A 144,179-nucleotide genomic window follows, 5' to 3' on the forward strand; every position below is an offset into this window, starting at 1 on the left:
AGTAGTCATGTATGGATGTGAGAGTTGGACTATAAAGAAAGCTGAGTGCCAAAGAATTGATGCTTTTGAACTGTGTTGGAGAAGACTTTTGAGAATCTCTTGGACTGCCAGGACTGCTAACCAGTCCATCCTAAAGGAAATCAGTCCTGAATATTCACTGGAAGAACTGATGCTGAAGCTGAAACTCCAATACTTTGGACACCTGATGCAAAGAACTGACTCATTTGAAAAGACCCTGATGCTGGGAAAGATTGAAGACTGGAGGAGAAGGGGAGGACAGAGGATGAGATGGTTGGATGGCATCACCTACTCAATGGACATGAATTTGAGTAAGCTCCAGGAGTTGGTAATGGACAGGGAAGCCTGGTGTCCTGCAGGGAAGCCCTGCAGTCCATGGGGTCACAAAGAGTCAGACATGACTGAGTGACTGAACTGAACTGAATCATATGTTTAGTTCAAGCATCATCTTTTCATTGAAATTTATTGCATATGTAAACAATTTTCATCACCTCTTATAGTTTAATGCCTGGTTCATGGGTCCCCCTCAAAGGCTGTCTTTGCTTCACATACAGTCTTTTCCCCAGTTAGCAGTGGCCACCGTGAAAGGTTGTTTTCACATGAATTTGAAGCACATCTCATCCCAGCTTTTAAAGGGAGAAAAAAACAAAGCAAAACAAAGCAGTTCAGGAGACTTTTTTTTAGAAGCGGGCAAAGTACACTGCAGACCCTGCAGTCTTCATGGGCTTGTGTAGCATGATCAGTAAGTACCTCCCTCTTCCTTCATCCTACGAATTGTATGATGAACTCAGCTATAAATAAATATCCCAGACTATAGCACATCCCCAGTGTGGTTCCAGGTATGATGAAGGTAACATATGTCTGTCCTGCCCCAGTTTGGATGCTCTTTTTATATTGAGCTGGATCACTGAATCTTTTTTTCCTCTCTCCCCCACTGATCAGGTCTTCAGTCATCTATGTTGAATGAGCACTTCTCTACACCAGATCTGTGATGCCAGTTCCAGAGAATGAATAGACTTCGCATTAGCAGTTGTTTCATCAATTATATTTTTTCCTGACATCATTCCTTGAAATGCCTGCTGTGGCTGCCTGCTTTTCCAGGAGTGGGGCTTTCATACCTGTGCAGTGCTCTCTGCTCCCTGCCTTGCCTCCCTGTGGTCTGTCTATACCTACTCTGGTGCAGGGCAGTTACATGGGAAGCACTTTACATCTCATGCTACATTTCTGGGGGGAGGGAGTAGACAGAATTGGACTGAAACAGGCTCTGCACAAAATGTATGGCGTTTATGATACCTTGTGGCATCTCAGGGGTTTATTGTTTAACCATTTCATACCCATTTTAAGAGTAGGTGATCGTTACACTAAAAATGGATTGTCTGCATTTTCCTAGTTTAAGTGCATCAAAATAAATGCTCTTTTTTCATTACAGGACTATAATATGATTTTCCTCTTTTGATCTATTAATACATTTTTTACTATTGAACTATCCTTGCATTTTTTAAATTAACTTTGCTAGGTCATTCTGTAACATTTAAAAATATTCAAAGTAAACAGGCTTATCTTTTACTTAAGAGTTTTGTGTCAGTTCTTTTAAGGGCAGTTGGTTTGAAGTTTGTATTCTCCTTGTTAGAATGGATGCTAACTTCATATGAGGGAGAGAAACAGTTTCTTTCTTTATCTATGTTCTGGACCAGTTTATATAACATGGAAAAAATTTGTTCCTGGAAAGTTTGAAATAATTCATCTGTAAAACCATCTGCGTCCTGCACATTTTTGAGGAGTAGTTCTGTGACAACTTTATTTTTTCCATGAAAATTGATTTATTTAGATTTTCTACCTCGTCAAGGGCCAATTTTGGTAATTTATATTTTCTTAGACTACTGTTCATTTCTTTCTGATTTTATTATTATAGAGATGTGCAAAGCATTTTCTTGGAGTTCTTTTAATATCCTTTCTGTTCTCTTTTTCATTTCTATCTTTGTGTAGGGGCATTTCTGGCAGCATAATTGCTTCTTGTATGATTGTTACGAGTCAAGTCATTTTTAGATAAATTCTTTAGATAAAGTCCTGTAGAGAACAGTGTTAAGAATTAGAGCTCTGGCTCTAATCGTACTATACAATGTTCATCATAAAAGTAAAGGCAAGGAAATTACAAAATATAGGTAATTAGAAGCAAATATTTATAACTCCATAAAACAAATATTTAGAATAAAATATATATTGCATATATCCCTTTTTGAGAATTTTTCTCTGTGGAATTACACTAGGTAAGTGTTCTTAAAATGAATTCAGAAAGTTTGGATTGAGATTGCTTTTCTCTGTTTCTTGAAAGTTTCCTTGAATCAAAATACAGGTGCTTTTTGTTGATCAGGGTAAGATCTTCTGCCTTGAGAATTCCATTGTGCAGAGTTTTTGAACAGGAAATTCTGGACAGTAGAGTTATTTTCATGGTAATTCTATATGACTGATCATAGGGTACAAGGGGTAGAGATGAATCTGGAGAGAGAGACAGAGAGCTTATTATGATGTGTCCTGTATGTTATGTACCATCTACAAAAATCTGGGGCTAGATCCTTATAGGCAATGGAGAGCCATTGAAAAGTTTTAACCATTAGTGTAAATGATCATATTGCATTTTATAAATATAACTCTGTCAATGTGAGGCATCGATTAGAAGGAAGAAAACATGAAGGCAGAGATACGAGTTATGAAGTAAGTTAGAAGGCAGAAGGGATAGATTCAAACAATATTTAAAAGATGAAATGGCAAGTCTTAAAGACCAATTGAATGTGAAGAGTAGAGTAAAAGGAGATATTTTTAGATTGGTTTCCAGATCACCCATGGCCTGAATGATTGGGTAAATGATGGCATCATTTGTTAAGGTAATTTGGAAAAGGAACAGATGTTAGTGGGAAGATAATAAATCACTTTGCACATATTGAATGTTCAGTGAATGTTCTACAGAACCTTCAAGAAGAGCTATGTGTGGGAGCCAGCTGTAAAAACTAGTCTAAAATTCAGCAGAGAGGTTTGAGTTGGATCATGAATTTTGGCACGATCAGAATACACTAACCAAAGGTATGAGATGAGTTTGCCTAAAGACTGTTTTGTGGAAGAATGAAGAGGGCCCAGGACCAAATCCTGGGAAATACCAAATTTAAAAACAGTTATATTTAAATATAATATTTCTCCACTCCCTTCCCACATTAGGTCCTCTGTTCTGATGAATATATTTTCAAATGCTGGGGCTCAAAATTTTGAGTCATACTCCCCCCTCTCCTCTTGAGTCCCCTCTCATTAAGTGTCTCCTCTCTGTCCCTAACTCTCCATTCTCTCGGCCTCTTCCCTAGGGCCCTAGCATCAGCCACCTGGCAAGAGCCCTCCAGATATCAAATGCTCTTTTACCTGAGATCGTTTGGGTCAATGGCTTGTCAATGTTGTTTTTAAGTCTGTTTAAGTAAGGAATTATAAAAATACAAACATTCATATACCTTAAGGACCTATAAATTTACATTCATTCATCTTTTGATGTAGCCATGAAATTTTCCTGACTGTTGATCCATTTATTGCTGTTCTTTATTATCCTCTTGAAGCCATATCCATAGTGAATACTAATAACAGTAATAATAAGTCTTTTTGTACCACTTTCAATGTAGCAGAATCTTTTTATACCCTTTTAACTCAATCCTTGCTGCAGTTTATGAGGTAGGTACTATTATAACCCTATTTTACAGATAAGGAAACTGAGGCACATAAAGGTTTATGCAAATTACCCAAAGTCATAGACAATAAATGGTAGAATTGGAATTGGATTTACTAAGTTTAGCTCTGTAGGTGCTTGATTACTATGCTGTACTCCGAAAGTGGAAAACTCTTACAAAGTAACTTGACTATAGAATCTTTCTTGATGTTCATTTCCACTGGTCCCTGCCCAGTCTTTTACCTGTCTCAGCCACCCTTAATCCCACAGTGTTTATTACACTCTTCAGTTCAGTCGCTCAGTCGTGTCCGACTCATTGCGACCCCATGAATCGCAGCACGCCGGGCCTCCCTGTCCATCTCGCGGAGTTCACTCAAACTCATGTCCATCGAGTCAGTGATGCCATCCAGCCATCTCATCCTCTGTTGTCCCCTTCTCCTCCTGCCCCCCAATCCCTCCCAGCATCAGAGTCTTTTCCAATGAGTCAACTCTTCACATGAGGTGGCCAAAGTACTGGAGTTTCAGCTTTAGCATCATTCCTTCCAAAGAAATCCCAGGGCTGATCTCCTTCAGAATGGACTGCTTGGATCTCCTTGCAGTCCAAGGGACTCTCAAGAGTCTTCTCCAACACCACAATTCAAAAGCATCAATTCTTCGGTGCTCAGCTTTCTTCACAGTCCAACTCTTACATCCATACATGACCACTGGAAAAATCATAGCCTTGACTAGATGGACCTTTGTTGGCAAAGTAATGTCTCTGCTTTTGAATATGTTATCTAGGTAGGTCATAACTTTCCTTCCAAGGAGTAAGTGTATTTTAATTTCATGGCTGCAATCACCATCTGCAGTGATCTTTCCCAAAGTAGGTAGTTTTGTTTTCACAGAAACAACCACTCTCTTTCATTTTGCACTCGGTTAATTTTGTCTTAAAGTATTTAATTAAATAATGCAATAGCAATTAAAGTTCACACACATTTAGTAGCAAACATCCTGACTCTTGGTCAGCAGGCAACTTATCTGGAAGGAGGAGGAGGAATACAAGGGCATGTTAGAATATGTCTTCCTGGCCTCAGCATCCAGAGATTTGAGAAGCAGCATTGACAGCAGGGCTTAATGAGGTGTTTCAGTTAACAAGGGTCAGTTAAGAGAACTACTACTTTTTCTCAATTTCCAATCTCTTGCCATTCTAATCCATTCTGCTCAGGGCTTTCATTCTGAGTCATTTTTCTGAATGGTTATGTTGCTTTCTTGATCAAAAATATGCAGCCATTTCTCCAATGCCATGAAACAAAGTCCTGAGTCCATCAGAAAACCTAAATACTCAGCATGGCATTTAAAATCCTCAGTGATTTATCCCAAACCATCTCTCTAAATACATTTTCCTCTTCCATGCACCAGAAATACTAACCTATATTGAGCTTGGGTTTTGAAAACTCATAATCAATTTTATTAATAATTCCCTTAAGCAGAGTCAGGGCTTCCCCAGTGGCTCAGTGTAAAGAATCCACCTGCAATGCAGGAGATGCAGATTTGATCCCTGGGTTGGGAAGATCCCTTGGAGGAGGGCATGGCAACCCATTCCAGTATTCTTGCCTGGAGAATCCCATGGACAGAGGAGCCTGGAGAGCTATGGCCCATTGGATCGCGAAGAATAGAACACCACTGTTGCGACTGAGCACACACCCATGCAAGCAGACTCCAGTTTTCTATTAAGTCCTCTGCCCCTCTGTATATTCTAGAAACTGCAATAGCTATAAGGGGTGTAGGAAAGGGTCAGAGAAAGGCAGAAACAAAGCATGCAGGATAGGTTGGTTCTATGATCTCTCCAAGGCTTAGGGGCAGATCTTCCTGATATGACTATGGTAAAATTTCTGGTTCAAATATGCCCTTCAGAACTTTGCCATTCTTCCCTCCAAGAGATAGGATCTCTGTTTTCTGGTCATAATTTTGGGCAGGAACTTGTTAACTACCTCTGCAAATAGTATATGATAGAACTGATGCTATATAACTTCCAAAACCAGGGAATAGAAAGGATATAATCTCCATTTGACTCTCTCCCGTAGGATGCTTGCCCTTTGAACTCTGCCACCATATTGTAATGAAGTCAGACTAGCTTTTTTTGGCTAAGAGACCACATGGAGAAGCCCAAGTGGAGAGGAACTCCAGCCCCAGTTGACAGTGTTAACTGCATGACATGTGAGCAAATGAGCCTCCAAAAGATTTCAGCCCTCAGCTTTGAAGTCTTTCAACTGAGACCCAGAAAGTATAGGACACAGGCAAGCTGACTCCACTATACTCTGTCCAAAAGCCCAACCCACAGAATCTGTGAGCATGATTAACTGTTGTTTTTCTCCATCAAATATTGGAGTAATTTGTTGTATAATCACAGTAACTGAAATAGGCCCTTTGTACAAATAAGTAAATAGTATGTTTAGGGATCCTTGTCTCAGAATTTTAACTTAGAAATAGTTGAAGAAATCCCTTCATTTGAGGACTATTTGCTCAATGCTCTTATCCCCAGCTCCTACTCTCATTTACTACCGGGTTGCACTGGACTATGAAGTGGTACCTGGGCCAGGACTGGCAGTCTCAGTTGACAGCCCGTCACCCCAGGGCCCACCTGTGACCCCCTTGCCATCTTCCCTGTGCTCTAAGCTTATCAGTTGGCTGCCAGCTCAGTATTGCCAGATGATTCTTCTTCCCTCTTGGGCACTTCTTAGGCTCCCAGTCAACCCTGACAATGTCAGTTAATGCCAACCTCAGTCATCTTGGGCCATTTGAAGATCTGAAATTATTGTGTATGTGTTTTCTAGAAAATCACTCCTGCTTTGGAATTTCTTCACATACTAATCTGTGTTCAAAAACATTTTCACATCATGGATAAAAAGGAGGTAAAATGATCACAATATGCTGTAAACAAAAAGGTTAAAAAAAGGATTGGAGATATTTTGCTTCTCTTGGCAGCTCTCTCCCATCACCAGTGCCAAAATTCTTCCTGCCTCTTTATTCCTCTGCAGGCTTTTCTTCATGTCCTTGCCTTTGCCTGGAAATTCCAGAATTATGAATGAGTGAATGAGTGAAAGTCGCTCAGTCATGTCTGAATCTTTGCGACCCTATAGACTATACAGTCCATGGAATTCTCCAGGCCAGAATACTGGAGTGGGTAGCCTTTCCCTTCTCCAGGGGATCTTCCCAACCCAGGGATCGAACCCAGGTCTCCAGCATTGCAGGTGGATTCTTTACCAGCTGAGCTATTAGGGAATCCCCAGAATTGTACCTATCTTTTTATCTCCGTTAAAAACTTGTTGTTTATTCACTAAGTCATGTCCAACTCTTTTGTGACCTCATGGACTTCACAAGACTCCTCTGTCCATGGAATTCTCCAGGCAAGAATACTGGAACGGGGAGCCATTTCCTTCTCCAGGGGATTCTCCTGACCCAGGGACTGAACCCACAGCTCCTGCTTTGCAGACCATTTCTTTACTGCTGAGCCACCTGGAAAGCTGACCAGCTCAAGTAGCCATGCTTGGTTTCATCTTATCCAACTTTATGCTCCCTCAGAATTTTGTTAAAAAAAAAGTATAATACTTTAAAATCTTCTTCTTGTGATTAAGATATCTGTACACATGGATTATGTCCTTGACTAGAAAGTGAGTCTCTGTTAGTGTTTATTTCCTTTGCATTTAGCAGAATGCCTTTCACATAAGAGATCCTCAATACAAACTTGTTGAATTAAATTTCTGAGTTAAATTTCTAAATGACAAGGAACAGTGAAATAATATAAGGTTATCATATTGTAATAAAGTTTATATGATATGCATGTATTTCTTATATATTATAATAAGCTTCAGAAATTTAAAACTTATCTGTCATACACATATATACCAAACTCAAGTCAAGGATCTGTCCTTGACTTGAGTTTGGTATATATGTGTATGTGTACATAAGTATAAATATATATATATATTTACATATGATATAAATCAGTGTCTCATTTCCTTCACATTTCTGTAAATTATTGTTCTTACTGTTGGGGCTTACCTTTGGATTTAATTTCAGAAATGAATTCAAAGGACTTACCTGGGAGAAACAAGGAATTTTAGTGATGGCAAATTATTACGCACACCTAGTGTTTAGTTTGGATAGTTGGTAGAAGTGTACTCTAATTATTTGGTTCTGATCAAGAATTAATAAACCCTTACAGCAGCTAAATGTGAAAATTTGAACATGGAAGGTGATAGAAAATATGATAAGAAGAAGCAAGAAAAAATTTTCTATGTTTTAACATAATTTAACTTTAAGTTAAAAAGTGTTATTAGCATATTTCTATTTCAAAATATTTGCTAGATATATTGAATAGCTTCTATTTTGGAAGTGAGATAAACTACATAAAATAATTGCTTAGAACCAGTACACATGAATGAATTGTTCTTACTAACAATATATATACATCTTCCATTCAAAGATATTAATATCAATCCTTTCATTATGCAAAATTTTTTCCAGCTACAGCATTTCAATTAACATACCCATCTATTTCCATATGAACAGGGATCTGTGCTAATTTTATACTAATTCCTAAGATGAATAATTGAGATATTGGATGCAATGTCTCAAAAAACTGAATCTTGTTTGGTGCTTGAAGTAACAAGTCCTGAGCCATGAGTTAATCAAGAAAACTATACATAGGTCCTCATTAACATACCAAGAATCAGCCCACCAATAACAAAATCACTGAACATGCACATTTAATGGTGCAAAATTCAATCACACTTAACTCAGCCTGAAAATATCAGTATCTTAATAATTCCTTGTGTTTATATAGACTAGAAACTTTCCTGTGGAGAGAGTGAAGTTCTTTTGCATATCTTTGATTAACCACATTTAAGAGCAGATGCCATTATCCACACTTGACAAAATATCAAAAAGGTGAAGTAACTTAGCCAAGGTCATAGTGCCAGAGAGAGATCAAAATCAGCTCTAGACGTCTTGGCTGCAATTAACGCTCTCCTGAAGTCAGAAGTAAACAGGACAAAATATATTTCTACACGTGGATGCTTCCAGGATATTATAAGGTCTCAAATGATGCTGTCACCAACCTCTGCCTCCCTCCCAGTGCTATAGGCAACGAATGAGGAAGTGTGAAAAGGGAAGGGGCCACCTGACAGCAGTTTTGAAGCCTTGATTCTGGAAAAGGATATAAATGGAAACCAGAGATGTATCTATGTATCCAACTACTGTGAGCTGTGACTTGGTCATAAGCATTCCATAGTATGATTCAAGGACTGCTGTAACATGAACATTTGTGATCATGGAATCAGGCATAAAGCACCCAGTTATAGTACAGACCCCTTTAAAAATGCTGGAGGATGAAGGTTGCCATGTATGTGGTTCTGGGGAGCCCCAGATGCTGGTCAGTCATGCGATAAAGGGTAGAGAAAGTGTGAAGGGGAGATGAAATTGCAGAGTTGTCCCAGGCTCGCGGTATGTCTCCAATCCTTCCTCAGATGTTACTTTGAGGCCTGGTTAGTATTTGTATCTGGAAAGAGAAATAAAAAAAAAAGAGAGAGTGAGAGAAAGAAAGAAGGAAAAAATAGAAAAACTCAAAAGTTAGGGTCACGCTGTTGTATGGGAGAAACCAATACAACATTGTAAAGCAATTAGCCTCCAAATAAAAATAAATTTAAAAAAAGAAGTTAGGGTTGATACTAGATCTGGATTGGAAAATAAAAGGCATATCTGCCCTCACTCCTCTGTCCTGTGACACTGGAAGGGAAACTCGTTTGTCAGCCTGGATTAGATGCTCTTTATAAATCCTTCTAGTTCTATCATTATTGTATCCTGCTTAAGTAAAGAGGTTTTGACAATTATAGAACAAGAAAATTTATTTCCCCAATGCTCTAGTCTGTTAACTGCCCTCCCTGAATGCGTGAAAGTGTGGTGGTTCTCTTAAAGGGATAGCTTAAGGAACATAAAGTGCTACAAGGTCATCTCAACAGCAACAGGTAAAACAGCAAGATGTGCTCTGTTTAGATATGTCAACAGCAAAGCTCACAGAGAACATGAACTGACTTGATTCAACCCATTTCCAGAAGATGAAGGTATATTAGAATCCTGAAGGAAATAAGACAGAGAAAACTTTGCCCATAAATCAGCAATTACTGGTAGTTGGTCAATATCACAGGTTTGATAAAATGCCAGAGCCCACTAATGATATGAGACCAGTAAGTCTTTGGTCACAAAGTCACAGCAAGATCTTGCTCAGATTTACCCTGAAGCTTTCTGGGCTTCGAGCTGTTGCTGTGAATAACAAATCTTTTTCTTCTGCTCTCATTTCTGTGCTGCACTTGGACTTGGTGAAAACAAAAGCAGGCCAGAGCAGAACAGCCCCTAGAGACTGACATTACTGGTTGAGAACTTTGACACATAGAAAGCTAAACTCTTCCAGCTCATTCAGTCTTGGCCCATGCCAGAATTGTATCTACAAAACTCTGCTAATACTGGCTGCTGGCTTCCTCAGTTACCTTGCAAGATGGATCAGTGACAGTGTTCTGAGACTGTAGGGATGCCCACTTGTGGCATCACTTATAGATTTTTCTCTTGCATTGACTCTTTAAGGAAAATGAAAATAGAATCTGGACTTGGTTGTTATTGTTTAGTTGTTAAGTCATGTCTCGATTCTTTTGTGACCCCATGGACTGTAGCCCACCAGGCTCCTCTGTCCATGGGATTCTCCAGGCAAGAATACTGGAGAGGGTTGACATCTCCTTCTTCAGGGGGTCTTCCTGACCTAGTGATCGAACCTGCAGCCCCTGCATTGTAGGCAGATTCTTTAACACCGAGCCACCGCTACTTGGCCTATTCCCAAAGAAATTTAAAACCATCTAAAGGAGTCACACACGTGTTTAACAAGATTCTATCCATTCAATACCTTGTTTAAGACTTCAGTCAAAGTTGAGATACTGCTCTGTAATATTGGTACTTGGTCTTGCCAAAATCCTCATCATTCAGATACAATATTCGCAAGTGAAATGGCCTAAGGCATTCTCTTCAAAGTGTAAGTCAAGGCTCAGTAGCATCCACATTGCCTGGGAGCTTGTTACAAGTTCAGAACTCAGGATCCACCCAAAATCAGAATCTATACTTTAATATGATTTCCAGGAGATTCAGATGCTCATTGAAGTTTGGGAAGTACTGGCATATATGACTTTTACTATTATTTTTACTACAAATGGTATTTGTCAAGCATTCCCTGAAAAGAATGCCTACTTAAATTCCTACTTACAGTAAGAGGCACAGACAGAACTGAAATAGAATAAACCACCAAACACAATTTCTATGTGAGGTCCAACTCTCAGTCTAAATGAACATAAATGCTTATTAGTGAGAGAATAAATACTGATATTGTCCTTCTCCTCAAATGGCCCCTCCCATCCTCAAAATATGACCTTCACAAAAAGTAGCTTAAAAACCCACTCTTTTGAATTTCAAATACTTGTGTTGTTTCCCTAAGGAGGTACTTTTGAGTGATTGCATTAAGTTTGTTTTCTTGCTGCACTAAAGACTATGAAAAAATATTCATTATTAGGGAAAGAGGACATCAAAATATGAAATTAGCTCAAGACCTCTCATCCTACAAAATAGTCCAACACTATATGAATAGCAATCTACTTAGGAAATAGTAAATAAAGTGCTTGGTTCCATAACAGATCGATCCCGCTGACCATTGTTAAATCTTGCTTGGCCCATCTCCAAGATGTTTGTGCTGTCCTGGCAGCCTCAGGCATTCTCAGGGGGCAGGAGGCCAAGAGGCAGGCGGAAGGGGGACCGCTGCCAGCAGATCATCCTGGCTTTTCACCTCTTCTTTTAATGACTTGCTTTGTGAGTTATTTGATTTGAGGAAAGACCCCCTACTCTAAAGCAATCAGATCTCTCACCATTAAAGGGTGAAATGATAAACAAACAAAAAAAATAGCAAAAGGATAGTGTATAATAGGGAACTTTATCCTTGGTAACATTTTGAGAAACCCTTTAAAGAGGAAAGACAATTTCTCCTCAAAACTTGGAAAACTTCTACAATTTATAATCAGAAGAAAGAGAAAGAAGGAAAGCTATTTTTTAAATTTGTTCTCCTATATTTCTTTGACATGGAGGAATTTTTCCCCATAAGGTACTGAGGATTCTAGTAAAAAAATCCCAAACAGTTATAGCATCATAAAGAAGGATACTTAAAAATGCACTTTTAGGGAGCTTCTTGTCAGACAATGTTTGTCCCTTTACACACTATCCAAAAAAGAAACATAATCTGTTGCCTCTGTTTTTTTACATCATAGACAAATGGGCTTCCTAGCTGGCTCAGATGGTAAAGAATCTGCCTGCAGTGCAGGAGACCTGGGTTCGATCCCTGGGTTGGGAAGATCCCCTGGAAGAGGCCATTGCAACGTATTCCAGTATTCTTGCCTGGCGAATCTCCATGGGCAGAGGAGCCTGGGGTCTACAGTCCATAGGGTTGCAAAGAGTTGGACATGACTGAGCAACTAAGCAGAGCAAAGAGGTGAGAGATACTGCTGGATGAAAGAAATGCATCGTCAAAGGGTACTGAGTTTGGGAGAAGCTTTATAATAAAGATTCATCAATTATAAATATTTTGTTTTAAATTATGCAGAATAAATTATTCTTGGGGCATGTGTACTCACTATATAGATGACATTATTTATATTAACTTGATGGGGAAAATATTTAAGAATCATTGGTAAAAATAGGATATACTTCTTTATGTGCCAATGGATATAACCTAGAAAAAAATTTTTTCATATTTTTCTTTTAAATAAATACACACATTAAGTTACAGGGGGGCCAGGATATTCACACTTGTGCCAGGGCACAAATAAATAAATGAATACTGAGTGTTTATCTGGATAGTTCAGTCCCCCCAAGTCTTCTACTGAGGACAAGTCTTCTACTGAGGATTAAAAACTTTGAATTGTATGGAACATTACTACTGAAACTTCAGAAAGTCACACGTTACTTTTGCTTTATCAGTATGGCAGAGAAACTGATTTTTTTCTATTGATTACTATGTCACCCTGTGTATAGACCACAGGGATCTGCCTAATGCAGACACACATGGACTCTTTCAAAAACATCTCCACTTAAAACAGGAATAAGTTGGAAGGAGAGATATTGTAGCTTCATTTGGGCTCAGTGGAGGTCCTGACCACAATCTTCATTTTCAAGCTGTGTGTTCCATCTATCACAGAACCATAGCTGTGAAGTTACCTCAGGAAGAGATCTATTTTGTCCACTGCTTCCAGGTGGAGTTTCTCTTTTATTCTCCACCACTGACAATCTTTTATTAACACTTAAAATTTTAAGTAAATGATCCAAGCTACAGAAGAAAGAACAGTACACGTGAAAACATTAAAAAAATTTTTTTGGGGGGCTGCATTGAGTCTTTGCTGTGACTTTCTCTAGTTGTGGTGTGCAGGCTTAGATGCCACGTTGCATGTCATTAGACCTTAGGGAAGTCCCCTAAAATATTTTTTTCAAGTATTTCAAGATATCCCTTCTAGGCCTATGTAAATTGTCTAAAGGTTTATCTGGTTATTTTAAGCCATGTTACTGGTTTGTAATTAGTATTCACTTATTATTGGGCTTCCCTTGTTGCTCAGATGGTAAAGAATCTGCCTGTGATGTGGGAGACCTGGATTCGGTCCCTGGGTTGGGAAGATCCCCTGGAGAAGGGAATGGCTACCCACTCCAGTATTCTCGTCTGGAGAATTTCATGGACAGAGGGGCCTGGCAGGCTACAGTCCATGGGGTCACAAAGAGTTGGGCACGACTGAGCAGCTTTCACTTCACTATCAAAGACATTAGCAGTTGTAAGTTGCTGCTGCTGCTTTGCTTTAGTAGTGTCTGACTCTGTGCAATCCCATAGATGGAAGCCAACCAGGCTCTCCCATCCCTGGGATTCTCCAGGCAAGAACCCTGGAGTGGGTTGCCATTTCCTTCTCCAATGCATGTAAGTTAGGAGACTTATATTCAAGTCCTGGCTTTGCCAGAAATTTACCATAAGCCTTTGAATCATTCACTTTTTCTAGGCTTTTCTCTCTTCTGATGACAATGGGAAGGGTTAGACTAGAGTGAATTTGAAGGTTCTATTCTGACATTTTGTGAATTTGAAGGTTCTATTCAGGCTCAATTTCTGATCTTCAACACATTTTACTAAATATTAATAATATTCATATATTTGCATACTACTTTATAATTCACAAAGTGCTTTCACATGTATGATTTCTTTTAAACCTCTCCACTGCCTGTGAGTTAGGCATATTTCATAGACCCGAGGACAAGCTCAGATAAGTTGTAGCTTACCCAAGATCACAGAGTTACTTACATAGAGGAGCAGGATAGACAGGTCTTCCTACTCCCAAGTTCAATTTTCTTTCTATTGTATTCAGCTCCTTCAAGATTATGATAGTAAGATAGAAGCATGATTAGTAAAGGTTTTGTTAAATCATAAAATAATAACGTGTTATCATTAAACAAAAAAGACTCTGGATTTAAAGTCACAGAAGTAGGTTTCACGGACAGTTCTGACACTTTGATTTGGGGAAGTCACCTAACCTCTCTGAGTCCCAGTTTCCTTATCTGTAAAAAAGGGATTTAGACATGACTTTGGGGCTTCTTGCTTAAAATTCGTATTTTCTTTTTAATGGCTGTGGCTATATCTAGACTAATTTTGTGACACATTAATGTTAAATTGAAGCTTTTTACTAGATTGTAAGAAGTTAAAAAAAGTACACGGAGAGACCACATCTACATGCTCTTTCACCAGCTGCATATTAAAAACCTTGGACTAATATTACTGAGTGAAAGTCATTTTCCAACAAACTAGTTAACTTAAAATTTCACAGAGGGGTAAATTATTTTGGCTGAGTTATGTAAGAAATGTATAGGATTGCATTTTCTGAGAGGTCTTGACAGAAGAGCTTGTTTAGGAACCAGTAACAGAAAACCTAAGGGTTTTCTCTTCATCTGCCTGTGATGACATTTTGGGTCCCTTGGGAAGAATGATGAATGAGATCTCTGCCTCTCTGGTATATTATCTCATTGCCACGCTTACTCCTTGCCATGAAAGCTTATTACAACTGGTAGACATTTCTTTCTAAGATGAAGAAAAATCGCTTGAAAATAGAGGTTATGATGGTGAGTGCTTCAAGAGTTAGAGACAAAGAAGAGTTTTGAACCTGCTGCTTCTTTGCCCGCCTTCCCATCTGAGTAGAACATTGTAACTTTTGAAGCTAACATAGAATAGATCATAACCAGCTTGCTGAGCTGGTGACTTTAAGCACAATTAAGCTTTGTTGGGACTTTCTTTATTTGTAATAGCACTGTTATGGCGTGGGACGCTATTCAGTTGCAAACAACAGTCCATTTAATAACCATGCATTAGTTCATCTATCAAATCAGCGCCATCACGAACTGATAAGTATCACCCTTTGCCTTGGCCTCACTTGGCTCTTCTGCCCAGCAGACAAAGCATACAATGGCATGGCCCATGAGATGAGAAGGTTGGAGGGAGAACAGATTGAACAATGATGATCAAAATTCCATTTACTCACAGAAATGGAACTTTGCCCTAGTCTTTTCCTTTCTTTGAATATAACCTTATATACACTCCAAGCAGGACTTCAAATGCCTTTAGAAACAAAACTAAACCAAAATACTGCATGAAACAACAGCACCAACTACTACATTTCTTACTCACCAAAAAAAAAGAGAAAGGTATGGGAGGGCATGCAGAAGATAGGCACTGAAAGATATGAGTAAGAATTTCATGGTATCATCACTTCTAATAATCAAAACTAAAAACAACTCAATGTTGATCACGAGTAGAATAGGTAAATAAATTAAGGCATATTTGGGCAACAATAAACTACCACACTTAACAACATAAATAACTCTCCCAAATCTAATGTTGAGAGAAAGAAGCCAGATTCAGAAGAGTGTATCATGTATGAACCTAACTATATAAAGGCAAAAGTTAGCAAAATGCCTCTCTGGTATTAGAAGTCAGGATAATAGTTACCTCTGAGGAAGTATAAACAGTAGTGATAGGGTTCTGAGTGCTAGTAATTAATTTTTTTATCTGAGTGGTGAATATATGTGTATGCTCACTTTTTATTAAACTCTTCACTTATATTTTGTGCCTTTTCTGAATATATTTTAATACTTCAATGAAAAGTTTATTTAGAAATTAAATGAGAACCTGTTTTAGGAAGACTGAGTCTGAGTACTTCATGGACATCAACTCAAGTCTCACTGGCAACCATAAAAGGGTCAGTTTCATTTACTTGTAATTAATTTATTATTTGCAATCCACTCTTTATTTTAGAATAGATCTAGATTTACAGAAAAGTTCCAGTGATGGTACAGAGAGTTCCCTTATACCACTCATCCATTTTCCCTTTATTGTTAATATTGTATGTTAAATAGTATGTTTGTTACAACTAAGAAACTAACACTGGTATATCACTATTAACTAAACTAAAATTCATTCATTACTCTACTACAATTAGTTTTCCCACTAATGTTCTTTCCATGTTCCAGGATCAAAAATACCATGTTACATGTAGTGGCCCTGTTTTCTAAGGCAGAGAGCTCTGGTCTGTGAAGATTTCTCAGTTTTTTTTTCCCCATGAAAAAAAATTTGACATTTTGTTCAGGTTTTTTATTAGGATACCTGGACTTCCTGATGCTTTCTCAAGGTCAGACAGGGTTTATGGGTTTTGAGGAAGACTATCACAGAGATGAAGTACCCTTTTCATCACACCGTGTCAAGGTACATGCTACCAACTTGGCTTATCGCTAATGGTGTTAACTTCCATCTAACCAAGATAGTGTTACCCAGCTTTCTCCACAGTATAGCTACTTTTCTCTCCTTTCTATATTCTTTGGAAGCAAGTCACTAGGTGCTGGCTACACTCAAGGAGAGTTGAGGGTAGAATGGGGATTAAACTTCAATTTATTTAAAAATTTTCCAGTTTTGTATACAATTTATACTGTACATCATATATTAGTTCTGTTCAGGTATATAATTTAAGAATAAATATACTTATTATTTTGCCTCTTTAGGAGTAATTAGATAGCAAGTAATGTGTAGTTTTACTTTTCTTCATTATTAAATATTTTTTCATCTTAATGGAAACCATGCAATATGCAAGATAAATATGCTAACTAAAAAAAGGGTAATATTGTATCTATTGAAAATACATTAAAATGATTAAGGGAGACCATGAGAGCATCTTCTTCAGCAGAGGTAATAATCATGGGCTTCGGAATGTTGGGAGGGAGATGAGCCTGCAGAAAGGATTTGTATCTGGGACAGAAGAGTTATACAAACTTGGTGAAGTATCCCTTTAGAGCACCTATTACTTTTGTTCCCCTTTTCTTCTGAGAACATTAACACCCATAATCCTTGTGCATCCTCTGACCCAACAACTCGAGACTGAAGAAGCCCTAGCTCTACTACATTACTGATGGCAGGCCGATTAGAGGAAGAGATTCTTTCCACAGCACATGTGCAACCACTGCCCCTTGAGGAGTAACTGGCAATTCGTAGGGTACCACTCAGGCCAGGACGGCAGTAGGAAGCTCCTCCCCTCGGCCTGGGAAGGGGCGGTCCAGACGCCGACGTGGCCCCGCCCCGTCCCTGGCTCCGCCCCTCAGCGCGGCCCGAGCGTCTTCCTTCCGGGTCGCCCTGGGCCGGGCTCGCCGCGGTCCCGCCGCAGCGCGGGAGCCTGGGAGCCGCCCCCGCGCCCCGGCCTTCCCGCGCCGTCTGGTCGCTGGTGAAGCCCACGGCGCGCGCCTCTCCCGGACCCTACAGGGTACGGCCCTTCCTTTACTTCTCCCTCCTGGGGGTCTCCGTCTTCTTTCGGCGCTGGGGCTGGGCCGGGCCCGGGCGGAGGCGCTCTTTGGGGAGCCCGGGCGCCCGGCAGAGGTCCCCGCTCCGGCTTTCCGCACCGCCCCCCCCCCCCCCCGCCAGCTTGCGTTTGCTGGGCTTGCTGGGGACCCTGCAAGCATCTAACTTGCCTCTGGCGCCGCTTCTCTGCACGGCTGTCTGCTAGGCGTGAGGCGTCGCCCAATGCGGGCGGCGCAGGGTTGTTTACGCTGCGGGGTTGGCAGGTAGCGCTGACCCTGCAACCCCGGGTTGGCCACCCTCCCGCCTGTGTACTTGTTGCTCCTGCGCGTGCTACTTTGATTTCTCTTTGGCACCCGATGGTTTTCGCCTAGTCAGGCCCGTGTCTTAATTCAGGACTGCCACGAGATGCCCGGCAGCAGCCCTGTTTCTGTGTTTAGAGCTATGATTAGAATGCAATGAGATGGTGAGCATTCACTTGGCCTCCTTGTCAGCCTGTTTGCAGTGGGAGCGGTTTTGGATTCCCTTCATAGTTTCCCAAATACTCGTTGCCACAAAGCCTCTCATTTAGTCACTAGTTAAAATATACAAGTAATTAGAAAGTCAAGATGCTATAAACCTGTGATCAGGTAGTTGAGGGGACGTCTGGCTTTATGCCTTGGAGGACTCACAAAGTGCGGGGATCTTGTTTGCTTTGATGTATTAGAGGACACAGTCTGCCTTTACTGCTTCTTGGCATGCACTCTCTGGTGTCTTAAGTTCAGAATATAAGTACATTTCCCTCCCTTAAAGCTCACTTCATGCTTGTGTTGTCCTGTATTACATACTGTACCTGTTGGCTGAGTAGAGGGAGATTTTCCTGAGACACCAAGGCTTCTCTAGTGGCGATTAGATTTTCCTGAGACACCAAGGCTTCCCCTTTATTAGATACTAAGCTCTTGGGGGAAAGGGACAGTTATATTTACTCTTTCTAGTGGAACTGTGCGGAGAAGGCAATGGCACCCCACTCCAGAATTCTTGCTTGGAAAATCCCATGGACGGAGGAGCAGTCCATGGGGTCGCTAAGAGTCAGACATGACTGAGTGACTTCACTTTCACCTTTCACTTTCATGCATTGGAGAAGGAAATGGCAACCCACTCCAGTGTTCTTGCCTGAAGAATCCCAGGGACGGAGGAGCCTGGTGGGCTGCCGTCTATGGGGTCGCACAGAGTCGGACACGACTGAAGCGACTTAGCAGCAGCAGCAGCAGCAGTGGTACTGTGCATCACCCCATAGTAGACACTCTACTTGTTCATTGAATTGGATCCTTCTTTCCGCATTTCCTTTCAGAGTACAATTTCTTTTCTTCCCTCTTACTCCCTTTTTACTACTACCCCCAAAATCCCCCAAAAGCAGATTTTGGGCCCTGCATTTTCATACTCTTCCCTTTTATTATGGACGTAAAAATCAGAGAGATCAAATCAGTATAAGATAGTTATATCCTTTTTACCTGCACCCATGATCCAGTAATGCAATTATAGGCCTGTGTATGAGGCATCTTAAAATGTTGCTATTTATCTTTTACTTCTAACCATGGCCAGTAAAGGGAAAACTCCGTCTTATTTCTTAACTGTGTTAGTTTCATTGCCGCATCCTCTTTAACTTTTGCTGTGATGAATGTAATCAGTTTTAACTTCATGTGTCTAACTCTGGTATCCTCTTAAGAATGGTGTTTTGCTACATGAATTGTATATAAATATACTCCTTTATTTTCTTCTAGTACTTTTAATAGGCTTAGTCTTCATATTTGGGCTTCCCAGGTGGCTCAGTGGTAAAGTATCTGCCTGCCAATGCAGGAGATACCGGAGATGCAGGTTTGATCCCTGGGATGGGAGGATCCCCTGGAGAAGGAAATGGCAACCCACTCCAGTATTCTTGCCTGGAAAATCCCATGGAAAGAGAAGCCTGGTGGGCTAATCCATGGGGTTGCAAAGAGTTGGACATGACTTAGCAACCAAGCATTCTTCATATTTAAGTCTTTACCTCAATTATATTTAATATAAGCAAGGAAATAAAGCACCCCTTTTTCTCTCGTAGTTGTTAGCCATTGTCTCCATCAGCAATTGTAGAATTCCATTTTCCCCTACTGATAGCAAAGATTGTTTTTATCTGAGGCCCTAATTCTAGTATATTCTTGAAACTTTTACTGATTAATGTTTAGCAATCTCTGGCTTCCTGTGCTGATACCATGCTGCTCTTATTACTTTAGTTTTATAATGTGTTTTAATGTCTAGTGCTTCAAACAGTGCCTGGCATTTGTAGACATCTCTAAATATTTTTGAAATGAACCCATTTAGAGAGGGTAACTTGACTCCCTTTTTACCCCTTCCTCTCTACCCCACCCCTTCCTTAAGGTGTCTTGCCTCTTGAAATTATTTTTTAGCTTGCCTTTCTCATGGTCAGTTGAATTATTAACCATTGTTAAATAAATCCCTTCTCTTGCTAAGTTAGAACTTGCCCTGTTAGAGTTGCTCCTCAGAATTATACCTAGAAAAGCAGCTTGATTCAAAATCTGGGTGTCTTTTGACTTTGCATTGTGTACTAGTGAGTGTGTCTCTCCTCTTCAGTTAGGACTCAGGATGTTCTGTAGCTGGTTTCAGTAGCCCTAAGGGGTAAATTGGGTTTCCCTGATAGCTCTGTTGGTGAAAAATCCACGTGCAGTGCTGGAGATTGATAGCTCAGTTGGTAAAGAATCCGCCTGCAATGCAGGAGACCCCAGTTCAATTCCTGGGTCAGAAAGATCCACTGGAGAAGGGATAGGCTACCCACTTCAGTATTTTGGGGCTTCTCTTGTGGCTTAGCTGGTAAAGAATGTGCCTGTAATGCGGGAGACATGGGTTCAATCCCTGGGTTGGGAAGATCCGAAGATTCCCTGGAGAAGGGAAAGGCTACCATCTCCAGTATTTTGGTCTGGAGAATTCCATGGACTATAGAGTCCCAAAGAGTTGGATGCAACCCAGCGACTTTCACTCACTCACAAGGGATAAATGCCTGTAGACGTGATCCCTGGGACTGCCCATGTCCATTTTTTTTTTTTTTATGATTGAACAACTTATATATAATGAATTTTCAAGTGTTGTTATAATAGATACTTAGAAGTGTTATTAGATCATAAAATAAATGCATACATTCTTTTAGAGAAGTAATACAGAACTAGCCAAAGGAGAAAGTAAAAATGTTGTGTGTCCATCTCTTTAGTAACCCCATTCCCCAGAGATCGTCACTTTTAATCATTTGTTCTCTTTTCCTTCCAGACATTAAAAATACATGTGTGTAAGTCTACGTGCGTTTCATAACTAGCAGTATACTATATATAATGTTAAGTAACTTCCAGTTAGTAATAATTGATGAACATCTTTCTATGTTGATGCGTATAACATTATCTTTTAAAAGTCTTTTTGATATTTCATTGTAGGAATAACCTAAAATTTAACTAATCCCTTGGTGATATTTAGGCTATTCTGAATTTCTTTCTATTAGAAACAAAGCCTCACGGATTCCTACTGTGTGTATATATTTGCATATTTATTTAGTTCCTTAGTGTGAATGCTTAGACATGGTATTGCTGGGTCAAAAGTTATATACCTTTTTTAAAAAATAAAAAGTTACATATGTTTTAAATTATGATAGATCATTCCATATTTCTCTTCAAAAGGTTGTTGTCAGAGTCAGTTTATACAGTTTCTGAAAATGTTGCCTGCTGTTGCTGTATCATTGCCGGGAATTGTCAGGATTGAATTTTACCCTATTTGCAAGCTCACAGTTTCATGGATGCTGGTAGAAGACAGGAGCCAGCAATAACAGTAGCCAGAGATAATTATTTAAACTAATAATTATTTAAATTAGATAAGTTTAGATAATTTTATCTAAACTTTAGAAAGTTTAAATAATTATTTAAACTTTTTATTTTATATTGGAGTACAGCAGATTAACAATTTTGTTGTAGTTTCAGGTAGACAGCAAAGGAACTCATTCATATATATACATGTATCCATTCTCCCCTAAACTCCCCTTCCATCCAGGCTGCCACATAACATTGAGAGAATTTCCTTTGCTATACAGTTCTTATTGTTTTTTAGTTGCTAAAGTCTTTCTTGGTTATCCATTTTAAATATAGCAGTATGTACATGTCAGTCCCAAACTCCCTAACTATCCCTTCCCTCAGCAACCATAAATTCATTCTCTAAGTCTGTGAATTGTATCTGTTTTGTAAATAAGTTCATTTGTGTATTTTTTGAGGCTTCCCTGATAGCTCAGTGGTAAAGAATCTGCCTGCAATGTAGGCGATGTGGGTTTGATCCCTGGGTACAGAAGATCCCCTGGAGAAGGAAGTGGCAGCCCACTCCAGGATTCTGGGAAATCCCGTGGACAGAGGAGCCTGGAGGGCTACAGTCCATGGGGTCCCAGTCCATAGGGTTTCAAAAGAGTTGGACATAACTCAGTGACTAAACAACAACAAATATTTCTTTTTATATTTTGCATATAAAAAATGTCCTATGATATTTCTCCTTCTCTGTCTGACTTCACAATCTCTAGGTCCATCCATGATGCCACAAATGGCATTATTTCTGTATTTTTAATGGCTGAGTAATATTCCACTGTATGTATTTACCACATCTTCTGTATCCATTCCTCTGTCGATGGACATTTAGGTTCCTTCCATGTCTTGGCTATTGTACACAGTACTGCAGTGAACGTTGAGGTGCGTGTATCCTTTCAGACCGTGTTTTTCTCTGGATATATCATTTCCCTGGTGGCTCAGATGGTAAAGAGTCTGTCTGCAGTGCGGGAGACCTGGGTGCTATGCCTGGGTTGGGAAGATCCCTTGGAGAAGGGAATGGCAACCCATTCCAGTATTCTTGCCTGGAGAATCCCATGGACAGAGGAATCTGGCGGGCTTCAGTCCATGGGATCACAAAGAGTTGGACATGACTGAAGTGACCAACACTTTCACTTCACTTTCATGTGCCCAGGAGTGGGATTCCAGGGTGATATAGTAGCTTTATTTTTAGATTTTTGAGGAACCTCCATACTATTCTCCTGGAGAAAGCAATGGCACCCCACTCCAGTACTCTTGCCTGGAAAATCCCATGGACGGAGGAGCCTGTAGGCTGCAGTCCATGGGGTCGCTAAGGGTCGGACACGACTGAGCAACTTCACTTTCACTTTTCACTTTCATGCATTGGAGAAGGAAATGGCAACCACTCCAGTGTTCTTGCCTGGAGAATCCCAGGGACGGGGGAGCCTGGTGGGCTGCCGTCTATGGGGTCGCACAGAGTCGGACACGACTGAAGTGACTTAGCAGCAGCAGCAGCATACTGTTCTCCTTAGTGGCAGTACCAATTTACATTCCCACCAACAGTGTAGGAGGGTCCCCTTTTCTCCACACCCTCTCCAGCATTTATTGTTTATGGATTTTTTGATGATGACCATTTTGACTGGTGTGAGGTGATAACTCAGTGCAGTTTTGATTTCCTTTTCTCTAATAATTAGTGATGCTGAATATTTTTTCATGTGCCTTTAAGGCCACCTGTGTGTCTCCTTTGGCAAAATGTCTGTTTAGATCTTTTGCCCATTTTTTGATTGGGTTGTCTGTTTTGATGATACTAAGCCTCAAGAGGCTATCTAAAATGGTTGTGCAAGCTTCCTGATGGGAGGGACTGGCAGTGTAAAGAACTGGTTCTTGCTCTGGTGGTTAGGGCCTTGCTCAGTAAAACTTTAATCTGCTTGTCTGCTGCTGGGTGGGGCTGTGATCCCTCTCTGTTAGTTGTTTGGCCTAAGGACCCAGCCCTGGAGCCTACAGACTCTATGGTCCAGCTTACGGTAGCCTCCAAGAGAGCTCACACCAGTTGGTACTTCCTAGAACTGCTGCTGCCAGTCCCCTTGTCCTTGAGGTGAACCACTGCCACCCCACACCTCGGCAGGAGACCCTCCAACACCATAGGTAGGCTTGGTTCAGTCTCCTGTGGGGTTACAGCTTCTTCCCCCTGCGTCCTGCTGTGCACAAGATTTTGTGTGTACCTTCCAAGAGTGGAGTCTCTGTTTCCCCCAGTTCCATGGAAGTCCTGCAGTCAAATCCCACTGGCCTTCAAAGTCAGATTCCTTGGGGATTCCTAGTGGCTTTGCTGGACCTGCAGGCTGGGAATCCTGATGTGGGACTCAGAACCTTCACAGTAGTGGGAGAACTTCTGCGGTTTAATTGTTCTCCAGTTTGTGGGTCAGCCACCTGGCGGGTATGGGATTTGATTTTATCCTAATTGCACCCCTTCTGCCGTCTCATTGACTCTTCTTTGTCTTTTAATGTGGGGTATCTTTTTTGGGTCAGTTTCAGCATCTTTCTGTTGCTAGTTGTTCAGCAGTTAGTTGTGGTTCCAGTGCTTTCCCAGGAGGAGGTGAGCACATGTCCTTCTACCATTCTTTTCTTCTGTCACTTCCTCGAACCCTGATTTCCACAGGGTGATGTGATGAGGGCCAGGTAGTTCAAGCATATGCAGTAGATTACATTATAGGAGTGAAACCCTGAGTTTAGGGAACCTGACTGTTCATAATAGGCTGCAAGCAAGTCTGCCTAACCTTTACCCTAGAGAGAGACATTATCTTTATTATGCTGGATGGTAAAAAAAAGATCTGCCCTCTACTCCAGAGGGAGACTTCTCTATCTGCTAACAATGTTCGCTGTATAAAGACCTTTGAAAGGATAGTCTGGAACAGAGATTATCAGTGTCCCTGCTTATGAGATATGCAGAAATGTGAGAGACCTGTGAAGAATTGTTCTGAAACAATCACTGCTAAAATGATATCATTTTTTACATTTTATGATTTTTATGGATGACAGGTACTTTTACTGTTTTAATTTTGCATTTGTTTGCTTATTGATGGAGTTGAATATCTACTTGCCTGTTCATATTCTTTTCTGTTGATGTTCCTCTTTTTCATGTTACTTTGTAATAGCTCTTTATATGTCATGGCTATCAGTGACTTGGTACACCATTGCTAGTATTTTTTCATAGTTTATTATTTAAATGCTTCTTCTGGGAGCTTTTGCCATATTGTTTTTGTTGTTCAGTCACTAAGTCGTGCCTGACTCTGCGACCACATGGACTGCAGACACCAGGCTCCTCTGTCCTTCTCTACCTCCCAGAGTTAGTTGGTGATGCTATCTAATCATCTAGAAAGTTTTAATATGTATGTTGTCAGTTCTGTATTCTCTTCCTTTATGACATCCTGAGTTTCCATCCCAAGGTTATTAAAATGCTCTTTGTACATATTCTCTTACTGGATATTTTGTGTTGCTTATTTAAATTTTAAAAAATAGTTGCTTGGATAATACAGTTGACCCTTGAATAACATGGGTTTGACTTGCAGGAATCCATATACATATGGATTTTTTTCAGTAGTAAATGCTCAGTACTAAACAATTCACTGTTGGATGAACCTAGGGATATAAAACTGTGGATAAGGAGGAACTGTGTATATGCATGGCCAGTTGTAAGTTATACATGGGTTTTCAGCTGCACAGAAGACTGGTGCTCCTAACCCCTGCATTGTTCAAGGATCAACTGTATTCTAAATTTACTTTTCTAAGTGTGTAGACATTCTCCCAAAATATTTTTGATAAGCTGTCATTTCCCTGTTTTTTGGCTTGACACATTTCTTGTACCATATCACTATTTACTGTTTTCTCAAAACTGATAAATCAGTAAGCAGAATATATTAGTCTCTTACCGTGACTATGAATTTGATTGGATTCATCTTTATAGATGTTTGTTCTTAGTGGATTTCAATCTTACAAAATATAAAATATTTTTTGCTCTGTTTGATGATTTCTGATATTACTGTTGCCATCTCTGTCAGTTTTGTGTGTACTGGGTAGATTTTTATTGCTCTTATGTTTCTTTCAGTTACTTACATCATTTTGCTTTACTCTCTTATAAATATCAAGCATCATTTAGTCAGACTTTTATTTTTCCTTCCAACCTTTGCTCTCCCAACCTGAAAGTTTGTGTTTATTATTTATTTTGCTTTGTTAAAGAACTTTATATAAAAGACAGTTATAGGTTCACATGCAATTGAAAGAAAGAATAAAGGAATATCTTAAGTGTACTTCACCCAGTTTCTTCCTGTGGTAACATCTTGCATGACTGTAACACTATAGTACACCTGGAAAATTGACATTGACCCAATCTACACGCTTTACTCAGATGTCCTCAGTTTTCATACCTTTGTGTGTGTGTTCTCGGACATTTTATGTAGATCTTGTCACCACCACCATAGGCAAAATGTAGAATCACTCCATTACAAGGATCCCTTGTGCAAAGGGACTTACTTTTTCACAGGAAAATTTAACCTATTCGTATTTACTTTTTTTCTCCCCTGAAAGTTTGGAAATTCTAAAATGATGTAGAACTGACTTTCTTTTGCCCTTATTCCTCCATTTAATGAGGCACTTTGCTTTCCCCACATTCTTGGTTCTATTGATTGGATTTCCTTTCATATCACTTCTGTTTTCCCCTAACCATCCTTTTCAACTTAACTAGTACTGCATATGTAATGATTTAGATTTAGCTATAAGGTCACTGGTCACTTGAATATTGTGTCTTCCTCTTTTAAGGTTTATTTACTTTAATTCATTTGTTTTTTGACTGGAGTACTTTCTTGAGTAATGTTTTTAAGAAGAGTTATGGGAGGAATACTTGCATGTCCAGAAATAGTTTCTGGCTTGTTTTCCTATGTGAATAAAACTTTGAGTCAATTCTTTTTCCTTTGTAATTTCTAAAATGTTCCATTATCTTTTAGCATTTTTTTGAACTTTCATCAGCCTCAATCTCTTCTTGAATTCACTTTATATGGATGTTGGGTTTCTTGCATCTGTGTTTCTATTTTTTCATTTAAATTTTCAATTTATTTTGACTACTATGATTTTAATTTCTAAAAATTAAAAAAAATTTAATTAGCTTGTACTTGTTTTATGGAGCCTATGCCATGTTAATTCACACTAAAGATAATAGTTATTATTTTAAAACACTTCTCCTATATTTTGTATTAACTTTTGTTGGAGACCGGTTGCTCTAATTGCCCAAGTTGCTTTTAGGTCTTTAGGATGGATGTCTAAGGCCAGGTGAGTTGGCCGGGGCTCTGAGATCAGGCTTTGCCCTGAGCATAATGAATGGGCAGAACATGTCAACTAGTAGATATTTTTCAGGGTGTGCTGGTCAAAAACTGACTAATAAGCTAGGATGCCCATGAACAACCCAATTCTGGGATACCAGATCTCTAACCTGTCTTGGTCCACAGCGAAGACTGAAAATAAAAGCATACAGAACCGTTTCATTGCCATAAGAATTCCTTTGTGTGGCCCCTTTGTAGTCATCAGACTCAATCCTGTCTTCTTCCCTAACTCCCCAGTAAACACTGATCTGCTTTCCTTCCCTATAATTTTACCTTTTCCAGAGTATCATATACATGACATTAAACAATTGTGTAGCCTTTGTGTGTGTCTTCTTTCACTTACAAAATGCATTTTAAGTCATCTTTCCTGTTACCTGAGTTAGTAATTCATTCTTTGTTATTACTGAATAGTATTTCACTGAATAGGTGTAACACTGTTTATCCATTTGCCTGTTGAAGGACATCTTGGACATCTCCAGATTGGAATGAGAATGAATAAATCTGCTCTAAACATTTGTGTACAGGTTTTTGTTTGAATATAGGTTTTAATACATTTGAGTAAATATCCTAGGAGTGGAATGCTAGATGGTTTGGTAAGGGGATATAACTTTATAAACTTTCAGACTTACCCAGAGTGGCGGTACCATTTCGTATTCCCACCACAAGTGTTTGTAGCATCCAGTTTGATATCATCTTAGAATTGATTAATCTGTATTTAACTGTTCTCAGATTTAAGATATTAAACACTATCTGTCTTAGGGTTTAATCTTTTGAAACTGCTCCTAAGTAAAACATTTGCCAGGATACACAGAAGTATGTCATAAAAGAAAAGTAAATGATAAATTGGACTTAAAATTAAAAACCTTTCTAAAGAGAAGCTATTTTCTAAAGATAAATCTGTTATCAAGTAGATGAAAAGGCAAGCACAAAGAGGGAGAGACTGGAAGAAGCCATTTGCGAAACATGTATCTAGAAAAGATTGTATCTAGAATGTATAAAGAACTCTTACAACTCAATAAGAAAACAAAAAAATGATTAATATAAAGACAATTAAAAAATGGGGAAAATACCCATTTCACTAAAGAAGATACATGTGGCAAATAAGGACATGAAAATAAGACACATCATTACTAGTCAATTGAGAAATGCAGACTAAAACCATAAGGTGTCATGACCCACCCAGTGGAATGGCTAAAGATCGACAATAATAACTGTTGGTGAAGATTTGGAGCAACTAGAACTCGCATACATTGTTGGTGGGAATGTAAAATGTTACACTCATTTTGTAAACATTTTGGTTCTAGAAACAACCCAAATGTCTGTCAGCAGGGGAATGAATAGGTCTGCTTAATAGAGATGATTCAGCAATAAAGGAACAAACGACTGATAAACATAACAAGAGGGATAAATCTCAGTTATGCTGAGCAAAATAGACATAAAAGTACAGACATATTTCACTTTATGTAACTAGAATAAAAGGTAGTCTAATTTATAGTGACAACAGCAGTATGTTTTTTTTTTTTCCTGGCACAGGGAATGGATGGGTGATTCAGGTTAGTTCAGTCACTCAGTCATGTCCGACTCTTTGTGACCCCATGAACTGCAGCACGCCAGGCCTTCCTGCCCATCACCAACTCCTGGAGTCCACCCAAACCTATGTCCATTGAGTCGGTGATGCCATCCCCTTCTCCTCCTGCCCTCAATCTTTCCCAGCATCAGGGTCTTTTCCAGTGAGTCAGCTCTTTGCATCAGGTGGCCAAAGGATTGGAGTTGCAGCTTCAACATCAGTCCTTCCAATGAACACCCAGAACTGATCTCCTTTAGGATGGACTGGTTGGATCTCCTTGCAGTCCAAGGGACTCTCAAGAGTCTTCTCTAACACCACAGTTCAAAAGGATCAATTCTTCTGTGCTCAGCTTTCTTTATAGTTCGACTGTCATATCCATACATGACCACTGGAAAAGCCATAGCCTTGACTAGATGGACCTTTGTTGGCAAAGTAATGTCTCTGCTTTTTAATATGCTATCTAGGTTGGTCATAAATTTCCTTCTAAGGAGTAAGCGTCTTTTAATTTCATGGCTGCAGTCACCATCTGCAGTGATTTTGGAGCCCAGAAAAATAAAGTCAGCCACTGTTTCCAGTTTCCCTGTCTATTTACCATGAAGTGATGGACCGGATGCCATGATCTTAGTTTTCTGAATGTTGAGCTTTAAGCTTTCACTTTCGTCAAGAGGCTCTTTAGTTCTTTTTCACTTTCTGCCGTAAGGGTGGTGTAATTTGCATATCTGAGGTTATTGATACTTCTCCCTGCAATCTTGATTCCAGCTTATGCTTCCTCCAGCCCAGATGGGTGATTGGGAGAAGAGAAATTTTTTATTGGGTTGGTAAAAAAATTTGGGTTGTTCTGTAACATCTTATGGGAAGACCCAAACTAGCTTTTTGGCCAACCATTATATCTTGGTCCTGGTGGTGGTTTGCATTGTTATATGTCTTTGTCAAACCTCATTGAACTGTACACTTAAAATGGAGTACATGTTTTAGAATGTAAATTATACTCCAAAGATAATTTTAACAGTATTATGCCATTTTAATTAATTGCTCTTTTAGCTTGAATGGCTAGCAGTGAGTGACATACCTATGATTTTGTACTTGGATTTTTGTTAGGAAGACTAACTAAATTCAGTTATTTTTTTATTAGGTACAATACTTTTTATTTTAATGTACAAATGTATCACTGCTACTGCTGCTAAGTTGCTTCAGTCGTGTCCGACTCTTGTGTGACCCCATAGACGGCAGCCCACCAGGCTCCCCTGTCCCTGGGATTCTGCAGGCAAGAACACTGGAGTGGGTTGCCATTTCATTCTCCGATGCATGAAAGTGAAAAAATAAAGTGAAGTCACTCAGTCGTGTCCGACTCTCAGCGACCCCATGGACTGCAGCCCACCAGGCCCCTCCGTCCATGGGATTTTCCAGGCATGAGTACTGGAGTGGGGTGCCATTGCCTTCTCCGAATGTATCACTACTATTTGGCTAAAATAAATTTACATTTACCTTGTGGTTTTAAGAGCTAGAGAGGTTTTTTTCCTTTCTTCAGTGCATCCATTAAAATTATCTGCAACCAGATATTCTTAAGTTTTAATATTGTAGGTTTTAGTTAAATATACATCATGTGTCTGTTAAAGGTTTCGGGTTATTCTAATTTATAGTTCTTCCAACTCAGATGATTTATTCCTACTCATCATAAATAATTAAGAAAAATGTAAAACAGATAGCATTAGTGGCATTTGTAAGTAAGGTACTTTATAGTATCATGCCTGTGTGACTAGAAACTTCCTTATTTGTCACTTGTGAAATAGTATCTTTGGTAGAAAGAGGGTTTCCATGTCCATTGTGTCAGAAAATTACAATTCACTTACCCTACTGTTATGTGGCTTTTTTTTTTTTTTAACATTGACTCCTAAATTCCTTTTTCTTGCTACTAAGATTGCTTGTGAAATATTTCATAAATTTAGATTTGCTTGTTAAAGTATAGGAAAGAAAGAGAAGAAATAAAGCATTGTACAGAACTAACCATTGTCAGTTCCTAGTTTAAGTTGATTCTAAACCTCATCCTTTGTTTCTGACAAGTTTATTCCTAGTTTCACTTGTTAGACATTTCCTGCTTCATTCTCACCATTTGGGTGTTAACTCAGCAGAAATTCTGAAGAGCCCATTGTGTTCCATACTTTTTGTATTTTCAAGGCCTACCTTGATTTCTGGAAGATTTTTGTTTACCTCTGGTTTTCAAGTATTTTCCCTGGCCTTCAGGTTTTTCTTCCTGGTTGCTTCTCCTTTTAATTTATTTGCCTGGGTTTTCAAATAGCCATGAAGCTGGTCTTTCCTTTGTTCATCCACATGGTTCGGTTAAACTCTACCTGTTTATTCTGTATTGGGACCTTGTTGATTAAAACCTGTAGTCCTAATAAAAATGTTTCAACTGGAGAAGAATTTACATAGAGGAAGAGAGAGGCACTTAATGTCATAATATTCCGCCCACAATAGTCTCCTTACTGACACTTCTGTATGATTTCAATGTAGTGCGTTGTGAATAATGATGAAGGAAGAGGGATGCTTTTGTAAGACTTGACCTTTGGTTCTCCCTTGTGTATCTAATAGCAGAAAAATATTATCCTGTCTTTTTTACCCTTATTCTTATTTACTGCCCTTTTTGGCCTATCTCTTCTCTTTTACTCTGAAGTTATCTTTCTCTCGCTTTTTAAATAACTTTTTCATCCACAGTTTTTTCCAGTTCTCCATAATCACCATATGGTCTTAACATAGATTTGGAGTGTTAAAAAAAATGATCATATTTGAGAAAATAGCTTCTTTTACCTCTCCAATCATGTCTTTCATGAATCTTTCTTTAATTTCAATCAGAGTTTCTTTGTGGCCAAGGTTAGGTCTCTTTTATGTATTCAAGGCTGCTTTTGTATTAACAGAAGTTACCACTTTTTTACATTCTCTTCAAATAGTAAAATTTCAGTATGTATATACACCATTCCTTATTGGATGGCTTCAAGGAAGGTCATATATTTGATTGTTACCTATTGTGTTTCTGTTTTTGTTGTCCGTTTTTCTCTTTTTCTCTGTATCAAGATGTGGAACATTGTTTTTTGCTTCTTTTTTGGGGGGTCTACATGTGCCTTATCTTAGAAGGGTCACTGGTTTATTTTTGTGTCTATTTTAAACTTATTTATTTTAATTCTCTTCTGCCATCTACTCTGCTGATCTCAAAAAAATGAATAAATGTTTACTGAACATATATTGGCATGTGCTAAGCCATAAGGATATACTTCTCATTAAGAAACATTCTTTTAACTTGAGGACTTTTTGTAGTCTATTATAGTAGAAAAAAATATCTCAGCATGTAAGAAATGGTGGGCTTCCCAGGTGGCGCAGTGGTAAATAATCCATTTGTCAATGCAGGAAATGCAAGCGATATGGGCTCGATCCCTAGGGGTTAGGACCCCCCCCTCCCCGCCCCCCCCCTCTCCGCCAAGGAATAGGAGGTGGCAATGAACTCCTGTATTTTTGTGTGGAAAATTCCATGGACAGAGGAGTCTGGCAGGCTATATACAGTCCAGGGGTCCGTAAAGAGTTGGACATGAGTGAGCACACACACACGTAAGAAATGAACACGAAAGATAAGAGCAAGGAAAAAGTGAGTAGTGGTTAAGGTCTGAACCTTAAAGGTGAGTAAGAGGGTGTCAAACAGAGGAAGAGTAAGGGAATTTCAGAGCCACAGAGCCTCAGTGGGAGACCTGGAGATGCTGAGGTGTGAAAGTACAGGTGCAGCTGAGCCGTGGCAGGTGTTCTGGTAGGTCTGTAGGAAGGGTAGGGTGTGTGAAGTGGAAGACACAGGGAGAAGACTAGTCCAAGATAAGTGGGAAGTTATTAAAAAGACAGCTTTCCTTTAATGGAACCTCTAAATATTTTAGAAGAATGAGGAGAGAGCAGTCTGAGGGAGGACACAGAAGTTACCAGAAAGGCAGGAGGAGATAGGAGAGCATGTGATTGCGTGGAAGCCTACAGAGGGCAGGCCAGGGGAAGAGGGCTGGTTGGGAGTGTCAGCTGCTATACCAAGTTCAAATATAACCCCTTTCTTTTCTTGACTGATATTTTCCCCCATTCCGCTATGTCTGGATTTCTGGACTCAACCTGAAAAGTCCTTTCCTCAAAGGAGTGTCTCTTGATCAGTTTCAGCAGGATTCAGAAATGACAGCATTTAAAGTTCAGCTTTTTTTCTGGATTTGTTACCACATTCCACCCTCCATGACATTTCGGTAACATCCTGCAAGGCTGCCGAAACTCTCAGTTTTTTTTCTGTCACTTCGCTGACATGTCTCTGTGGGCTATTTTGCAAGTACGTATTGTTACGACTTGCCTTCAGTGTAGGACTGTGCCTTTTTGCCTAGCCTTTTTATCTTTTCCCATATCTTTTCACTTTAAAATAAGTTGAGAATCCTCTGTGGAGTTTTAAACTTGTTCTCCAGGTTCTTCCACTATACCATGAACCTAAGCTTTCACGTTCCTCGCAGTTACCTCCTTTTGTTGATTTCATGAAAAGCCCCTTTTCCTTCCTCCTGGTTCCCCTGCCCTCTTCTCTGCAGTTCCTGCCATCCTGTTTCTCTCCGCCTCATCGACTCCCCATCTCACTTCAAATCTCAGTAGTAAACATATGTTCTCCCTTGTCTATACCTCTTAATTTCTCTTTTCCACTGTTATTGCCTTCTCTGTAATTGTATTATTTAACTTTGTTAAACATTTTATAATATGAAAGATGAGGTTGAAAATAAAGTTGTATTATAATGAAATGATGTCGCATAAAGCAAGTTGTTTCCCAAGGAGTATGACGGTCTCCTGATACAGGTTGAAATGGCTGTTGTTGTGTATTCCTTGAGTGTGCAAGTATAAGCGTTCAGTGTGTTGTGGGGAATTTCTTACTTTGTAATCATTGTTGACAAGTTATTGGATTAAATGAATAAAGATCATTGTATTTCTAATTCAGACATTTTTGTTAAATGGAAAATAGTGTTTTTATATGTTGTGTTTAATAGTAATGTAGTTTTTTGAATGAACTGGGAAAGAAAATGTCTCCCCAAAGGTATATATTCTAGTCACCCTCTTGGACAAATTTAGTGTACCAGACTAATGTTTGTTTACTTGTATCTGGGGGGAGAAATCATTTTGTCTTTGAATTCCATTCTCCTCCTAAAGAGGAGTTACTGTATCTTTCACATTTGGTTCATTGCCCATTGGGATATTCATTGGTTATCACAAATTGCCTCAATGCCTTGGCAGAAATCCAGACAGTACATGGACAATTTGAACTTGTGTATTGGTCGTTGCTGCCCACATGAGTCCTGAAACTGCGGCTCTATTCCCCTTTTCAGCTTCATTTCCCAGGGAAAAGTAGAGTGAGCTATCCTTTCTTCTCCATATGTTCATCCTCACCCCCAGACACTGTTATGTGTCATCTTAGTTGACTGGGAAGGAGTTTAGAATTAATGAAGGATGTTAACAATGGACTTGTACATTTTCCTTTTTTATTTCTATGTCATGTTTATTTAAAAAAAAACAGGTGTTAGCTGCATTATATTTTTCTAAATATTATGGCTGGTAAAAGAATAACTATATTAGGTTTTCCAGTGCCTTTCCTTCTTTTTGTCAGTATAGCTTTATCTCACAGAAAATTAACCCTGTAGATTATTGTTATCCATAGTTGAAAAAAATAAAGCATCTTTTTTACACGGAAGTTTGTTGAACATATGTATATTTATAGCATATATATAATACATGTATTCATAACTATCACATATAATATGTATATTTATAAATCACCTTTATGTATGTTGCTGCAATGCAAAATTTTGCTTAACACCAGCTTAAAAATGATACTGCCCACATGATAGTCTTGCTGCTTTTGATATTATCCCATAATCTGATGGTAAAAGCTAGCTGGGAAACAGTTATAAAGTTTGTGGTTCAGTAGGTCAAATAGAATTTGTCTCAATCTTTTTGCGAAGAATGATTGTGCAAGATCACATGAATGATGATATCTTATTTTGCAGATGTTTCTTTGGTTTTATAAAACTATTACTTTCTGATAAATGCAGTTTTATAAAGAAAGTAAAAGGAGCTCCATTGCAGCAATTTATAGACTGTGGAGGGAGAAGCGATATCTACAGATTATAGAGTCAAACCCATCCATCCACCTTGACAAATAGGTTTCTGTCCTTCCCTTGAAGATTTCCAGGAATAAAACACCCACAGTCTTCCCAAATTAGCTGAGATGTCAATTGAGTGGGATTTTCTGAATTTCACTTTTGCAGTTTAATTTTATTTAATTAATTCTTTTTCTTTCAAGAAAGAGGGGGACCAAGTAACTTCTTTGGGAAATTATGCTGCTGCTTTTACCTGGGGGCCTATTTTGAAGTAAAGTATAAGTGGTAAAAGAAAGAGCTATGTCTTTTCAGGTTTTGGTGTTAAAGATTAGATTGATATTTGTGCATTGGTAAATTTTTTTCTTTGACAGATTTATCCTTGTGGTGGGTGGAATGTTTAAATAAAGTGGTGATATTCTAAATCATTATTTTCCCCACCTTTACAGCCTGTCCTATACTTCAGCACTCCGTGTTGTCTGTCCTGAGATGAATCTGATTCATTGATTCATGGTTTATCAGGACGAGAACAAGTAACGTGTTGCAAAAGTACCTTATTTATTTCAATACATGTTTTTGTTACTCTTTCCCAAAAAAATTCTTGTCCAGAGTGTTCTATTGTTTCTTGTTCTCAGGGTGTAGGTTCTTCCATTAGTGAGTCTGCCTACCGACTGTGTCATAGTGGCTCATCTTCTGCTGTGGTCTGGAAGTTTGTGCTGTGATGCATCTTTTTAAGGGTTTAGTCAGTCCTGTGTGTGGAAGCATCCCTGCAGAGAGGTTCCCATCTGCCTCTACCAGTTCAGGACTACTGTTTCTTTCTAGATCTTTTGACTTGGGGATGGTATAGCGATTCTCAACCGTGAAGGCAGTGTGAATCTAGGCCCCTACTCTGCGTGGTACTTGCCTAACAGGGTTCTGACTTCCCTCCGCTGACCTTCTCCCCACTGCCCACGTTGATGTCAAGTATCCTTTGGCTTCCTGGCCAGTGAGCTAAGCTTTCATGTTCCTGGTTTCACAGATAGGGTGATTTCTCCTGAATTTTGGCTTTAGGAAGATTCTTCCAAATGGGACCTGTGGCTTGAAATCACCTCTCTGCATGGGTGTTGAAAGTCCTCTTATTACAACCACTGAGACCTATAATAGGTTCCGAGTCATAGCTTCAGTTACTGTTGTCTGCTCTTTGGTTTTCCTCTTTGTTTCTCACAACCGTAGGTTTTCCTCACTTGTTTCTAACTCAGCCCTTTATTTCCTGTTTTACTGGTTATATTTTGTCAAGCATTTCAGTGTGTTTGGATCTGGCTAGGACTGAGAGGCAGAAGATGCCATTGTATGTGCTGTGCTAAGTCGCTTCAGTCATGACTGACTCCTTGTGACCATATGGACTGCAGCCTGCCAGACTCCTCTGTCCATGGGATTCTCCAGGCAAGAATACTGGAGTGGGGTGCCATTTCTTCCTCCAGGGGATCTTCCCGACCCAGGGATCCAACCTGTTTCCTGCATCTCCTGCATTGCAGTCGGTTATTTACCACTAGCATCACCTATGAAGATGCTGTTATCTAATTTTAACTTATTTTAGATTTTTATAGGTTTTTTTTCCTCATCATCTTCCTGTCAACATGTGTCATATTTCGTGTACTGAGTACTTTGATAAATGAAGTCTTTGGCTATATTCCTTCCTCCAAGAAACTTGGTCCTAATGTAGGCCCTTGTGGAAACAAGAGTACGTACCTGATACAAAGGTGGTGCCAGATAATAAGCCTACTTATGGAATAAAGGGGCTGGAAAAGGAATGGTAGAGTCAGGGAGATTAAAGTAAAATATGAAGGATGTTTAGAAGGTGACAGTTTACTGCATTAGATGTAAAGAAATGGATCTGTCTAGCTTGAGGAGAGCCTTGAAATGTCAAACCAAGAGGTTTAGATTGTATCTGGTATGTAAGAACAAAAAGCTGTGAGAGGTTTTGGATAGGAGAGATGTCTAATATTTTATAATCTTTGTGTACTGTTTTGAAAGGCTGGCACACTGCTCTACTAAAGAAAAATTGCAGTATTTTCCTTCTTTTACTTAGGAGAGGTTAAACTCAAGGCTTCATAGGTAGAAAAATGAGTATGCTTTTTTGCCTTGTTTGTGTAGCCAAGAGGTTAGCTTGTCAGTCCAGACAGGGGCCAGGTCTGTCGTGAACTAGGAGAGCTGGCTGAGAACAGGAGTGGCCACCAGGGAAGCCCAGGCCTCTTCTCACGGGGTCTTCTTGACTATTAAAAGTTACAAACTTCTTCAACTTCACAAATCACTATTTGGTCCTATTAAACTATATCCACCCAGGGACATGTCTTACCCTTGGGCTTCCCTGGTGGCTCAGATGGTAAAGAATCTGCCTGCAATACAGGAGATTCAGGTTCAGTCCCTAGACAACTCACTCCAGTAGTCTTGCCTGGGAAGTCCCATGGACAGAGGAGCCTGGTAGGCTATAGTCCATGGGGTCACAGAGAGTCAGACATGACTGAGCAACTAAGCACTTAGCATGAGTATATCTGCTGGCGTGGTTTGACCCATAAGCTATGGGTTTGTAACCTTCATGTAGAAAGGGTTCATTTATAATATTTTTGTTACATTCTATCATAAAATTTAAAAAATATATTAATTATTCAAAATTGTCCATGCAATTCAGAAAAATGTGACTGTTCTATTTGAGTGTTCTGTATCTAATAAGTAGCTGTTTCTCTATGATAATAATCTTGTTGGGATATTTGGCTTCCTAAGTTAGAAATAAAAATATTTTCTAAAACTCTTGTCTTACAGATAAAAGAATGTCATATTTCAATATTTGCACCTGAAATCAGGGTGTAACTGTTAGGCCACATGGATGAGTGCCAACCTTTGCATTTCCGGTGTGTATCCTGTGACCAATCTGTCTGGGGTGAGTGATTTCTAAGAGGAGCTGGCAACCAACCAGATGCCAGCCAGCCATGGACTGCCCTCACAAATAATGCTGGGAGTTATAATAAATTAAACACTGTCTGGTGATCTGTGATGTGTAAGGCAGTTAATTTAGTTGGTCTGGATTAACTGTCAGCTCTAGAAAACTATATTCCCATAATGTGAAATCTGTACTTAGCATGTTCAGAAGTGAGTCATAATTAACAATAGGGAATCATTTGTTAAAACGTGAAGTTATAAAATGCCTAAGATCCTTTTGGATTTACAGCAGTATTTTAGTGGTTTGCCATATATTTTAAATAATTTTAATTTTAAAAGTTCAAGGACTTAGTATTTCTTGAAGGATAGTTATAATTTTGTACAAAATGGGGTTTTTTGGGTTGTATGTCTTCCATTGCCTTATAATATCAGTTTTGCTTCCCATATAGCATAAAATTGTATACATTTTCAATATTCAGGTTTCTTAAAAGTACATTAGATAGATAATTTAGAGATTCACATTTATAGTGAATTTTTTGTTTGTTTGTTTCATTCTGGGAAATTACATTGGGTAAAAAGCCTGTTTGTTACCTTATCCATGCATTTTTCTACTTATTTAAATTATTTTATTTCACCAAGCCATTCATTTTTTTAGAACATCCTTCAAAGAGTTCATGCGTCTTACTGAGGACACCTGACCTTTTGAAGCTTCATAATTCACACCTAGATGTCACCGGTCTTTCCCATGTTAACAGTTCTGACTATGTTTTATTATATGTGCCTTCGGCGCCGAGCCAGGACGGCTACAAGAGGAGAAATAATGAACAGCCATAGAACTGTAGAATCAAATAGCCGGACCTCCCCTCTGAATGCAGAGGTGGTCCAGTATGCCAAAGAGGTAGTGGATTTCAGCTCCCATTATGGGAGTGAGAATAGCATGTCCTATACCATGTGGAACTTAGCAGGTGTCCCAAATGTATTTCCGAGTTCCGGTGACTTTACTCAGACAGCTGTGTTTCGAACTTATGGAACATGGTGGGATCAGTGTCCTAGTGCCCCTGTGCCATTCAAGAGGACACCGGCAAATTTCCAGAGCCAAGACTATGTGGAACTTGCTTTTGAACAACAGGTGTATCCTACAGCTGTTCACGTTCTGGAAACCTATCATCCTGGAGCAGTCATTAGAATTCTAGCTTGTTCTGCAAATCCCTATTCCCCAGGTCCACTGGCTGAAGTCAGGTAAGACTCATTTTTTTTAATGACTACATTTTACTGCTGAAAGATGGTGGTGGTTTCAATACTGGAGGTCTTTTTTCATTGAAAGCTTTCTCTTAGGTAATTTAAACAAATTCAATTTTTTTAAATTTCCCTTACTTTTCTGATAGGGAAAGAAGGATCAGATAAATTTAATGCATTCTTTATACCTATAATACCTCACCCCATAATAATCATGGATTGTGAGATTTTTGTGTGAGTTTACTATAAATGAAAAGCATGATTTGAACTAACTGGAACATGAGCCAATCTGAGAAGTTAGTTGGAAGTATGATTTCTAACATATTTTCAAACAGGCATCATGTTATTGCTTTTAAACACTTTGGTTAACTCAAAGTCAGCCTACAGAGTAATACTTTAGAGGAGGTCCTTAGGGGATTAGCTTTAATGTTAAATGGATGTTTTTGTAACAAATATATTCATTTAAAAATAAATGCTGCCTTAAGTGTTCATGCATTCTCCCTAAAAACATATTTATTTACATCATTGATTTGCATCATGGTGCCTCTCTCTTCCTGTCTTGTTTCTGTAGTTCAGCCTCCTGATTTTTTAGAATCTAATTATTTGATTAGGTAATTATATTCCGTAATCTAAAAAGTACATAATGCATTCTTATACCCTGTTCTCCATGTGCCTAGGATCCACCCTACACTCAAAATAACCACTTTTATCCACTTCCTTTGCATTGTTCCAGAGTTTTGTTATGCAGATGTAAACAAATACAAATATATTCATTTTACTTTTCTTTATACACAAAAATAAGCACACTGTTTACATTGTTCTACACCTTATTTGTTTCACTTAGTGGTATATATTGGATCTTTTCATATAAATGCAAAGAGAGCCTCCTTATTCTTTTCTACAGTTGCAAGTAATGTACAGTATATGTATACGCCAACTCATTAACCACTCCCCTATTGATGGCTTCTTAGTTGTTCCCATACTTTGCTATTATTAGTGTTAATACAATGAATAACCCTGCTGTTGAGTCACTTTGCATGTGTACAATCACGCATGTGGGTCACTTGCGAGAAATGTTGCGGGGCCAAGGGCCTGTGTATTTGTAGTGTTAACACGCGCCAGATTTCCCTTCAAGGAGGCTCTACCTATTTATGTTCCCACCAGCAGTGTACATGGATGTGTGTTTTACCAAAGCCTCCCCTGTAGAGTGTTTTAATAAATTTTAGCATTTTTGTTAATTTGGTAGGTGAAAAATGTTATCTCATGTTAACTTTAAGTTAAAATTATTTTATCATCTCTGAGGTTGAATGTTTTCTCATGTTTAAGAGCCATTTATATTTCCTTCTCCTTGAACTGTCTATCATGTTATTAATATTTGTCCATGTTCTATTACTTGTTAATCTTACCAGTTTAAAATCTTTATGTTGCTTCATCTATTCATTCATTAAATATTTGAGTGTCTACCATGTACTAAGCATTGTTCTCTGTGTTGAGGTACATTAATGAACAATGAACAAAATAGACAAAAATCTCTGCCCTTATGAGCTTATTCTAGGCCAAGAGCAGTTTGTGGGCACCTGTTAAACTGTAGGAGCTCAACTGCCCATAGAGGAGGAATAGGCACAGATCTGGTGTGGCTTAACACTCTCCTCCCTTTGAGTTGAGAAGAGGTCCTTGTCTCCTCAGCTCCAAGGAACACCTCCCAGGCTACCAGGAAGCAAATGCAGAATACAGCTCAGCTCAAGCTGGACACCCCTGGTATAATCTTTATTCATTCTTATAAGAACAAGTTTGATAATTCATTGTCAACAATGTTATTAATGAATCAGTTTTTTAAAACACAGAAAACCGGTATCCTTTATTATACATATCCTTTATTATATTTTTTCTTTTTTTCTGAAAGGGGATGCTTTGAATTTGTTTGAATAGGATGCTTGCTTATGTGAAAACTGTTTTGTTGGAGTCTGTCATTCTCTGCCTCTTTCCTACAAAGCTATCTAGTTTTTCCTTAAAAAGATGAACCAGTATCTGGATAAGATATAAAACTTAATTTCTGCATAACTGATTGTGACTATAAATCATGCTCTTGGGTTCCTAGCTGAGAGTTGTAGTGTGTGATTGTGATGAAAAGGACTTTATATTTACAGATGTAAGTCTACTTTGCTTAACTGATTTTTAGCCTTATTTCACAGAAAACACCATTAGCTTTTGAGGAAAAGAATCTAACTAATATATATTACTGCAGGATAAAAAAAGGGCCTAAAATTTTTACTGATCATGAAATCAGTTTCATTGTTTAAAAAACTTGTTAGAAAATACCCCACAATTTGTATTAAAAAACCCCACAATTCTTCTGCCCAGATTTAGTAAGTGGTAGCATTCTGGTGAATCTTTAGACAGTCAGAAACATTGATTGAACACCTTCTCTGCTCACTCACTGCTGGGAACAAAACAGAGGACTGGACTGATGTGAGTCTTGTTCTTTGAGTTTTACAGGCCAGCCTGGAAAAGGACTGGGGTACTGCCAGGTGCCTGTGCTGACAGAGGAAAGCCTGTGGGGCTCAGAGAAGTCCTCCCAGAGGAAGTGACTTACTTGGGACTGAGGGTTGAGTAAGGCTTTAATTTGGATAGGAAAGGTGAAGTGAGAACAGCACGTGCAAAAGTGGAATCATGAGGTGAAATCCCGGTGTTCCAAGAAGTGAGACAAGTCCCAGAGTGGAGAGAACAAGCTGTCAAGGAGTCACAAGCTGTGGGAATTCGTAGAGCTCTTGGATCCAGTTTCCCAGAAGCAGACCTGAGAATACTGTTCCTCCACCAAGGGTTTGTTAGGAAAGTGCTCCTGGAGAAACCAGTAAGAGAGCAGGGAAAGTGCTGTAAGGAAGGGAAGAAGGCAAGGATGCAGTGTCTGTGAAGGCCCAGTCAGCCTGGAGGCTGAGTTGCCAGGGAGCTGGACTCAGACACCCCTGCTGGTCTGTCTTGGGCTGTGAGCTGGGGGAGTGGGAGGGGGATGGAAGTCTTCCAGAGACCTGCCACTCTCTGATGAAGAGGCTCTGGGAACCCGTGTAGTTCTCTGTAGAAGGCTGCAATTGGGAGCCCTAAGGAGCAAGGCTGCAGATCTGGGGTATGAGCATGGAACTACCAGGAAATAAGCTGAGCATAGGTAGAGAAAGTCAGCTCTAATACACTGGTAGACATAATATATTGATAATAAAAGAGAACTGGTACAGAGTTTTCAGATTATTTACTTTGCTACCAATGTCATTTTCATCACTGTCATTTCGTAAAAGAAACCCCAGTTTATACGGAGAAATTAGCATGCTCAGAATCTCAAATAAAGAGCAATTGGCAACTTTACATGTATATGTGTGCGTGTATGTATGTGCTCAGTCTCTCAGTCGTGTCTGATTCTGACTCTTTGTGACCCTGTGGACTGTAGCCCACTAGGCTCCTCTGTCCATGGGATTTTCCTGGCAGGATTACTGGAGCGGATTGCCATTTCCTTCTCCAGGGGATTTTCGTGACCCAGGGATCAAATCTGAGTCTCCTGCATTGCAGGCGGTTTCTTAACCACTGAGCCACCTGGGAAGCCCTTATTTCCACCTTAAGGCTTAGCAAGTAATCGAGTGTGTTGGAGTAGTTTAAGAATTTGTTAATGGGAAATGAATGTGTCCCAGCAAATTGAAAAGCAATCTTTCCCCATTTTGTCTGATTACATTTCTTATATTCGGTGAGTGAAGTGGGAAAGTTACAATTAGTCCTGTAAGATCTCAAAGTCTTTTGACTTCTTGCCTAGTGTTCTACCAAGAGAAAAGAAAATCGTATAGAGTGTCCTGGTCCTGAGGATAAGATCTTAATAGATGCTTATGTAAGAGTCAGAAAAAAGGCAAGTGCAGGGTTACACATTGGAAGAGAGAGAGACAGGGAAAAGAGAAGAGAAATTGAGGTCATATTAAATAAACTGATTGGAATAAAGCTATTTGGGGTTAAAATTTAGTGGTACTCTTGAGTGTTGAAAGCATTTTCACTATATAGTATTGAAGTTAAGAAAGCAATGAGGAAGAAAATGGCTGTCACAGGATTTGCTGCCAAAGGAAGTTGCTTAAGCAGTGATTTCACGAATTGGTCATGATCTGGTCCCCTTGATTTTGTGAAGCATGATTTTGTCATTTAAGTCAGAAATAATCAGACCCTTTATTGGTTTTTTTTTTTAAAGCAGATGCCAATTTATTAGTGCCCATTAGCAGCGGGCTGAGAAACACAAAGTGAGTTAAGTATACCTCTTAGAATACTTTAATTTTATTCTTGTTTTCCTATTCTCTCCTTTCACTTTCAGCTGGTAAAATGGAACAGTGTTGGCAAGAGATCTTTCTTTGTGCTGACTACTAGATGTGCTTAGTAACCAGGAAAAATTTTGGTTACAGGGAAGTAATTTGCATCCATGTGCCTGGCTTCCAACCTGAATATGTTAGAAAACTTGCTTTATCCAGTTTCTATTGATAAACATCTCTCTTCCTCTCTTGTGCACCTGCTGCTTCCTGGGAGCCCTAGAGAGACTTTCCCAGTGGGTAACAGCAGGTCAACAGTTAGAGAGAGAGTGTCTAGTGTCCAAGCACTGGACACTTAGTGGGCATTCAGTACAATCAAGAGAAGGAAAAATAAGTGGACTGGTGAAGAGAATGCTGATACCACCCCGGAATTAAGTTCTTCAAGTGCAGACGAGGCACAGTCTGATGGGGATTCCACATTAAATTCTTTACATGCGACTGTAGATTTAAAATAATTGTTTGTCAGATTTGTCCAGTAGAGGAATATACTGTATGGGCAGATAAAGTTAGCATATAAATGTGCAGACTACAGAAGCCATGACTTAGAGCAGTTTAATCTCATCCGCGCAGCTCTGGGTCTAAAGGATTAAGAGAGTCAGGGCTATCTCATGGAAAATTATGTGTAAGTGTGTATGTTTGTGTGTATTATGTGTACACAGGCATGCACATGTGCATTTATTTGTATGTGCTTGCTTGCTTTCACTCACTAGTTTTTAAAGTTCAGGCTTTAGTTTTCTAAACAGAAAGATTTTGGCATAGGAAATACAACCAATATTTTAAAATAGTCATTATTTTGTAATATAATAACATTTTATAACCTATGAAAATATTGAATCATTGTGTTGTACACCTGAAACTAATGTTATAAATCAACTATACTATAATTTTAAAAAGATATTGATATATTCTCTTGTTGGGTAGATATTTTTCTAACTTTAAAATAATATAGTCTAGTTCTGGTAGAATTTTAAACAAAAATTCACTTTAGTGCAGATACTCCTAAATCAATTGTATTGGTCTCATAGTTAATGTTAATTTAAATGGCCACAGACCTATAAAATAATTTTTCATCTTTTTAGCACTTTTCTTAGTTACTTTTTAGTTTATCAAGAAAAATCAAAATAAAATATAATTAATGATACCTGATTTTTTTTTATGTTTAGACATTTAAAAATATTTCTAAAAACTGATGATTTGATATTATTATACTTGTATCATATTTAAACTTATGATTTATGTATAACTAAATATATAATATTTATACTATCTAAAGTCAGAAGCAAAAGTGATACTAAAATAGCATTAACCCTTATATGTTTAAACATGCTAGAAATGTTAAGGAAGTTGTTTTAAAGTATCATCTTAACCTTGTCCATTTTGCAAAGTAGTGAGAGAGAGAGGGGAGACTTTAGTGGATTAATGCATTATTTCAATAGAATATTTCTGCTCTAATCAATGCTTGTTTTCAAGCTTATATTTATAGTTTTATAATGTAATTTGCATTATAATACAGGTCCAGCTCTGCATAAAGAACACGTTTTGTCTGTGTTTTTATTTATTGCAAAGGACCTGGCAGAGGTGATTTCTGTTTTACATTTTCCGTGTTTCTGTTAAGCTTCATAAAAACTTCTCATTGATGCTAAACAATAAACTAGGCTGGTTTTGTCCACGTGTGCTGTGAACCAGTGCAGGCAGTTATTTCACAGGGTCTTGAGTGGTCCTTGCTTCTTGGACATGAGAAAAACCTTCAACATCACTTGATGTCATTTTCCAGCAGCAACAAAAGGATGAGCAGAACCGAAGTCTGAGTTTTCTCATACCTTCTGCCATGTACCCCAGGATTCTTGGAAACAATCTGTCCAAAGTTAGGAATGCATTTCCCTAAGAACATGGTTTTAAATGTTTCATACTTCTGTTCCTGTATGGCTAGCTCTGTTGAACTGCCTGGATCTTCAGTAGAGTGTTCAGATCAATACCATTGTTAGAAACCCTCAAGATTTTTGCATTTAGACTTTAGGAGCACTTCTTAATCTAGGCTGGCATTTCTAATTTGCTCTTCTGCCTGTCACAGAAAGTGAGAATGCTCATCCTGCTTTCGTTTGCTCCTTAAATCTGCCACAACCTGCTGTGTTCCTTGAACTCTTCCCCTGCCTCCCAAGGCTGATTATACAGCGGGGCCAGTCTCTCTATTCCTACTTTCAGGTTGTCTCTAAATACAAATACTCAGAGTCTCTTTATATGTTTGATGGGTTTTATTCCTAGTGTTCAGGAGAGAAGTAGCAAATCTCACAAATATGGGGTGATTATAAGGGTTCTGTTAACTGTAAAAGTTCCTACTGTTACTGTCAGTGATATGTTTACTGGAATCCCCATTGAGTTTCTGCCTTATGCTTTTATTCCTAAAGGCAGAAATTACCAAAATTCCCTTCTCCTGAAATTGGTGCTGTATGCCTATCTTGCTCCCATCTTGGTCTAAAGACCATTATGGTACTTGTATGTCGATGACTTCCATAATCTTGGCTCAGATTTCTTCCCTGAGTTTCACAGTCTTTTGTATATTTCAGTTTCCTAAATGCTTTGCTGTAATCAATTTTTACATAGGTTATCAATAAGTCATTGGGGCAAGGAAATGAACTGACAATATACTGGAAGGAAGAAAATTTGATATGATCAATAAACATATGAAAATATTTTAAATATTATTAATAGTGAATTATAAATTATGTCACAGAGATATGGGTCACTATGAATTTAGAGATTATTTTTTTTAAAACAGAGAATACTGGGAACTCCCTGGTGGTCCAGTGGTTAAGACTCCAGACTCCCAAGGAAGGGCGCCTGGGTTCAATCTCTGGTCGGGGAATTAGATCCCACATACCACAACCAAAGATCCTGAATGCTGTAACTGAGACCTGGCACAGCCAAATAAATAAATATATACATAAAAATAGAGGATGCTTTCAGTGGTTATTCTTATATACTGTTGGCATAAGCTCCTTTGAAAATAGTTTGCAATATTTATTGGGAGACTTAAAAGTGTACTTAGACCTTGACATAAAGTCTTTATTTAAAAGTTCTGCCAGCTAAAGTAAATTTAAACAGCAAAAGAAGTATTTATTGAAGTATTTCTGTCCATGTTTTTAATTTTCTCTGATAGATTAGAAAAAAGTATTAGAAAAAAGGTTATTTATGCCATATATGTGAGAGTATATATATTTAATGATGCTATGTTATGAAGAATCTTTAAATAATTTTGGAAAATAATTTTATAAGAATATCTATGTAAAGACATGGAATATGAATTAGTCCTTGAAGAAAAGATAGGCTGATGATTGTAATTTAGGCATTTCATTGAGTGGAGAGGCAGCATGAGCAAATACCTTTCTGTGAAAATACATTTATTATCTGGAAAGTAATGATTAACCTGGCTGAATAGTAAAAGTTCATTTTGAAGAAATAGGAGAAAATGTTACTTATCTGTTAACGTGTTAGCTAGTTGCTAGGTATGGAGGATACAAGGATGACTCAAAGATGACAATAATGGAAATTCAGGAGAAGGGCATATATGAGACAGTTTCATGAAAGCTTTGATAAAACTTAATGACTGGGTAAAAGAAAATAAAGAATAATGAAATTTTTTAACTTGTATGATGCCAGTAATAGAAATGGGAAAGGATACCTTTATAAGGCAAGGTGGTCAGTTTAGTTTCCACAGTTGGTTTAGGGCACACACACAGGAGTGCTTGCTTTCTTTTTTTTAAAGTTAATTAATTTATTTATGGCTGTAGTGGGTCTTCATTGCTCCACAGGCTTTCTCTAGTTGCGGCACGTGGGGGCTTCCCTTTGTTGCAGTGCTCGGGTTTCTTATGGTGGTGCCTTCTCTTGTTGCGGATCACCGGCTCTAGGCATGTGGGCTAGGCAGTTGTGGCACATGGGCTTAGTTGCTTCATGGCATGTGGGATCTTCCCAGACCAGGGACTGAACCTGTGTCCCCTGCAGTGGCAGGCAGAATCTTATCCACTGCGCTGTCAGGAAGGTCCAGGAGTGCTTTCTTTCATGTGCTTTAATACTTGGAGTTTACTTTTTCTGTAAAACTGAATGTTGTTTATGTACCTCTGACTAGTGATTCCAATTTTTAACTAACTGTGAAATCTGCCTAAAATTACTTTCTAAGGAGTTTTAAAAATAATTTAAGTAGTAAAAATATTTTAAGTATAAGGTCTATGGCATTTAGATTTAAAATTTTTTCATGTCCTGGTAATAATTATTGGTTCGATTGTATCTATCTGCTTTGTTTAATGGTTTTGCTTCATACTGGAACATATTGGGCATGGGGCCCTAACTTTACAGTAATAGAAATGTCATTCTAAATGGTATTATAGAGAAATTTCTTTCTTTGGCAGATGGGAGACTCTTTGGTCAGAGAAGCCTACAAAGGTGAATGCTTCTCAAGCTCGCCAGTTTAAACCTTGTATTAAGCAGATAAATTTTCCTACAAATCTTATACGCCTGGAAATAAATAGTTCTCTTCTGGATTACTACACTGAATTAGATGCAGTTGTATTACACGGTATGAAGGACAAGCCCATGCTTTCTCTCAAGACTTCACTTATTGACATGAATGATCTAGATGAAGATGACTATGAAGAAAAGGATGATTGTGAAATCGACAATCTGAACAAAAAGTTTAGCAGTACTGCTCTCAGGGAAGGGCCAAGTAATGGATATTTTGATAAACTACCCTATGAGGTAAGCCAAAGATATTCAGTAGCAATATTGGACATACTATCATTTAAAAATATTTAGATATTAATGTTTATTTCGCTGAATGTCAGAGAAATTGGAGCATTAGTGAAGTGTACATAATCTGATGTATTGTGTGTTTTGACTTTGGAAAAACTAGACAAAATTGTGTTCAGTAACTTCACCAGTTTTGTTTTGGAATGACTTCAGTGATTTTGGACAAATTCTTAGATATATGTTGTTTTATCACTGATTAATAATAACCAAAATACATAAAGCAGTAATAAATTACACTCCACTTTAATTCACAGTTACACAGCGTAAGCATGGGCAATATGTGTTTAACGTGATACCAGTTATTTTAAAGATGATTCGTTGTGAAAATAGTATTAATACGGTTGTGAGAGGAATCCTCATGCTGTTTAATAGTGCACAGTGTCTCCAAGTGTAACTTATTCTTCTCTACTAACTCTATTCTATGTTCTTCTAACTAGCTATAATTTTTGGTCTAGGCAGGTTCAGGGAGGTTTTCGGTGTGTCTCTGCAGGGTTGTTTCTAGGGTGTATTTAGCACTCCTGGCTCCCAGGCATCCAGTGCCATTAGCACATCTCCTGGAATGGGGGTGGGGCCAGGCATTTCTGGCCCCTGCTGAGAAGAGCTGTGTGTGGTTTAAAATATTAATAATAAAATCAGATCTTTTAAAGAAAATTTTCTAAACTCAAACTACCATGGAGAGGGCTATCATGTAGATGAAACTGACCTGGAAATCTCTGAGGATATTCATACTCTGAGGGTCTGAATAAAGGATCAAGAACAGAATTCTAGAATTACTAACATCTAAGAGTCAAATACAGGTGGACAAGTCAGAAAAGGCACTTGGAACAAAGATGAGAGTGTCTTAAAAGCAGTGATAGGAAGCTAAAGAGGTATAGAGAACATAAAATAGGTGTGGTCAGCCACACTACTGCAGAGCTCAGTGACAGTGGCCCCTGCTTTTGGTCATTGGGAGAGCTTTGATAATCCTTTACCATTATCAGTTCATTGGAACTATGACCATAGGTGGGAGATGGGGAAAATTTACCATATCTGGGTAAGGCATCAAGGGGCGGGGAAGAAGCAGAGACAAAAATATTTGCTGTCTGAGCATAAGCAGGAAAAAACCTTCTGTTAATATACTCTAATTATGGGCTATAACATGGATAAGACTGTTCACCAATAATGAATAATACTTGGCATCTGGACTAACACTCCAGTCCTTCATGCCATATTCAGAGAAGGGCGTACCAAAATGAAGGAGAGTATGACATTTTTATAGATATTATTTGCTCTAATTTATCACTTAAAAGGAGAAAAGATGGGTGGCAGAAGATGCAACAGAGTGGGAAGGTTGCTGTCTGTAACACAGGTTGGGAGAGAATCAGCATGTTTTTATGCTGTAGGGAAGGAGACTGTAGAGAGTTAAAGCTTCTAGTACATGCAGGGGGTTTAGTCAATACAGCAAAGTCATGTGGAAGAACTGGGAGATGGAATCAGTCATCTTAAAGGACATTAAATAGCCATGATGAAAGCAGTGCAATGTATAGAGAGTTAATGTTCCAAAACACCAAGTGATTTCACAGTGACTAAAAGGAGAAACTGTTTTTTAAAGTTACCCAAACTATAGGTACTTCAAGTTATTTTAAGGGGGCGAAAAACCCACATTGAAATAATAAGCCAAGTGATATCATCTTTCCATAGTTGAAAATAATTGTATTATGAGTAAAATGAATTTTTAGGGCAGGTCAACTTTTTTGAGAGTCCTTTCCTACATTGCATGGTGTCAAAGGGTACTTTAGACTAGAATGTTTTTGTTGTTTAGTCGCTAAGTCATGTCTGACTCTTTTGTGACCCCATGGACTGTAGCTCACCAGGCTCCTCTGTCCATGGGATATCCTAGACAAGAATTACTGAAGTGGGTTGCCATCTCCTCCAGGAGATCTTCCTGACCCAAGGATTGAACCCACGTCTCCTGCATTGGCAGATGGATTCTTTACCACTGAGTCACCTGGAAAGTCTCTTAGGCTAGGATACTCCCATATAAAAACATGGTTGACAGACACTAGCTATTGGATGAGTAATGATTAAAGGGTATTGTGGGCCTAAAGCCTGTTATTTTTCACTTAATCAAAATCCAAAAGTGCTTTTTCACATGCCAATGTCATGGTCTCAATAATTTCATTGTTCTTTTTTTATTTTGATATTTGCTTAAAATATAACATTAGGGGGCTTCCATGGTATCTCAGATGGTAAAGAATCTACCTGCAATGTGATGGTCCCAGGTTTAACCCCTGGCTTGGTAAGAACCCTTAGAGAAGGGAATGGCTACTCACTCCAGTATTGTTGCCTGGAGAATATTAAGGATCAGGAAATGTTTTCACACAGTATACATCTTTTAATATTGGTGACTTTTGTTTGGAATGATGCCAGCAATTGCTGGGAGTTATTTAAATTACAAATCATCTGGAAAAAAATCAATTATTTATCCTCTGGTACAGGGATATATTTAACTTTTAATGCTTCTTTGTACTAACTGCTTTAAAATTTTACTGAAATAACTTTTTTTTTTAATTTTATTTTATTTTTAAACTTTACATAATTGTATTAGTTTTGCCAAATATCAAAATGAATCCGCCACAGGTATACATGTGTTCCCCATCCTGAACCCTCCTCCCTCCTCCCTCCCCATTCCATCCCTCTAGGTCGTCCCAGTGCACCAGCCCCAAGCATCCAGTATCGTGCATCGAACCTGGACTGGCAACTCGTTTCATACATGATATTTTACATGTTTCAATGCCATTCTCCCAAATCTTCCCACCCTCTCCCTCTCACAGAGTCCATAAGACTGTTCTATACATCAGTGTCTCTTTTGCTGTCTCGTACACAGGGTTATTGTTACCATCTTTCTAAATTCCATATATATGCGTTAGTATACTGTATCGGTGTTTTTCTTTCTGGCTTACTTCACTCTGTATAATAGGCTCCAGTTTCATCCACCTCATTAGAACTGATTCAAATGTATTCTTTTTAATGGCTGAGTAATACTCTATTGTGTATATGTACCATAGCTTTCTTATCCATTCATCTGCTGATGGACATCTAGGTTGCTTCCATGTCCTGGCTATTATAAACAGTGCTGCGATGAACATTGGGGTACATGTGTCTCTTTCCCTTCTGGTTTCCTCAGTGTGTATGTGCAGCAGTGGGATTGCTGGATCATAAGGCAGTTCTATTTCCAGTTTTTTAAGGAATCTCCACACTGTTCTCCATAGTGGCTGTACTAGTTTGCATTCCCACCAACAGTGCAAGAGGGGTCCCTTTTCTCCACACCCTCTCCAGCATTTATTACTTGTAGACTTTTGGATCGCAGCCATTCTGAGTGGTGTGAAATGGTACCTCATAGTGGTTTTGATTTGCATTTCTCTGATAATGAGTGATGTTGAGCATCTTTTCATGTATTTGTTAGCCATCTGTATGTCTTCTTTGGAGAAATGTCTATTTAGTTCTTTAGTAAAGTTGCAGGATATAAAATCAACACACAGAAAACACTTGCATTCCTATACACTAATAATGAGAAAACAGAAAGAGAAATTAAGGAAACAATTTCATTCACCATTGCAACGGAAAGAATAAAATACTTAGGAATATATCTACCTAAGGAAACTAAAGACCTATATAGAAAACTATAAAACACTGGTGAAAGAAATCAAAGAGGACACTAACAGATGAAATAACTTTTAATATTGCAGTTAAAACAACAAATATTTAAGGTCCTACTTTTGCCAAGCCTGGATGGATCATAGGTTCCTTCAGACATTTAAGAAGTGATCACCTTCTATATTATTTAAACTCTTTCATGGAATAAAGGAAAAGGAAAGTTTTTAACTTCTTAATGAAGCTGATACAACACTATAGCACATAAAAATAAACTTACAGACTGATTTTACTTCTGCATCAAAATATAGTGAATAGAATTACCTAAAAATAAAAAAAATCATTCAGGATGTAGTCCTGGAATTAAGGATATTTAGGTATTAGATAATATATATGATAATATACAGTACTATAAAATGGTAACATAGTCAAAGGAGGAAAATTCTACGGTCATCTCAGTAGATGTGCAAAATTCATTGACAAATGGCAGCTGGATAGAAATCCAAATTTTTATCAATGTCAGTTTAAAAGTAAATATTAAGCTAGCTATGAACATTTCATGCAAAGATGAGCTCGATAAAGGACAGAAATGGTATGGACCTAACAGAAGCAGAAGATATTAAGAAGAGATGGCAAGAATACACAGAAGAACTGTACAAAAAAGATCTTCACGACCCAGATAATCACGATGGTGTGATCACTGACCTAGAGCCAGACATCCTGGAATGTGAAGTCAAGTGGGCCTTAGAAAGCATCACTACGAACAAAGCTAGGGGAGGTGATGGAATTCCAGTTGAGCTATTCCAAATCCTGAAAGATGATGCTGTGAAAGTGCTGCACTCAATATGCCAGCAAATGTGGAAAACTCAGCAGTGGCCACAGGACTGGAAAAGATCAGTTTTCATTCCAATCCCAAAGAAAGGCAATGCCAAAGAATGCTCAAACTACCTCACAATTGCACTCATCTCACACGCTAGTAAAGTAATGCTCAAAATTCTCCAGGCCAGGCTTCAGCAATACGTGAACCGTGAACTTCCTGAGTTCAAGCTGGTTTTAGAAAAGGCAGAGGAACCAGAGATCAAATTGCCAACATCCGCTGGATCATGGAAAAAGCAAGAGAGTTCCAGAAAAACATCTATTTCTGCTTTATTGACTATGCCAAAGCCTTTGACTGTGTGGATCAGAATAAACTGTGGAAAATTCTTCAAGAGATGGGAATACCAGACCACCTGACCTGCCTCTTGAGAAATTTGTATGCAGGTCAGGAAGCAACAGTTAGAACTGGACATGGAACAACAGACTGGTTCCAAATAGGAAAAGGAGTTCGTCAAGACTGTATATTGTCACCCTGCTTATTTAACTTATATGCAGAGTACATCATGAGAAACGCTGGACTGGAAGAAACACAAGCTGGAATCAAGATTGCCGGGAGAAATATCAATCACCTCAGATATGCAGATGACACCACCTTTATGGCAGAAAGTGAAGAGGAGCTAAAAAGTCTCTTGATGAAAGTGAAAGAGGAGAATGAAAAAGTTGGCTTAAAGCTCAACATTCAGAAAACGAAGATCTTGACATCCGGTCCCACCACTTCATGGGAAATAGATGGGGAAACAGTGGAAACAGTGTCAGACTTTATTTTTCTGGGCTCCAAAATCACTGCAGATGGTGACTGCAGCCATGAAATGAAAAGACGCTTACTCCTTGGAAGGAAAGTTATGACCAACCTAGATAGCATATTCAAAAGCAGAGACATTACTTTGCCAACAAAGGTTCGTCTAGTCAAGGCTATGGTTTTTCCAGTGGTCATGTACGGATGTGAGAGTTGGACTGCGAAGAAGGCTGAGCACCGAAGAATTGATGCTTTTGAACTGTGGTGTTGGAAAAGACTCTTGAGAGTCCCTTGGACTGCAAGGACATCAAGCCAGTCCATTCTAAAGGAGATCAGCCCTGGGATTTCTTTGGAAGGAATGATGCTGAAGCTGAAACTCCAGTACTTTGGCCACCTCATGCGAAGAGTTGACTCATTGGAAAAGACTCTGATGCTGGGAGGGATTGGGGGCAGGAGGAGAAGGGGACGACAGAGGATGAGATGGCTGGATGGCATCACTGACTCCATGGACGTGAGTTTGAGTGAAGTCCGCGAGTTGGTGATGGACAGGGAGGCCTGGCGTGCTGCGATTCATGGGGTCGCAAAGAGTCAGACACGACTGAGCGACTGATCTGATCTGATCTGATGAATTGTCTACTACCAAGTATTAGTAACCAAGAGCTAACATCATATTTAATTATCAAACACTAGAAATGTTCAGCATGGTAGTCACTAGCCACATGTACTATTGAGTACTTTATGTCTAATCTTAAGTGAAATAAGCTGAAAATATACACATAAGATTTCAAAGACTTAATATGACAAAAAAAGATTTAGTTTCTCAGTAATAATTTTTTAGGTTGAGCACATGTTGAGATGATCATTTTAAATATCTCATCAAATAAAATACATTAAAATTAATATCTCCTATTTTTGAATTTATTTTATTTTTTAATTTCATTGAGGAATAATTGACAAATATAATTATTTGTATTTAAAGTGTACAACATGGCTTGATATACATTGTGTATAGCAACCCACTCCAGTGTTCTTGCCTGGAGAATCCCAGGGATGGCAGAGCGTGGTGGGCTGCTGTCTATGGGGTCGCACAGAGTCGGACACGACTAAAGTGACTTAGCAGCAGCAGCAGCAGTGATTACTAAGATCAAGATAACTGACACATATATCACCTCCCGTTTTTAACTCTCTTGTGTGAGTGTTTGTGGTGAGAATGCTTAAGATCTACTCTAAGCAACCTTCAAGTATACAGTACTATATTATTAACTAGAGTCTTTTGACTTCTAACAACTTGCAGTTACTAAAAAAATTTTAAATTACATATGTGCCTCACATTTTTGGCTCACATACAAATTAGAGTCAGGAACAGGACAATAATTTTACTTAACATTGTTCCGGATACACTATCCAGTGCTGGAAGATGGGAGAAAGAAATAAGAGGCGTGATTTTTGAAAAGAAAGCTGTAAAATTATTGTCATTTGCGGACAATATGATTATGTATTAGAACACTCAGGAGAATAGACCAAAAACTATTCAGAACAATAAGTAAGTTGGCAGGTTACAAAATTAATAGATAAAAAAAATCAATGGATTTAAGAACTCTAGGATCAAAAAAGATAGTTAAATGATAAATTATGTCATGCTCTAGAGTAGGAAGACACAACAAAGAGATCAGTTTTCTTTAATAAAATCTATGTGTTCAATGAAGTTCCAGGTAAAATGCAAACATAATTTGTTTATTTTTTAATATAAAAGTTCACCTAAACACTATGAAAATACTCAGGAAAATTTTGGAAAAGAAGAGTGATGGAGGGAGCCCTAGTCCCACCAGAGAATAAAATAAATTACGAAGCCATAGTACTGATATTTGTGGGTCAACAATGAAGGTAGATTCTCACATAAACTTTTTTTTAATATATTTATTTTAATTGGAGGCTAATTACAGTATTGTGGTGGTGTTTGCCATACATTGACATGAATCAGCCACGGGTGTACATGTGTCCCCTTGTCCCGAACCCCCCTCCCACTTCCCTCCCCACCCCATCCCTCTGGTTGTCCCAGTGCACCAGCTTTGAGTGCAGTTTCATGCTTTGAACTTGGACTGGCGATCTGTTTCACATATGGTAATATACATGTTTCAATGCTATTCTAGCAAATCATCCCACGCTTGCCTTCTCCCACAGAGTCCAAAAGCCTGTTCTTTACACTATGTCTCTTTTGCTGTCTTGCATATAGGGTCATCGTTACCATCTTTCTAAATTCCATATGTATGCATTAATATACTGTGTTGGTGTTTTTCTTTCTGACTTACTTCACTCTGTATAATAGGCTCCAGTTTCATCCACCTCATTAGAACTGACTCAAATGTGTTCTTTCTTATAGCTGAATAATTTTCCATTGTGTATATGTACCACAGCTTTCTTATCCATTCGTCTGCTGATGGACATCTAGGTTGCTTCCACGTCCTGGCTATTATAAACAGTGCTGCAGTGAACGTTGGGGAACACGTGTCTCTTTCAATTCTGGTTTCCTCGGTGTGTATGCCCAGCAGTGGGATTGCTGGGTCCTATGGCAGTTCTATTTCCAGTTTTTTAAGGAATCCCCACACTATTCTCCATAATGACTGTACTAGTTTGCATTCCCACCAACAAAGTAAGAGGGTTCCCTTTTCTCCACACCCTCTCCAGCATTTATTGTTTGTAGACTGTTTGATGGCAGCCATTCTGACTGGCGTGAGATGGTACCTCATTGTGGTTTTAATTTGCATTTCTCTGATAATGAGTGATGTTGAGCATCTTTTCATGCCACATGTAAACTTTTAAAAAGACAGAACAGAACTTACTTATTTGACCCAGTGGGCTATTGCTATGGGAGAAATAAATGGAATAGAATAGAGACCAACAAGAAAGAAGGAAACATTGGGAATTCCCTTGGCAAGAGTTACATTTCTGTAGTTAAAAGCAAAACAAAACTGTAAGATGACAGTGCCCTACTATTTTTGTGCTGTTTTTTTGTTATTTTTTTTTTAATGTTTTTCCTTTTCCTGCCTTTCAGGATGGCAAAATTAAAAGTATTGATATTAGTCTGGATAGGTTATGAGTGAATGGGTACTTTTATACACTGTGTAAATTGATGCAAACATTCTAAAGGGCAATTTTGTGTTTATATCAAAACTTTTAAGTGCATGAAATTTACCCTCTGATATATTTGCAAAATTCACCAAGATATGCATACATACACACAATGATATTGCAGTGTTATTTACAGTAGGGAACAAACCAGGAAATACATCAATGAGAAATTAGTTGAATTAGTGTGTCACATCTACAAAGTGGCATGGGGTGGATGTGTGTGCAAATGTGGAAATATCTGCAAGATACATCATCCAATGAGAAAAGCAAGGTGAAGAACAGTGTATAAAGTATCATTCTTTTGGTGCAAATCCAGGAATAGAATTTCATACATATTTATCTGGAAAAGAGCAGAAAAACTGTTAGCAGTGTTTACCAAGGGATGGAGGGATTATTAGATTTGAGGGTAGAGAGGGAAGAACTTATCATTTTATACCTGCCTTCAGTGTTTGGGTTTTCTAATATCTTACCTGAATTTTCTCTTGTTATTTGTTTAATATTTTGTGTGTCGACAGTTTGCATGTCATCTGGATGGTGCGAGTTTAGACTAATTTTTAATTTCCCTGTATTTCCCTGTGTTTTTATAACACAAACACCCACACCCCTTAATGTTATTTTCAAAAGTCAAGTTCACATGTTAAAAATAAATAACAAAAACACCCCAAGCCTTCTTATACTTAATATGTGTATAATCAATGTGCATTTTTATATGTACTTTTTAAGCTTATTTTAAATATATTGTTGTCACTCTTTTTTGTACTTTGGCCTCAAACAGGGTTACTCTGACCTGAAAATAATACCGGGCTTACATAGTTAAATAAATTGATGAAGAACATTTAAGTTAAAGGGCATAATCACAAATCAAAAAGTATAGCTAGATAAATGCACTGCATTAAGTGAAAAAGTCATCCTTCTCTCTCATCTAGAGGTTTCTTTTTTTACCATTCAGCAAATACTTGATTTTTTTTCTTTGTGTTTCTTGGTTCAGAAGAGGCTACTTAGCTATGATTCTTTGAAAATTAGTTTAGAAGCCCCCAACTGTTCACCATTAAGAAAAAACAAATCTTGAACTACTAACAGTTCAAAGAAACTATTAGAATTAGAGATAAATATCTTTTTGTTTCCTCCTCCTTAATACTTTTTTTGGTATTTGTTAGCTACCCCATCATCATTGCCAGTGGCTTTAAGCAGGCTCCTGATTCCTCTTCTCTGGAATTCTGCAGTTGCCCCCTGGCTGGTTTCCCTTCCTGCCTCCAGGAGTGCTCCCTGCAATGCTAAAACACAAATCTGACTCTATCACTCTGCAGCTCTAATCCCTTAGAGACTCCTCATTGCTTTTTGTGTAAATCTAGTCTCCTCTGTGAGGCTCTCTGACCTAATCCACCACCAACTAGTCTTTCCTCTCCCCAGTTTTGCCTCACTCTTTAAAAGTGGAGCCTTCGTGGTCTAAGTCTACTTTTACTGCGGTTAAGCTTGTATCTTGTGTCAGGCTCTAGTGGCAGTCTGTGCTCCTAGCAAAGTTATTAAAACAGTCATTGTCCTTATCAACATCCCACTGAACTCTGAAAACCCTGAGAGGGGGAGCTCTTCTATCACCAGTGATAGGTGTGTAATCGATGTTCAGTAAAGGTTAAGTCTGTGAAAAATTGTATTATTCAATAGATTACCAATATATACTTTTTGCACTGTTAAAAAAAAAAAAGAGGAACTAACATGAATTGAGTATACAGTGAACACTCTTGAAATGTAATGTATATAGCCTTATGTATGTATGGGTACTACTGATGTGGATAATTCCATTGAATATTGATTTATTTAGTATGTGAAAATACTGTTATAAAATGTATGATACTGTTCTTTATTAGATCATATCATATGCTTCATAAAGTGATACTGTTTTTTCAGTCTGGGTGAACTTGGTTTCTCTGTTTTATGTAGCTCATTCAACTGATTCTGAATCATCTTACGCTACCGGACCTGTGTAGATTAGCACAGACTTGCAAACTACTGAACCAACATTGCTGTGATCCTCTGCAGTACATCCACCTCAATCTGCAACCGTACTGGGCGAAACTGAATGACACCTCTCTAGAATTTCTGCAGGCTCGCTGCACTCTCGTGCAGTGGCTTAATTTATCTTGGACTGGCAATAGGGGATTCATCTCTGTTGCGGGATTTAGCAGGTTAGTGCCAAACCTTGTTGAGGTTATTTCACCAGCAGACTGTACTTACTATATAGTAGTTAACATAATAAAAGTTTGAAATTATGTACCATGTACTTTATAGAAATCAAGAGAAATACATTTGTGTATCTTGTTCAGAATGCTTCTGCTTACAAAAGTGGATGAGTTCATTTCGCCATCCTCTTACATCTCAGCTTCATAAGATGGAGGGGAAATTATGTCCTTTACCTCAAATTGTTCAAAATCCCAAGTAACTTTCAACAGAGCTCCTTTTTTTTTCTTTCTCATATTTTCAGCACAGATGATTAACACATTTTAAGAACTATTTCCAAATCAAAATCTACCTCTCTAATGTGATTTGTCAGAAATGGAAAACAATTTATTATAGAACATTTTTAATTAAATCTTAATTACATGTGCAATACATCACCCAAATTTAGAAGCTCATTTAAACTAATTATGTTGAAAATGCAATTGCATGTTAAATAGGCGACCACACTTGCAGACCTGCCCAGGTGTTTCTGCTCCTTTCTATTTAAGCATTTAGTTTCCTTACTATTAAATGTCACCTGTTAAACATTTGAAAGCCTGCACGCGTACATATTCATTTAGCAACGCCATAGTCATTTTTTCTTGTGATATAAACAGGTGTTTTTCTCTTAACCTTGATGATGGTTATTCTCATTGTAAGTTACAGTATAATCCATTTCATTAAGTTAAATAATGAAGAAATAGACACTTTGGGGAAATTAACCTGTTATTTTTGATTAACGAATAATCACCTATCGTGTTTTTAGAAGTTAGAATGAACTACAGCTTTCCCTACACACATCCCCAAGTGGATGCATTCCAGTGGCTTATGAATTAGAAATTTGTATTTTGAGCTTTGTTTCTCCTTGACTTAGAGTATAAAATTAAAGATGCAGTTCCAGAAATAAATATTTGATACCTTAGATTCAGATGAAATCATGTTTGAAATAGCACCAATGTGTTCAAAATGCTAATATTAATAGTTTGTGTCAAATTAAAAGAACACAGGCAATAATGGCTTACAGCACATGTTGAAACCATGGACGCACTGGGTTTCTTTCTTTTCTGCCAGAAACAGAACTAGAGGAAGGGGGTTCTTAGATAAAGCGTTCTGGGATCTGAGGGTCAGAATCTAAAGATTCTGTAACATGATGTGTATACAAAATTATTTTTTATTATGTAAATTTGATTGAGGGGATATATATATATATATAATAGTAGGTATTATATATATGTAAGAAAATGAGTTGTTTCTTTTTGGCAGTGTAATTTTGGTGAATTTTGATAGAATCCACATTTTGAAAATTGCTGGATTTTTGACAGCTCTCCATTGGAACACAGCTTAGTCCTTTCTGTTTCCCTTTCTGCAAACACACCCTTCATTGGCAAATTGTCCTCACTGCTAATGGGACCAAGAAGAACTGAAGCTAATGATGCCTGTGGGTATTCAGAGAGTGCACTATGGATCATAAACCAAGACTAACCCAGAGCAGATAGAACCATTGGTATCAGTAAGCATTATTTTACCTTATAAGGACTTCGGGGTATTTTAATTCCTCTCATAGCTCTTTCTTAAATGTTTCCCACTATTTGGGACTTATTATGTGTGTGTTTTCACTGTTGGTGTGTAGTGCGTAAGGCATTATGGTGAGTATTGTGGACCATGTGAAGAGGTAGATGATATAGTTCCTACTACAAAAACAATACAGATATAAAGATAAACATTTAAACATATCATTCCTATATTTTTATAAATAAAATAGCAGGGAGGCAGCTAATGAGTAAAGACATTAAAGAAAACTTTGGTAATGAATGACCAAGTCCAACTTCCTAGGCAAAATGTGGCATATACCCATAGTATAATGAGTAAAATATAAAGATAATATTAAATCAGTTTTTAGAAATTCTCTTTTTGTAGCTTCTTCTGGTGCATTAGCAGAAACATAAGTTGTTAGAAGAAAACTTCACAATGCTATTTTAAGAATTTTAGACGTGCAGTGGATAAAGATCTTCTTTTATAAGTTTAAAGCTCCAATCTACTTTCTCACCAGCAATTTCTCTTCCATTTTCAATTTGCCCCTTTAGTTGCTGTGGAGCTGTTTGAATAATCACAAAAGTACATACATAAATTTAAGTTTTCCATATTTCACAGGAGTATTTCAGCCTGTAAAACCATGTATCTTGATAGCATTCCTTTGAGCATAGTCATTGTTCCCATTAAGAAAAGAAAAAGTTGAAATAACGGAGAGAGAGTCTTTTTGGGGATGGGAGATACTGGAGCTTTGCCGACTGATTACTGTTGGCCCCCTTGACTTGACTGCTGAATTGATAGTCATTATGGCTTGTAGGCAGCATTCCCAGAATAAACAATAAATATTCATGGCTTGATTATTAATGAATAATCTATGAGTAAGTGTGGTCTATTTATGCTCGTTACTGTGAAGAAGGCTTATTTATAATACTTTAAAGGGAAAAAAAGTACCTTTTTGAACTAGAAACCGATGATGATGAGTTGCCTTTTGAGCAAGTCTTTGGGAAAAGTTTGATATAGGTAATTTTTGTTGCCTAAAAACCTTATCCTCACAAACTGAAACTGTTTCACTGCATTTTAAAGAAGTTAGAAATTTATTTTATTCAAAATAGCAGGGGAAGTGGAATAATGAGAACTTAAAACTTTTAATCAGTTATTAAAATCCTATTCTATCTACAGATTTGTGACTTGTAACTTCAAGTCCTGCTCATGTATATCATTATTCATTAAAGTCACATCTATTGTAATTACACTTTCCTCTTGCAATACACTCCCTGAAGTCTTGGATATTCCTTTGCCACCCTGTTTGTTTGTGCTCTGAGGCTTAATTGTACCATTTTGATGTTCAAAACGCCTTAGACTCATGTTTTTCTGCTATAGTTTTTCTTCAGATAGTTGCTCAAACTAATCACCTTGAGCGCCACCTCAGTTATGTAGAGATTTCTACCCCTAGCCCATCTACTTGTTCCCTTCAGAAAACACTGTTGGATGCTTTTTAGGTTTAAGGACTTGATGTTTTGACACAAAACTACAGTTTTATGGAATAGAGAGCTTTTTGCGTATTCATATATTTGTTTATTCAGTTGCCTGCCAATGTTTTACACTGTTGTATCTTTTAGATGGTCAACTCCTAGAGATTAAAGACAATTACGACAGTTTCTTTTCATGTCCTTCTACCATTGCTGGATGGTGCCGTACACAGTTAAGCAAGAAGTTTTGTTTTTAATAACTTTATTTTAGATCTGATATAGTAAATAATGCTCCAGCTATTTGGAATTAAAAATATCTTAAATATACTGTTTTATAAAACTCAGTGAGGGCCAGCTACAAAACATGAGATTAGGATTCAGAGCCATGGATATTTATACCTAATTCTCCTCTTTACCTTGAAACTTCAGGCAGGTTGTAAGGTTTGGTGCCTTTTATTTTGTGATGAATAAACTCAGATTAAATCATTCATTCACGTAATGTTAATTATTTTAGGGTACAAATTACCATTTAGTAAATTACTTCTTATGTACCTGTATTACTCTGGACAAATTAATTCACCTTATAAGGATAGGCAATTTATTTCTCTCTCCAGAGACTCCTTTTCTCATAGCAGGAGACCTAGTTTGGGACTGTTTATCTGAACTTAGGTTTTCTCTTAATACCCTCAATATCAAGAAAATACTTGATGAGAATTCATAAGATGGAATGAACAGGCTTCAGGAAATAAACAAGCTATAGTTCTCCTTTCAGGTGACCAGTATTACAATTGAGATGAATAAATAGATGACTAAGATCTGTAATTATGTGTTAAAACTTTATGAGAAACATTAAGGAAGGAAATGAGTTGTGTTCAGCTAATTAATTGATTCTGCTATTTCTGCCTTCTTGTAGTGGAAATATGAAAAAGCTGGTGGTGTAGATCTCATAAGTTAAGGAAGAGTTGACTATGGGGATATTGACTAAATAACCTACTCAGTAAAAATATAGCATATAGAAAAAGGGAGAGGGTCATAAAGGTGGTATAAGCATGATCATTGTCATTATTGTGCTTCCAAATTCTATCATTCATTAAATCAATTTGGGACGTTTTCTAGTCTATTAACAGCTTTCTGATGATTGGCTTGCTATCTTTAGAAGGGAAGAGTTCATTAATGAGAGAAAGGAGACAAGGGGTGTCAAAGCATTCCAAGGCTAATACTAAAAAGAACTGTAGAACAAAGTGCTTTGCCAAATAATGAAGACCTTCAATAGATAAGATGCCTAAAGATTTTAATTTTAAGAGTTAATATACTCATTTAACTTTTGTAATCTGCAAATAATTTTAGAAGCATCAAATCCAAATAGGATACTCTAGATCTCTGGTGCCCTACATTCATTTCTAGATTGCTAGCTTCTAAATGATGATGAACTAGCCATAACTACAATGTATATTCAAAGTAAGGTAAAAATGTTCATTTTGTTATATGTCCTAGTTTGACCCTCTTAAAGGAAAAATACTGAGTCCATAGAACCTAGTCTGCTCCGGAGTAGAGGAAATTTAAATTCCTCAAATGCATTTTCATAATTGGAAGAGTTATTCAGCAAATTCATCAAGTGTTTTTATGCATCTGACATCATGCTAAGTACTAAGTATACCACAGATAGACTCAATGTAAACAAATCAGTAAATAAGGAAATTATGGTTAACAGAAAAATGAATTTTGGTTGAGAAATAGAGGAGCCGAGTTCATTCAGTTCAGTGTGTAGAAGATGCGTTGTTAACTTAGTGCCCATTGCTTCCCTTTGAAATAGATCCCCAGTCTGAATATTGAGCACCGCAATCAGCGCCACCACCTCCATCCAGCGCACCATCCGCTCTTCCCTGAATATGGTTATGGTGTCCTGATGATCTCCCAGTTTTCACCCCTGTTCCCCTTCAGTTTATTCTCCACACAGAAACCAGAGTGATCCTGTTAAAACACAAGCAAGGGGTGCCACACCTCTGCTCAAAAACCCTCTGGTGTCTGAGAATCCCGTCTCCCTCAAAATAAAAGCCTGAGTCTTTATAGGATACACAGTGTATGACCTGCCCCTTACCACTCTGATCGGCTCCCATCTGCCTCTCACTTTGTGCCTGCTTGCAGTTCCCAACTCTAGGCGTTGTCTGAGGTGCCCTGCCTCTGAGCTGTCATCCTCGCTGCTGCCTGCTTGCCACTTCTCTGGGGAACTGCTTTGCTCACCGTCTCGCTTCCTTTGGGTCTTGACTCACCTTCTCAGTGAGGCTTCCCTGTCTACTCTTCACACTTTCTGTTGTCCTTCTCTGCTTTTCTTTTCTTCTTGGCACTCTTGACTCTCTAATACACTATTAATTTTACTCATTTATTTGTTCATGGTCTACCTCTCCTACTGAAATGTAGGTAAGCTCCATGAGAGCAGGGACTTTGCCCACCGCCAACTTCCCAGCGTCTAGAGTAACGCAGGGTCATAGTAGGAGCTCAGTTAATATTTGTTGAGTGAATCCCTGAAGGTGCTTGATGTAAACTGTCCTTTTAGCCAGTACAGTAGCAGAGAACAGTAGTGAAACACGTGGGAGGAGATCAAGGTGAGGGGATAGCTTGAAGAGTGCCCGAGAATTTGAAGGAAGGGGAGGGGGTGTGAAATGGTGTGAGATGCCCCAATAAATCAAGTAATACAAGGGCTGGAAAGAAAGGCCCTTTGATTTGGCATTTAAAAGGAAAGGATGAATTTAGGGAAAGCAGAACATAGACTGCAATGGATTAAGAATAAGCAGATGTTCTTGGATGTTTGGGTGTAAATAAGCTGTGTGGGCTACTGACTTATTTGCAATATTTTAAATAAATTTGTAGCAGTTATTTTTTATTGTTTGTGTGTTGGCTGAGATTTCACTGTTAATATTTGTGGGGTGCTTTGGCCTTTGCAGACTTCTTTCACGTTATTGTAGAATGTTCAGAACCACAAGCAGTGTGGTGAGTGCTGTTACATGTTTCTAGTCTGCCTTCTACTGCTGAGGGAGCGCTGTGTGTGTGAGGGTGGGTGTGTGCACAAATGCACGCACATGTGCACACGCCCTTAGTCACATCCGCCTCTGCCACCACATGAACAGAGGAATCCACCAAACTTTTCTGTCTATGGAGAATCCCTTGGACGGCAAGCCTGGTGGGCTGCCGTCTGTGGGGTCGCACAGTCGGATACGACTGACGCAACCCAGAAATTTTCTGAGTTGAGAGGAGGCTAGTCTGATCTGTTTTGAGGTCATTTAGTTAGAGCTGTCACTTTGTGTGCCATGTTCAAAATAAATTATCCAGTACTGTTTAGGGTACTGTATAGGAAGAAATATCTTCCAGAAGTTGAGTTTTGTTATATTTTGTTTGTTGGCTCTACCAGCTCAGGTGTGAATTACAGGTAAGTAGAAGAAATACACCCTCTTGCTTTCTTAATTTCCCACTTAACAGTAGCTGACTTTTTATGTGATATGAATCCATTTTATCTTCTCAGGTTGATTTATTGTAGCCTAACCATGCCTGTTTCGGCAGGCAGTAAATGAGAATTTAAGTGAAACAAGTTTTTTTTATTTTCCCTGATAGAAATCTATTCTGAGGGTGTCTGCTTAGAGTCGATATAATTCCCAAGTGCTTGCAAAAAATATGTTTTAGTTTTATGAAATTCACACGGAGCATTGTGTTTACAGGTTTCTGAAGGTCTGCGGATCTGAATTAGTGCGCCTTGAATTATCCTGCAGCCACTTCCTTAATGAAACTTGCTTGGAGATTATTTCTGAGATGTGCCCAAATCTACAGGACTTAAATCTCTCCTCCTGTGATAAACTACCACCTCAAGCTTTCAGCCACATCGCCAAGTTGTGCAGCCTGAAACGACTCGTTCTCTACCGAACAAAAGTAGAGGTAAGATTTATACTTTTAGTAATGTAATGACCAATGGAATGATCAGTTGCCTGTAATTGCTCATAATAATATGATTTATGATTTTTAAATAAATTAAGTTTATGACACCACCTGACTATCCTAAAACAATTAGAGCTGATTCAGTCATTTCATGATTAGTCTATAGTATTTTTTTTTGTTGTTTCTTTGTTTTTCAATTTAGGAAAATGTTACCCGCTGTGCTCTTAAAATTTTTGTAATGCTGTTCATGTTTCTAGGTAAATAAGCAAGCAATAGGCTGAGGTGAGCTGAAATGCTGGCAGGGAATTAATTCGTGAAAGTGCTGGGAGGAAAGTGTGTAGGAGGACGTTTGCTTGGAGTGAGAGGAAGCAAAGTGGAATGCATCCAGGAGCGAACTTCAGAGTTAAAATTCCTAATACATAGTTTAGGAGTCTCATTAAAGAAGAGTGGAGTCATGTAATATTTATTGATCTCCTTGCTTTTTTTCCACTTAGCTCTAGGACATCTTACCAGATCATTATATATATTACTACCTGACTCTTTTCATTAACTGTGTAGTTTATGTTTTACCATGATCAACTCAGTTAGTTGTTCCCCAAATGGTCAACATTTCAGTTTTCCCAGCTGTTTTTCTTTTACAAACCATCTAGCATTAGCATTGTTTTGCACAGTTTTCTATGTACTGGCTATTGTTGCTATAGGATAGAGTTCTGTAAGTAGTACTGCTGGTCAGAATATAAACATCCACTTACTGCTGTATACCTGTTTCCTCTACTCCAGTCTTGTTGGCCTTCTTTCTGTCCCTTGAACATTCTGATCCAGTCCCAGTTCATGGCTTTTTGTCCTATGCCTGTCTGGAATATTCTTCCAGCTTGTTATATGGTTGTCCTCTTCTCAACTCAGTGTCCTACTTAAATTTTTTTTTTTCAGAGATGGTTTCTTAGGCATTGATAAAAGGTAGCCTCCCCACCCCCTTCTGGTTGGCTCCTGTCATATTATATCACCTAGTGTATTTTCTAACAACTTTAGACCATCATGTTGGTTTTCTTATGATCATCTGTCTCCTTATACTAGGATATATGTTTCATGACAGTAGGATATATGTTCTTATGATCATCTGTCTCCTTATACTAGGATATATGTTTCATTCAGTTGTCTATCTTTTTCATTGCCATGTTCCTGATATCTAGTATAGTACCTGGTAAAGATGGCCATTCCGTAAATATTTAAAGAAATGAATAAGATAGACAAATTACTTTTCCAAAATGATGTACCAGTTGCCTCTCCACTCTAGTGAACCCTTGCCTGCTTTGAATGTTGCCTTGGCCAAGTATTTTGAGAATCATTTACATGTAATGTACTTAGAGGGTGCCAAATACATAATAAACTCTCAATAAATATTATCTGCTAAAACAGTAGTAAGAGTAATAATCATTATTATGGCAATTCTGTATATGTTTTGCTGTGTGGTAGGGAAGGTCTTCTCTCTCTATTCTTTTTAAACTTAAAAGAAATCCTTGTGTATTATTATTCTTCCAGCTGTATCTTTCAGCAAAGATTTTGTTGGGAGTGCCTTTATTATATTTCATTTTGCTCTTTAATAAGACTTCATATCTGTTCATATGTGTCTTGTTTTACATTCAAGAACATGTTATAGTTTTCTTCATTTAGATTTTATATCCTTCTGGTTAAATTTATCCCTTGTCTTTCATAGTCTCAGACACTATTTTCTTTCATTTTAACTGGTTAATTTTCATATAAAGAAAAATTGAGTTTTGTATATTTATCTTGTATCTGCTCCCCTTCAGTTCAGTTCAGTTCAGTCGCTCAGTCGTGTCTGACTCTTTGCAACCCCATGAATCGCAGCATGCCAGGCCTCCCTGTCTATCACCAACTCCCGGAGTTCACTCAAACTCACGTCCATTGAGTCCGTGATGCCATCCAGCCATCTCATCCTCTGTCATCCCCTTCTCCTCCTGCCCCCAATCCCTCCCAGCATCAGAGTCTTTTCCAATGAGTCAACTCTTCTCATGAGGTGGCCAAAGTACTGGAGTTTCAGCTTTAACATCATTCCTTCCAAAGAAATCTGAATGCTTATAATTGTTTTAATAACTTATATCTTTTGAGTTTCCTAATGATGTAATTGTATTATCTGGAAATTAATATACCTTTTCTTTCTGTTCCAATGTTTAAAGTATTGCTACACTAAGTAGAACTTCACAAATAATGTAGGATAATAGAGTCACAATAGGTATACCAATCTTATTTCTAATATGGAGGGAATTTTTTCTTTTTTAAATATTTATATGACAAATATGTGGCAGGTACTGGTGTAGGCACTGAGACTTCATTAGTGAACTAAATAGACAACTCCTCATGTAACTTACTAGTTTTATCTATTGTTTGATGTTATTTCTGATAAATATCATTTGAGTAAGACTATTTTTATCAAAAACATGTATTATATTAAAATTTTTTAAAGCCTCCATTACCACCCTGATCTTTTTTCTTCTTTTATTTGTTAATATAATGCCTTATGCTGGACAGTCCTTATATTCCTGGGATAATTCCTACATGTTTTAGCTTAATACATAGCTAGGCTATTTTCCTAATATTTTTGAGCCAAATTGCCTGGATTTGGATTCTACTTTGGATATCACTTACTAATTATATTACCTTGAGGAAGTTTCTTGATGCCCTGTTTCCTTCTATATAAGTGGATATAATGATAATATACCTTTCAAATGGTTGTTGTGAGAATAAACATGATTTAATATACATGAAGAGTTTACAACAGTACCTGTTTCACAGTAAACATTCTTTAAGAGTTAAGACGTATTTATCAATACTTTTTACATCTACTTTCTTAAATGAAATTGAGCTGTGTTTTTCCTTTTCACACCATTTTATCATGTTTGGAGCTTGGAGTATAACATCTTGTCAAAAAGGATTTGTGACATTGACATCTTATTCTTTGATATTTGTTATTCACTTGCTAAGTTGTGTCTGACTCTATGCAACCCCAGGGACTGCAACATGCCAGGCTTCCTTGTCTTTCACTATCTTCTGGAGTTTGCTCAAACTCACATCCTTTGAGTCGGTAATGCCATCCAATAGTCTCATCCTCTGTTGCCCCCTTCTCCTGCCCTCAATCTTTCTCATTCCAATGAGTCAACTCTTCGCATCAGGTGGCCAGAGTATTGGAGCTTCACCTTCAGCATCAGTCCTTCATGAATATTCAGTGTTGATTTCCTTTAGGATTTACTGATTTGATCACCTTGCTGTACAAGGGACTCTCAAGACTCTTCTCCAATACCACAGTTCGAAGCATCAATTCTTCGGCACTCAGCCTTCTTTATGGTAGCTCTCACATCCATACATGACTACTGAGAAAACCATAGCTTTGACTTTGTCAGCAAAGTGGTGTCTCTGCTTTTTAATACACTTTATAGGTTTGTTACAGCTTTTCTTCAGGCAGTAAGCATTCAGTTTCATGGCTGCAGTTACCATCTGCAGTGATTTTGGAGTCCAAGAAAATAAAATCTGCCACTGTTCCACTTTTTCCCCATCTATTAGCCATGAAGTAATGGGACTGGAATGCCATGATTTTAGTTTTATGAATTTTGAGTTTTAAGCCAGCTTTTTCACTCTCCTCTTTCACCTTTCAAGAGGCTCTATAGTTTCCCTTTGCTTTCTGCAATTAGAGTGGTGGAATAACTGTAATAAATGAGTATTATCTGTTAGATAGAATTTACCTATAAAACTATCTGGGTGTATAGCTTTTTTATTGGTAGATCAGAGTAGATATCTTTAGCTTGACATAGTTTTTAAACTAATCCATGGAAATGTGAATATAGTATTCCTGACTTGGGACAGAATTTTAGCTAGAGTTTAACTGGTGACTTGGTGGAAAGAAGACTTTGATGCTAGTTCTGGCCCTACCAGTAACAAGCTTAGTGATCTCTTGGTGATCTCTTTCACATAGTCTCTCAAATTCCAGGGTTCTTTATCTGTAAAATGAGAAGACTTTTGTCCCTGAATGCCAGTTTAAAGATAGTGTTAGTCCATGTTTTCATTAGTCCATGGTGAAGTGACTCACTATTTATGAGGGTGTAAAATTGTCAGCTAACTTTTCTTGAGTAGATTTTGCATTCTGAAATTATGACACACCTGTGTTTTACTGCTGTATTTACTGTTTTATATTGCCTTGTGTGCTGTGAAGTTTGATACCCTCTGAGCAAGATAACACCTCATTTAAAAAATATTCTGATTAAATTTAACTTTAAGAAGAAATGTAGCTTCAGTTCAGTTCAGTCGCTCAGTAATGTCCGACTCTTTGCGACTCCATGAATCGCAGCACACCAGGCCTCCCTGTCCATCACCAACTCCTGGAGTTCACTCAGACTCAGTCCATTGAGTCAGTGATGCCATCCAGCCATCTCATCCTCTCGTCCCCTTCTCCTCCTGCCCCCAATCCCTCCCAGCATCAGAGTCTTTTCCAATGAGTCAACTCTTCACCTGAGGTGGCCAAAGTACTGGAGTTTCAGCTTTAGCATCATTCCTTCCAAAGAAATCCCAGGCTGATCTCCTTCAGAATGGACTGGTTGGATCTCCTTGCAGTCCAAGGGACTCTCAAGAGTCTTCTCTAGCACCACAGTTCAAAAGCATCAATTCTTTGGTGCTCAGCTTTCTTCACAGTCCAACTCTCACATCCATACATGACCACTGGAAAAACCATAGCCTTGACTAGATGGACCTTTGTTGGCAAAGTAATGTCTCTGCTTTTGAATATGCTATCTAGGTTGGTCATAACTTTCCTTCCAAGGAGTAAGCGTCTTTTAATTTCATGGCTGCAGTCACCATCTGCAGTGATTTTGGAACCCAAAAATAAAGTCTGACACTGTTTCCACTGTTTCCCCATCTATTTCCCATGAAGTGATGGGACCGGATGCCATGATCTTCGTTTTCTGAACGTTGAGCTTTAAGCCCGCTTTTTCACTCTCCACTTTCACTTTCATCAAGAGGCTTTTGAGTTCCTCTTCACTTTCTGCCATAAGGGTGGTGTCATCTGCATATCTGAGGTTATTGATATTTCTCCCGGCAATCTTGATTCCAGCTTGTGCTTCCTCCAGCCCAGCGTTTCTCATGATGTACTCTGCATAGAAGTTAAATAAGCAGGGTGACAATATACAGCCTTGACGAACTCCTTTTCCTCTTTGGAACCAGTCTGTTGTTCCATGTCCAGTTCTAACTGTTGCCTCCTGATCTGCAAATAGGTTTCTCAAGAGGCAGGTCAGGTGGTCTGGTATTACCATCTCTTTCAGAATTTTCCACAGTTTATTGTGATCCACACAGTCAAAGGCTTTGGCATAATCAGTAAAGCAGAAATAGATGTTTTTCTGGAACTCTCTTGCTTTTTCTATGATCCAGTAGATGTTGGCAATTTGGTCTCTGGTTCCTCTGCCTTTTCTAAAACCAGCTTGAACATCAGGAAGTTCACGGTTCCTGTATTGCTGAAGCCTGGCTTGGAGAATTTTGAGCATTACTTTACTAGCATGTGAGATGAGTGCAATTGTGCGGTAGTTTGAGCATTCTTTGGCATTGCCTTTCTTTGGGATTGGAATGAAAACTGACCTTTTCCAGTCCTGTGGCCACTGCTGAGTTTTCCAAATTTGCTGGCATATTAAGTGCAGCACTTTCACAGCATTATCTTTCAGGATTTGAAATAGCTCAACTGGAATTCCATCACCTCCACTAGCTTTGTTTGTAGTGATGCTTTCTAAGGCCCACTTGACTTCACATTCCAGGATGTCTGGCTCTAGGTCAGTGATCACACCATCATGATTATCTGGGTCGTGAAGATCTTTTTTGTATAGTTCTTCTGTGTATTCTTGCCACCTCTTCTTAATATCTTCTGCTTCTGTTATGTCCATACCATTTCTGTCGTTTATCGAGACCATCTTTGCATGAAATGTTCCCTTGGTATCTCTAATTTTCTTGAAGAAATCTCTAGTCTTTCCCATTCTATTGTTTTCCTTTATTTCTTTGCATTGATTGCTACGAAAGGCTTTCTTATCTCTTCTTGCTATTCTTTGGAATTCTGCATTCAGATGCTTATATCTTTCCTTTTCTCCTTTGCTTTTGCTTCTCTTCTTTTCACAGCTATTTGTAAGGCCTTTTCACAGCTATTTGTAATTTGTAAGATTAAATTTAACTTTAAGAAGAAATGTAGCTTAGTTCATTATTAAGTAAACCTTCAGAAAGAAAAATAGGGTAAAAACTAAGAAATTATATAACTTGCTAGGCATCTTACATCTGGGTTGATTTGTAAAAATGTTTCCCATGATATGCTTTTGAAATGTTACAAATTCACATCATCTAAGTGTGAGGGAATCATTAAATAGTCTACAATTTTCTTCAATTTACCTCCAGAAGCTGATAGTATATGATTATATATTTCATAAAAAGTTTGATTTTATAGGGATTGAGAAGATTTCATAGCTCAAGACTGGAGACCTCATACATATGTATCCAAGTCTAAATAGCATCAACTCTGCTTCCCCCAGTCACTTAAACATAGATGTGAAATCACTGTATGATTTCATTAAGTAAAATTTGGTTTGTACCATATGTTACTACCTATTAAAGTTTGTTTTTATTAATCCAGCTGCCAAAAGACCATAAAATCATTTTTAAATTTATTCTAGATGATTTTTCTGACATTTAGTACATAGAAAAAATTATAAAATTGATTTTCATTGATCTGCATTGGACTTACAATAAAATAAAAAATAATCTCATTTTAGTGATACAAATGGCAAAATTCAAAATGGAGAAAAACCTACCCAGGCAGTGTAGACTTTTAACAGCTTCCCAGCTCTGTATTCAGTGCTTTCTGCCTATACTTTATTTACATCTGTTATCTTGTCATTCTCGGGATCTGCATCAGACTCCCCTGTAGGCACTAAGTGACTCAGAGGAATAAAGGGAAAAGACAACACAATCAACTGGTCTCTTTTAAAACAAACCGAAGTGACAACACTGGTAATCATATCAATCTGTAAGCACCTCCCTTGTTACTTAAGCAAAACATTATGGGCTTCCTTGGTAGCTCAGATGGTTAAGAATCTGCCTGCAATTTGGGAGACTTGGATTTGATCCCTGGGTCAGGAAGATCCCCTGGAGAAGGGAATGCAGCCCACTCCAGTTTTCTTGTCTGGAGAATTCCATGGAGAGAGGAGCCTGGTGGGCTCTTCTCATGGGGTCACAGTTGGACAATGGCACCCCACTCCAGTACTCTTGCCTGGAAAATCCTATGGACGGAGGAGCCTGGTAGGCTGCAGTCCATGGGGTTGTGGAGAGTCTGACACAACTGAGCGACTTCACTTTCACTTTTCACTTTCATGCATTGGAGGAGGAAATGGCAACCCACTCCAGTGTTCTTGCCTGGAGAATCCCAGGGACAGGGGAGCCTGGTGGGCTGCCGTCTATGGGGTCGCACAGAGTTGGACACGACTGAAGCGACTTAGCAGCAGCAGCAGCAGCAGTACCCTACTGTGAGAAGCAGCAGCAGTAAGATCTTTATCAGACTTTAACTATGGTTAAAACTGCTCAGCAGCAAGTTCTGGGTATCTGATTCAGACATTATTTTATAATGTAAAAATTGGGAAGATATTTGGTTTTTAGTCTGTATAAGAGACCCACATCATAAAACAGTTCTCTTGGTTTTCCCACTTTAAAGATTTATGTGCTTAAGAAAGTCACTTATACTAAGCTGAAAGTTTACCTGTTAAAAAATTTACCCTATCACATAGGCTATTGAGAAGACCAAATTAGATCATACTTGTAAATAACATCACACTGTAAATTAGATAGACTTGTGTACATGTGAAAATGATAGTATAGATTTTTTCAGCATAATCCTACAAATTATTCCCAACTTTGTGAAGTATTCTTATAGATACTCCTAAATAGGAATATCTTTTCCATCATGTGCTATGGGAGAAGGCAATGGCACCCCACTCCAGTACTCTTGCCTGGAAAATCCCATGGATGGAGGATCCTGGTAGGCTGCAGTCCATGAGGTCGCTAAGAGTCGGATGCCACTGAGGGACTTCACTTTCATGCATTGGAGAAGGAAATGGCAACCCACTCCAGTACTCTTTCCTGGAGAATCCCAGGGACGGGGGAGCCTGGTGGGCTGCCGTCTATGGGGTTGCACAGAGTCGGACACAACTGAAGTGACTTAGCAGCAGCAGCAGCAGCAGCATGTGCTATGAGGGACTTAGGTTAAATAGCTGCTTTCATGCTTCTGATCTGTTTCTGGTAAAAGGAAAGTACATTCCTAACTTATAAACTCCATAATGAGAGGGATCATGTTTGACTGTTTATGTCTTTACAGCTAGTATGTAGAACATTGTCTGGTATTCACTATAGTGAATATATATAGTAGATACTTGGTAAACCTGTGTTGAATGAATGAGTGATAGCTCTTGCTTGTCAGTTTCTCTTTTCTTTGTTTGATAAGTTAGTAAGCATCAGATAAGTTTGTCTTTCTACAGAATAACCACATCAGCTAAGCAGATGGATGGGAGATCTACAACTTGGAAAACTTGTAAAAAATTTTTTTGAACTTGTATTTGTTCCGAATTTTTAGCTCTAAAAGATAGTGAGAATACTTTGTTTTGTTTATTTCATGAGATCTTTTTCCTTCCTTAGATATGTTTAGGATTGTGATGAAAAATTACTTCATCAGAGATAGCAAATGTTTTCTTAAAACATCAAAAAAAAAAAAGAGAGAGAGAGAAAAAAAATCATTAGATAATCTCTTTTCAGAGTTACGGGTATATATACATTGATTGAATTTCAGTAGATGCAGGGCTGTAACTGTATGCCTGATGAAAAGATAGTGCAAAGGGATGGAGAACAGAAATGACCCATATGCTAAGGTTAAGACCCTATTTAATGCGTGATCTCAGAATAACTAGTGAAACGAGTGGTTAAATGCAGTAATTTTCTTTTTACTGAATTTGGTAGGTCCTTGATGATTGTATAGGCAAGACTTAAGGCAAAAGATGGGGACAAACATGAAGAAGACTTTAATTGTAGTTAGTTTCTTCTACCATTAATGACAAGGAAGTTATTATAGTAGAGTGAGATAAGTAATGATTGGAAAGACTTTAAGTTCTTTTTGTCCTTTTTATCTCTATTCACAAGATTCTTGTTACTTATGATAAACATTAATTACAAGTCCTTCTTTAGCCATACATGATGATGTATTTTTGTGAGAGAGAGCTGTAGAAATTTAACTCATGAAATAGACTCTTAAATATTTACAAGGAAAGAGCTTTTATTTTGAAATAATTTTAGACTTATAAAAAGTTGCATACAAAATAGATTGCTCTACTTTATGCATATTTTTTCCTGAACCATTTGAAAGTAATAAAGATATAACTCTCCTTTACCCCTAAAGGGGCCTATTTCTGCAACTATTCTTAAATACTTGTTCCATGGGCTGAATTGTGTCTCCCCAAAACTTATTATGTTGAAGTCCTGACCCCTAGTACCTCATAATGTGACAGACAATATTTGGAGATAGGGTCTTTCAAGGGATGATTAAGTTAAATGAGGTCATTAGGACGGGGCCTAATCCAATATGAGTGGTTTCCTTATGAGCAGAGATTAGGTCACAGACACACAGAGGGGAGACCATATGAAAGCACCAAAAGTAAATGGCAGGTTTCAAGCCAAGAGGAGAGGCCTGAGAATAAATTAGCCCTGCTAACACCTTGATCTCAGACTTCTAGCCTCCAGAATTGTGAAAAAATTAATCTCTGTTGTTTAAGTTACCCAGTCTACAGTATTTTGTCATGGCAGTTCTAGCAAACTAATACAACTTGTACAGGATGGCATAGGATAGCTTTTTAACATATTGCACAAAAAGTGACTTCAAGAGAAGGCCTTCACATTATCTAAAGCAATCTGGATTAGTGTTAGGAGTTTCAACCTGTTTACCTTTTCTTTGTTTTGGGGGAAAAAATATCTGGAGTTGGGGGTGAGTTGGGGTGTGCAGGTTGCTCAGTAAGAATGTCATTCTGTTGCTTAGCAGCAGACAAGAGAACCAAGAGTGTTTTTTTAAAAGTTGAAGTTATAAATGGAACACCTGCATCCAGTTTTGATTGCCTCACTTCAAGAATGATAGAGCATAAATTGAAAGAATTTGAAGAAGTGAAAAAACTGATTATAGGTTTTGTAGGGGACTAGTATATGACAGTGACCCGTAAGTGTGGTACAGCAACTGTGTACCTGGCTCACTGCGCTGGGACAACAGTTTCAAGGGCCCCACTGCCTTCATCTTCATGGACAAGAGGACAAACAAAAGCAGTTGATCTTTACTTCTGTTGAATATCAAAACTCATTTCCTGTTTTCTTTTTTCTGTGCTGGTTTATATATAAGTAAAATGTGTACCACTCCCATCTGTTGATGAGAGCACCTGGGCTTTCCTACAGAAGATGCATGTCTTTTGAAAACAGTATGATTTGATTTAGTGCCATGAATTTGCTTTCTGACACATAGATAATGATGTTCTTCTGGCTGCATTCTTACTTGATTTAAAGAACACATTTATGTATATTGGGAAGTAGAGCACGGATTGCCTTTATATTGTTTATTTATTTTTAAAAGCTTTTGGCCAAGTCACAGGACTGTGGGATCTTAGCTGCCTGACCAGGGATCGAACCTAGACCCCCTGCAGTGGACGTGTGCAGAGCCTTAACCACTGGATGGTATGGGAAGTCCCTGACCTTTCTTTTAGTAGAATGAGTGCAGCTAACAAACTCAGGAGGAGGAATGGCCTCTCGCCAAAACCAGTGCAGGTTACTGACTGAGATCAAGATCAAGAGGAACACTTCAAGTAGGAAGAACCTACTTTGGTCACCTCTGTTGACTAATGCAGGCTGTTATTAGCTGTACCTAAAATGCAGTCCATTTTAGAGAGCTTCATTTAGCTAGATAACATGTAAACAGTGGAAACAGTGTCAGACTTTATTTTTGGGGGCTCCAAAATCACTGCAGATGGTGACTGCAGCCATGAAATTAAAAGACACTTACTCCTTGGAAGGAAAGTTATGACCAACCTAGATAGCATATTCAAAAGCAGCGACATTACTTTGCCAACAAAGGTCCATCTAGTCAAGGCTATGGTTTTTCCAGTGGTCATGTATGGATGTGGGAGTTGGACTGTGAAGAAAGCTGAGCGCCAAAGAATTGATGCTTTTGAACTGCGGTGTTGGAGAAGACTCTTGAGAGTCCCTTGGACTGCAAGGAGATCCAACCAGTCCATCCTAAAGGAGATCAGTCCTGGGTGTTCATTGGAAGGACTGATACTGAAGCTGAAACTCCAATACTTTGGCCACCTGATGCTAAGACTTGACTCATTGGAAAAGACTCTGATGCTGGGAGGGATTGGGGGCAGGAGAAGAAGGGGACGACAGAGGATGAGATGGCTGGATGGCATCACTGACTCGATGGACATGAGTTTGGGTAAACTCTGGGAGTTTGTGATGGACAGGGAGGCCTGGCGTGCTGCGATTCATGGGGTCGCAGAGTCAGACACAACTGAGCAACTGAACTGCACTGAACTGAAAACAAAAGATATTAATAATTATTTGTTTTTAAACAGAATCAAGAATTAAGATTTTAATAACTTTTCATATATTATATTCTAAAACTAACAAACTTTTTAAAGTCCTTAATATAGGTCTCCAGGAAAGAATATGTCTATACTTCTTTTCTATCTTGGATGGGTTTATAGAAGTGCCAGTGGAAATATGAGGCTTTTGGTGGAGGTGAGTGTTTGTGACCTGTGTGATTGGCTATGATTCAGCTACGGTGAGAAGCCTTTTGGCTTCTTGGGGGTCAGATTCTTTATCATCCACAATCATTACAGTAAGCAATATACCCGGTATAAGCAATCTACCTGGTAAGGACACATTCATTAGAGACAGCTGATTAACACATTCTTTCACTGTTAGCACATCACAGGGGAAACCAAATTACAGTTATGAGACCTGTATAGTGAGTTTAGAATGAGAACCATGAGCATTACTTATGTGACTTAAATGCTTCAAGACTTCAGCACAAAGCAGATCAATAACTTCCTCTTAACAGGAAGGAAAGGTATGCTTTTGGAAGAAGATAGTCTTTGGACGCGTGTACCCTCTTCACCTGAGCATCATTTAGATGAACAGTGTCAACCAAGTGTGCTTCAGACTTGTCTCCAGTGCTCTCTAAACAATCCAACCCTTAACTCTCAGATCAAAGCATTCTTTCTGTTAATGTAGGCAGTAAGGTTACAGCCCAGCTCAGCTGGTATGCAAAGTGCCATGACTTTTTGACTGTACATCTCTGCCATCATCCATCATGGGTTGATATGGAAAATAATTGGTTTAGTCATCTGTGACCAAAGATGTGTTCAACTGTATTATTATAGGAGAGATTCACTACCATGGTAAAAATAAACTCTGAAATGAGACTATAGGGCAAGGCAAATGTGTGCGATTTAGTCTTAGGTTTTGTTGTTTCACACGCATTGGTTTTTGGAATTTGACGATGGAAAAGGTCAATTTTCATTCCAACCCCAAAGAAGGGCAGTGCCAAAAATGTTCAAACTACCACACAATTGCACTCATGCTAGCAAGCTAATGCTCAAAATCCTCAAGCTAACCATCAGCAGAACGTGAACAGAGGAATTCCAGATGTACAAGTTGGATTTAGAAAATACAGAGGAACCAGAGATCAAATTGGCAACATTCATTGGATTATACAGAAAGCAAGAGAATTCCAGAAAAACATGTGCTTCATTGACTCTGTGAAAGCCTTTGACTGTGTGGATCACAACAAACTGGAAAATTCTTAAAGAGATGGGAATACCAGACCACCTTAACTCTCCTAAGAAATCTGTATGAAGGTCAAGAAGAAACAGAATCTGACATGGAACAATGGACTGGTTCAAAATTGGAAAGGAGTATGACAAGACTCTATATTGTCACTCTGCTTATTTAACTCGCCCAAGATAGTTTCTTGGGCAAACTCTGGGAGATGGTGAGGGATATGGAAGCCTGCTGTCCATGAGGTTGCAAAGAGTCAGACTCGACTGAGCGACTGAATAATGACATGATCTTGAATATTCTCTTTTTAGAGCTCAATCACAAGTCTAGCTTTTCCACCACAATGTTGATCTTCAGGTTTAACCTATTAAAGACAATATTATTTTCAAGTTGTGGTTATGTATCAGTATATAAACCGTATCATATTATATATTTAAACAGTATAAAAGGAACAGTTTGTAGTAGATGATTTATACAAACATCTATAAAGTAATTGAGTTTAAATATCCTAAATATAGTTAGTTTCAAGTACTTTAAATAGTTCTTAAAATACTTCAACTTTTAGTTTATATTTCTCTTACCCAAATTTATTGATATTGGAATGCTGGGCCCCAAAAAAATTAGAGAAAGAGAAATTCATACATGTATGTGTATCTTAAATTTCAATAATTGAGTTACTGTGTTCTTAGGATTTCTTTGGTGGTATTTCTTATGTAAATTTATAAATATTCATTGGTGAATATACTTTTCTAACCTCTCATCTCATTACTTGTAGTTACAGCTCTGATGTGTTTGAAACATCATCAGTGAAAGCACATTTGTGATAAGGTGATGTCACTAGTCTATTTTAGTTAATGTATGTTTGTGATATATAGACTTGTTATCTGTTTCATTAATATGCTGTCTAGGAATCATGTTTTAGAGTAGAAAATACTGATTTAAAAAATTCTACCATCCTATATTAAGAGTGTTGTAAGTAAGGGTTGTATTCGTTATTAAAGATAAGCAACAATTTTTAACTGTAAAAAATTTTAATTGTAAAATGTATTAACTAGTTACAATAATTATAAACCTATATTAATGTAAAATAGTGATCATAAAATTGCATATGTAGATTATATAAGGTCTCATTATATTATAAAATGTGCATGATATATATATATAATTGTTATTCTACTGAGCTCTAAATCTGGACTATCTAAAACTTATATGTGAGTATAATAAGCATCAGTTATCATTTTATTAAGGATTTTTGCTTAGCCCTTTAGAAGTCTGGAAGAAAGGAGATTATGATAGGAGATTACTTTATGGATAGCATCACTTAAAAAAACCGTCAATGAAAATTTGAATTTCTATTTTCTTTCATCTTTTACATATGCTTTTTAAAACTTTTTATTTATTTATTTTTGGCTGTGCTAGGTCTCCATGGCTGCAGAGGCTCTGCTAGTTTCAGTGAGCAGAGGCTCTTCTTCAGGGTGATGTGCAGGCTTCTCATTGCAATGGTTTCTCTTGTTGCAGATCAGGCTCCAGAGTGCTAGGGCTTTAGTAGTTGTGGCAGGTGGGCTCAGTATTTGGGACTCCTGGGTTCTAGAGCACAGGCTTAATAGTTGTGGCGCAAAGGCTTAGTTGCTCCATGGCATGTGGGATCTTCCTGGACCAGGCAATATACCAGTGTCTCCTTTATTGGCAGGCAGCTTCTTTCCCACAAGCCACCAGGGAATCCCTCCTTTATTTCTTAATAAATTTCCTTGTAACAAGTAGAGGCAGTAATAATTCCCTGTAACCTATAGTTATCCATTGGATTTTTGAAGCTGCTGATTAAGGCCAGTAGGTAGATTTCAGGTAGAATGCAAAAGGATTCTTTCTCTATGAGTGGAAATCCTACTTACCAGGTGCCAGCATTCATCTAGAGCAGGGGTCCCAACCTCTGGGATCTAATGCCTGATGATCTGAGGTAGAGCTGATGTAATAATAGAAATAAAGTGCACAATAAATATAGTGTACTTTAATCATCCCCAAACTGGTCGCCCCAACCCTGGTCCGTGGAAAAATTATCTTCCAGGAAACCTGTCACTGGTGCCTAAAAGGCTGGGGACTACTGACCTAGAGTATGGTTTGAAAATTCTGTAGAAGGAATTAACATGGATCCAGTCATTTCTTAGTAACTCCCTTTCCACAGTGATTTAAATAACGTTGACCTTTGTTTAAAAATTGCAAACTCATTTGAAAATGAATCTGCTGCTTTGCATTATTAAAGCTACTAACTAAATTGTATTTTAATTTTATAGAGCTATTCTTATGCTTATATTGAATTTTACAGGACTAACCAGCAGAATTTGTCAATTTGGGGACCTTAAAGGTATCTTATATCTTTTAAATGAGAGGTTCATAAAATTGTTCAGTTTTTATTTCTGAATACCTTTTTTGTAGTACCCTTAATGTAGCTTTAATCCATCTGTTTGTGCGTTCTAGAAGTGTAGAAGTGCTTCAAATAGTCATTAAGGTAGAATTGTTTTCTTAAGTTGGAGGTGGGCCCGTTCATTCTGAGGACAGTAAATATTTTCGACCTTGCAGGCCATATGGTCTCTGTCTTAACTACTCAGCCCTGCTGCTGTAGAGTGAAAAGTTATAAACAATACAGAAAGAAATGGGTGTGCCTTGTTTCAACAAAACTTTATTTATGAAAACAGACAATAGGCCAATGAGCCGTGTTTCATTGACTCCTGCTCTAAATCATTGAGTCTGTGGTCTCTCTAAAATCAGGTCATTTTATGCCTGGAAGTGAAGAGGCAGTTTCTGCTTTTTGCTTTATCATCAATAGTAGTACTTTCATTCTGAATACTAATAGAATAGAGAAAAGAAAAGATACTAAAGATACTCTAGATTGGTTAACTGGATTTGGAGAGATTGCCGGCTGATCTATAGAGGTGTGCTCTATACCTGGGAAAGATTGAAAGCAGGAGGAGAAGGGGACAACAGAGGATGAGATGGTTGGATGGCATCACTGACTCGATGGACATGAGTTTGAGCAAGCTCTGGGAGTTGGTGATGGACAGGGATGCCTGGTGTGCTACAGTCTATGGGGTTGCAGGGTCAGACACAACTGAGTGACCGACCTGAACTGATATCTGGGCATTCCCACAGTCTCTGGCTTATCATGAGCTCTGCTGGAGAAAGTCAGGAAACTGTTAACTTGTGCTTGCTCACCTCAGTGCTACCAGTCAACCGTTTTATTTATCTCTATTTGACTCCTTGTTACATTCCTCACAGCATCTCTTCCAAGGTCATTCTTATCCCCTCATACCTTGGTATCAGCATTTGATCTCTCATCTCTTATTTAGGAAAGATGTGTGGTATCATTCAATATGAATCTCTTATGTTCTATGTTAGTTCCTTTTTTAAGGTAGGAATGAAAAATGATCATTTTTATCTACAATTAAATGAAGTTTTAATTCTCAATTTAATATGCAGACTGTGTAAGTTATTGTAAAATATTTGCCTAAATAAGTATAATTAGCTGTGAACAGTGAAGGAACTCAGCCATACATATACATGTATCCATTCTCCCCCAAACACCCCTCCCATCCCAGCTGCCACATAACATTGAGCAGAGTTCCATTTACTATTCAGTAGGTCCTTGTTGGTAATCCATTTTAAATATAGCACTGCTATTTTTTTTTTTTTGGTTTTGTAACACTTGAAATAGATTAAACAGAGGTTAAATACTATCATTTTAATTTTGTTAGATGTTATTTATTTAGCTCAAATATTTAGAAAGTTTGCCACATGTTTGAGTAGTAGTTTTTTTTTTTAGTTTATAAAAGAAAAACTAGTAATCTGAATGTTTTGCATTGTTTTAAAATTTGTCACAGTGGGCATGTAATCAAGTGAGATTTTGATTGTTTAGAGATGTTTCAGGAACCATGATTATGTAGCAGTCTCGCACACCTTTGGGTTTCTTTAGTGGTGAGACTGTTTTCACTGCCCAGGATGGATGGGCTGAAATGGCAGGAACATGACTAGAAAGCTCACATTATATACGTTTCAGTCAGCATGTTGCTAGTGACAGGTGCTCGATGGTTGTTGGGATCCTTGTCAACAAAGAGAATCCTTTGACATTAAAGTCACTGGCTCCATCCTGATTTGGGGTGGCTATTGGCAGTTCCATCAGGCTGCAGCTGATCAGTGAATGTCAAAGCTGTGCTGTTCTACACTGTCACCAGCTCTCGGTGTGTGTGTGCGTGTGTATGTGTGTTTTAGGAGGGATGGTTTGGCTTATCTTGTTATTTCGTCTTCACCAGGCTTTCAAATTGCTTACCTTTGGGAAATACACTGAGAGGTCATAGGGAATATAAGTGTCTTTAGGACATGCAAAATCATATACAGAGTGACGACTTATGTGGAGACGAGTAATGATTACCTTGACTCCAAGCCAATCAATGGTGTGAACACCTGGGGACTCATTAAATGGCATTTGTGGTGTCTGTAACTGAGGTTTTGAGCTCTGTTTCAGGAAAAGCAGTGACAGCCCCTAATGTCTAATTGACCTCTTTGTTTCACTTTCTTTCTTTTTCCTTATTTGCGTCTGATGTGGGTCCCAATGGCAGCAAACAGCCCTACTCAGCATTTTGAACTTCTGTTCAGACCTTCAGCACCTCAGTTTGGGTAGTTGTGTCATGGTAAGTATTGGAAAATTATTTTTTCTTCCCATGGGTGAATTTTATCCTGACTCACCCCACACCCACCTGCAGCTTTTCAGATTTATGGTTAACAACTGTGCACCCCACTTTCAAACATTTTTCTTAAATTGAAGAGTTTGTCTTTGAAACAAGGACATTACTTATCTGTGAGAACAAGGAGAGAAGTACAGTGTGGTGTAAAGTGGGTGGTTCTGCCTCAAGTAATATGTTATCTCAGACAAGCTATTTACCTCTCTGGGCTTCTTTACAAAATAGTGAATCAATCATACCCAAATGCCAGTAGTTTGGTAACTTTTTCATGAGGCTAATTTTAGTTTTTGAGATCTGAGATTATTTCCTGGAAATGTTGATGATAGTAGATAAATTTATTTTGTTTGCTTCTGTGTTTGTTTTACTGCCCTTATTGAGTAAGATAAAATGATGGCCACAAGCCTATGTTGATGCTCACATATTTTTGAAGTGTCACTGGTCTGTGAAGTCCAAAAGTCTAGGGACTCTTGGAATAAATAATCTTGAGATTTAAAATTGTAGTTTACATGTCATTAAACGAGTTCATGGCATGAATTAAATGTTTTTCAACTAAATGGCATGGTTAGTAGATAGTGCTGACACTTTAAGGGACAGCACAGCCCTTGGTGTGTGTATGTATGTGTGTTCTGTGTACATGTGTGTGCATACACACTCAAAGGAAATGCATCTCCCAGTATAACTAACTGTGGAGCAACCTATTCCTTTTTATTTTCGTTTCCTGCCCCTGCCCCCCGCCTCCACGCACACATTCAAAGCAGACTCAGTAAATCCTAAATCATTCCAGTTTTTCATCCACTTATTAGGAAGATCTTAATAAGCAGGATGAAGGCAATGGCACCCCACTCCGGTACTCTTGCCTGGAAAATCCCATGGATGGAGGAGCCTGGTGGGCTGCAGTCCATGGGGTTTCTAAAAGTTGGACACGACTGAGTGACTTCACTTTCACTTTTCACTTTCATCCATTGGAGAAGGAAATGGCAACCCACTCCAGTATTCTTGCCTGGAGAATCCCAGGGACTGGGAAGTCTGGTAGGCTGCTCTCTATGGGGTCTCACAGAGTCGGACACAACTGAAGTGACTTAGCAGCAGCAGCAACAGCAGCAGCAAGCCATTTCATGGGCTTCTGTTGGGTCCTTCTAGTTTCTCTTCTACATGAGCTCAGTGACATTCCGTGGCACTTTCTGTGACAACACACCAGCCAGTTACTGTCACTTGGATCTTTGCCTATTGTTAGCCTGCCTTCTTTAGATTGGTAAGGACCCTGTTTTAACTTTGGCTAGAGGTTTCTGCCTGTTAATTACCTCCCCATAAAATAGAGCAGCATTCTCTAGAAAAACAGGCTTCTGATCACAGGCACTTTAGAGTTGGAATTATGTATGTTTATAGTTGGAATTAGGTGTAGTAGCAGGCAACATTTTCCAAAGTTGACCTATGGAACGTTAGTCCTAAAAGATATTCAATTTAGAAAGTTGTGTATTTATGGGAAAGAGTAGGGCAGATAGGAATTCTGGGTCAAAATTAGGAAACGATGCTCCTATATCCTCCTCCTGACATTTTCAATAGTATGTCCTACAATAGACAGTTTGCCTTTTCTTAAGCCAGTATTTTCTAGCTTTACCTGACATTGAACCTGTTTTTCCATATTACATCTATGAACGTGTCCCACTCATTCCCAGAGACCCTGGCAGCCGCTACTCCCTCCTTCAACCCCTGCCACTGTAACCACTCTCACAGCACCTTGTTTTATTATTTTACTTATCACTCTCTGAATTTATTTTGCTCACTTATCTGTCTGTATGTCTTTCCAAGAAATATGAACATGGTTTTTTGTTGTTTTTTTTTTTTTGGTTCACTGCTGTTGCTGATATCTGGAGTAGTGCTGGCACATTGTAGATGAAAATATGAATAAAGAAATAAAAGGAAGTAATCATTGGAAAGGTTTGCTGTTTCATTTCTTTTTGATGTCTGGTGATAATGCCAATACCCAATTATAACAAAAGCAAATAAAACTCTTAAAAGAATCTGTTTAAAGAAACATCATTAAAACAGTCAAAGTCCATGAACAATGTTTAATTCTTGATTAGTAGAAGCTTATCCCATGATCATGAGTTAAATCACTAGACACCTCTGATAACTGACAACAGCTAATGTATCACCATCGAAATTATTTTCAGGTTGCATTTTCAGTCTCCAAGGACCTCATTTAACCAAAACTAGTATCCTTATTAGTCCTAGCAACATATTCACTTACTATTTTAGAGCCTATCAAAGTACAGACCTTTCTCAGGGAGATCTTACCTACCTATCAAAGTGGCAACAGCGCTGTCAAAATGGGAGGCATACACTAAAGAATCCTCAGATTCTCCGAGAGGACTTGAGGATTTCAGGCTGCCTTTGGGTTTAATTCATTAACATCCTGTCTGGAATTCTTTTAAGTGCCATTTTAAGGACGTGATTACTCTTGCCGTTTTATGAAACAGCGGCCACTCTGGGAGATGAGTGAGCAGATCTGTATTAACCTCAATGTGGGGATGTTTACATGGAAGCAAACAACAGGAGGTGATTAAGGATGGTTGAACATGCTCCAGACAGTTTCTGTTTCTGAGCATAGTATGGGAAAGACTGAAATTACTTGATTTCCAGATTGAAGACTACGACGTGACAGCTAGCATGATAGGAGCCAAGTGTAAAAAACTCCGGACTCTGGATCTGTGGAGGTGTAAGAACATCACTGAGAGCGGGATAGCCGAACTGGCTTCTGGGTGTCCACTTCTGGAGGAACTTGACCTCGGCTGGTGCCCTACTCTGCAGAGCAGCACCGGGTGCTTTGCCAGACTGGCACGCCAGCTTCCAAACTTGCAGAAACTCTTTCTAACGGCTAACAGGTCGGTGTGTGACACAGACATCGAAGAACTGGCCAGTAATTGTACCAGATTACGCCAACTGGACATATTAGGTAAGGTGCAGTCTGTAAGTTTTGTTTTAAAGCCTTGACATAAAAGCTAATCTCACACATTTTATAAAGAAAAAAAAAATCTTGGATGCAATCAAAATGTTGTCTCGATAATTATAACTGTCCTTAAGTAAGAGAGGGAGGGCAATAACAGAATTTTATCACTGAACTTATCAGAAAGCTCTGAATAATCCTTAGTTCTTGGTCTAGTGAGAAGAATGAGAGTTTGGATGAGCCGTGTTCTCCATTTTTATTGACAGATAAGAAATAATCCGTTTGTGTAATGAATTCAAGACACACACACGGCTTCTTGATGTTAAATTCTTGATTAAAGAATACTGTCTCTATCCCTGATGATTGTGCTTTTAGGAGTAGTTCTACCCTAAGGCAGAGCTATTGAAAATCCTTCCCAATTCTGGGATTCCTTGTGTCTTTATTGCAATTTACAGCCAGAAACTGTGTGATATTCTGTTACTTCTGATGTTGGCCAGAATTGCTAGAATGCCACAGTTATAATTGCCCACACAGTTGTGAACCAAAACACTTGCACTGTGTTTCTGGTAATCTATTAATACTAATAGATTAGTCCTTGAAGTGCTAGTTATATCTTTTCCTGTTTATTCAACATTTAACCAAAGGGAAACCTGAAGATTTTCAGCACTGGTGTTTCTGGTTTCACTTAAAATCTCTCCACAGTCCAGGCTTATGGTACCTTTGTAGGTGTTGCTTATATAGTCACATGTTACTTATCAAAGTTACTTATAGGCAGAAATTGTTTCTTAAAAACTTAGGAATGGAAAATTAAGCATATGGGATTAATAGTTACAAACTAAGCAACAAAGATATATATATGCTAGAATTATATCCAGTATCTTATAATAACTTATAATGGAATATAATCTTCAAAAATTACTGAATCATTATACCATATACCTGAAACTAATACAATATTATAAATCAACTATACTTCAGTAAAAGTAAATACATTTTTAAAAATCAGTAAAAAAAACAGTTGATTAAAAAAAATTTAGGAAAAACTTCTTGTTTATTATATACACACTTTGGGCTAGATACTTTGTGTTATATTCTCCTTCATCTTCATAGCTCAGAAAGCTGGATATCATTTGTCTTTTCATAGTTGAGGGTGCTGGAGCCAGCAGTTAACATGTAGCAGAGCAAGGGTCAAGTACAAGGATTTTGATCCCAGGATCAGTACTGTCTTTTCAAAACACCACGCCCACTTAACTTGCTTGTTTCTTTTCCTGCCTATTCACGTTCTCCCTTGAATTAGCCTAGACTTTTTTTATAAGATAAATACTTTGAAATTTTCAAAAAAAAGTCAAGAGTCACAGGGACAATGAGAAAAAGCAGCCAAAGGCCTTTAAAAATAATCATTCTGTGGTGGATTCATGTTGATGTATGGTAAAAGCAATACAATATTGTAAAGTAATTAGCTTCCAATTAAAATAAATAAATTTATATTAAAATAATAATCATGAATTCCATCAGGCTTCACTTCAGAGGACGGTGCCAGTGTTGTTTAAAATCTATATTACAGTTTCCCATCCAAAAAAACCCTCAAACCCCGAAACATACACTAGAGATGGAGAGTAGCCAGTATCTGAAAGAGATGCAACCAAACTACAAAGATACAAGTAACACTGATCCCAAAACAAAGCACAGTTGTTATGGACCATGGGTTCTGTTGTCAGGTAGCCTAAGTTTGGTCTATGAATGTATGAATTACTTGACAGAGACATAAAAGAAATACAGGTAAGAAGTATCATGACTTCTTTTGAAATATTTGTGACTTGTATGAGCAAGGGAGTATCATTATTTATTTTGCTGAGTATAATTATATAATTTTCAATGGAAGATGACCATCATGCAAATATATTGGAGCATCTTATTTCAAATATAAAGAGCACAGTAAAAGAATATCACTAATAATAATTCATAATGTTAACACCAAAGTGACTGTATGCTTTATACTGTTCTGAGCATATTTTAACTTATTTAATCATCACCATAACCTCATGAGGTATTAATAGATATATTAGCCACAGAGGAGAAAACAGGTGGAAACAGGTTAAATGATTTGTCCAGGGCTCCTGACTAGTAAGGAATCTGGACTTGAACCAGAGTCTCTGCTTCTAACCACTGTGCTGTATTTTTATTGTTTTTTGGTTTCTTTTCACCATTTAGTGTTAGAATCCTTATTGTTTTCTTTTAAAAGGGATTCTTAGTTAAACCATGCTGATATTCATTATTTTATTTGTCATTTTCTGATTAGCACATATGAATGTTAAGTGGCATAACTTCTTCATACTAAATGTACTTATCTATCAGTACAAAGCTGAATAAGATAGAGTACCTGTCTTCAGAGAGTTGATAACCTAGCAAGAAGGAATAAAACAAGCATATAAATAACTGTAATGCAAGCTAGAAGCAAGTCCATCTTGATGAGGCTCAAAGCAAAGAGAAATATATATATATTTTTATATATATCAGAGACATGGAATCAGAGAAATATGGATGATCAGAGAAATAAGGAAAGGCTAATTCAAAAGGCTAATAGGGGACTGCCCTGGTGGTCCAGTGGTTGAGAATCCGTCTGTCAATGCAGGGACACTGGTTCGATCCCTGGTCCAGGAAGATCCCACAGGCTGCGGGGCAGCTGAGCCCATGTGCCACAACTACTGAAGCCCAGTTGTCTTAGAGCCCATGCTCTGCAAGAAGAGAAGCCACTGCAGTGAGAAACCCACATGCTACAACTAGAGAGTAGCCCCTACTAGCCACAACTAGAGAAAACCCGTGCTTAGCAACAAAGATCCAGCATAGCCCAAAATAAATAAATATATACAATAAAAAAATTTTTAAAGGCTAATAGGTGTTTGAAAGATAGACTTAAAAAATGAGCAGGAAATTGGAGGAGGAGGGCATTTTAGGCAGAAAGAATAGCATGAAGCAAAAGCAGAGGAGTTGAAGTCACAAGATATCTTTAGAGAATAGGCAGTCTTATTTGATCTAAAATGTTGGTATAATGGAGGGTAACATGGGGAGTTTTGAACACCAGGATGAGGAATCTGCACAAAATTAAACAAGGAAGAGCTCTTACTGGGCTTCAGTTAGGGGTATGAGTGATATATTTAGAGCTATGTTTTAGGAATCCTTACCTGGAAATGAGTAGTAGGTGACTTGGAGAAGGAAGAGATCAAACTCAGAGAGATTGGCTGCAATAATCCATCTAATGAGGGTCTACACCAGGGTAATGGCATTGGGAAATGAGCCACCATCCCTTCATCCTTTTGTTGAGTACACACCTATTGAGCATATACTGTGTTTGGCCTTGTTTTCAACACTGGAGATACTCAATGCCCTGAAAGAGCAAGCTGACTAAAAACAGGACTGTGTCCTAAGTAGACAACAGAACAGCAGCACAGAGTGCCCTGGAAGAATACGACAGGGGACACTAGCCCAGTTAAACGTTCAGTCTCTGACTTCCTTCCCTGAAATTCTCTTGGGCTTTAGGAGCTCTGAATTTATCAGGAAAGACTTCCCTAGTGGCTCAGTGGTAAAGAATCCAAGCTACAATGCAGGAAACACAGGTTTGATCCCTGGGTCCAGAAGATCCCCTGGAGGAGGAAATGGCAACCCACTCCAGTATTCTTGCCTGGGGAATCTGATGGACAGAGGAGTCTGGCGGGCTACAGTCCATGGGGTCACAAAAGAGTTGGACACGACTTAGCAACTGAACAACAACAGTTTATCAGGAAACTCAGATTCAAATGACCAAGACTGGCAAATAGACAATGGTCACAACCCTAGGTGAAAAACTTCACAGGCTTCGGTGAAGTTTTCTGATCTTATATAACAAAATCCCCATCAGGATAGCTTACAGTATAGTGTTAATCTCTCAGTTGTGTCTGACTCTTTGCGACCCTTTGGACTGTAGCCCACCAGACTCTTCTGTCCATGGAATTCTCCAGGCATGAATACTGGAGTGGGTAGCCATTCCCTTCTCCAGGGAATCTGCCCTACCCAATCTCCCACATTGCAGGCAGATTCTTTACCGTCTGAGCCACCAACTAAAGCATACAAAAAAGACAATTATCATGAAGATACAGGTGTCCATCTCAGATCCCATGGGTAGAAGCTGGCTGTGGTCAGACCTCAGGAGGGACCGAAAACCATCAAAAGGCGAGGGACCTTTTCCTCTTTTTCCTTCCTTCTCCTGTCTTGCCTACTGAGGCCCCCGTCCCCCATGCCCTCCCTCTGCTGCCTTAGGCGCTGTGTCTGCATCTCCCTCTGGTCTTGCTTTGCTCTTCTTTTGTCATGCTGGCCATCTCTGCTTCTCTGGGTACACATGGCCAAATATAGCAATCCTGACCCAGTTTTCCATGTCTTTAGTTCAAGAGATTGACTGGGCACTGGAGACTTTACTGAATCCCAATTCTGAATTCCCAGGAGGGTCTGCATTGGTTTGTCACAGGGCTGGTCACAGTCAGGATAGCAGTATAGTCACAGCTTCTAGAGTCTGTGGCAGGGAGGGGAGAAGACAGGATTTCTCAGAGCAAAAGGCATAGACTACTGTTTTAGAAACTTTAATCCCCATCCCACGAATGTATACGCAATACCATTGTGGGTTGTTGTTTTTTTTTTCCCTCCCTAGAAAATCTGTAGTTACTACACATGACATCTTAGAGCCTAGTCATATTTGGTATATATTGAGTACCTGCCATGTATCAGGTGCTTTACATAATTTATATGATTTATATTCCTTCTGAATACCCCATAATCACTTCAAATTTATTATGAGCTAAATAGTACTCATCAGCCATCATTTGTCTTCCAGTCATGCCATTTTATACTTACTGTAAAACGTATCAAGTTGTATTATACTTATTTGCTTTCAACTCTGGTCAATGAGTTCTTTAAGGCAGGTATGTGTCTTACTCATCTTTGTATCTCCAGTGCCGTGAGACAGAAGTTTCTACAGGGTAGTCGCTCAGTAATTGCACTGCATGGAATTAGAGGTTGAATCATTGTAAGTATTGAGGCCCGATTTGACCCATGGGTTCAGGAAAATGAGATGTGCAAACAGTTTTGAACTGGGGTGAACAGAAATAGGACAGTCTGGAAGAGCTGATTGGAAAGGGTAGGAGGTAGGAATGAAAATCAGATGGGTAGGTTATTGATGAAATTCAGGTCCTAGATTGGCCAGCTTGGCTGGAAAAAATTTTTTTACAGGACAATTTCAATATTAAGTCTTTTAAGAAATGTTTTTAATTTTTAAAATGCTATTTTAAATGTATTTTAAATAATTAGCAAAAGGAACTCTTTATCAGGATATTATATAAATGTTGTGTAATGTTTTGTATTGTTTTTAAACAGGAACAAGAATGGTAAGTCCGGCATCCTTAAGAAAACTCCTGGAATCCTGCAAAGATCTCTCCTTACTTGATGTGTCCTTCTGTTCTCAGATTGATAATAGAGCTGTGCTGGAACTCAGTGCGAGCTTTCCGAAAGTGTTCATAAAAAAGAGCTTTACCCAGTGACTTCATACATGTCCTGTAATAAAATGAGTGTGCTTTTGTAGGGTTTTGTTTTGGGGTTGGTTTTGTTTAGTTTTTATAATGGTGGGCATGTCTTAATGTCCCATTAAGACATTTGTGGATTTTAAAGAAAAATGTGGAATTGTCCCTTAAATCACTGCATCAATGATTTAAACAAATGTTTTCACAAAATAATGTAAGCACTTTCCTTTAAGAATATTTGAGTGGCTCATATTATTTTTATCTTTGGTTAATCAGTGGTATAATGCTTTAGTCAGTAACTACATGTTTGATAAAAGTAATATGGAAACATTTTAACTTACTTTGAAAGGAGCACTTTGGACAATAAAGTATCATGATATTTATGCAAAAATAAAATTAATTTTTCACACCTCCATGTAAGGATGCCTTATTAATAATGAGCCTTATGACCTGGCCAGTATTCTGTTTGGTATGTACAAAATTGTCAGAGTTGTTTGAAAGAAGAATCTTATTTTTCATCTGTTAAGGTTATTTTTTAAGTTGATGTACTAATTATTCAAGTTGAAAGTTTTTAGTTTCTCCACTTTTCTGATATATTTATCTATTTTACTGTTGGATAGTAACAGTATAAAAAGATGGGCAAAGATAAGAACAAGAGGTCCTAAATGAAATAATTTTACAACTGCTCAGCAGATGCCTTAAAAATTTGCCAGAGGGAAAGCTTTAAGTCATCTGAATTATATGTGGATTTTATTTATTTGTTTTTTCTGTGCCCCAGCACCTTAAATAATCAGAAACCAGCTATAGTGGAGAAAACAAAGAAAAGAAGCATTGTTTTGTTAATTGTAAATTGATTTAGTTCTGCTGCTAAGAAAGTAGACAGAAAATATTTTGTGGAATGAAAAAGCAGGGCTGTTCCAAATACCAAACTAATATTAAATGTTTACTGTAACAAAATTTATTTTCCCACACAGGGCAGAGTGTTAATTTCCAATATCCACACATCCTAGAGTGATCCTATAGAACTCTGCTGTCCAACATAGCAGCCACTAGCCACATGTGGCTGTTTTATTTAACTTGAATTTAATTAAAAATTCCATTCCTAGGTTGTACTAGCCACATTTCAAGTGTTCAGTAGTTCCCTGAGGCTAGTGGTTATCATATTGGACAGCACTACTCTATAATTTCTTGTTATAAGATGTAGTCATTTAAGAAGAAGCATATTTGGGTTAAAAATTAGCATAGTTAATATATATCTCTAGGAAATTTTTGAAGATACTCTCAATAGTATGTATAGGAAAGCATTTTTACCCCTACCAGAGTTCTTAAGCTAGTGAATTTATACATGTGGGAAATAGTAGGCATTCAGTAAATAGTTGTTGAATGAATAAGAATATATTATTGAATTCAGCCATATGTCAAATTTTAAAATTATAAATTACAAGTAGTACTGTGCCTATTCTTTTTATAGAATATAAAGAATGTAGTATGTGACATTTAAAATATTAAAATAGTAATCCAGTCTCCTCCACATAAGAAACCATTGTATGAGAGTTGCTGTCCTTTTGATACGCCCCACATCTTCTGTTTGATGGCAGAAGCAAAGGGCAGTAAGAAAAGGGCTTGCTTATTCTCCATTACTGTCTTCAAGCACTTGCTTTTCACTCAGGAATGTATGTAAGCATCTTAAATGTCTTTTCTAGTGGAGGATGGGATTTATAATTTGACTACCAACTGGGTGAAGTAGTGCTTTTCTCTTAAGCTAACAGCTATCATTGAATTAATACTTCCTGTGAGGCACTGTTTCCTGTGGATTGCATTTATAACTCATTTAGTCTTCATAATGACCCTGTATGATAGATACCATTGGTTACTCCCATTTACAGGTGAGGAAACTAAGACAAAGAAAGATCAAAGAACTTATCTCATGACCATAGCTGCTACTGGCAGAGCCAAGCATACACACCCAAGCGATCTGGGCTTAGATACTGTACGGTCAGTCTGTGCTTTAAAAGTGTCCAGGTGAAGCATCTGGTTCTAGGGCAGAGGTTGGCAAACATTTTCTGTAAAAACCTGGATACTGAATATTTCAGGCAGTATTTCAGGCAGACCTGGATACTGAATACTGTGGGCCAAGAGGCAAAAAATTGAGATTATTTTGTAAGTGCATATGTAACTCAAGAGAAAATGAATTTCCACAAAATTTTTATTGACAGAATTCAAAACATAAAAATAATTGAAGTTTTCTATATTGCAGTTCTGCTAACTGAAAAAAATACTTTGGAGGAGGGTAACATTTCACTTATTTGGAGTCAGTGTTAATATTTCCTGTCATCAAAATAGAAAAAAATTGATTGTACATATTCATCTGTTAATGTTCATCTGCAGTAAGATTTTACATATTTTGTCTTTGAAAATATCATTTCATACAGATAAGGATTGCCAAATACATTAATCCATGAGAATATGATTTTCATGGAGCAGATTTATCACTTGGAAGGCATTAATAGAATTTCATTAGGTTCTTTCTTCCCTTGATATTTTCCTTTCAGGATATTACATTGCAGATTATTCACTTCCTGACTCACTTCCTGATTGAAGTTTAGGTGGAAGTTCCTCAATTGCACAATTGAATAGATTTTGACAAGTAGGTATTTTCTTTATACTTACATTCAGAGATCCAGAAAACACTGCCAGACCTCTTGTTGGAACTCAGAAAATACATCTGCTGCAAATTCATGTGAGAATGGAGCTCCTGTCATTTGTCTTACCTTTCCATAGCACAGGAAGTAATAAAGCAGCTCTGTGTTAACTTTAGGAGTCAGTGTTAATTGTCATCAATATTACTTTGTTGTATTAAGTTTCACATATAAGCACTCTTTTGGTGGTTTCACCTCCAGAGCTTCTGATTCAGTTGTTGTTGTTTAGTCACTAAGTTGTGTCTGACTCTTTGTGACCCCATGGACTGTAGCCTGCCAGGCTTCTCTGTCCATGGGATTTCTCAGGCAAGAATACTGGAGTGTGTTGCCATTTCTTTCTCCAGGGAATCTTCCTGACCCAGGGATGAAACCCACATCTCCTGCATTGTCTGGCAGATTCTTTAACACTGAGCCACCTGGGAAGCCTTCTGATTCAGTAGAATTTGCGTTTCTAATACTAGTTAGGCATTGCTGCTCTTGCTGCTCTTGCCCGGAAAATCCCATGGATGGTGGAGCCTGGTAGGCTGCAGTCCATGGGGTCACTAAGAGTCGGACATGACTGAGAGACTTCACTTTCACTTTTATGCATTGGAGAAGGAAATGGCAACCCACTCCAGTGTTCTTGCCTGGAGAATCCCAGGGACGGCAGAGCCTGGTGGGCTGCCATCTATGGAGTCACACAGAGTCGGACACAACTGAAGTGACTTAGCAGCAGCTCCTGCTGCTCTGAGGGCCACCCTTTGAGAAACACGGCTCTACAGTTCTCCTTAAGTCTGAATCTTTCCCTTAATCCCAGTGAATCCAATATAGTGGGAATAACTATTGTCATATTGTTGTGCACTGTTTCAATTTTGGTTGAATTCATTACAAAACATTATCAAGCCTGCAACAAAAGCTAAATTCCAAAGCCATTCAGTATTCTGTAATAGTAGTTGAGGGCATTTCTTCTAGTTCAGAAAAATCTCAGTATCAGCTCTGATCTCAAAAACTCACAATAAAACTACCACTGTTTAGCTAACTGTTGTATGAGAGGACAAATAAGGATACTCAGCTTCTTTATCTGATGAAAAATAGCAGAACTAATGATGGTTAGATGAAGTTTTCCACTGACATTGCTATTCCAGTAGCACAATAACACAATATTAAATCATATATATTTCATGAAGTACTTGTTGATGAATAATACAGTAAACAATTATAGGTTTTAAACTGCATTTTCACAAGCTTTGTAAATTTGACCAACTAAACCTTTTGTTTTCTGCTCCACACATATTTTTACCACCATTGGTTGTAACACATCTTAGCAGATTCTACTTTAGGTTATACTGAATTCATATTTTCTTAACTTCCTAGAAAATATTCTTGTCTGTAATTGTTCCATGCAGACCATTCGTAGAAATCAACTCTTCAGTCACTTCAACCTTGGCATTGACTCATCAAATAAATAATGATAACTTGGCAGTATCAGTAACATCTGTTGACACGTCAAGAGCCAAGGGGAACCACTCAGAATCATTTGCTTTGGTTTTGTATTGACTAATGATGTTGTTCCCAGTGTTCTCAATTCTTTGGGCCAAAAGGCTAATTTATTAGTCTTAAGCAGGTTTACTTTGGACACATTTCTTCAGCCGATGAATCAAAAACAATTTAATTAACTCACCATTGGTAAAAGGCTTTCCTTGCTTGGCTAACAAATGAGCCACTTACAAACTTACTTTGCCCCTTTGTTTTCATTTTTTAATTATTGCAGACATTCTGCTGTGATAAGATACCTTGTTTTAAATTTTCTAATTTTTCTGGCCATTGCATTCCTATGAATTGAGACTATTGTGGTGAGTGCTTAGTATGGTAATTCCCATGTATGTAATAGTCTTCCAGAGTGGCTCCAGTGTCACTGCATTTTAAACACAATGCTTTGCCCTCTAATTTGGTAACAAAATAATCCATACTCCTCCGTGCCTTAAATACATGACACTTGAAATTACTTTTCTCTTTTGTTGTTCCAACTTTACGGGTATGCACTGGTAATAAAAACTTTTAAAATATTGTGGAATGACAATACGTGTGGCTTTCAGAATGTTGGTAGTAATAACTGTATCACTACAATTTATAATGTGCCAAGCAGCAGTGCAAAAGGATGAGAGCATCAGGTAGGTCTCTGTCGCTGCTACTCAACTCTGCCTTTATAGTCTGGAAGCCACCATTGATAAGTGAATACGTGTAGTAACATTCCAATAAAACTGTATTTCTGGACACTTAAAGTTGAATTTCATGTAATTTTCATGTGTCACAAAATATAATTCTTTTGATATGTTTATTATTAGCTTTTTTCTAATGGAAATGGTAAAAAAAACATTTTTAAGTTGCAGTCTGAATTTGGCTTGTGGGCCTAATTTTTGACCCCTTTAGGAGGAGATTCTGAAATCAGTTAATGCAGCTTTGCCCATTCCTAATTTTATAAATCAGAATCAAACCTGTTCTCAGCTTTTATCTTTTTCATTTTACCATTTAGATTTTAGAATTAAGAACAGTATTTTGCTAACTTAAGCTAAACTAAGCTAAGTGAAAGTAGCTCAGTTGTGTCTGATTCTTTGTGACCCCATCGACTATACAGTCCATGGAATTCTCCATGCCAGAATAGGGGGGTGAGTAGCCATTCCCTTCTCCAGGTATCTTCCTGACCCAGGAATCAAACCAGGGTTTCCTTTGTTGCAGGCAGATTCTTTACCAGCTGAGCGACCTGGAAAGCCATTTTGCTGACTTAGAGAAAATAAAACTTCTATCGTGACAAGAATTTTGGATCTTTTGATTGAGATATTTTTTGTTGAGGTATATTTGACAATTAAGAATGGTATATATTTTAAGGTATATAATTCGTTAATTTGATATACATTGTGAAAAAAATCACCACATTCAAGCTAATTAATATATTCTCCTATTCAGATAGTTAACACTTTTTTTTGGTGGTGACAATAAGATCCACCCTATTAGCGAATTTTAAGTATACAGCGAAGTATTGGTAACTCTAGTCACATTGTTGTACATTAAGTCTCCAGAACTTACTATGCTTAACTGAAATTTTGTACTTTTTCACCAACATCTCCCCATTTCTTCCTCCTAAGTCCCTGGTAACCACTATTCTCTGTTTCTATGAATTTGACTATTTTAGATTTCACATAGAAGTGAGATCATGTAGTATTTTTTTCTCTGTCTTGTTTCACTTAGCACAATGTCCTCCAGTTTCATCCTTGTTGTAGATAGCAGGATTTCTTTTTTAAGGCTGAATAATATTCTATTTTATACATAGATGCACCACATTTTTTTATTTGTTCATCTCTTAACAGACATTTAGGTTGCTTCCCTATCTTGGCTTCTGTGAATGTGTGAATAATGCTGAAATGAATGTGGAAGTGCAGATTTTCAGAAATGGGATTGCTGGATGCTGTGGTATTTCTGTTTTTACTTTTTTGAGAAACCGCCATATTGTTTTCATAAAGGCCATACCAATTTATATTCCTACCAACAGTGTACAAGGGTTCCCTTAATAAAGTGAATATGTAGATTATCCGTTAAAGTTTAAAGCCTGATGACCCATTAGTGCTAGCATTGTCAACTGACTTTTTAAATTTTTTATTATTATTTATCTTAGAATTTTGGCAAGACAAATGACCTTCCTGGTGGCTCTTAAAAGACAAAGATATCTCCCTGACTCTGGGAGCATAATTAAAGGATCCTCTCAATTTAAATTGCTTGTATAAAAATATACAATATGCAGCAAAATGTTTAGGCAGTTAAAATTCTTCCTTTCCTTTTGAGTGATTAATTTTGAGTCAATATGTAGCAAAGCAAAACTGATTTCTTGGCAGAATTATTTTTATTTTTTAGTGTTTCCCTAGGAATTAACTTAGAAACTGAAAACTCCTAATTTGCAAGTATAAAAATACTAACCAAGAAAGTCAGTAAAAATTACGTACCATGTATATTATTAGTGAATTTTCTGGATTTTCATTTTTTGCTTTAAGGTATTAAAGGATGCTTTTTTGCTTTAAGGTATTAAAGGATGCTTTTTTGCTTTAAGGTATTAAAGGATGCCTATTACTGACAGAGTAATTTTCAAAGCCATTTATCAGTGTTGCATCTTAGTTCTCCACCATTTAGCACATTTAATATTGATACTTCAGAATAACTCTTTTTTTAAGTTACTCCAAAAATTTTGTCAGTGACCCCTAACAGATTGTTATCTATTGCCAAAACACTATTCTAGCAGCTCTGGTTTTATACATGTAGCCCAGTTCTCTAGCAGTACATTAATGTCAATAAGCAAATGAGGTGATTGGCACCTATAGCTGCAAGTCAAAAGGGAAGAGATAAATTAATCAGAGATGATTTATTATGTATATTCTATATATTGCTTTATGAATGTGGATAGAGGCCAAGATTTTTCCTTTGGCAGAGCAGAGTGTCTTTAATATTTTTGTTTATAAGTCTAAATTTTTGGCTTAAATTTTTGTGCATATGAATACAATTAATGGTTGATTTGATTTTGAAAGGAAAAAGGCTATTATGTTAAAATAGACATTTTCAGATGAAGGAAGATTTTTATCAATGTATTTGGTAAAGTAAATTAGTGCAGTCTTAGCTGTAAAATTTTTAAGGAAAAATTTTAAAGCAAAACAGTCATATGATCAGATAAGTTATATAGATTACACCAAAGGAAAAAAAAGCTCTGCTGAAAATGAGAATCTGTACCGACAACTGACTGAGATGTTTAAAATTTTATTTGTATAAAAATGCTGTTCAATGCCTAATGATTTTTATTGTTCATATTATTCTGTACTTTAGAATAATAAGATAAGCTTGAGTATCTCATTAGCTCACTTTCAAAACTGATCATTTCAGGACACTGCTGAATATAATGGAAGGTTTGGGTAAATAGGTTTGTATCACAGTCTCTATGAAATTAGACGAGAATAAGCCTGGAAGATAAGCTATCATCTATGTTCTGAATGGTAGCAATCCATCCTTAAGCTACGAAATGCCATCGGCTCGGGTGCATATTGTAAACTGTAAAATTACATGAGTCTGCAATTAAACTGTAAACTGCAGTCACACTGTTATTTACTTTTCCTTTATACTTTCTCAGTAGTTACCCCAAATAAGAGTTATTCACTTGCAGTTTGTTTGTTATTAGTTTTGTATTGTTTGGTATTGTTATTAGTTTAATATAGTGTTTTCCTACTTTTAGTTATAAAAGTATCGTGTACTGTGATACATGCTTTTTGTAGAAGCCAAGTACTTCACTACCAGTTAGCTCCTAAGTTGTTCCACAGTTTTTAGTCACACCCAAACTACTTCTAGTGAGCTAGACTGGAATAAATGTCACGAGATAAAACACATTCATCCATCCATTTAGTCAACAGTATATATTGACAACAAAACTATTTTGATATGTGTACTAGGCAAAGATTAGGGGTGGGGCAGGTTTGCAGAATGTGTATAAAAACAAAGTAATTTTCAAAAATGGTTATGTGCCAAGAAGAAATTTTATGGTGAGTAAGTATGGGATACAATGAATTCAACAAAGTTAGGTTTCTTTACTGCTGAACTTTAGAACCTCTTCTATATAATAGACATGATAAAGGTGAGATAGAGTGAAGATTTGTAGTGATTGCCAATTTTCCAGGGAATACCTATAAACATCTCTTGGAAACTTTAGTTTCTTGGAGCACAGTTTGGAAAATGCTGCTAAGCAGCATAATATAGTATCAAAAGTATTCACTACAGTAATTTTTCATTATTTGCTAAAGATTATGCATTGTAGTTTGTTTATATGAAAAATATTTTTAATTTTTATTTAAGAAGATTAGGAAGTTGACTAATACTTTGATGATATAAATTAAAAAAAAATTTCTGAGCATGATTACTTTATATTTTGGCCCATAATTTCTAACTCAATTTTTATTCATATATTAGATTTTTAGAATATGTGTTTACCATTGGTATCCTAAAATTCTGTGAAATATGAATCATGGTCTACCCATTGGAAATGCATAAAGGAACTGCTGCAGCATCTGATTATTTTTAATATTTATTTCAGTGTTAATAACATTGAATGGCAATAGAATTTCACTGTCAAGTTAATTTGTATGTTATACTACCCCATAAACTGTTCTAATAATCAACTGTGTAGTAACAGAAAAAACTAGAAATTTTAGGTTAACTTTATCAGTGACCATTTTAAAAATATTTATATATAATATATTTTTAAAGATATAGTAACAGCATTTACTACTGTCATCTGTTTTGCTAAAGTCTTCAAATAAAGGAAGGTAGTAATTTATTATGAGAATCATTTCTTCCCTAATAGATACTTTTACATGAACCCTATTACATGTTAGTCACCTATATATACATGTATTTACTTCAATCTCACAAATAAATGTGTGTTTAATTTCTCTTATAAACCTTTTTAAAGTGGGAAGTTATATTTCAGCAATGTGTTCTATAGAATATTTATAAATTGATGCTAAGATTACAACAACAAAAGCTAGAAAACTGTTAATACTAACACACATTCTGGCATACAGTTGTTCTTATTTGAGAGATTTTTTGCTGACAGGCACCTCAAATAAAGAACTGGGAGTGTTGAAGCCCTGCTAACTTGTTTAAAAGTCTTAAAAATAATCTTACACAATAAAATCTAAAATAAATAGGTATACATTTTCATAATCAGAAATATTTCTAAAGTTGAAAGACCTTTAAATGTGTTTTCAGCATATGTTACTCTTACTATTTGTCAGCAATATCTGGCCCTGTGTATCTTCCCAGAAAGTAGAAACACTTAGACTATTGAACGACTGTTCAGCTTCTGTCTTTCAGAATATCTTCTGACTTCCCATCTGTGGGCACTCCTTGTCAAAATCAAGGGTCCCATGTCTTATGCTGGGCGCACCAATTTTCTGTCTCGAGTCAGTGGGGCAGCACTCCTGGTGCTCTCTCCTCACTGCCTTCTGTTCTTCTCAACCTCTGTACCAAGCCACTGGTGGTGGTGGTGTTCAGTCACTAAGTCATGTCTGACTCTGTGACCCTGTGGACTGTAGCCATGCCCCTCTGTCCATGAAATTCTCCAGGCAAGAATACTGGAGTGGGTTGCCATTTCTTCCTCCAGGGTGTCTTCCTGACCCTGGGATTGAGCCCACATCTCCTGCAATGGCAGGCAGATTCTTTACCACTGAGGCCACCAGGGAAGACTGTAAAAAGCCACTAGTTCCCATTGTAATTCTGTAGCTTCAAATCCTTCCCCCATAAATCAAATTAGAATATCTATTTTATTAATGCTTTGAACATTAAAATATGAAATGTTAAAGAAGTTGAATTTATAACCCTATTGGTACACTGATAAGTGTTTAGACACCAACTTTCTGGTGGAGGGGGGCAAAGCCCTGATTTGTAGTGTTTTCCAATTTTTGTCTTCTAAATTCTCCCACTGTGACTGATTTCAGGCTATCAAGGTGAAGCCCTTCAAGGCTGAGTTGGGATGAGATGCGCACACTGTGAACTGGCTTCAGTTCACACCACCACTGGATGATATTATTAAACACTGATAGGCAAAATACACCTATTGCTAGTTTTTTCCCCAGAGGTGATATTAATATTATCTGTAATCAAGTGGCCCTTCAAACTCTATGAAAATTTCCCTGCCATTGAATACACTGAAAGAGTAAAATTCAAAAATATTTTGTCTAAGCTGATATTCAGTAATTGGTAGGAGAATTAAGAATATTAAGAAGAAAAATTTTGAAAAAAATCTCATAAGGAGAAGCAAGTTGTTTCTGCTAATGTGAAACCAACACTGGTCATGGGATTGTAATTTAAAAAAAAAACATTTCCCTATATTTCCATGGACTCTGAAAGTTATATCCCCAGATAAATTGTGACATTTCCTCTCTGCATGTTGGTGCAATTTTATATTATGAAATTGTCATGTAGATTCATTACACCTATTTTCTAGACACAAATGACCATAACTGAAATATGTACCTATCCATATACTGACAGCTAAACTACATAAGATCATTCTATCACTAATATATATGCAGGCACATTGATAAGATATTTACACATTTTTTTATAACAAAGATTTTGGGCTTGGGAACCTCAAAACTTTTTATATTTTTCTGCTTCAGGTACCAGATTTTTGCTCTGGATATGGAAGCATTTGTGTGCTAGCTTTATCAGGTTACAATGAATAACAGTCTCAAAATGTCAGTGGCTTTCAGTAACATCTATTTCTCACTCGCAGCAAGTGGGCTTCTCTGGATTGGTTGCTGTGGCTGTCCTTCAAGGTGTGGTTCCGGCTCAGGTCTGCCTCACCAGGACCCAGGCTGAAAGAGAAGGGCTCATTTGGAATATACCCTTGCAGTGGCAGGGGCCACTGAGGCAGGAGAATTGGCAGCAACAAGAAATGCATCCCAAAGTGTTTAAGTGTGAATGTGTGTGTGTGTGCTAAATAGTTTTGGTCATGTCCGACTCTTTGTGACTCAATGGACTGTAGCCACCAGGCTCCTCTGTCCATGGATTCTTCAGGCAAGAATACTGAAGTGGGTTGCCATGCCCTCCTCCAGAGGATCTTCCACATCCAGGGATCAGACCCACATTTTTTATGTCTCCTGCATTGGCAGGTGGGTTCTTTACTACTAGTGCCACCTGGGAAGTCCCTTAAGTGTGTATAGTGCTCATCAAGTCTCTTCATATTGTGTTGGTCAAAGAAAGTCATGTGACCCAGCTCAGTCATTGGGCAAGAAGGCTACTCATCCTATTGGAACCATGGTGAGTCATCACCAGCAGTGTTGGGAACAGGTAATTCTGAACAGTGATACCACGTGCATGCACGTGGGTGCTCAGTAGCTAAGTCATGTTGGACTCTTTGCAACCCCATGGGCCAGACTCGTCTGTCCATGGGATTTTCCAAGCAAGAATACTGGAGTGGGTTGCCATTTCCTCCTCCAAGGGATCTTTACAACCCAGGGATTGAACCCAGGTCTCCTGCGTTTCCTGCATTAGTAGCTGGATTCTTTACCACTGAGCCACCAGGGAAGCCTCAGTCTACCACAAATATTTGTGGTCACTATGAGTAGCCCAAGTATGTCAAAGTAATGTCAAAGTATGTCAAGTATATCAAAATATGTCAAAATAACATGTTAATGTTTTTAAAGAAGAAATAGATTACTGATTACCTTGGTTTGGGTTCAGGATTTTTGGAAGGATCCTCACTCTTTGTATTTTTCTATTTCATTTTTTGGAAAATTAAAAGATTCCCAAATATTACTATCACTTAAGCCTGTATGAAATTAAAAATATGATAAAAATCACAGAAATATTCCTAGACAAGTGATGGTGTAGTGATGGAAACAGCAGAGGCAAAATGGGAGCCATGTATCCAGTCTGGACTGTTTGGCTGTTAATTCAATTTTTCTGAGTCTCAATTTTCTCATCTGTAAGAAAGTTGTTCTACAAGTTTCCTAAGGTCATTCTTACTGTAAATCTCTCATTCTAATGCTTTCTTATTGTCATCTAATCAACAAAGCATATTCTTCTACAATTTTTTATTATAGTTTAACTCACTTTTTCTTAGAATTAAGAGAATTCCAGAAACATCTATTTCTGCTTTATTGACTATGCCAAAGCCTTTGACTGTGTGGATCACAATAAACTGTGGAAAATTCTGAAAGAGATGGGAATACCAGGCCACCTGACCTGCCTCTTGGGAAACCTGTATGCAGGTCAGGAAGCAACAGTTAGAACTGGACATGGAACAACAGACTGGTTCCAAATAGGAAAAGGAGTACATCAAGGCTGTATATTGTCACCCTGCTTATTTAACTTCTATGCAGAGTACATCATGAGAAACGCTGGGCTGGAGGAAGCATAAGCTGGAATTAAGATTGCTGGGAGAAATATCAATAACCTCAGATATGCAGATGACACCACCCTTATGGCAGAAAGTGAAGAGGAACTCAAAAGCCTCTTGATGAAAGTGAAAGAGGAGAGTGAAGAAGTTGGCTTAAAGCTCAACATTCAGAAAACTAAGATCATGGCATCTGGTCCCATCACTTCATGGGAAATAGATGGCGAAACAGTGTCAGACTTTATTTTGGGGGGCTCCAAAATCACTGCAGATGGTGATTGCAGCCATGAAATTAAAAGACACTTACTCCTTGGAAGGAAAGTTATGACCAACCTGCTGCTGCTGCTGCTGCTAAGTCACTTCAGTCGTGTCCGACTCTGTGCGACCCCATAGATGGCAGCCCACTAGGCTCCCTCGTCCCTGGGATTCTCCAGGCAAGAACACTGGAGTGGGTTGCCATTTCCTTCTCCAATGCATGAAAGTGAAAAGTGAAAGTGAAGTCGCTCAGTCGTGTCCGACTCCTACCAACCCCATGGACTGCAGCCTACCAGGCTCCTCCTTCCATGGGATTTTCCAGGCAAGAGTACTGGAGTGGGGTGCCATTGCCTTCTCCTAGATAGCATATTAAAAAGCAGAGACATTACTTTGCCAACAAAGGTCCATCTAGTCAAGGCTATGGTTTTTCCAGTGGTCATGTATGGATGTGAGAGTTGGACTGAAGAAAGCTGAGTACCGAAGAATTGATGCTTTTGAACTATGGTGTTGGAGAAGACTCTTGAGAGTCTCTTGGACTGCAAGGAGAGCCAACCAGTCCATCCTAAAGGAGGTCAATCCTGGGTGTTCATTGGAAGGACTGATGCTGAAGCTGAAACTCCAATACTTTGGCCACCTCATGCGAAGAGTTGACTTTCATTGGAAAAGACTCTGATGCTGGGAGGGATTGGGGGCATGAGAAGAAGGGGATGACAGAGGATGAGATGACTGGATGGCATCACTGACTTGATGGACATGAGTTTGGGTAAACTCCAGAAGTTGGTGATGGACAGGGAGGCCTGGTATGCTGCGATTCATGGGGTCGCAAAGAGTCGGACACGACTGAGCGACTGAACTGAACTGAACTGAATGGGATTTTAATTTTCTTTTATTCATTTTGTGCCCAATTAAAAAATAGATTTGAAATAAAGTAATATAATACAGTCCTACTTGCTTTTATCTTAATGTTTAAACTACTACTCTTCTGTTACTCTGAGATTTGCTGGTTTAAACATCACTGTATATAAGAATCATCTGGAAACTTGTTTAAAATGTAAATTTCCAGTCCTCAAACCCCTGGAGACTTTGAGACTAGATAGAATCTAGAAAACAATATTTTTAGAAAGCATCCCAGGTGTCCAAACTAGTCTAAGCAGTACAAATCCTATAAATTATTTTGGTAATAATAATTTTTTAAAAACCCACATACTGGGATACTATATACTTAGCATAATAATTTAAGATTAGTTAATACCACGCTTCTCAATTATACATTCATTATTTGGTTTTTGTATTTTGTCTTTGGGAATTTAGTTTTTCTGTTATCACATTTAGTGTATGGGACCTCTGTAAGTAGTACAATTATGTTCATATATAAGTTTTAGAGATGTGGAAACCAAAATATCTTAATATTCCTTTGAAGTAAAAGTGCTTTGATTAGTATTAGCCTTCTCCAAATGCATACAGGGCAGATCCATCTCAGGATAAATAGTACCACAAAATGAAATATTGAATACTACAAAATTAGTACTACTGCTGGATTATTACGTCCAGTCCTCTGGTTCTTCCCTTGCTTCCTTTCAGTCTAATCTTGACATCCATATACTTCTTGTAACTTGTACTCATGTCATTTCTCTGCTTAAAATTCTCCAGAATAACAGCCAAAGCCTGTATTCTATCGGATCTTAGCTCCTCAATGCCCCCCACCCCTTGCCCTCAACATCTTGCTCTTTGATGAAATGCTCTTCCCAATATATCTTCTCCATGCCAGTTCTGACTTTACTTATATCTGTGCTCAAATATTGCCTACAAAAATCAGACCCTTATTGATAATCCAAAATAAAATAATATGGGCTCTTCCATCCATCATCAATCACTAGCCTCTATACCTTGCTATATTGTTTATAAAAGCACTATTATGATTGCAACACTTGTAACACTTATGACTATTTGACAAACTGTGGATTGATTTATATTTACCCCCTACCATTTTTAGCTTGATAAGCACAAAGAGTGCTTTGTTCACAGCCCAGTCTTCAGGGTTTAGAATAATACTTGAAACATAGTAGGTACTCAGTAAATATTTGTTGAAAAAAATTTTGGAGATGATCCACAGCTTAGCCTATCTCTAGTAAAAGGCACAGCTATTAAGATCCAAGTTTTATAAAATAGGCAATGTTTTAAAAGGCAGTTATATTTTCTCTTAATGTCTCATCTATTTTGAGTCATTTTAATTTATTACTTTCAGATTTATCATCTCTTTTGCAAACTCTCTACTTTCCATCTTTTTCTAGTCTATTGTTTAATTATGTGTGATACTTTATTTTGAATGGTGGCAATTTAAAGTTGATTTTTCATTTCAACAAGTTTTAATTACTTAATTGAAATATGAAACTTCAACTATGAATTCAGTGTTGGTGAGAGGCATGAGATTTACATTCCCATAAAACCGTGCACTTACCTTCATATGAAACATATATGCGATAGTACATGAATGGGTAATAGCATTCAGGATTTCCTTTGAAAACTAGAAAACGTCTTGATTAAAAAACAAGAGGATAATTTATTCCTCAGCATCCTCCGATACATGGCCTCTAAAACTAGCACATATACTGGTAGAGGTTTTTCTACCATAAAAATAAGCTGATTGGGAGAGAAATGAGATTATTCAAACAATAGGTCTAAAGCACTTAGAAAACTGAAGGAAAAAAGTAGTTGTTGAAATGTTTACAGCACTTTTAGTGGAATAAGATTAAAACACATTAAAACAGTCTGCTGCTTTGGGCATTTTCCCTGTCCTCACCTGACTTTCCTGCTTGTCACTTACTGCCTGGCCTGGTGCCTAGATATTCCCTATGTACTAGTGTATTGTCAGGTATTAAGGTTTGGGTCACCTCACCAGGTAGAGAACCAGAGCCAGCAGAGATGCTTGCCAAAAGCAAAGAGAACACAGACTGAGTAGTGGGAGGAAGCAGTCATGACTACCAGCCAGGACCACGTGACCAGTTACAGAAACAAGGACTAAGATTGCCGTATTTCCTCCTTATTTTGCTATGAATATGTCTCTGTGTCTATTTGTATAGCAAATAGCTTGATTGTTCCTTATTCGATCTCCTTATCAGGCAGTATAAGATATATTATCTTTATATCAGGATATTTAAGTATTGTTAACTTTCCAGCATAGTATTTAAGTTACAGGATATCAAGGAGAGTAAACATCTAAGGACCCTGTATCCTCTTCTGGGGAAAGGGCTAGTGCATTTTTGGTTGTACGCAGACAACCTTGTATACAACAAGGTACAGTTGTACCATGTTAGGCAGAATTGTGACCTTCTTATTGTCTTTAATAGGGGCTTCCCAGGTGACTAAGTGATAAAGAATCCACCTGCAATGCAGGAGACCTGGGTTCGATCCCTGGGTCAGGAAGATCCTCTGGAGAAGGAAATGGCAACCCAAATCAGTATTCTTGCCTGGAAAATCCCATGGACAGAGGAGCCTAGTGGGCTACAATTCATGGGGTCACAAGAGCCGGACACAACTTATGGTTTCAGGAGTTATGTATGGATGCCAAGTTGACCAAGAGTGCATTTGTGATGGTTAATTTTACATGTCAACTTGGCACTATGGAATGCCCAGATTTTGGGGTCAAACATTATTCTGGATGTACTCTTCATGTTTGGGTGAGATTAACATTTAAATCAATGTATTTCAAGTAAAGCATAATGCCTTTCTAATGTAGGTGGGCCTTATACAATCAGCTAAAGGTCTGAATAGAACAAAAAGCTTAGCCTTTTCCAAGCAAAAGAGAATTTCTCAAGCATACTACCTCAGACTTCATCAGCAGCACTGGCTCTTGCTCTTTCTCTAGCAGACTGCCTTTGGACTTGAACTAAAACACTGGTTCTCATGAGTATCCAGTCTATCAGTCCACCCTATAGATTCTGGACTCACCAGCATCCATAATCCATGACCCAATTCCTTATAACACTGTGTAAACATATGTACATATGCATGAAGTACAAGTGAAAGTGTTAGTTGCTCAGTCGTGTCCGACTGCACCACCCCATGAACTGTAGCCTGCCAGGCTCCTCTGTCCGTGGGATTCTCTAGGCAAGAATATTGGAATGGGTTGCCATGCCCTTCTCCAGGGGATCTTTCCGACCCAGGGATAGAACCTGAGTCTCCTGCATTGCAGGTGGATTCTTTACCATCTGAGCCATCTGAGAGGCCCATGTACATGCATACATATCTACCTACACATATATCCTTTCTCCAGAGAACATTGACTAATCCAAAAAAAGCTTATGACCTATATACAAGAAAATAAAGACATTTTAGTAACTATATTCAAAACATTGTATAGTATCAATGACATGTCATATGACCACTCAAAGCTAGCAGAAGTTTCCATTACATATAATTTATATCATCATGCTCTTGCCTACTTTACAACACCTTTACTTCGTTTTTAATGAACATCATTTTTGTAGGACATTTGTTCTTTTATAAACTTGAGATCCAGCATATATGTTTCTTTATCACTAGACTTTTTTTTTTGTAAATTCTATAAATTAATAGTACACTGATGCACAATGAAATACATTTGAAACTTTATGTATTACCAATAATGGTAACAATTTATTTCTTATAAAATAGTAGAAAATGTTTTTGTTGTGTATAGTGCCAATATCTATAGGCTGAATACAAGATAGGAAGGAAAATAAAAATCAGATTTAAATATGTTGGTGAGTACAGATGTTAAATCAATTACAGATAAAACTGGGCCACAGAAAAAAATATGAAATTATGAGATATATTTTCAGAATCATTTCAGAAACTTCTATGAGCTATCAGGGCTGTGTAGAACATGTTACAAAACAACATATAAGAAATTAGACTACAGCATTGGTAGGCTTCCTACAAGAAAAAAAGCAATTTTTGAAGTTCCTTCAAGGACAAAAGATAATGGATGTTTTTATAGTTTGCATCTGGGCTAGCTCTATTAGCATCATTAGTGGTAATGTATTCCAGAAGCCATTTAATGTAATTATGCAGATAATATTTTTTCGTTAAGAATGTTGTGGAATTTCAAATAAGTACATTTTTTAGATGAAATCTTCTAATCTTCTAAGAGTAGTTTCCTAGAAAGGTCTATTACCTCTACAGTAAGAAATAGGGAAACTGTAGGTTAAGAGATAAATAACCTTTGTTTTTGTAACTCACTTAAATATTGATACAACCTATTTCAAGTTGTTAAGTCAGGATAGAAGAGAAAGAGTTTTCCAAGTATACTTACTCCAAGTCATAACCAAGAGATGATAAAAATGCAAGTGTTACTGTATTAAAAGTACATTGATTATAGTAGACATTTTTTATTTTATTTATTTTGCCTGTTCAAGCCAAATTTAACCATTCTTGAACCACCACCCTGATTGTCTTTGGGAAAATTCGACTCTCAGACTCTTAGAACATATGATTAGAAAGCAGCTGATTCTTTGGTTTTAGAAGTTAGCATGTGAACTCAGGACTGACCAGAGCATTGTAACTGTCCTTACACACACCTGTAACACACACACACACACAGATTGTTTAAAAAGATGGGCAATAAAACTAATTCTGGGCCTCAGGTAGAACTCTTCAAGCTGTGGCTCCTCGTTGTACTAAATACAAACTTACACCATCTTCTGACCAGCAGTTCTGGTCACCAGAGTGCATTCAGTTGCCAGGAGATGAAATGAGCCAGACTCAGTCCTGCTGATGCCTCTTGTCCTCCAGGACTGAGTCATTGCAGAAGGGTTATGTTGTTTGATTGAATAAATTCTCTATTTTGTTTTCGGGTTTTGTTTTGATTTTGAGGGTTTTAAAAGCCTGTTTGATTGAATTTCAGTTTAGTTGCAAATGGAAGCATCCTAACCATCAGATCTTACGATGCTGAAGAATGTTCTTATAGACAACTCTTCCTCCCACCCATTTCCTATAAAGGGCAAGTTCTCTTTGTCTTTTCCATTTGTTCCCTCTATAGAGTGCCATCCCACTTCCTGCCAGATCCCATTGCCAGGCTCCTCTGTCCATGGAATTTTCCAGGCAAGAATACTGGAGTGGGTTGTCATTTCCTACTCCAGAGGATCTTTCCAACCCAGAGATCGAACCTGAGTCTCTTGTGTCTCCTGCATTGCAGGCAGATTCTTTACCACTGTGCCACCTGAGAAGCCTCTCATTTTATTAAAACACTGCTAAGTAATTTTCTTACCTTACTCTTCCTAGCTTTGGATTCTCCTCCAACGAAGATTTTTCATTGAGTCAGCTTACACATAATACCTACTGCTTCTATTGTTCTGGAAATTGGTATATATTTGTGTATTTGGATTATAAACTCCTTGTGTAAGTATAAATAATACTGATAACAGAGGAGTTCAGGGCTCCCACACATACTTAGCAATAAGTACAGTGTCATATGAGTTGGTTGTATGAAAAATTTCATCTAGTGTAAAGTTTCAGTTCATATTAGACATCCCTCAGAGGACTGTGAGTTGGGAAGGAATGATGCCCCAAGAATTTTAAAATATTTAATTGTACTGTGACGTTGAACTGGTAAGACTTCCCTTTGTGAACGTTTTCTTATGACTTCAGCTTACTGTCAAATGTGCCTGACCATTTGCCTGACCAGTACAAGCCCATTCTCATATTACTTTCTTTCAGTTGTTTATTGCTGCATTGTAACCATCTGAGAATGTCTGGTTTAAAAGAATAATGATGTATTGTTTCTCCCCATTCTGTGGATTGTTTGGGCAGTTGGCCTGATCTTTCGTGAGCATTCTTACGGCTACCTTCAGCTAGCTGATTGGCTGGGCTTGCATTCAGCCAGGTTGTTGGCTGAGGCACCTCACTTCTGCTCTCCCATCAGAGGTTCCAAGAGTGCAAAAATAGAAGTTACAAGGTCTTTTAAAGATTAGCCTGTAAGCCATGTAGAGTCAGGTCTATGGCTGCATCTTCTTAATAAAAGTGAGGACTAACCCAGCTTAGGTAGGAACAGTGGTGGAAGAATAACTCTATCACTTGATGGGAGGAAGAGTGGCAAAATCTCATTGCAGAAAGAGGTACTGCATAGGGCCTCTAGTGTGACCATCTTCAGAAACAATCTACCTCGCTCTTGTTTTTATTTATAATGGAGAAAGAAACTAGGATACTTTTTATTTCCTAATCCTCTTGACACATACAGCAGAATCCTTCCTGTTGTATTTATAAAAGTACTCCAAATGAAAAGTAGTAATTTTTATTGGAAAGTGTTTCTGAAGGGGCAAGTATTAGAACGTACAGTTTTTAAAAGTACACATACCTACTAGTCTATTTTGTTTTTTTTGGCTTATATACACAACTAAGCAAATAGTTTGTAATATATATATAGGTTTTGCTCTTATTGAAAAAGGCAAAACATACTGTAATCACTAATTCTGCCTCTTACTCTGTTTTGTAGAACTTCAATTTTTGAAAATATAACTGGTTTGGAAGAGCAATACAGGCCTTTGAACCAATATCTTACATTATGTAAGCCTGAAAAGTGTAGCAGCATTTCTAAGATGCCTTTTGCATTTGAGATATTTAATATATTTTTTATAAAGTGTGGTTTATTCAAAAGTTTTATATCAGTTACATAAGGCTTTAAAACATGAAAAATAAACTTATATGTGTAAAAATATCTAGAAAACTATTTTAAAATTCAAGGGGCAAAACTATATTCAGGATAGCAGTTCCTCTGGTAGGGAAGAGAGGAGAAGGCCATTAAGGAGCTATAACTGAGGGGTGAATAACATATTGTTTTATTTCTTAAATGGGGTAGTAGGTGTGCAGGTATTTGTTATATTTTCCCTAGACCTTTCTATATGAAACACTGCAAAATTATAAAAAGAATGTTATCTTTATAGTTATCATCTGATTAAGACAGCATTCAGATCTATGCTACCTGAAACTCTTTCAGAAATATTTTTACAATTGGTTTCTAAAATGTTGCCTCCCTATACAGATCATTCTGCTAAGGCAGCCCCCGTGCACTATCATTTCATAATATCCTTTTGTCTTCTTTTCAAATTAATTATGTAATGACAAGCAGACAGACTCCACTGCATACATACATCTTCCAACTCAGAGCCAACAGCCTGGCCAGTTCACTTCATTGTACCTGAGGTTTATTATGTGGTATATTTTATAAAATATTGCACAGGATGGGCCAGGCTTGTAGTAGTATGTCTACACCTGAAAAAAAGTGCTTTTGAAAGGACTCTAGAAAACTTTAATTCTCTTGATATATTGGGACTACATCTTATTCAGACAACTATTGCAGAAAATAGTTTCTCATTTTTCTTCCAATATCCTCCAAATATTAATTTCTAACAAACATTTTCAGGTGAAAAGTTCTTTTCTGAATACCACTTAGGAAGCTCCTAAGGAAAAAAAAAAATAAAAATAAAAAAAGGTCCTCTTTTCAGCTTAGTTTTAAACAGGAAATAGAGCCAGGAGGGAATTCGCTGGTGGTGCAGTGGTTTGAATTTGGCACTTTCACTGCTGTGGCCCTGGGGTTCAATGCCTGGTCTAGAAACCAAGACCATCCCAGAAGCCGCGGCGTGTAAAAGAGAAAGAGAAATGAATGATGTGGAAGGCAGTTTGTGCTCTGTTGTTTAAGCCAAGCAGTCTCAGTTCCTTTATACTATAATCAAGAGAATGTTGACACACTTGTATTCCACTGGCCTCTACTCAAATTGCCTGTGTTTCTCCTAACAAAAAGCCATCCAGTATACCATTCCTATCTTTTGATGGCTAGGAAATCTGAGAAAGGGGTTTCTGTACCTTAATTGGAAAGTAGTATTAAATGTATACAAATATTATGCTCAAATCTAACCCCTTTAGTTATAGATGACTTGACATGTTAAATAAGGAAAGTTTAATGTATGTCCAAGTTTCTTTAAAATAGACTTCTTTCTTTAACTCCCTTGGAAGCAAATAAAGATTTGGATGGAAATACATGGTAGAAGATACATGAAAAAAAGAAGTGATATGGCTCACAGAGGCTTCTGGCAAGTTACAGGAAGCCTGGCTGAGGTCCTTTTGTAAAGGTTTCTCAGTTTGTGGATCCCACCTACTACATATGAAAAACGTGTGGCCTCTGATATATGTTACTTTTCTCTTCCTTCCTATTCTCTTCAGCTCAGTTACGGAAACACCATTTAGGAAAGAGCCTCACATATGGTAGGTGCTTAATGAAAATTTCCTAATTGAAATTAGGTTGATTTTACTAGGGTCTGCCTTAGAGACAGGTTCAATAAATTGGGAAATGTTGCTGAGAAACCTATCCTGATGGCATGATGCGTGTGTGTGTGTGTGTGTGTGTGTGTGTGTGTGTGTGTAAGAGAGAGACAGAGAGAGAAGAAACTAGTGAAATTAGCACATCTGAAACTGAAGTTTTTCTACAACTCCCCTCGCTTCTATTTCTCAATCCTTGTCCATCTAATTCCCCCCACCTGTAATCATGGCCTGGCCATTCTCTCTCTCCTTTCCACCAGCTGCTGTCTCTTGCAGACTTCTTCGACTACTTGGAGTCAGGACTCCGGCAGGCCCCCCAGCTCACCTCCTTGCTTTCTGTTCTCCCCAACCTACCCAATGCATTGCCCCGCCTCTCTTCCTTCTTGAAGCGTGACTGTCATCCGATCACCCCTCTACAGTGGCTCTTAATTGCCTTTCGAATCTAATTAAAACTTCTTCAAGACCCTCTTCTAATTAACTCCATAGGAGGCTCCCTTAGCGGCCATCTCAAGCCGGGTGCCTCCTGTGCTCTGGCCCAGCGACCAAACCAGCTACTTCCTTTCCTGCTTCCGCTCCTCTCCTTGGGCCAATCTCCTCCTACCTAGAGGGACCGCTTTTTTCTTTTTATCTGCCAAAGCACTCTGTTTTTTAAACAGAAAGAGTGCTAAATTACCTTTCCCTCCCAACTGTGATTACTCCAACTAAGGATCCTAATCGGTGAAACGTGGATGTGTCCTTTTGGAAATGCGTGTGTTTTCACGTCCAGGCATTAGCAACGCCTTGTTTCAGAGAGCAGCGCCCACACATTGGTTCAGGACTCCATGCGTTTGGTAGAAGGCCTGCGGGCTTGGGGCTAGTGTTTTGGTTTTTCTTGCAAACAGTGACGGTTCATCTAGTGTGCAGTCCTTGGTTCCCGCCCGGAGACTTCCCCGTTCCGCCTTCTCTTCTCTTCCTCGCCCGCAAGGCGCGCTGCCCCTGGGGTTTTCAGCAACTTCCGCAGACCCTCCGCCCGCATCCCGGCGCGGCGGGGCCGGGGAAGCCCCAGGGCTCCCCAAGCGTTCAGAAGGAAACCATCTAGGCTACAGACCTTGGAGCGCGGCTGGGGTCCCCCGGGAGCGGATCGCGGGTCGCGCAGGTCATTTCCCGGCGGGAACACCTCCTCGTCTGAGCTGGGCGGCTTCTCCCGGCTGCAGGATGCTGGGCCCCCCGCTGCTCCCCTCTGCGAGGCGTCTCGGGCCGCCAACCGATCGCCTCTTGCCTCCCCCACTTGAACTCCTGGGGAGACAAAGTGTTTGTAAAACTTGGCCCTGGCCCAGCCCCGTCCGCCCCACTTTGCCAACAAGAAGAGGGAGGGCAGCTCTGAGCGGCCTCGGGCGAACCTCGCCCCGCCTGCACTTCAGGCGCCGGGCCCAGCCCGCGCCTTCGGGTCTCCAGCCGGGACAGGCGCGCGGACTCCGCTTTGCCAGGGTGCGACCCTTACCTGGGATTCCAGCTCTGGTGAGGCCCGGCGTCACCGGGAACCTCTGTCCCTACCCGGCTGCGCGCCCCACGGGGGCCTTCTGGCGCTGGCACAGGGAGGGACTGGCCGGGCTACTCCCTAAGGTGGTGGAAGGGACCTGAAGGTGGTGGCAGGACTCTCTGAGTCGGATGGGACCCCCCTGAACGGCGGAGTGGGAGATCGGCTTCCGACACAGCCTCTCCGGGCAACTCCGGAATGTCGCAGAGCTCCTGATGGATGCAAACTGTCTTTATTTGCAAGCCCAGTGAGTGGATGTGGCCCTCAAGCTTTGGACCTCTCTACAGGTGGGAGGCCTGCATCGATTCAGAATGAGCTGCTGGTGGTTAGTGCTGTTGTTCCTGCTGCTACTTTGTGTGTGTGCCATTGGCTTTAAGTGTACCGTCCCACTATTCCCTTCCTGACTAATGCGGGCTGCTATAAATGACACCCAGAAAAGGACGCAATAAATGTGAAGAGGTTGTAAGATGTTAAAGATATTGAGTAGTTTGCAGGTGTCCTGGGCTAGGCCTGCCATCACGGTGTGGCTAAAATTGTTGTGGTTACTAATATGTGGTGCCAGAGGTCCTCATGAGGGTTATACCAGTGAGGGTCTGTGGCTTGGTGATCAAGAATCCGCCTGCCAATGCAGGAGACATGGGTTCCATCCCTTGGTGGGGAGGATCCCCTGGAGTAGGAAGTGGCAATCTACTCCAATATTCTTGCTTGTAAAATTTCATGGACAGAGGAGCCTGGCAGGCTACATACAGTCCATGGGACCACGGAGAGTCAGACACGATTAAGTGACTGAACACGAAGAGCCTGAATATCCTAAATACAAAAAATCGAGTGCAGCGGCAGCCCAGTTTTAAAGCTAACCAGAATTGGTGATGCCTTTTCTGGATAATGCAACTGAGATGGCCATGAATTTCTCTTTCCCCACACTGGTAGACATAAGACTGCATCGTTATTTTTAAGTGAAAAACTTTTCTTGTTGGATGGTCACAGCAGAGGCTCCACTGGAGTTGGCAACAGTAGCCCTTCCATTAGGGTTGCACTTTTATACGCATTCATGGACATTCTTTCATTTGAGCCTTACTTAAATCCTGTTGGAAAGAAAGAAGTGGTATTAACCACATTCTGCACAGGAAGAACCTGAGATTCAGAAGTGTCCACTGACTCCCCTCAGGCTGCTCACACAGAGGTGCACAGCTGTGCACAAATGCAGGTGTTCTGACTGCAGGCCCAGTTCCAGCTCCATCAGTGCCGCCAGGCCTTGATTTCCTCTTTTGCTTCTTGTCATGTTACTTGGGAGAAGGCAGAGGGGAAAATCACCATCCATGATGAACATGGCCTACACAGTCAGAGAGGAACTAATACTGTGGGCTCTGAAGGAAGCAAAGTTCAGCTCCAAATGCTGAGCTGGTATCTCTGGTTAGGTGTTGCGGGGAGGAGGAGATGTTTTCCCTATTCTGGAAAGTTCTTTCATGGATGGGTCTCTATTCAAGTTAAATATGGAAACTCTCTTTTGAACCCTAAAACTGAACAAACTTACTAAACAGGAAGAAATCACAAGTGAAACCTGAATTGAAATAGCATTCACTGGGCTCCCTTTCTCCTGCTGTTAACCATTTCCTTTAGCCTGGCTTTCTGGTCTTGATGGCCCTGAAAATTTGGGGCTTCTGTGAGAGACTGAAGACTTGCCCACCCCAGTCCAAACATGCAGGAACCAAGGACTGGGGGACCTGGTCTTTTATCTTTCTTTGGGAATTTTTCTGGTGTTGAATGTATGGTCTTTGCAGATAGTTTTTCAAACCCCTACTTAGGAACTAAGTGGTATACAAACTATCAATACTTACTTTCTAGAACTGGATGTTTAGAAACTTTTGAATAAGTCAGATGCATAGAGTCACCTTCACAAGTGTTTGGTTAGAAGGAACTCAGGGAAGGAATATAGACAGAGGAGGCAAAGGAGGAGGATAGGGAAGGAGAATTGGATCTTCAGCAAAACATTTGAATCGATTTAGGAGGCTGTAAAATTCAAAGTAATTCTGAGCCGGTGCCACTGTGGGGCGCCAAAGTTCTACTCGGCTAAGGCCTGCGGTCGTCTTGGGTGCGAGGACAGACGTCCTGGAGAACAGATGCACCGGGGGAAGAAAGGGGGGAGGAAGAAGGGAAGGGAAAGGAGGGGTGGGGCTGGGGTGTCCTTTATTCTCCAGTTAAACTCGCCTGGGAGACTTTGTTACATAACAAGTCTGTGCGTGGAGGCAAAAAGACTTTGTTAGAAGGAAGGAAGGAAGGAGGGTGTGAGTGGGGGGAAGCTCTTAGAAAAGATCTCGGACCACTGAGCTGACCAAGGAGCACAGACGCACCCCGTCGCTTCAGGACTTCTTGGGTTTCTTCTCAAACAGAGGCCACGACCACTTTTAAAGGGGACGTGCGAGGAGGGGCTATAGATTTGGAGAGGCTCCTCTCTCCACTATCACACCAGCTACTCCGCCCAACCTCCCCTCCTCCCAGCCCCCCACCCCCCATTTGGGGGCTGCCGCCTCGAAGAAGCCGGTCCCTTTCTCCTCCGGGACGCCGCGGGGTTGCCCAACTCCATTTGCAGCCCCCCCGAGGACTCCTTGGCGGTGATAAAGGGCGGCCACCCCAGCCCGCGAGCGCCCGGGATGCTCAGCCGTCAGCTGTCGGGAGGCGCTGATTTCATTCCCGCGCGGCTTTCGCTGCAGGCGGCTGGGGGCGCAGGGCGGGGGCCGGCGGGGGCGGGGTGAGGGCAGGAGGCGGGAGGCTGCCGCCGCAACCCGGGTAGACTGAACGCCCCAGCCCCGCCAGGGTTTATTACATCCCCGCCACCGGCAAAGGTTAGGAACGCGCATTTGGAGATGGGATAATCCGAGTTTAAATATTAACAGTAAAAGCAGAGCCGGTGGAATATTTACCTAGAAACTGAGCAGATCTCCTTCTGCCAGGGGAGAGGAGCACGAAGGAGGCCCCGCTCTCAGGCCTGGGGCTCCGGCTGGGCTCTTCCCAGTGGCATCACGGGAGCCACCCAAGACTCACCTCGGGAGCGTCCTCGGATTGTAGTTAAGCGGGGAGGGCCGCGGACCCCCCTCGCTTGGCCAAGTGGATCGGAGTCTGTGGGGCTCGCTCCGAATCTTCTGCTTTGTCATATTCTTCTTTTTAAGGGCCTCCCTGACCAACAAAAGGTGGCGGAAAGTGCGTTGGATCAATAGCAAAGATTGTTATTTAGATAACGAATTAATCTCCCTGTTATAATACTTTTTATAGTGAACTTTGCACCCCTTCCATAAGAAAAAGGAATTTAAAGGGAAAAAAAAGTCTCAAACAGGATTAAGGTTTTAATTACAATTCCCTATCGAAATAGTATGTTTGATGAGCTGATCTTATCAATTAATAGTAACATTAAAGCTCAAGAAACAGATTCACGGGAAATATGCTTCAGGACGTCTCTTAAAAGTAATCGCACCTGGGCAACTAACGAGGCAGCGGGCCAGCTAAGCGGCGTCCGAGCAGGTTTCGGCCCCGCGTCTGCTCGGACTTGGTCAGTGCGGGGCGCGCATCTGGGACTCAGGATGGGGTGGGGGCGGCGGGCCCAGCTCTACGAGACGCGGCCGCGCGGGTGGGAGGGAAATAATACATAACAGACGCCTCTTCCAAGCCGAGGCTCACATCAAAGTTGGGGCCCCGCAAGGGCCATGCAGTTCACTGCGTTTGGGTCAGCGTTATATTCCAGGGGCAAATAAAGTAATTTGAACATGCACCAACAGTTTTCCATAAAATACGAGTTAAAAGAAGTAATAGAACTAATCACTGTCTCCTCAAATCAAGTAGAAAACATTTCAATGCACTAATTAGAGTAATTAGAATAATAAGCCTCTGCCTATATGTGGTAAGACAATGTGTACAAACAACTTTATTTAATGTATACTGGTAATCAGCGATGCGTGCCTGCTTGAATGCTTAGCGCAATAAAACTACCCTCCGTCCGCCCAAACAATCAAATACAAATTAGTTTAATGATTGTGCCTGCTGAATGTCTTAGAAATCCACAGGCAGAGGCGAGTAAATAGAAGCATCCTTGTTTGCGTGCGTCCCTGCCCGGACCGGCCCCGGGGCCGGGTGAGTGGCCGCGGGCGGGCGCGGCGGGAGCGAGCAGGAGGCCCCGTGCGCGGGACGGAGGCCGGGCCAGGCGCCAGCACGGACCTGCGCCCGCCGGAGCCCCTGCCTCTGTCCTGGCCGCCTTCCCACCCCTCCTAGGCCGGCTTCCCGCCTTGGGGCCCAGTCGCGCACCTCAGGCCCCAGGAACCCCAGTGTCCTGCTGGGCTTCCCCTCCTCCGGAGGCGAAAGGCCTTGGTAGAACTCCCTGCGCCCGTCGACAGGGGTTTTAAGAATTGAGTTATTTCCTTCCACCAAGCGACGCTTCCCAGGAGCCTTGGGGGACCAAGGGACCATCCGCCTGGGCTTTGGGTACCCAGACCCCAGAGGAGAATCTCGGGCTTCGGGTGGTGTGGCGCGGCCCCTCCCCGCTAGCTGTCTTCAGCTCTAACTTGGGATGATGGGGTGTCCAGAGGGGCTCCCAGGTTCCCTTCTCTGGGGAACCGAGTTTCCTCCTGTGTAGATCTAAGAGTGACTTTAGGCCCAGCAGGGAGAGATCAATGTCCGGGGGTTTAGAGATTCGTTTTTCTCCCAGTTTCAGCGTTTGGGAGCTGAGGTCAGTGGCAGCCACAAGTTTGACGGCTGTGGGCTGAACACGCTACACAAGATCGCTTATCAGCTCTCGGCTCCCCTGCTCCATTCCTTGGCCCTCCTCGTTTCCCCACCCCTTCTCCCCCAAAAGCGAAAAGGCCCAATTATCTACTTCACAGGCAGCTTATCCTTTTTCCCTCTCCAGTTTTCCTGCAGTTGCCTCCTCTGCCCTCTTCTCTTGGGGCTCCTTCTTCCACGATTGCCTCTATCAAGCAGAAAACCGTGTTCTGGGCCCAACTTTGCAGAGACAAACGGAAAAGCTGCGCAGGCAGAAAGCTAGGAGATTCACTGCCCCTGGACCCTCGACCCTTAGTCACCTCTGTGCCCTAATGGCATCTATGCCCGGGCCAAGCGCGCCCCCGGAGAGACCTCGCCAACTCAGCGCGACTACAAACAACTTCCCGGGGGGCGGCGGTTGCACCCTGGGCATCTGCCCTCGTTCTCCTGACCATCAGATCTCCTCTCGCCAGATAACCAGATCTGCCCGTCGTCTACCCTCCCTCGGCCTCACAGGATCTGCCTGGACAAGGAGTGTGCTGGAATGGCCCAGAAGGTCTGGGCTGTTCAACCTCCCCCTAAAGGGTTGGGGCGTCCGAACCTCTGGAGCCTCAGAGAATCTCCATCTCTGGCGAAAACACTTAGAGGTAGTTCTGCATCCCTCAGCGAAGGCCGGGGCTGGAATCGGGAGAAAGCGGGGCTCCTCTCCCTTCTGTCCCCCAACCGCCCAGCCGGAGGGGGATGAGGGGAGCAACCCGGGACTACCTTTCCAAGCTGGGCTCTCCGAGGTAGGGGGCGCGCAGCCGAGTTGCGGTGTCTCCCGGGCGCCAAGCCGAGACCCGCGCGCAGGACACTAGTCCGCCTGGCTCAGTCGCTGTAACAACTTGGAAGGAATATTGTTAGGAGAGCAAACAAACAAACACAAAGTTGTTAATGTCAAATCATTCTCTCCAGAATCCAGTGCTGTGGAACACAAAATTCCTCGGACGGGATGAGATTTCTTAAGAGCAGGACGGAGGACTCCCAACACTTTGCACAAGGATTTGCCCAAACAGTAGAGCCCAGTAATTCACAATGGCTGATTTTACAAGCCCGCAAGAAACTTTTTCTTTTTCCCACTCTGCTGCCAAACTTTGGCCATATTTAGTTGTGCGTGGCTTTTTTCTTTCTTTCTTTTTGAACAACAAGCCCAGAGGAAACACTGGTGGGATGAAAAATACATGCTCCAAATCAAAATGGATGCAGATTCAAATTTACTCCACCGCGAGGTTTCCTATCGCCGTCGTTCTGCACACTGAGAGTTAATCGTATACAATTTATAACAATCAAAATCCCCTCCATATTACTCAGATGGGGTCCAAGTGCTCCCCTGTCTTTCTGAAATCAGTGACAAGTGAGTCTTTGTGGGGCATTTATTTTCTTCTTTTCTCTAGATGACAGCTCCCCATTCTGAGAGCAGAGAGCTGTTTGCTGCCAGCTACACACCACCCCAGAGCCCAGGCTCCTCATATGCGAGGCGCCTAAGGAAGTCCCCCCCACCCCAATCCCAGACAAAGAGCTATAAAAACTCAGAAAAGACGTGGAAGAAATGAAGTTTAAGATATAGATGCACTTTTACTGATGTATTAAATAACATTTAAGACATTAAAAAAAGTAATACATCTTCATGTTATCAACAACCAGAATTCTGGGAACAATGAGAGAGGCCAGGGTTGTTTTGATGCGACATGATATTGTATTTAAAACCTCTAATAGCTAAGCCAAGCAGAGTTGTTATTATGGTAAAGGGAAAGTACTACATGATAAAGTTAATTAACTTTTTTTCTTAAAAAAAAAGGGGGGGGAGGAAACATATTTCCTAGCTTCCCACCAAATACAAGAACAATGTGAAAATATTTTGATTTTTCTTTATCTCCATAACCAAGCAAAGCCTTAAAGAAAACTAAAAAGCCATTTTCTGGCCCTCTGTACTCACATCTACATAAGGGGCATTGAAATAAATCTGGCTTAAGTTCTACAAAGGTGAGCAAGTTTATTCCATAATTTGCTAGTTAAGTGGCAAGCCCCTGCCACTTGTGCATTATTTCCCATCCTGAATCAAGTGGTGATAGATACCAGGAACCCTGGTTCTCTCCTACCACCATCTGCCCCCTGTTAAGAGACTATGCATCATTGAAAAAGTAAACTTCCCTGAACAGGGAAAACATTTTTTTAAAATTTAGCTGTAGGTCCCATTTAGTCCTTTTGTCAAGATTTGTCCATAGTACTTCAAGATGCATCTTTTTCTTTCATTTTAAATAAACACTGTCCCTTTTGCCTCACTGAGATATACAAGCAGACCCCAAAAAACACTTATACCTTTGACCTTCCCTTCACCATCCTTCTTCCTTTTTTCTGTATAAGCTCCGTTCTTTCCCTCATTCTTTACCTTGTCTAGGAATTTAATAGAATCTAGAACTGAGTTCTATAAACTGATTGAAAAATCAACAAAGACAAATCACAGAGACCAGTGATAAAAAGATCATTTCTCTCACCCTGCAATCCAGCACTATCCAAGTCGCTGCTTCCACAGTAAGGCAAAAAAAAGGCAAATGAATGCAGCATATAGACACACAAGGGCAGGTACCGGTGCATTCACATAACCGCCCCCCCCCATTGTTGCTGTTGCATCTCTTTATTAGTTGCTTTTGGAGAAATAAAATGATAGAAAGATGAGTGCCTTTATTAAAGCCATTTCACCAGAAAATTTTGCCAACCAGTGTGGCTTCCCTGGTAGGAGCTGGAGGGGAAGGAGAATATTGCTATTGTTGTTGCATCTGAAATATAAAGGAGGTAACTTCGTGGGAAACGAGAATGTTTAGAAGTGCCAAGCATAATATTATTTATGGCCATTCCCTCCAGCTGACCATCGCATAACTCTCCCACAGGATTGTTTCTTCCCCATCTTACACGATAAATTTTAAAAGGAAACACAGGAACTCTTTCAGGATGGCTGTATTCTACGTTATTGTCTTTAGGAAAACGAAAGGGTTGGTCATGGCTAGTCAGCATTTTAGGGATGACTGCCCCACAGATTTCTCTCAGTGGCAATGACGGAGTTTTTCATCTTAGCATGCCATACACTCCCCAAAAGGGCATCAAAAACTGCCAGAGTAGTTCTAGAGTCAGAATGGCAGGCGTGGGTCAAAACCATGGCGTGTCTGTTTAACATGTGACGGTTTCCAGTCAGTAGCCCCTGTGGCTAAGAACAAAAAACACCTTCTCAAGGTCCACTCAAATGCCCTGCAGAGGGCACATGCTGCTTGTTTTCTGCCTACAATGGAGGGGGATATTGACCCAGAACTCAAATCTATAGCCAGCTTAAACATTTTACCCATCAGCATGACTGCGGTCACAAAATACTTCTTCTTTCTGTCACTTCTCTTTCAGACTATTGATAAGGTCATTTGGCTGAATCTGTTTGGGACCTGGGTATTATTGACTAGGAGTTAGAAAGGATGATCAGATGTAATAAGCCCAGAAACTACCTTTCAAATGGGCATATATACTTAAACCACTGTTCCAAGGAGGGTTTTAAATACATCAGCAAACTTGTAAACTAATGCAACACTGCTTGTATTTCTCACTAACCTTAAAACTGATTTTGGTTAAGTGTGATGTTCCCTCTAAGACTATCTGAAACAATGTTATTCACATCCCAATCTTGAGTCTCTTCCATATGTTCTTTTCTTTTTCTTTTATTTCCTGTTTCAGATCCTGTTTGCTTGGCTGATGAGAAATAGACACTACTGTATAAACCATTGCAAATCCCATTTTTTTCTGTAAGCCTGAAAGGGAAAACATATAGCACCCACCTCTAATCACCTGGCAAACACACATAGTGCATATTGCCAGAAGCATTCTTTGTTGAAAGATATTTGTTAATCATGAAAAAGAATAACTCTCTTAACTAAGCCTTGCTCTTCTGTAGGTCCCAAATTATGTGAGGACATGTGGGTAAAGATCAAAGTTCACCTAGTTCCATGGATGCTCTCCAAAAAAGCACAATCAGATAAGGTAAAGCTAACCTAGAAGGAAGATGCAGGGACACTGCAGATATATCAGAGGACAAATATCTCTTTGTCAGACCATGAAATGGAAACAAATTGAAGCTCAAACCCAGGGACCATTTCAATGAAATGCTACAGGCATAGTAACTGCAAGGTTTGGGACTGATAGTTTTTGCAAAGAAAAGTGAACCAGAAGAATAATTGCTCTTAAAAAAAAAAAAAAAGCTCCTGAAAGTTATAAACATGAAATCTGGCAGTATATGCATAAAATTTATTCCAAAACTTTATGAAGTATAAAGGAAGGGAAGTGTTTACACACAACTCAACTCAGTCAGTATAAGGTCTAGGGTTTTCCCCCCTTAAAACTTGGCACTATTTTTAAAATAAAATAAAGATATTTCAATAATTAGAACAAACTACGAAGGTATTGTGCATTTCTGTTTTATGTAGATAATAAAATATTACTTTAACATAAATATATAAGGATCTCTGCGTTTTTATTTTCCCCACAAGCACAACCAAATGTACCAAAACAAAGTATTTTTAAAGAGACTAAACAAAAAAAAAAATTACATCCCATATAGATTTTGCTTACCTACTCATTTAAAGCTACAGAAAAACAGTTTCCAGAACCTTTTTGCTTTAAAAGAAATAAATATACATTGAGGCAGGCCACTTAAAAATGATATGAAAATATTTCCCTGGGTAGCATTTAAAAAAAGAAAATAGACAAAGAAACATTTAAACTATTTCTGCATTTCAAAAGACAGATATTAAACATATATACATAGTGGTAAGGTTCAGTGGTAACTTTCATCTTAGTAAACCTATGCGAGTTAGAGGCTACAGACACATCCCCTGAACTCCAGCTTCTGACCTTACCCACTTGGTAATAAGAATTTGAAAATTCATTTCCTCCCTTTACCATTGGCTCTATGCCCTGCTCTGGATTGCTTCTCTAAAGGCCAGTTCCCACACCTCAGGAACAGGCGGCATGATGCACCCCCAAGGAGCTCCATGCCCATCTCCTTGAGACCTTCACTGGGGGAAATGAAATACAGGCAAATAAATATGCCCATTTATAAGCCATCATTTATCTTGCAAAAACACTGAAAATGAAACAATCACAGGTGTTTGAAAAGACAATATAAAGCATAGTTCCTAAAACCTTAACTACTAATTGCAATGCTAATTTGATGCTGAACCATCATTTTCTGGTAGTGAGAATTTAATTTTTTAAAATAAAAATTTGTCTAAGACCTAACCAGGAAAAAAAGCCCCAAACTTAAAAGGTGAATACAAAGTATTTTCCCTTTTAGCGCCCTTTTGTGCTGATTATTATTTAATATTTTAACTGATCACAGTTTAATGGTATTTATTTTCAGTAAAGTTACAAGTTTTTTTTTTTTTTTTCCCCACTTAAACTTCTCGATAGAGTCTTTTGTTAAGGGAGTCAACCGTTTTCCATCAAGAAAAGGTAAAAAAAAAAAAAACGCACTTAAAACTGTTAACAAAGGGAGAGTAGGAAGGATTGAAAATAACATTGTTTTCCTATACTTCATTTGGCTTCTTTAGTAAAAGAGGGGGGAAAGCTGTCCAAGTCAAACTGGTATGTTTTGTAATAAATTACATACGAATAGGGTGTGGGACCTTATATATGATTTGATAAACAAATGAGCTAGTGAAGACAAAAGTCAGCCTAGAGTGGAGATATTCTCTGTAGGCATGTGGGTATTTTGTGTGCTAAGAATCATAGTCTATGCATACACCATTAAGTTCCCAGATTATTTTATGTTAAAAAAAAAAAAGCTATTAGAGGAACAAAGTTTAACTGCTGCTGTCAGCACAAATAATTCCTCATAATTAAGTTATTAAAACTGAAGGCAAACAACTGAGCGGTGGTGTCTGAAGATATATATTTCCCTTGTTCCTTTCAAGGTGCCACTTTCCTTCTCTTGGACAACTCTGAAAATGTATTTAACCTCGGCATTTCCTCTGAGCTCTTTCACAATGGGCCCCGCCTGATAAAATGAAGCAATCAGTCACTCACTATCGATTTCGCTTTTTCTCCCCTCCACAACCTCCCCCAGAAACACTGCCTGAAAATGAAGTTTACTTTGTGGCTGGTCACCGAAACCAATGCTTCACTTTCATTTTTGTATTCCAAACAGGATTCTTGCCTTGGATAAAGCGGGTAGAACATGCCCATTTCCTGAAAGCAGAGAATTGTTTATTTTGTATGAAGTCGATCGGGTTTGCTTTGGTAAAAGGAGCAAATAAACATTATCCTAATGTAAGGAGATGGGATCTGAAGGTAACCAAAGTTCACAAACAGTAGGAATAAGGAGGGGCAACACAAGAGCATTAGAAACGGAGAGTGGCCAAAAGCTGGCTTCAACTCTCTCCCAGAAATCAAACCAAACCCAACCCGGCAATTTCAAAATTAACGGTGGGAGAAAGAAAAAACATGCTCGTGAATTTGTTCATGTAAACTTCAATTTTCCTGCAGTGCAAATTTATGTGGTTATGTTTTGCCTACATCAAAGAACGTGTGTATTTTTCCCTTTCCTGATGGGGATCCACATTGAATAAACACAGCAGCATGTGCCAACACCGAGCATCAGGAGCTGTGTTTTGTATTTACTACGGTTTGGTGGAATTTTTTTTTTTCTTTTTGGTAATTTATTTAGTTTTGCCAGGTATTTAACTCAGTGCTCGCCATCTCTCTCTCTCTCTCTCTCTCTCTCTCTCTCTCTCTCTCTCACACACACACACACACACACACACACACACTCTGCTTACTCTCTCTAGGAGACACTCCACTCCATTGCCTGGGTACTAGTCTGTAAAGGTCAAAACATCATTACACCTGCTACCGTTTAAAGGATAGTCCAGTGCCTTAGTTGTTTTCCTTATTATTATTTTTTTTCTTTTTAAGGGACGGGGAAATAATAATTAAAAAGAAAATAACAATCAGAAGTTAGAGAGGGAACAAGAGGGTCGGGAAAGGGCCGCGGACCAAAGGGGAGGGGGAGCCCCGCGCTCTGCCCCTCCCCCTCCCGCTTGAGTTCACTGGACGGGTGTCTGCACCCCGTGGTGTGGTGGCGTGTCCCTACTCCCCCCGTACACATCCTCGGCGCCCGGCAGAGTCCCTCCGGGAGGGGTCATCCTTTTCTCTTTCTGTCTCCTGTTACAAAACCAAACTCTCACCACCTCCTTCTCCAGCTGTAAGCTGTCCGCGAGGGAGGTGATCTCCTGGGCCGAGGGCTTGGGGCATTTGAGGAAATGGCTCTCCAGAGCCCCCTTGACGCTCACCTCGATGGAGGTCCGCTTTTTCCTCTTGCGCCCCTGCGCTGCGATCTTGTCTATGCTCGTGGGGCTGCCCGAGGACGAGTCCGCCTCCTCCAACCACTTGTTCAACAAAGGCTTCAGCTTGCACATGTTCTTGAAGCTCAGCTGCAGGGCCTCAAACCTGCAGATGGTGGTCTGCGAGAACACGTTGCCGTACAGAGTGCCCAGCGCCAGCCCCACGTCCGCTTGGGTAAATCCCAGTTTGATCCGCCGCTGCTTGAACTGCTTGGCAAACTGCTCCAGGTCATCCGAGGTCGGCGTGTCCTCATCCGAGTGCGGGTCGTGGTGCGCGCCCGGGTGGCCAGGCGGGCCCTGCGGGGGCGGCGGGGGCGGTGGCTGCTGGTGCGCGTGCGAGTGCGGGTGCGGGTGGTGGTCCGCGTGGTGCGGTTCGTCGTGCGCGTCCCGCAGGCCGTGGTGGTGCAGCCCCGCCGGCTGCCCGCCGGCGCCCAGCATACCGTTCACGGTGAAGCTGGGCTGCGAGTAGAGCAAGCCGCCGTTGGACGCTCCCATGGAGGGCGGAAGGTGCGCCGCAGCCGCTGCGCTCCGCCATGCCCCGGGCCCCGGGTGGTGGTTGGCGGCGTGGTGCACCAGATGCGGTGGCCGCTGCTGCTGCTGTTGCTGCTGCTGCTGCTGCTGTTGTTGTTGTTGCTGCTGCTGCTGCTGCAGAGTACCCGGCCCGTGCAGCTCGTCGCCTCGGCCGCCCTGCTGTACCACCACCGAGGGCTTGATGTCCGGCTGGCCCAGGGGGCTGGTGGACCAGGGGGAGCCGTCGCCGCCGCCCCCGCCGCCACCCCCGCCCCCGCCGCCGCCGCCACCGCCCCCGCCGCCGCCGCCGTGGGACAGCGCGGTGATCCACTGGTGAGCGTGGCTGAGCGGGTGCCCGTTACTCTGCAGCGCGCCGTAGTCGCCCTGCACCAGGCTCTGCGCCTCGCGGTAGCCCCCCGCGCCCTGCTGCATGCCGCCCGGCGGCTCGGTGTGCACGATGGAGGCGCTGGAGGTGAGCAGGCTGTAGTGGTTAGACGCTGCGGTCGCCATGACTCTCGGAGCCGGACTGAGCGCTCCGGTTAAAGGAGCCGCGCATTTGACAGTTACTTTTTCGCCTCGGGCTCCTCTCCTCGCTCGCTTTCCGTCTCTCTCCTCTCTCTCTCTCCCAGCCAGCAGGCAGCTCCGACGCCCGCTCCGACGCCTTCTGTGGCTGCTCCTGCTATTACTGCCGCCGCCGCCGCCTCCCGCCCGCCCGCCCTCGCTCTCTTTCTCCTCCTCTCCCTCCTTGCTCTCGCTCACTCTCCGACTAGCTCAGCGCTCCCCCCTCTCCCTGCTCTCTCCAGCTCTCTCCCGCTCTCTTGGCAGCGCCAGCTCGCAGCGGCACGCGCCTGGGCCCCGCCCCCTCCACCCCCTCCCATTGGCTCCGCGCCCTTTGATTTACGTGGATACCGCTAGCAACCTCCCAGGCCGGCGCCACTGATTGGCGCAGAGATGCCCCCTCCTCCTCCCCCCCACCCCGGGCGCGGAGTCCTTTTAGCTGTTCTCTGATCCACCCCCCCGCCCCATTCAGATTCTCAGAGTTCTCACCTCCCCTTCTCCCCCACCCCCGGCCTCCTCCGACCCTCTAGGATGGGCCCGCCCCCCATCTGTCTCCCAAGCAGACGCGCCTGGCGGTCCGGGCGGAGAAGTGGCGGGGGGCGGGGGCGCCCCGGCCCTCTATCGACCACAGCCACTTGCAAGACTTGGGTGGCGGTGGGGGGGCGGGGTGTCGGTCCACCTTCTCCTCCCAATAGGGCGGGAGAAGGAGTGAAGAAAGAGGAAGAGAAAGGCTGAGTCCCCACAAGCCAGAGGGAGTCCTACTTTTATTCACCTTGGGACACACACACACACACACACATACACCCCAACGTCTCATACCTAGAGCCAGAAGTCAGGCTACACCCCCCCTCACACATACACACGTTGAAGTCTCCTTTCCCCAACTGTTAGAATTTCAGTGCCCATGTGCTTCTTGCTCCAGGTGTGACATTTTTGCCTCCCCAAAGGTGCTTTTATTCGCCTCTCCCCACCCCGCTAGCGCCAGATCTCTTCCTTTTAGGTTCCAGACCCGATGGTCTTCCAGCACCTCGGGGTGAGGACCCCATTAAAGGCAGGCTCCACCGGCGCCTCGGTTTTGTAAGAGACTACTTGTTCAGGAGCGGAGGAGTTGCCTGTTCTAACAGCACAGCGGTCTGGACTGAAAACAAAACAAAACTCTAAAAGTCTCTGACACATTCAAACAATGGGGGCGCGCACAGGTTTGGGTTTAGGGAAAACTAGGATCCTACTCGAGTAGACCTTCACTTTGTGACAGGAGCGCTGTCAAGGGGGTGTTCGGCCTCTGGGTAAGGGGCAGGGAGGCACCAAGGGCGGCTTCGACTGCGTGAGCGCTTTCCGTGTTCCTTGAGTTTTTGGATGCAACTTTTTCCGTTAGCTGCTTCGAAAGAGAGGAAGAGCGAGTGAAGGAAAATGGGCTGTACTAGGGGAATCTTCCGAATCCTAAACTTCGGCGGACGCCAGCGGGTGGGGTGGTCTAACTTAGCTTCCAGGCGCTCACTGGCGAAGCTGTCTGCTTAGCCTTCAGCAGAGAACTCCAGAGCGAGACTGCGGGACCCTGCACCGGCAGTACGGTTCTACCCAGCACGAGCGCGTCGCGCCGTCAGCGCCGCAGCCACCTGGAGCAGGTGCCTGCCGCCGCTTTCGGAGTCTGCTAGCAAGGGTAGGAGGATCCGGCGCAGGCCGGTGCTGGAGCAGCGGAGCAACCACGCACGTTCGAGTGTACCGCGCGAATACTGCAAAGCGAATCAGAAGTTGCTGCCCTGGAAGGGGGTGAGGGGGTAAAAACCCAACCACAGGGAAAGTGAATTGCGTCCGCACCTCTCACCCTCCGCCCTCCGACCCTCCGTCGTTGCCCTTAGCGCTGGCGTTGCCGGCGATCGTGAGTTTGTGAGGGAAGCCAAATCAACGCTCAAGGGGAGCACTTTGGGGCCTCCGAGCATCTTAATCTAGACAGCAAAGTGGAACGGGCCAGAGAATTCATCATGACTAACGAGGAGCGGAGGTCTTTGGGGAGTGGCTGAGCTGTTTATAAATCACCGCGTTGAGCACTCGCCCGGGCAAGGCGCTTTGGCGGAGAATTTCCACGTGCCCTGTGTTTATGAGCGTGTGTGGGGGAGAGAGAGAGAAATGGTTAGGGGAGGGGCGAGCCCACAGGCTGCCAACCGAACGGACCTGCATCCCCCCACGCGCGCACCCGCGCGGCGAGGCGAGGACACACACCTTCTGGCGCTGGGTTCTCGCGCAAGCGCGGAGCCACTCTGGCCGCGCGCCTGGGGGCTGCTAGGAATCCCGTAACTTTGCCCGGCTAGGAAAAAATGAAAAAGTCCAAGCCTGGAAGCGCGCAGACTCGGCCGCTGGCGCCCGCGGCTGCTCGACCGGGAGTGAAGGGGCTGGGCGGAGGGCAGGACCGCCTCCCTTAGCAGCGTCTCCGTGTCCCCAGCGCTGGGCGCCTGGCTCTCCTGGGGCTTTGGGAGCGCACGGGCCACTCGCCAGCCGCGTCCTGGCCCAACCCGCCGCGCCTCTTTTCATCACCTCCACCCCCTCACCCCCCCCACCCCGCTACCCCCGGCCGCCGGCTGTCCTCCTCCCCAACCGCTCGGCTGGGAGAACTCGGAGCTCCCACAGATGGAAGGATCCAGCCGCCGGGAAGGGCCGCGTCCGGATGCTGAAAAGCTCGCCCCCTCCCCCTTCCGGGGCAGGTGTCTGCTTTTCTCTGGATTTGATTTCTCATTTCTCAAGGGACAAGGCCCTTTGCAGCCGGTGGGAGTGAAACACTCGAGGGAAGAAAAAGGTTTCCAATCTCCGAGGGAACCGAGGCGGCCAGACTCGGAGTCAGTTTAAAATTCCCCCCAACCCACACCCTCCTCTTCTTCTGCCTCCCTTCCCCCAGTTTCAGGCTTTGGGCGCTGGGGTTTTGGGTGGGGAAGCAAGAATAGGCTGCATGTGTACATCCAAACTTCCTGTCTGCAGCGGGACTTCACTGACGATGACTGCTCGGAGATTCATCCCATGCTGACGTCCCAGGTCTCCACTCCACCCCTTCCCCCCACCTTCGCTTCATTTCGCTGGCAGGCAACGGAGCCGAAACATTCCCAACAGGGTAAGCCGGGTGGTTCTACTCGATTAATGCACCCAATAAATCCCCGGGAGTACACAAAGCACTGCCCTACCCCTGAGCCTCAGCCTCTGCACCCCACCCCCACCCCCGCAGCCTGGCCAATCACCGGGCGGGCTGGGCTGGGCGCGCACAGTGTCTCTGGGTACCACCTCCCCCCGCGCCACCCCCGCCTCTCCGCCTGTCGCCGGAGGCCCGGTTGGCGCGAACGCCGGGTCCTGGGTACCTCGGCTTCCAGTCTGCCTCCCGGCGAAGCCCCTTCCTGGGGCTCCAGGAACCTCAGAGGTTTTAGACCCCCGATGAGGGGTTTTTGGTCCTCCCTTCCTTTCCTCCCACCGTCGTGGGCGCCTTTCTTTGCGGCTGACACCACCGGAGCAGAGTCCACGCGTCTCCCTGCATTTCTCCACCCTCATAAAAGCACGTTGAAAGTGTCTCGGGGAGACACCTCCAGGTTTTGATTCAGCTCATTCCCTTTCACTGTTCAAAGCACTGTTCAAATACAGAGGCTGCTTACGTTGACGTGGAGAGGATTTCAAACAAACCTAAAATGCTTTGAACTGACAAGGTGTCTTGATATCTCCCTCACTCCAGTACAGTTCCCCGAGATCACTGGCTAGGACAATGGCTGAGCAAGCTGTTCACGCGGGCCTCGCAGCCTCCTTGGCTGACTGCTGGGTTCCCCGGGCCCCTTTCACGAGAACAAGCTCCAGGCGTCCTGAGCAACCTCACCAGCCCATCCCCTTCCTCTAGGTCTCAGCAAGGGCTCTGCTGAGTCGGTATCCTGACCTGGACTGGTCTGAGGAATTGGTGCGGACTTCCTACTGCACTGCTTGGAGAGAAAATAACTCAGAATCTGAGCTAAACCAAAAAGATATTTATCCCCACATTGTCACACTTCTCAAAAGCGTGAGCCAGACCTGGGTCTTAGTAGTGCCCAGCACCTTGACCAGAATCTCCCAAAGTCTTCACATGAGTAACACTAATGATATCAACCTGTACACTCTAATTTGAACTCGATTTTAACTTTATCTAGTAAACACACACCATGTGTAAAATATCATTTATTGTATTGCTCCATACCAAGTCTTGGCAGAAAAACCGCCATGATCACTCCTAAACATTGAGCTGAAAGGATGCACTTATTAAGATAGAGGTGAGATGGTATTTATTCATTTGATAGATCTTAATTTATTTCTTATTGATGTTTTAATAGTTTTATGATAATGGAAATCAGGAAACAAAGGGAATTTTCTTCCAGGGTGGCAGCTGGTTTAAACTTGGGTAAAATTACCTACTGGGATTTTCTTTTTAATATATCCACCTTGGAGGATTCTAAGTCCCTTCTCTTATTCTCCTTTCTCCCTTATTCCAGTCATTGTATTCCTGTACTTTCTGCTCTTCTGCTAGTATCCAGGAGTTGTTTGAGAGCTTCCCCACATTTAAATGGAACTTCTTTGCTAAGGGCCTACAGAATGTCAAAACTGAGGTTTCCACTTTAGAGCTTCAGCTTTAAACAACCAATCCACACAAAGAGGCAGCTGGCTCCTTTAATGAAAACCTCCTTAGAGCTTGAAGACTTACAGGCTTAGAGATGCATTTGTAAGAAGCAAGGAAAATGCATTTCCAAGCTGCCAGTTCTTGTGAGACACAATAAACATTTACTTTTAAAAAGAACAGAAATTAATATCTTTAATTATGCAGCACAATGTCTTCCCAATTAAAAAAATTCCACATAGATTTATATGTTATTGTCTATATATACATTTTACAAGTTTCTAAATGTGCATCCGTCTCCATGTCATAAACGGTTTTGAAGAAGGAAAAGTTTTCTGAAAGTTGAAACGCCCATTCTTCATACTCTTGCCAAATCTGTGTTTGTCCATGTCTCACATACGGATGATTCTATTTTATCTTTACTACTGTGTAAACCAGTAAGATGTAATGTTCTAAGTTCAGTATTGTAAAATGAAATTATTTGAATTTGTGGATATTCTGTTTCTCCTTTTCCTCATGTTCTCAATCTTATCATTATAAGTGACCCCCTCTTTTGTAGTCCACAAGTGAATATTTTATAGACAGGCATGACTTGAAGACTTCTAAAACCATATCACGCAGGCAGTCTAGCTATTTCAAGGATTACATTGAGTAATTTATCAAAGAAAGTCTGCTAAATTTTGAGTGGTGAATATGAGGCCTTACAGGGGAGAGAGCATAAAGGACACATTCCATCAGTGTACAAGGCAAATTCTATTTGGCATTAATACAGCTTGTTTATACTGAAATAGGGACACAACATGAGGGGATTGGTGGCTCTTAGTTACCTTTCTGAAATTTCCTTTTCAAAGGACTAACATTCAATGACTTCCTAACAATGAAGCCTGAAGGTGTTTCCCACCCTTATCCCTTCCCCTAAAGCAGGAGGAAATGGCAACTTTTTAATAGATAAAAGTAATTTCAACAGAAACCTCCTTCGCTCCAAAGCTTTTGGAGATAGTACTGAGATTAAGTTCTTGCCACAGTCCTTTCTCTTTCTTATCTTCTGGGGCACAGTCTGAGAAGCAGAAGGAGGGGCCAAGAGCACCCCCACACACCTGTGCACAGGTGCAGGGGAAGAGTATCCTCCGCTACTTTATGGTGATGTGTCCAAGATTTAGGGCTGGGTTTCCATCACTGGGGGAAACAAGGCTGCATTTAGTTGAAGTCGGACTTCATTTTTCTTATTCTGGTTGGACAGAGTATGGATACAAATCCCCGCTAAAGTGTAAGAATGCACTAAGTCCTATTGTTAGTGTCCTGGTGCACTGAGCTAAGTTTTTCTTTTGTACAGTTGACCACAGCGATAATAGCTGTGGACTGGGACCTTCTTCTAGATCTCTGAGTTTCAATACTGTCATTCTAGGCACTTTGGGGCTTAGTGAAGCTAGAGATGACTATTTTTTAAATAGAATGGTTTCCAGAATGTGGGTCCTGGGAATGCAGAGGCTGGCATTGTCTGGAAGAAGACTCAGAAAAAAGGAGCCTTAGGTTGGAGCAATGAGACCATCTCACCCCTCTGGTCTTTGCTGCGAGTTTTGATGGTAATCTGGGGCAGCTGGGTCCCAGCATTAAATGCAAAAATAGGAAAACAGGACAGGCAGAGTCACAGGCCTGATCATATTGACGCCCTAGGTCAGAGGAAGAGAATAATGAATAGACGAGGAGCTCGTGGAAGGGAACTTAATTAACCTTGGGAGAGTGAAAGAAAGTCAGAGATCAAGCCTAGGTCCGTGGTTTAGGATGCTTATATTTACGTGAATGTGCGGGGTGGAGGAGTAGTCTGCTTCGTGCATTATACTAACCTTTTTTAAAAAAAAACACTGAAAAAAGCTGGAGTTGGTGCCCCTCAGGGGCATCCAACCACCCACACAATCTCGCGGAAAACTCCGCGGTGGGATCCCGCGTACTCCGCCGGGAGGCAGTGTGTCCGGGCCTCGGCCTGCGTGGGGAGTAAGTCCGGGTAGGGAGAACGGGCGGCGGCGTCCGGGCGCCCCAGCCTGACCTCCCCGGGGTACCGCTAGGGAACGCCGCGGGCTGGGGGTGGGGGCGTTCCCGGCCACCGAGCCACTGAGCTCCTAGGCAGGTCCTGGCTGCGATCCGGGGGAGGAAGGCGAGGGCGAGAAGCGGGAGGCCCGGCCATTGTCCAGGGAGGGCGCATTTTTGTCCGGATGCTGCTGGTTGCTATAGCGAGGAGGGAAATCCAAACAGAAGGGCTCAGTTCGCCTCCCTCGGGCCTGGGAGCAGCGTTCCCTCCTCTCAGCCAAAATAAAAGTGCCGCCCGGGGCCTGGCACCCCTTCCCCGGAGAGCTGACAGCGGGCTCGAGAAGAGGGGCCGGGAGGATCTGGGCACCGAACGAGGGGAGGGGGTATCCAGCCCAGCAGGGAACAGCCAAGCAGATTACTGCTGGAGCGGGCGGATGCGCCACACACTCTCTCTCCCTCCCTACACTTTCCCTGCCATATTTTATTTAGGAAAACTCTTACAACCCTCTCAAACTCGAGAGACGTTTCGATGGGTGAAACCCCCTCCTTGCTTAGACTGGTGGGAGCGTCTCCGCGCTGGAAGCGCCGTCGGAGGAGAGAGACCTGCGCGCGACAGCGACGCTGTACCGGGAAGGAGCGGTGACACCAGAGGCAGAATGAGCTGTTTGTTATGAGTTTAAAAAATCACCCAAAGGGAAATTTTACTGGAATGGCGTATAGATGCAAATTTCTTACATTTAAAAGAGACTCTTATTTTGCAATAGTGTTCTTTCTTCCTTTTCTGTTTTTCTTAATATCTTACTATTCAACTTTGAACACTGTGTGTGAAGGGAGGGTTACAATAAAGGCTTCTTACGATTTGGCTTATAATTTCTCCAACCACAAAGCTTAGGACAACTAGGGAAAACAGCACTATTTAATTAATTACAATCTGTTAGTTTTAGAAAAATTTGAGTTGGTATTTTTTAAAGGGGGGAATATTCGTTTACTCTGGGCATGGCAAAAAAGTTATGATTTGTTTGTGGGGACAAGTTATCTATGCCAGGAGGGAATCAGATAGTAAAAACTTAAAAAAAAAAAAAAAACAATTCTCTTACTCTCCTGTGACTTTTATATTCTCTTTCTTCTCTCTGCATCTGCCTCTTGCCTAGAAACTGTGTGAAAATCCAGAGAGAAAACTTTTATTTGGCTGGAGAAAGCCATTTGAAAAGCATAGCAAGAGAAGTTCTCTCCCTTCCCGACTTAAATTATATCCTTTCCTTCCAAGTGACAAGTCTCTTTGAAAAAAAAAAAAGTTGAGACAACTTTGTAAGAAGTTCCTTAATTCATAATAATATTCACATTTTTGAAAATGCTTGAAAGAAATCATGTTAATGAAGAGAACATTTGCAGTAATTTGGTGATAATTATCAGAATCGCCACATATTCGCAGAGGCTTGAACAATTCGTGTTCGGAGAAAAGCAAAACACATTATTTTAATAGTCTGATATGCAAACTATGGACCGTTCAATTACGTGGCTTAATAATGCATACATGATGCGATCTTGTTACTGGGATGGGAAGGTCTGCGGTGAGTCACTCCTAAGACCAAGTGTGCTCTCACATCTAGTAAAATCCATTGCCATGGATCAGGGGCCCCTGCCAAACTGCATCTAAGAGAATAAAAATTAATGACTGAGAATTTGAGCGTTAAATTAACATTAATTATATGACCTGCATGCTGGAAAGATTAAATTTCTTATGCCCTAATTAGATAACGTCTCCTCATACATCAAACAATTTCCATTTTCATTCCCGGGTTTCAGGAATACAATGCACGGTGGTGAGAGGCAGGAATGGAAGGTTTTCCTTCTCTGAGGGCAAAGTTTGGGGTGTCCAGCCACCAACTCTGCTGCTTTCCTTTGCTTCTTTCCGTTGGCTTCATGGCAAAGGGCCCTCAGGTTGGAAGAGGTCATATTTTAGAGAGTGAATCTCTTCCACTCTGTACAGACAGTGGTAGTTGGAGAGCAAGGAGCTTGGTGGGCGGTCCTCAAGTAGACCTGGAACGCCAGAGGAACCCGTATCAACTGTCTGGAGAAAACCTGGGTCACTGGTCATTGTCTCAGGCTGAGAAAACGAGGCAGTAAGATCCCTGCGGGGAAGCGGAAGGAAGGGAAGTCCAGCCAAAATGCACCGCCGCGAACCCTTTTCAGAAGAAATGTCAAAGCTAGAATTGCAGGGACTCGAGAGATCCTCGATGTTGTATTTGCAAAAGAAAAAAGGTTTTCTTAGATGGGAAACAGTCAAAGGCCAAGACAAGGGCACTCAGTTCCTTTGAGAAGAGGTTTGACAAGAGACTTGTCCCCCAAGCAGTGCCCTGACATTTTGAAATCTCACACCTTGTTGGCCACAAGTGACCTTGAGACTCTGTCTTACCCTGTCTGGGGCAACACAGGGCCGGGGCGTCGGCCACAAGGTGGCTGGGGAGGAGGACCAGATGTTGCATGGGTCTCCTTACTTTAATACCTGTTGCTGATGCAGGCGGCAGGGTTAAAGTGAACAGTACAGCCACCGGCCCCCACCTCCAGGACAAGATGGTCAGTGGTGGCGCGCGAGTCCGTTCTCTCGGTTCATAAGACGTGACTTGGGCGTCCCAGGGCTTCGAGAAAAGCTGCTCTGTGCATTTGGCTTGGAAACAATGCAAGGGACCTCAATTCCTGGGATTAGGATATCCTCTTGTATATACCAAGTGGCCCCAGACCTCTCACGTTTCCTTCTCCACCTTCCCCATCCTCCTCGTCTCACCTTCCCCCGGGGACAGTAAAGAACTCCGGGACCTTGCGGACATCTGCCCCGAGCGCCAGGCGGGACGAGCAGAGCAAGATTAAAACCTCAAGGCGGCGGACGCTAAGTCACTCAGAATAGAGTTTTCACGTGTCAGTGTTTCCATTCAGCCACTTTCAGGCTTCTGGGGAAAGGGCAGGTGCTGGAACGCGAGTCTACGCAGTTCTCAGTGGTGTTTACGTGGCAGGGGAAAGGGGTGTCAGGGCAGTTAGCAGATGCCGGCTGCTGGGGACTCTGCTTGCGGGGTCCCCTTTCCGCGGAGCTGTCGGGACCGGGGTCGGGTAGGGGGAGGTGGGAGCGGAGGGATGAGGAGGGGGCCGGCGAAGAGGGGCTCATCCCGGGCCGAGCTGGGCGGGACACTTCCCGGGGCTCCAGGCCGGGAGGCTTCCTCCCGCCGTCCGCCCTCCGACCTCGAGCGCGCGGCCCCGAGCTCGCTCGGCCGCAGTAGTTACTTCGCGAACCTCAAACTCCGGGTGCAACCCAATCTCAGGGTTGGAATGGACCTGAAAGTTAGAGACCACCTTCTCTCTGGGCCCCGGGGCTGTAGGACTGGGAAATCGGGAGGGGCGCCTGCATGGAGCCCGGTGAAGACCGGGGGCTTCTGCAAAGTTCGCCCGAGTTTGAAACCCAGCGCGCGCGCTCCTCCTCCCCCGTCTCTCCCTCCTGGCTGTACAAGGACGGGGTTCCTAACGGAGGTCGTAAGGACCGGAGTAACCGAGGCGACAGTGGAAACGGTCGGAAGAGGGTGCGTCCCGCCTCCCTGAGAAGTACAGAAATCTCTCTCTTTTGACAGAGAAACAACTCTCGCCGCAGGTCCACCAAAAGAAAGCGTCGCAGCTGTTGTGGCCAGAACTTTGCAGCCCGGATACTTGGGCAGAGAGAAGCCGCCGCTCGCTCACCGCAGCTTCCCTCCTCCCTTCTCGGCAGCGCTTTCAGTTTGAAGTGTTTCTCCGTTACACAGACCACCCCTCTCCCCCACCTCCCGCCCCCAGCGTGCCTTTGCTGGAAACGGTTACTCCTTTTAAAAATTGGAAAATCAATGCCAGTTTAGCCTCTTCCGTGAGATGATGCACTGTCTAACATTACAGGGAGGGAAACGGCCCGGCCGAAGGCATGGCTCCAGCCCCTGGAGAATTTTACGTAGAAATTGACAATGAACCGTGCTCAAGAGCGCTGCTGAAATATACTTTGGCTTTGTAGCACTACTATAAACCTAAGGCACATCTCTTACACATTGTCTGTTTGGTTGTGGCTGAGGTTTGGCTAAACGATTGATCAGAAGCTTGCACCGTGGGTGTTTATTCTTCCTGTTTTCTTGAACCAAATCTTGGATGGCTTCCTGATACTTTTCAGATGCCATTTGCTGCACAGACAGATCTCATATGCCTACTGCAGATTGTCTTCAAAGTTCTAGTTTAAAGAGCATTATGTAAGCCTCTCTCTATTTACATAAGAGCTTTAACTCAAACCTCTCAGAAAACCATTTACTACCAACTGAAACCCATACAGGGTAGCAGCATAAACGACCTGTATCTTTATGATGCTCTCAAGAACAGCAGTAGTTCATTCTTGAAAAAAGGAAAAAGTAGATGTAACAAAAAATTGGAACATTTTGCATTTTTATTCAACTTGGTGTCTTGTAATTTGAGCATCACTTTTAAGCTTAATTCAGACAGTGGGGACATTTATAGAATACTTTTGTTCTCTGTGAGGTCAGCATTTATCTAGGCCACAGAGCGAGCCCTGCCTCTCTCAAGTTTAATCCCAAATGTGAGGACAAGTTTTAGTTAGTAGAATCAATTAAGTGCAAATTTAACTAAATTCTAAATTATTTAAAGGATCCATGAATACATGATCACTGTCAACAAAAATCAAGCAAAAATAAAATATATGGAATAAAATGTAACTTTTCTTTTTCACTACCTTCATCTACATCACAGTTCCCATCCTTGAGATAACCACTGCTGATAGTTTAAGCTCCCTTCTCTCCCCGGTCCCCCATCTACTTACTAAACTTTGGGCCAGATTTTTATTGTTAAGCATTGTTATAATTCCTTTTCGCAAGATGGGGCCTGGTGAAATAAGAAACTTAGTAATGAAGAGTTCAAGTTTGGGATACTCTAAAGAAGGAAAATGTTGTCTAGCCACTAAGCCCTGTCTGACTCTTTTGCCACCCCAAGTACTGTAGTCCACCAACCTTCTCTGCCCATGGGATTTCCCAGGCAAGAATACCGAAGTGGGTTGCCATTTCTGCCTCCAAGGGATCTTCCGGACCAGGGACTGAACCCAAGTCTCCTGCACTGGCAAGTGGATTCCTTACCACTGAGCCACCAGGGAAACAAAAAAACTTGTCCCAAATGATGTGGGAAGTGAGCTTTGGAGTATTGCTTTATCACTGCTACTGCACTAGCCAGAAACAAGACAAAGCAAAATATCATTTAGGAACTGGCACTTTCATGTCAATAGAGTCAATAGAAGAGATCAACAAACGTTCTGGGAACATCTTTCTTTAACTATTAAAAGCTAGAAATATATCAATAAGGTTCTTAGAGTCCAAGGTTCTTCCCGTTGAGCATCTTCTATTTAAACAATCTCACCTCTCTCAGCAGACACAGCCAGGTGCTCTTCTACAGCTAGGTCTCCAACATGGCACTTGTCTTGTTAGGGGAAGGGACTAGACTCCCAAACATCCTCTCGTTGGATGCTCTTTCTGACACACAGTAAAGTTGTTACCAAGAAAAATTGTAGTCAGGCTGGGTCTCGAGAATCCTGTCCCTTTCTACCCTTCTCATTTTTGCCTATCACCCTGATCCCACAGTTCCAGGTCTGCCCTTTGTGACATTTTAGCCCATTTAGACTCTTCCCTGTCATCATCAGTCTGGTAAGGTAATCAGTGTCAAGGTGTTAAAAGCTGATACACGCTAAGAGCTATTTACATGTGTTTCCAAAGCATGTTGGAGGGTCCATGTTATAGGCCCCAAACAATGAATCTCAGTAGTGGAATTGGAATTTAAGACTGTGGTTGGCAGATGGGGAAGATATTTTAGGCAAGAGGAATTTGCAGCATTCCTAAAATATAGCCACATGGCCATGAGTCACCTTCCTCGTCCTCTCTTTAGAGACCAGTTCTACCTCTGTGATCTACCCAGATACGAAATTTCTACTGGGAAAACAGTGCCATTATAGAATTCTTTATTAGTAACTGGGCAGTGTCGGAAGTGTTTTAATGGACTTGTATTGTAGAATTTGTCTTTAGTAACAGGTTTTCATGGGACTGACCCCACAGTCTGGGAAAGAATGACCTATTTTGGCCATGAAACTATTTACACCCTATCATGACTGGTTCAGAAAATGCACATGACCTGAATAGGCCAATCAGAGTAAATGAACATTCAGTTCAGTTCAGTTCAGTCGCTCAGTCGTGTCCGACTCTTTGCGACCCGATAAATCTTTGCGACCTGATGAATCGCAGCATGCCAGGGCTCCCCGTCCATCACCAACTCCCAGAGTTTACACAAACTCATGTCCATCGAGTCGGTGATGCCATCCAGCCATCTCATCCTCTGTCGTCCCCTTCTCCTCCTACCCCCAATCCCTCCCAGCATCAGAGTCTTTTCCAATGAGTCAACTCTTCGCATGAGGTGGCCAAAGTACTGGAGTTTCATAATTTTGTCTAGAATGGTGAGGAAGAAGAAAAAAGTTAAAGTTCTCATTACCCTACCTGCTAAAGTAAAATCATTCATCCTCTTAGAGCTCTGTTATGAAGAGGAGATGCTTGAAAGAAACCAATACAGAGAAACACATATGACAAGTAACATAAGATGACATAGTGGAGCTCTTGGATTCAGCTGCACCTTTACCCTTGGATTCTTTTTTTATGTAAGCCAAAAAATCACTCCCACTCCCCCATCCCACCCCCCCGAAATTAGTCCAAGTTTCTGTTGCTTGAAATGGAAACAGCCTTGATTCCTTCATGATTCTTATGCTCTTAAGGGCGCAGAGAGTTAAGTTAATCAAAAGGCTCAGGTCATGGCATAGCATCATCGTTGGGTTGTGCAAAGCCCTTTTCATATCTATCTTCCTCCCTTCCTTCTTCCCTCCCTTCTTCCTTCCTTCCTTCTCCTTTATCCCTATATCTCACTCAGATTCCTGTCTCTGTCATAGGCCACCGTTCTGTTTGTATATATTCTTCTTCTTTTTTTTTTAAAAAAATCCCAAGCTCCTAATTTATCCCTTTCCCACACTTCCTCTCCCCTTTGGTAACCATCTGTTGTTTTCTATGTCTGTGAGTCTGTTTCTGTTTTATAGTTAAGTTCATTTGTATCATATATTAGATTCCAGTGTAAGTGATCTCATATGATACCTGTCTTTCTCTTTCTGACTTACTTTACTTAGTATGATGATCTCTAGTTGCATCCATGTTGCGGCAAATGGCATTATTTCATTCTTTTTTATGACTGAATAATATTGCATTGTATACATGTACCACATCTTCTTTATCCATTCATCTGTTGATGGACATTTAGGTTGCTTCCATATCTTGGCTTTTTGTGAATCATGCTACTATGAACATTGAGTACCTGTGTCTTTTCAAGTCATAGTTTTCTCTGGATATATGCCCAGGAATGGGATTGCTGTATCTTATGATAGTTTTATTATTAGTTTTTTAAGGACCCTCCATACTGTTTTCCATAGTGACTGCAACAATTTACATTCCCACCAAGAATTCCATGTATTCTTGAAAATACATGTTGTTTTTCTGAAGGAATTATTTTTGATTCATGTAAGTGACATTGTGTTGAAAACCTTGTTCTGTTTCTTGCATTTTCACTCATTACTGTATATTATGGCAGAAAGTGAAGAGAAACTAAAAAGCCTCCTGATGAAAGTGAAAGTGGAGAGTGAAAACGTTGGCTTAAAGCTCAACATTCAGAAAACGTAGATCATGGCATCCGGTCCCATCACTTCATGGGAAATAGATGGGGAAACAGTGTCAGACTTTATTTTTTTGGGCTGCAAAATCACTGCAGATGGTGACTGCAGCCATGAAATTAAAAGACGCTTACTCCTTGGAAGCAAAGTTATCACCAACCTAGACAGCATATTCAAAAGCAGAGACGTTACTTTGCCGACAAAGGTTCGTCTAGTCAAGGCTATGGTTTTTCCTGTGGTCATGTATGGATGTGAGAGTTGGACTGTGAAGAAGGCTGAGTGCTGAAGAATTGATGCTTTTGAACTGTGGTGTTGGAGAAGACTCTTGAGAGTCACTTGGACTGCAAGGAGATCCAACCAGTCCATTCTAAAGGAGATCAGTCTGGGTGTTCTTTGGAAAGAATGATGCTGAAGCTGAAACTCCAGTACTTTGGCCACCACATGTGAAGAGTTGACTCGTTGGAAAAGACTCTGATGCTGGGAGGGATTGGGGGCAGGAGGAGAAGGGGACGACAGAGGATTAGATGGCTGGATGGCATCACTGACTCGATGGACGTGAGTCTGAGTGAACTCCGGGAGTTGGTGACGGACAGGGAGGCCTGGCGTGCTGCAATTCATGGGGTCGCAAAGAGTCGGACACGACTGAGCGACTGAACTGAACTGAACTGAATATCTATGTTGCTATGTGTACATCTAATCCATTGCTTATAATTGCTACACAGTTCTTGATTGTGTATGTATCTGTCAAGCTTCAGTAGGTAAAAAAATAAACCATACAAAAAAGTTGGAGATTGTGCCCTGTGCTCAGTCTGTATGTATAGCCGCAAACTTCTTCCCTAGTCTTTCAGCATTGTCTTAAAATCCATCTGTGCTCTAATGTTTACACTTTTTGTGTTGCTCCTCATGTGTCCTCATGCTTTACTCTTCCAATTATGGATACTCAGATAGCCTCTAACTCTTTGCCACTACAGATAATGCTACACTGACCAGCTTATTAGATATCTCCTTATGGACTTTTGTGTGAGTTTTGTACATATGTATGTACATATGTATATGTCAGATATATATATTTCATAATTCAAATGGTGATAGTTTAGTTGCTAAGTCATGTCTGACTCTTGTGACCCCATGGACTGTGGCCTTCTAGACTCCTCTGTTCATGGGATTTCCCAGGCAGGAATGCTGGAGTGGATTGCCATTTCCTTCTTCAGGGGATCTTCCCAGCCCAGAGATTGAACCTGGGTCTCCTGCATTATCTCCTGCATTGCAGACAGATTCTTTACTGCTGAATTACCAGGGAAGACCATAATCCAGATATCCAGAGGGAAATTGCAGCACCATTATTTATTTAAATACTTGATGTGATTAAATAATGTGTCAGATTGTTTTCCCAAATGGCTATACCAGTCTATATTTATACCAACTATCCATGATGATTCCTCTATCCC

At 40.2% G+C, this 144,179-nt stretch overlaps 2 protein-coding genes and 2 long non-coding RNA genes across 5 annotated transcripts; 3 read left to right on the forward strand and 1 right to left on the reverse strand.

The window, feature by feature from the left end:
* Nucleotides 1-17,436: 17,436 nt before the first annotated feature.
* Nucleotides 17,437-91,859, forward strand: FBXL4 (F-box and leucine rich repeat protein 4). 2 transcript variants are annotated; one of them, XM_055535422.1, is made up of 9 exons: nt 17,437-17,607; nt 37,348-37,465; nt 38,120-38,703; nt 47,429-47,774; nt 58,138-58,382; nt 65,123-65,336; nt 82,832-82,903; nt 85,598-85,910; nt 91,302-91,859. In XM_055535422.1, the coding sequence occupies exons 3-9, from the start codon at nt 38,192-38,194 to the stop codon at nt 91,463-91,465; spliced, it is 1,866 nt and encodes a 621-aa protein (XP_055391397.1). In that variant the 5' UTR covers nt 17,437-17,607; nt 37,348-37,465; nt 38,120-38,191; the 3' UTR covers nt 91,466-91,859. The 2 variants fall into 2 exon arrangements, with proteins under 2 accessions (XP_055391397.1, XP_055391398.1); XM_055535423.1 differs by having other exon boundaries at nt 37,348-37,436.
* Nucleotides 73,594-82,825, forward strand: LOC129619919 (uncharacterized). Its single transcript, XR_008698289.1, has 3 exons — nt 73,594-77,183; nt 79,000-79,052; nt 80,545-82,825. It is a non-coding gene; the product is annotated as an uncharacterized LOC129619919 (long non-coding RNA).
* A 33,630-nt stretch (nt 91,860-125,489) lies between the features above and the next one.
* POU3F2 (POU class 3 homeobox 2) lies at nt 125,490-128,436 on the reverse strand. Its single transcript, XM_055535424.1, has one exon. It carries the CDS (start codon nt 128,291-128,293, stop codon nt 126,977-126,979), a length of 1,317 nt encoding a protein of 438 aa, XP_055391399.1. The 5' UTR covers nt 128,294-128,436; the 3' UTR covers nt 125,490-126,976.
* A 2,160-nt stretch (nt 128,437-130,596) lies between these two features.
* Nucleotides 130,597-135,955, forward strand: LOC129660024 (uncharacterized). Its single transcript, XR_008718312.1, has 3 exons — nt 130,597-131,172; nt 131,312-131,441; nt 135,465-135,955. It is a non-coding gene; the product is annotated as an uncharacterized LOC129660024 (long non-coding RNA).
* The last annotated feature ends 8,224 nt before the right edge of the window (nt 135,956-144,179 follow it).

Source organism: Bubalus kerabau, chromosome 9 (genome assembly GCF_029407905.1).
Source record: "Bubalus kerabau isolate K-KA32 ecotype Philippines breed swamp buffalo chromosome 9, PCC_UOA_SB_1v2, whole genome shotgun sequence".
Taxonomy (NCBI): Eukaryota; Metazoa; Chordata; class Mammalia; order Artiodactyla; family Bovidae; genus Bubalus; species Bubalus kerabau.

Coding starts and splice junctions, on each gene's coding strand:
- FBXL4 (XM_055535422.1), top strand. CDS start 38,192: ATGTCACCGGTCTTTCCCATGTTAACAGTTCTGACTATGTTTTATTAT. Junction 38,704..47,428: donor GGTCCACTGGCTGAAGTCAG/GTAAGACTCATT, acceptor TTTCTTTGGCAG/ATGGGAGACTCTTTGGTCAG. Junction 58,383..65,122: donor TCTGTTGCGGGATTTAGCAG/GTTAGTGCCAAA, acceptor TTGTGTTTACAG/GTTTCTGAAGGTCTGCGGAT.
- POU3F2 (XM_055535424.1), bottom strand. CDS start 128,293: ATGGCGACCGCAGCGTCTAACCACTACAGCCTGCTCACCTCCAGCGCC.